This window comes from Pristiophorus japonicus, chromosome 17 (assembly GCF_044704955.1).
Source record: "Pristiophorus japonicus isolate sPriJap1 chromosome 17, sPriJap1.hap1, whole genome shotgun sequence".
NCBI lineage: Eukaryota > Metazoa > Chordata > Chondrichthyes > Pristiophoridae > Pristiophorus > Pristiophorus japonicus.
Window position 1 is genome coordinate 44,263,968 of NC_091993.1, and position 144,179 is coordinate 44,408,146.

General features: G+C 47.7%; 1 protein-coding gene across 1 annotated transcript; it reads left to right on the forward strand.

Annotated features, from left to right (window-relative positions):
* The first annotated feature begins 28,924 nt into the window (after positions 1-28,924).
* LOC139228169 (cortexin domain-containing 1 protein) lies at positions 28,925-113,519 on the forward strand. The gene is made up of 2 exons (XM_070859355.1): positions 28,925-29,076; positions 113,032-113,519. The coding sequence occupies exon 2, from the start codon at positions 113,086-113,088 to the stop codon at positions 113,263-113,265; it is 180 nt and encodes a 59-aa protein (XP_070715456.1). The 5' UTR covers positions 28,925-29,076; positions 113,032-113,085; the 3' UTR covers positions 113,266-113,519.
* Positions 113,520-144,179: the final 30,660 nt, after the last annotated feature.

A 144,179-nucleotide genomic window follows, 5' to 3' on the forward strand; every position in this document is an offset into this window, starting at 1 on the left:
ACCGAGCCATCTGGGGCTTGCCCAGTCACTGAATTCAACAAGTGAAATTATGCCCTCTCTGAGCAACCTGTCCAACTCACTCTCAATTTTCTCCCACATCACATACGGCACAGCTCTGGCTTTGTGATGCACTGGTCTGGCGTCCGGAGTGATACGTATCATTACTTTGGTACCTTTGAAAGTCCCGACACCAGGTTGAAATAGTGACTCAAATTTCTGTAGGACCTGTGAGCATGAACTTCGCTCCATAGATGAAATGGTGTGCACAACCCCCCATTTCCAGTTCATCTTGGCTAGCCAGCTCCTCCCCAAAAGCGCGGGACCATTTCCCGGGACAATCCAGAGTGGCAGCCGGTTCTCTGATCCATTATGTGTGACCACCAACATTGCACTGCCTAGCACTGGAATGATCTCTTTGGTGTACGTCCGTAATTGCGTGTCAATGTGTTCTAGTTTGGGTCTGCTAGCTCTGAGTGGCCATAGTTTCTCGAATTGTTGGACACTCATAAGTGACTGGCTGGCCCCTGTGTCCAGCTCCATGCATACCGGGATGCCTTTTAATAAGACTTTCACCATCAAAGGTGGCGTTTTGGTATATGAGCTGTGGATGTTTGCCACATGAACCCGCTGAACTTCAGCGTCCATTGCTTTGTCCCAAGCATCACCCTGCCTTGCAGACCATTCTTGTGGTTCATCTGCCTCGTAAATTAGCCTTGCTGCGGGCTTCCTGCACATTCTGGCTAAATGTCCACTGAAGTTACAATTTCTACAGATAAATTGTTGAAACCTACAGGTTTTTTCAGCATGTCTGCCCCCGCACCTCCAACATGAGCTGAGATTGTTGTGAACAAAAGAGCTGTTACCAGGCATTCCTCTCTGATTGTCTCTTTGATTACTCTTGAGCACTCTGTTAGTGGGTGTCAATGGCCCCATTCCGGGACATATTGTCCCTTATGATGGTGTAAATGTCCGTTCAACCTGCCATTGTCTCTGTTGAGGACCCATTCTAGAGTCTGTTGCTGCCTGGGTGGTGTCGAATTGCCCTTGCCTGCCTGTGGGGTTCTGAGACGCGTTTACAATGTTAACTCCCTGATCCATCGCCACGTTGGAAGCAGAGTTGCACGCGTATATTATCTTGGTTTCCTCCTCCCCTGCCATGATGGTCTGAGCCATCAACGCCGCTGCGTCCAAGATCAAGTCCTTGGTCTCAATTAGCTTTCTGAAAATCCCGGCATGACCAATGCTCTCAATAAAGGAATCCATTAACACCTCCCCCCTGCAGGCGTCTGTGAACTTACAGAGGCTGGCGAAGCGCCGAAGGTCCGCAATGAAGTCCGGTATGCTCTGTCCTTCCCGACGTCGGTGTGTATAGAATCGGTGTCGGAACATGTGTATACTGCTCGCCGGTTTGAGGTATTCACCGATCAGTTTGCTGAGCTCTTCAAAGGTTTTGTCCGCCGGCTTTTCGGGTGCGAGCAGGTCTTTCATCAGCGCGTATGTCTTGGGTCCACAGCTGCGCCCTTCACTTGTCAACCGCTGCATCTCCCAGCCAGTCCTTCGTGACAAAGCTCTGCTGGAGCCTCTCAACGAAATCGTCCCAGTCCTCACCAACACAGTACCATTCCTCTGTGCTACCGGTGGCCATTCTCATGAGTCGTTGATTCCCTTTTCTCGTCGCCAAATGTAGTGTCCTTACACACTACTATAAATTCACAGGAGGCACATTCTGCAGACAAGGTCACTCTGTGACCTGAACCTTTATTCACAGGACCAAGAAGTGCTGACCCTGCGTGGGACCTCCCTTTATATACCTGGATGACCAGGTGAGGAATGTCTCCCACAAGTTCACCCCCTGTGGTCAAGGTGTGCATTTCTTAGGTGTTGTTACATGAAGGTTACAGTTACATGAAAATTACAGTTATTATAAACAAAGCTCGTAGAACAGAGGCAGAAGCGATATAAATGGGGTAAACACCGACAACTGTGGCCTCAACTAAACATGCAACCTGCGCAATACAGAGGCACAGGCCAAGGTATAAGTAGAGAACCGGTTTCTCCTTTAAGGCAGAGCGTTCTCGGGAGGCTCAGGAGCCACGCAGGCCTGCGGAGGGCCTGGAGAGCAGGACCAGGACTTCGTTGTTCCAGGACTTGGGAACGGGATGTGTTGTTCTCTTGGGCCGGAGCCTGGGACTGAGGTCGTAATATTTGCATGTCGTCTTGCCATTTAATATAACATGGAAAACCTTTACAAATCAATGTAATGAAGCTTGTTATTATTAAAAAACCTGCAGTGCGTGAATCATAAGCAGAGTTATTGTCGCCGGGCTAACAGTCAGGGTGTGATCAGGCTGGTGCTGGTGTGCAGACACGGCTTTAAGCCACCATTCTTCAGTAAATCATTGGTGGCCGGTGTTATGTATCTGGACTTGTACATACTCTGTACAGCCACCAGAGGGCTCATTCTCCGGAGTCCCAAAGGATCTCATAATCCCTTGGGAGCACAGGTATTTAAGAGTGCTTCACAGGTTGGAGAGGCACTCTGGAGACCTGAATAAAAGAGTAAAGTCACATATTACTTTGAGCTCACAGTGTTCAGTCTGACTCTTTCGCCATGCAATACAACTGGCAATGAGATACAGATAGCGACCCCAAAGATGCAGAGAACAGTGGGCATCCTGGAGAAATTCTCGGAGGGAGATGATTGGGAAACTTTTGTGGAGCGACTCGACCAATACTTCGTGGCCAACGAGCTAGATGGGGAAGAGAGCACTGCCAAACGTAGAGCGATCCTCCTCACCGTCTGTGGGGCACCAACGTATGGCCTCACGAAGAATCTGCTCACTCCAGCGAAACTCACGGAGAAGTCATGCGGTGATTTGTGCACACTGGTCCGAGAGCATTTAAACCCGAAGGAAAGCGTTCTGATGGTGAGGTACCGGTTCTACACCTACAAACGATCTGAATGCCAGGAAGTGGTGAGTTATGTTGCCGAGCTAAGACGCCTTGCAGGACATTGCGAATTTGAAGGACATTTGGAGCACATGCTCAGAGACTTTTTCGTATTTGGCATTGGCCACGAAACCATACTTCGCAAACTTTTGACTGTAGAGACCCCAACCTTGAGTAAGACCATTGCGATAGCCCAACTGTTCATTGCCACCAGTTACAATATTAAGCAAATCTCTCAGCACACAAGTGCTGCTACAAGTACTGTGAACAAAGTGATGTTGTTTTTGAATTGTAACGGACAGGGCAGGTCACACATACCTGCAGCTACATGTCCGCAGATGTCTCAGAGTCCACTATCAAGGGTGATGAATGCAAGGCCATTAACACCTTGTTGGCGCTGCGGGGGTGATCACCGTTTCCATTCATGCCAATTCAAAGGATACATTTGCAAGGGCTGTGGAACAAGGGGACACCTCCAACGAGTGTGCAGATGAGCTGCTAGGCCTGCTAAACCTGCAAACCACCACGTTGCAGAGGAGGACAGATCCACGGAGGATCACGACAAAACAGAACCTCTGATAAAGGATGCAGAGGTACATGGGGTGCACACATTCGCCATGAATTGTCCTCCTACAATGCAGAAGGTTGAACTAAATGGACTCCCGGTGTCAATGGAGCTGGACACGGGCGCGAGCCAGTCCATCATGGGCAAAAAGACGTTCGAAAGGGGTTGTGGTGCAACAAGGCCTCAAGGCCAGTCTTAACTCCAATTTGCACGAAACTAAGAATTTACACAAAAGGACTGATTCCTGTAATCGGCAGTGCTACCGTAATGGTCTCCTATGATGGAACGGTGCACAAGCTACCACTCTGGGTGGTACCGGGCGATGGTCCCACGCTGCTCGGCAGGAGCTGGCTGGGAAAGATATGCTGGAACTGGGATGACATCCGAGCGCTATCGTCCGCTGACGACACTTCGTGTGCACAGGTCTTAAACAAATTTCCTTCGCTGTTCGGACCAGGCATCGGGAAATTCCAAGGAGCAAAAGTGCAGATCCACCTAATTCCGGGGCACGACCCATCCATCACAAGGCGAGAGCAATACCGTACATGATGAGAGAAAGGGTAGAGATTGAACCAGACCGGCTGCAAAAACAGACATCATCTCACCGATTGAGTTCAGCGAGTGGGCCAGTCCTATTGTCCCAGTCCTCAAGGGAGACGGCACCATTGGAATTACAAAGTAACTATCAATTGTTTCTCCCTGCAGGGCCAATACCCACTCCCAAAAGCTGACGACCTCTTTGCAATGCTGGCGGGAGGAAAGACGTTCACGAAGCTGGATCTGACTTCAGCCTACATGACACAGGAACTGGAAGAATCATCGAAGGCCCTCACCTGCATCAACACGCACAAAGGTCTTTTTGTTCATAACAGATGCCCGTTTGGAATCCGATCAGCAGCGGCGATATTCCAGAGAAACATGGAAAGTTTACTGAAGTCGGTCCCGCACACCGTGGTCTTCCAGGAGGACATCTTGGTCACATGTCGGAACACAGTCGAGCACCTGCAGAACCTGGAGGAGGTTCTTAGTTGGCTCAACCGCGTGGGGCTCAGGTTAAAACACTCGAAGTGTGTTTTCCTGGCGCCTGAAGTGGAGTTCTTGGGAAAGAGGATTGCGACGGATGGCATCAGGCCTACCAACGCGAAGACGGAGGCAATCGAGAATGCACCGAGGCCACAGAATGTGACGGAGCTGCGGTCGTTCCTGGGACTCTTGAACTACTTTGGTAACTTCTTACCGGGTCTCAGCACACTGCTAGAACCACTGCATGTCTTACTACGAAAAGGGGGCGAATGGGTATGGAGCAAAAGCCAAGAAAATGCCTTTGTAAAAGCGAGAAAATTGTTATGCTCAAACAAATTGCTTGTGTTGTATGATCTATGTAAGCGTTTGGTACTAGCATGTGATGCGTCGTCATATGGCGTCGGATGTGTATTGCAACAAGCCAATGATTTTGGGAAACTGAAACCGGTTGCTGATGCATCCATAAGTCTGTCTAAGGCTGAGAGAGCCTACAGCATGATTGAAAAAGAAGCGTTAGCGTGTGTCTATGGGGTAAAGAAAATGCATCAATACCTGTTTGGGCTAAAATTTGAATTGGAAACTGACCATAAGCCACTTATATCCCTGTTTTCCGATAGTAAAGGGATAAATACCAATGCGTCGGCCCGCATCCAGAGATGTGCGCTCACATTGTCCGCCTACAACTATGCCATGCGCCGATGCTCTCAGTAGGCTGCCATTGCCCACCACGGGGGTGGAAATGGCGCAGCCCGCAGATCTAGCCATGGTTATGGAAGCATTTGAGAGTGAGCAATCACCCGTCACTACCCGGCAGATCAAAACTTGGACAAGCCAGGACCCCTTATTATCTCTCGTCAAAAGCTGTGTGCTTCATGGGAGCTGGTCCAGTGTCCCAGTGGAAATGCAGGAAGAGATAAAGCCGTTCCAGTGTTGCAAAGATGAAATGTCTATACAGGCAGACTGCCTTCTGTGGAGCAATTGAGTAGTGGTCCCCAAGAAGGGCAGAGACACCTTCATCAATGACCTCCACAGTACCTACCCAGGCATCGTAATGATGAAAGCGATAGCCAGATCCCACGTGTGGTGGCCCGGTATCGATGTGGCCAGTACAGCAGAAGAGCTCCCTGCCCTTCTCCCCATGAGGCTTGAAATTTACTCAGAGCTGTTCCCACTCCGCCGCCGTAACTTTGCCAGAACTGCGGCTTAACGCCCATTCACGCACAGTCACCGCGGGGGAATGGGAGCAGCCACAAGGAAACGCCAGGTCAGAGATTCTTTACCATCCAACTGAGCCAGTGTAGCAGACAGATAGAAGCTCTTAATGTTATTATTGTGTGGCCTTCTCCACTTTATCATCTCATCTGAAGAACAGAACCTCCAACAACCTTCCTGTTGTTGCGCTGGATATTGGCCCAGGTTAGGTACGCAGGTCCTGGCGTGGGCCTCAAACTACAACCTTCTCATTCAGAGGTGAGAGTACATTGAGTAAATCATAAACTCTGATCTTCAAAGCTGCTGTTCACATTGCTGCAACTGAGACCATCCGTGGTGGCACCAAGCTGGTTTGATGTCCTTGAAGGCAATCCGCTCCTTGCCAAAATAAAGCCAAGAGCTTTCAACAAGTGGTTGGCTGAAGAGATTTTCTGTCTACGCCTTTCAGGATTTTAAGTTGTGAAAAGTAGAGCTAAGTATTTGTTGTATTTTCTAGTCTTTACTGCCGTCCCTGATGTCATGAGGAGTCTACTTACTTCTGCAAAACCAGCAGGTTGTACAGCTTGCACCTGTTCACCAAACAGAAAGACTTGCATTTATATAGCGCCTTTAACGACCACCGGATATCTCAAAGTGTTTTACAGCCAATGAAGTACTTTTTGAAGTGTAGTCACTGTTGTAATGTAGGAAATGCGGCAACCAATTCGCACACAGCAAGGTCTCACACACAGCAATGTGATAATGACCAGATAATCTGTTTTTGTTATGTTGACTGAGGGATACATATTGGCAAAGACACTGGGGATAACTCCCCTGCTCTTTTTCATAATAGTGCCATGGCATCTTTTATGTCCACCTGAGAGAGCAAACGGGGTCTCGGTTTAACGTTTCATCCAAAAGATGGCACCTCCGACTGTGTAGCACTCCCTCAATACTGCATTGGAGTGTCAGCCGAGATTTTTGTGCTCAAGTCCCTGGAGTAGGATGTGAACCCGCAACCTTCCGAGTCAGAGGCCAGTGTGCTAACCACTGAGCCACGGCTGACCAAGGTTGCAGAAGCACTCCTCCGCTTTGCAAGAGGCCAGGATGCCATAGTTTACCAAACTTTCTCAGAGACTCAAAGCACTGTTACTCCAACATGCTGACCTTTGAGGGAATCGATTAATTTCTGGACAATGATATTGAGAGCCTCACCAGTTGATCGACTTATTTTGGAACCAAATTGTGGACTGGAGAGCATATCGTTGTGATAGAGCATTGTCAGCAGCTTGCCCCCATGAGCTTTGGCAAAACAGACAATCGGGATATTGGTCCATAGTTTAGAGTTCGAACTTTGGCCTCATCTTCTGGATGGCCAAAGTGTTTGCTGCAATCTGACTGAAGATGCTATAGTTTGAGGCCGATCTCAGAGTTGTACCTTTGATGAACTAGAGTTTGGATATCTTTACATGAGAGGTAATCTTATTGAAACTTATAAGCTAATGAGGGGGCTCGACAAGGTGGATACAGAGAGGATATTTCCACTCATAGGGGAAACTAAAACCAGGGGACATAGTCTTAGAATAAGGGGCCGCCCATTTAAAACTAAGATGAGGAGAAATTTCTTCTCCCAGAGGTTGTAAATCTGTGGAATTCTCTGCCCCAGAGAGCTGTGGAGGCTGGATCATTAAGGCGGAGATAGACAGATTTTTGAGCGCTAAGGGAATCATCATCATCATAAGCAGCCCCTCGAAACGAGGATGACTTGCTTCCACGCCAAAAAGGGATGAGTTCACAGATGTTTCAATGAAGGACCTAATTTTCCAGATCCCGAACAACATCCTGAAGGGTGGAAGATGCCTGTGCGTGGATTTTTTTAATGTGTGGTGACCGTTGCACACCAGCCACCACACGGGCTTGACAGAGCTAGGTCTTGGTCCAGGGGTAAGGATTAACCAAGACTAACTGGAGACCTGCTCTGCTGCACGGACCGAGCGCACACACATATCGTAGTGTGGGCTGGCCCGTGCTGCCCCTGGGCCCTCGCCTCTTCTGGGCCCCAGATTCACGCCTCTCCTGGGCCCCGGTCACTTCCCTCTATAAACACTTGCCGCTCCTTCGCCCCTCCTGCTGTGCCTGCCCGCACCGCAATCAGCGACCTGGCTTCGTAGCCGTCACCCTCCTGCAGCAGCACGCGCTGCTCCCTGCAGTGGTATGCCGCTGCACGCTGCTCCCTCCAATGGCCCCGATCTGCCGATGGACTTGCAGGCTGGGACCGCGCCGATTTCCATGCCGAGCCGCCACACCCTGCTCCCTCCATGGCCCCGGCCTGCTGATGGGGGTAAAGGGAGTAAAGGGTTATGGGGAGTGGGCAGGGAAGTGGAGCTGAGTCCATGATTAGATCAGCCGTGATCTTATTGAATGGCGGAGTAGGTTCGAGGGACCAAATGGCCGATTCCTGTTCCTATTTCTTATATTCTTATCTTTATGTGGGAACTTCAAATGGAATCGTTTCTCCCTATAATGTTGGTTGCCAGATCTTTCCAGGTTATCACAGCAGTTCCACTTTTTGGTTAATGTCCCAGTACAGCTTCACTAAACCAGTTGATAGGAATATAGGAAATGCTCGATGAAAGAAGACCAAGGTTTATCTAGTTCACCTGCTTCCATTGTAGTAGTTGCACGGTACAATGATAATGGAGTTGTTGACCAATCACAGCGACCAATTTCTTATCAATGAGTCTATGACAGACTCAGACACGAGGTGAGGAAAATCCCAGTGGTGGAGAGCTTTGGAGACCAGAGGCCCAAAGTCCCCTGTTCCTCCCGAGCTCGCTACGCCCACCGCATGCCGCACGCCCACACAGCTTAGGGGAAACGTAGGATGGTACATTCTAGATTTTCCGATTAGTGTTATTTTACCGATGGCATCAAAAGAAAAAACAATTGGAATATCTAAGCTTTTACATTGGCTCAAAACGATGCTGGATATGCCTGAATCTGCTGAGTCAAAGAGCCATGTTTTATAAACAGGAAGAAGGAGGAAGTTGCTATCTTTTAAACTACTTGATTTCTGTTGCTAAATGTTAGAGGAACTCACTTTGCTGACTTACTTTTACAAAGAGCAGTCTTTTCTCTGGCACTGTATTATTGCTCCATGTTATCAAGTTAAAGAGCTGGGGAGTTCTCTCCGGTGTCCTGGTCAATATTTATCCCTCAAACAAAGTTAAAAATACAGATTATCTGGTCATTATCACATTGCTGTTTTGTGGGAGCTTGCTGTGCACAAATTGGCTGCCGCATTTCCTACATTATACCAGTGACTGCACACCAAAAGTGCTTCATTGGTTGTAAAGTGCTTTGAGACGTCCGGTGGTCGTGAAAGGTGCTATATAAATGCAAGTATTTCTTTTTTTTTCTTGATCGCAAAAGAGCAAAAATGAATTGCACAGTAATGATTAATCAGATCTCTGTCTTTTGCATGTAGTTGTTGCAATCCATCAGCGAGCAGCAAGTGAATTATGGTGAAGTTAATTAAGTTAGCATACTTTAATTTATGGAACATAGGCGCAGGAGTAAACCATTCAGCACTGGAGGCAGTTCCGCCATTGAATTAGATCTTGGCTGATCCGTACCTCAGCTCCATCTAGCCGTCTTTGCTCCATATCCCTTAATACCCTTGCCTCACAAAACTCTATCGATCTCAGTCTTGAAAGCTCCAATTGTCACCCAGCATCCATAGTAATTTATGAAAGAGAGTTCCAGAAAAAATACTTCCTCAATTCCTTTCTGAATGGTCTAGCGCTAATTTTAACTGTGTCCTGTCACCCTGCAGGACAGACACAACAGAAGTGGGGGCACAGTGGGAGGAGTCACCCTGGGAATCCTCAACATTGACTCCATGATTACCAGCTACCGCCCTCCCTCAGCTGATGAATCAGTACTCCTCCATGTTGAACAGCACTGAGAAGAAGCACTGAGGGTAGCAAGGGCACAGGTTATACACTGGATGAGGGACCTCAATGTCCATCACGTAGAGTAGCTCAATAGTCCCACCACTGACCGAGCTGGTTGAATCTTGAAGGAAATAGTTGCAAGATTGGGCTTGGAGCAAGTGATGAGAGAACCAATTTGAGAGAACAACCTACTTGACCTCATCCTCACCAATCTACCTGTCACAGATGCACCTGTCCATGACAATACTGGTAGGAGTGACCAATGCACTGTCCTTGTAGAGACGAAGTCCAATCTTCACACTGAGGACATCCTCTAATCATGTTGTGTGGCACTACCACCGTGCTAAATGTGATAGTTTCAGAACAGATCTAGCAGTTCAAAACTGGGCATCCATGAGGCTGTGGGTCATCAGCAGCAACAGAATTGTATTCCGCCACAATCTGTAACTTGATGGCCCAGCATATCCCTCACTCTACCATTACCATCAAGCCAGTGGACCAATTCTGGTTCAATGAAGAGTGTAGAAGACCATGCCAGGAGCAGCACCAGGCGTACCTAAAAATGTGGTGCCAACCTGGGGAAGCTGCAACATAGACAGAGCTAAGTGATCCCACAGCCAATGGATCAGTTTAAAACTCTGCAGCTCTGCCACATCCAGTCATAAATGGCGGCCAATTAAGCAACGAGCAGGAGGAGGAGGCTCCATGAACATCCCCATTCTCAATGATGATGGAGCCCAGGACAGGAGTGCAGTGTTTTCAACCATCTTCAGTCAGAAATGCCAAGTGGATGATCCATCTTGGGTTCCTCCTGAGGTCCCCACCATCAAAGAAGCCGGTCTTCAGCTAATTCGATTCACTCCATGTGATATCAAGAAACGACTGAGCGCACTGGATACAGCAAAGGCTATGGGCCCCAACAACATCCCGGCTGTCGTGCTGTAGACTTGTGCTCCACAACTAGCCGCACCTCTAGCCAAGCTGTTCCAGTACAGCTACAATAGTGCCATCTGCCCGACAAAGTGGAAAATCACCTGGCCATTAAAAGCAGGTCAAATCCCATCAGTCTACTCTCAATCACCAGCAAAGTGATGGAAGGTGTCTTCGACAGTGCTATCAAGTGGCTCTTACTCACCAATAACCTGCTCACCGATGCTCAGTTTTGGTACTGCCAGGACCACTCGGCTCAAGATCTCACTATAGCCTTGCTCACCTCCTGATTCCCCTAATCCTCTTCACCTTCTACAAGGCACAAGTAAGCAGTGTGATGGAAATATTCTCTACTTGCTGGAAGGATGCAACATTCAACACCATCCAGGACAATGCCGATTGGTTTAAATATCCACTCCCTCCACCATCGGCGCACTGTAGCTGCAAAATTCCAGGAACATTGCGGAGGGACATTTTGGGAACGGTGGGCAGGTCATGAGATCTGAGGTCACTGGGCCAGACCCTTAGGGTCTGGGAGCAGGGGCAGAGGATCCTGGGATCAGACAGCCCCCGGAATGCCACCGACTGATTTGTGAGCACTAAGAAGATGGCCCTGGGATTTGGGAAAGCGGTAGGAATCTAGTGAGGAACATCTTGGGGTCCACCAGGACTGGGAGCATGGTTCAAGGATGGGGAGGCCACATTCTGGTAGTTGTAGGGGTTGCTGGGTTCCGCCAGTACTGGAGGAGCATGGTCTTGCAGCCTTGGGGTGGGAGCCCAGGGGAATGGGCCTAATCTGCCCATCATCTCATTCATACCGTGAGGCCTCAAAACCCCATCATATTCCCGAATGTCCACAGCCCCTTTCACAACCTCATGTACCGCCCCCCAGCGTTTCCCCATCGCCAGCCAGCTCCTGTCACTGCAGTCCTGTCTTAAAGCTTCTTCAAATTATCGAATAGAAAATCAACTCAAGGGTGTCAAGAAAAGATGACATTTCGGCACTAATTTTTAAAAAGGCACGAGCATTGTACAAAATATTACCAGCAGGAGAGGCGACACAGGAAACTGCAAGGTTTAAAAAAAGGACTGGATTCATTTCTGTTAGTAAATAGGATTCGGGGCTATTAACAAAAGAGCGAATATTGATATAGCACCTCATCATGTCCTCAGGGCCTCCCAGAGTCTTTCACAGACACTCAATTGGTTTTGAAGTCACCGTGCTTGTGTAGGCAGAGACTGCAGCCAATTGGCACGGAGCAAGATCCTACTGACAGCAATGATGATGAGTGACGAGTTAGTCTGGAGTGATGAGCAGGGCGACAGTGAGTGCATGAGGGTCTCGATAAGCCACTAGAAGAAAGTTAGTTAAGTGGTCTAGATATTGAAAAGAAACCCCACCAACTCATTTAGAAAAGAAATGAATGTCTCTTTGAATCAGATAAAGAGCGGAGGTTTTCAGGTTGCAGGCCTGTGCTAACGCGCTCTGCTATTTCAGAAAGGATACCTCCTGCAGGCAGCAGACTGTATGCAATGGACAGGCATGGGGTTCTATGGCAGTTGCACACTCCTCTTGGATTATCAACACACACTTGTTATTTCTCCAAAGAGCAAATTCAGCAAACTTGCACTCCCAGTGCGGAGGAACACTCGAAGCGAGCTCGGTCCAGAAATTCATCCAAACACCAACTGGGCCCAGGGAATGGTACCGACCCACAAAGATGGAGGCTCGAGGACTGCAAGAGATTGGCTCTCGGGCCTGGTCTACGTAATTGCGGTGAGCTGCTGTGTCTGTCACGCCTCCAATGACCAGCTCCTCGCCCGACTGGAGAAGTGAATCTCAGATAGGTTTTGAGTGGGGGAGGGGGAGAGGGGGGGCGAAGAATGGGAGGACTGCGATCATGGCCCACTAAGGCCCTCAGGACGGCTGAGAATATGGGAGAAGCAGTCCTGCTCCCCCGATGGTTCAACAGGTTTGTCAAAATCAAAAAACATTTAACTCTCGTTGGCGCCCGCTGATTAGGTCGTAACAGTCATTGAAGAATCCTAAACAGGGCAGGTCCACAACCCAGTTTTGCAGATGATGCCTGAAACAAGTGTTGGGCCCCTTGTTTATATATGTAAGGGGCCTAATGCCTGTTTTTGGTGACTGCCAAACATGCTTGAAAAATAAGCCAATCCAAGTTTGAGACATAATTTTTTAGGCATCTGAAATTGGGCCTTGTTTTTTCAATTTCACATCCATAAAACAGGCGCAATCAAGCTTAATCTCTACCCCCAGGGTTTAGACAACCCACGACTAACCCACGATGCTGTTGCTCTGCTTCCAACCCAAGCCCATGGTTGCTGAATTTAAGCTCACGTGTCTTGAGTTTGACTAAAGAAACCCGCAACATCGCTTGGCGGGATCGCGAAAGCTTAAGAGGAGTGAAAACTATTAAAGAAAAAAGATAAATCAAGGAAATAATAACAAGGAAAAGAATGAGACACAACTAATACAATTGCCCTGAAGAACGAGCCTGCCTTCAGTAAACAGAATGGAGTCAGCAATTGATTGTGGTACAGAGCTTGCCAAAGGAAATGAATCGATCCAATGCCTGGGCATCTGTCACCAGGTTCCAAAGGAATAGACGATCGCGGTCACAGGCAGTTTCCCATGCCTCAAGTGTCTGTGTCATTGACGACGGTCAGACTGGACTCTGTTTCAGAATGCAAAGATTGTTCAAGGGAGAACCTTTGGAATGAAAACAAACCAAGTTATTGATCCGAACCATTCATCCCAGAGTTCTGATGAAACAAACCAAAGTGAACAAGGTCATATATTATTAGAAAATAACAGATGGGAAAGGACAGGGCGGCACAGTGGGGTAGAACATTCTCCTTTCGGAGCTGAGGCTTATTTTTGAAGCCTAGATTAATCGGAACAATGTCTCCTTCTTCTGCCAGTCACAACAGTCCCAAGTAAAATGAGTTTGAGCACTCTCACACCAACTGCTTGTGGATGTGAGCTCACAGGGCACATTTAGCACTCATTGGCACACAATGTCATCCCAGGGCAGTTGGTAGAGCTGTGAGGTTAGAGTTAGGGTCCATTGCTTGGCAGGGTAGGGGAAGCTTTGTCTTGTCTCTAACCTTTTGTGTACTGCACATAGAAGTTTCCTCTGCTCGAGGAACAGCGCCTCATCTTTCATTTAGGCACTTTAAAGCCTTCTGGACTCAACATGGAGTTCAACAACTTCAGACCAGAACCTCAGCCCATACTTTTCTCCCTTTCCTCCTTTTTTTAACCCCTCCCCCCCCATCCCCCGATCTTATGTATTTTTTCTCTCTCCGTTTCCCCTGGCAGTTGGTAATTATCCCGCCATTCACACCCTGTCTATCCTTTTCTAACTTCTGCCATTACCATCTCAAGTTGACGCATCATCCCTTTTGTCTCTAATCTCTCCTGTCTTCCACCCTATCACAGACCTTCCCTTTTGTTCTTCCCTCCCCCCCCCCCTGTCAGTGCTCCTTAAGAATTTGTTCATTTCGAACTTTTGCCAGTTCTGATGAAGGTTCATTGACCCGAAACGTTAACTCTGTCTCCCTCCTCAGATATGCCTGACCTGCTGAGATTTCCAGCATTTTCGGGTTTTGTTTCAGATTCCAGCATCCGCAGTATTTTGCTTTTGTATGGAAGTGTTTAACGCTGAAACTGGTTGCGTAAAAGTCACAGACTCTTTTTGTGAGCTGATATGAGAAGGTGCCAGATATGAGAATTCTGGATAAAAAAGATAATGGCACATGGAATGAAGGAAAATGTGACCACATGGAATAGAGAGAGGATGGGAAATGTAATAGGTGTTGTACTATAGGGGTCCATGTTGCTGCCACTCCCATTGGCTAAATATATAAATAATCTGGACTTGAGAATTGAGGGGACAATACGGACATTTGCCGATGACACCAAATTGATGGTATGGCAATTTTTGATGAGGATTGTAAAAGACTGGAAAAGGGCATAGATCAGCTGGCAGGATGGGCAGACAGGTGGCAGATGCAGTTCAATGTAGGAAATGGGAAGTAATATATTTTGGAAGTAAGAATAGTGAAAGGATGAGGGTAAATTTTTAAATGGAGTGGAGGGACCTCGGCGTGCAGTTGATGGCAGCACAAATGAATAAGGCCATAAATAGAGCAAACCCCAAATCGGTGGTAGCCAATCACATGAGAAAAGGCTGAGAAAGGACCAGTCTGCCCTATCCAGACATGCTGCAGTCACATACACCACTGTCTCAGTTCCCCTAATCATGCAATCACTTGGGAAAATGCAAAACAACAGAGGAAAGGAAACAGGCCAGTTTAACAAAAACTAATTATTCCCGAACTCCCTAAGGCATTTAAGCAGAGCTCCTTCTAACCCCAGCTGAACCATAACATACCCTCTATAACTGAAAGTGTTCTCCTCACCCAGAAACATCCCCAGCGACATTTAGAAGAACCATAGTGAGTCTATAGTCACTGCCGCGTTCAGTAATCTATGGTCATAGTAAAACTTGGGACAACCTAAGTAAAGTATATTTATCGTCCTACCAATGCGACCTAAAACCCTATTTTCCTTCACAATGGTCTTGCCACATTATCTGTGCATCCTTAATAACTTACCAGCTACATGAGAAAGACAAGGCAGCAAGTGCATGGGAACACCATCACCTCCAGGTTTCCTCCAAGTCACACAATATCTGAACTTGGAAATATTGAAGATGAGGGAGTTGACTTATGAGGATAGGTTGAGAAGGTTGGGCCTCTACTCATTGGAATTCAGAAGAATGAGAGGTAATCTTATCGAAGCGTATAAGATTATGAGGGGGCTTGACAAGGTGAATGCAGAGAGGATGTTTCCACTGATGGGGGAGACTAGAACTAGCGGGCATATTCTTAGAATAAGGGGCCGCCCAGTTAAAACTGGGACGAGGAGAAATTTCTTCTCCCAGTGGGTTGTAAATCTGTGGAATTCGCTGCCTCAGAGACCTGTGGAAGCTGGGTCATTTAATAAATTTAAGACAGAGATAGACAGTTTCTTAACCGATAAGGGGATAAGGGGTTATAGGAAGCAGGCAGGGAAGTTAACCTGAGTCCATGATCGGATCAGCCATGATCAAATTAACTGGCGGAGCAGGCTCAAGGGGCCATATGGCCCTCCTGCTCCTATTTCTTCTTATATATCGCTATTCCTTCATTGTCACTAGGTCAAAATCCTGAAACTCGCTCTCTAACAGTACTGTGGGAGCACAGTCACCACACGGACTGCAGCGGTTCAAGGCGGTGGCTCACCACCCCCTTCTCAAGGGCAATTAGGGATGGGCAATAAATGCCGGCCTTGCCAGCGATGTCCTCATCCCGAGAATAAATATTTTAAAAATGCAGTCTTAATAACTTATCAAGAGCATATGCCTCTTGTTCTGTAACCTTTAGTCGGTACCCCTGCATGTATTTTCTCATGAGTTGTGTCATTCCATGCAACTTATATGCTCAATGATATCAACCAGATATCCACTTTGTGTGCCTCTTCTGGTGTCCTACAGACAATAATTCAATGTCCATGTGTGTCAGCCACAGCTCAGTGGTAACACTCTCATTTGAATCAGAAGGTATGAGACATTAAACCGAGGGCAATTAGCCATCACCGTTGGTAACAGTCATGTGCAGTGCCGTGGACTCCTCCTGCCCCCCTTCACACAGCACACACGGAAGTTTGGTGTGCCTTTCGCTGCCCTCTCATGTGGATGTAAAATATCCCACAGCATTATTCAAAGAACAGCGGGGGAGTTATCTCCGGTGTCCTGGCCAACATTTAATCCACAAGCAACACCTAAAAGCAGATTACCTGGTCATTATCACATTGCTGTGTGTGAGAGCTTGCTGTGCACAAATTGGCTGCCGCATTTCCCACATTACAACAGTGACTACACTCCAAAAGTAATGAATTGGTTGTGACGTGCTTTTGGACGAAAGGCATTATATAAAGTCTTTCTATGAACTGGTTACCTTGATCATGTCCTCAATAATGGATTTCACCCTATCATCCCTGATGAGGTCAAGCTAAAGCCTGGTATGAATATCTTTGGCTAGAATGCTTCTGTTCTAAAAATTGCAGAGAAATGCCAACACTTGCAAAGCACTTGGTAGCAGCTTGAGGTTGAGTTTGACATTTGGATGATGAATCAGACCAAAGCGTGTTTAAGATCTTGAAGGGAATAAATAAACTGGATCACAGAATGACCTTCAGTATTAACACAAACTATTGAACCAGGGACATGGATTCATACTTAGATGAGAAAAGGTGGATACACTGTTAAGGCCGAACTTCTTCACTCAAAGGTTAGTAAACACGTGAGATTGCCAACCCAGCGAGGCAGTGGAAGTGGAGGCTATTATAAACTTGAAAATAGTGATGGATACATGTTTGGAAGACTGGGCTATGGGAACGCATTGAAGATAAAGTGGGGCGAGGTGTCTGAGAGCTCTAGGACATGCCTGATGATGGAGTTTGATATGTAGATGGAGAGAGGCGCATTCATTGAAGCACATCTAGTGAGTTGTCATGGGAAACCAAGGTGTCTTGGAGCGTGATCGGCTTCCTTAGGAAGTTGGGGAGGAACTTGTACAGAACATGGCCATAAATAGCATCACTGGCAGTCGAAGAGGGTGGTTCTGTTCCGAGGACCACGGCAGACCACTTAGTTCGCCAAACTCTGTGAAGACATAAGATAAGACATATCTAAGCACAATTACACATTTGGTTCTTATTTTGTTCTGCACCTGGTCTATGAACCACTTGCACACACTTGAGACATTGCTGGAACACACTGGGATAAATGTTCATTCTCAGGGGAGCAAAAGCCCTGATAGGTGCCCCCACCATACGACGCACTGCCCCAGGAGCACTGAAGGTAAAATATACCCCGAGTAAACACAGAATATAAAGTTACGGTGGTATTTATCAAGTGGTTGATCAACGAGCCTGAGGACCAGTGGCTTTCAGTGCTGGCTGTCTATATATTGCACCATGTTCATGGCAGTCCCTTTCTCAGTACAGCCCACTACCCGCTCCTCTCCTCCCCTGTTACTGGCCTCAAAACATAACAGCAGCATGATTAATAAGACAGCTTGATCAAAATGTTATACTTCATCTACCAAAAATGGCCTTCATGTCTACTCTTTCAAGTATTTGACTGTTACAATAACTTGTTCAAAAATTGATGGCACTGTCTCTTAAATGTTCATCTGACAAATATGGCCTTCGGGCCCTTATTGGAAAAGAGGAATTTCTTGGCCTTTTTGAGGTGAAGGAATGTTTGTTGGACTTCCTCTTAGTGGCAGACCCCAAGGCTACCCCGACTGTAATTTCTTGCCTGGAGTATTTGGTCCTCATGATAGTCATGATGTCCTCGGGGGATTATCTGTACAAGAATGACCTAGTTAACAGTACTCAGCACGGATTCAGAAGGGGAAGTTTTCGTCTGATCGTCTTCCTTGCCTTCTTTGAGGAAGTGACAACCAAAGTGGACTATGTGAAGCCATCTGATGTGGTGTATCTGGATTTCCAAAAGGCTTTTGATAAGGTTAAACAATGAAGACTATTAATTAAACTCAAGGGTCTCAGGTCCATCCTGGGGAATGGATAAGAAACATTAGGGCAGGAAACTGGAAGAATTATGTTGGGGTGAGGGGAAATAATAAGTGGGGAGCCTCAGGGCTCAATGCTGTGAACACTACTGTTTCTAATTTAAATAAATGAGCTGGATTCAGAAATTCAATGAAAATTGGTCAAATTTGCAGATAAGTGTCCCAGTCTCCCTAGTGTCTCTGTGTCCCAGTGTCTCTGTGTCTCTGTGTCTCTGTGTCTCATTGTCCCAGTGTCCTAGTGTCTCTGTGTCTCTCAAACTAGGAGGGCAGAGGAATCAGATGGGGCAGACCAGAAATGACAGAGTGAGGTGGAAGGCAGAACAATGGCAGTTGGAATTTTATACAGACAAGCGAAGGTGAAAGCGACCAAGGAGACTTAGTCCAACTAGCGCAGGGCAGTGAATAACAAAGCAAATAGAACGTTGAATTACGTACAGTACAAGTCAGAGGAGGTAATGATCAAACATTATAGTCACACCGTCCCTTGAGTTCAGCACCCAGCTCTGGTCAGCCAGAAATAAGTGAAAGAAAGAAAGACTTGATTATATATAGCGCCTTTCACAACCACTGAATGACTCAAAGCGCTTTACAGCCAAGGAAGTACTTTTGGAGTGTAGTCACTGTTGTAATGTGAGAAACGCGGCAACCAATTAGCGCACAGCAAGCTTCCACATACAGCAATGTGATAATGACCAGATAATCAGTATTTGCTGTGTTGATTGAGGGATAAATATTGGCCAGGACACCAGGGATAACTCCCCTGCTCTTCTTCGAAATAGTGCCATGGAATCTTTTACATCCACTTGAGAGGGCAGACGGGACCTCAGTTTAATGCCTCATCCAAAAGACAGCACTTCTGACAGTGCAGTGCCCCCTCAGCACTGCACTGGATTAGCCTAGATTTTTGTGCTCAAGTTCCTGGAGTGGAACTTGAACCCACAACCTTCTGGACTCAGAGGTGAGAGTGTTACCCACTGAGCCACAGCTGACAGACTAAGACAGTCAAACACTTGAGGTGGTGTAGAGAAGGGCCACGGGTTTGATTCCCGACATCAGGGGCCTACATAATGATGAAAGACTGGGCTTTTCAATCTGAAAGGTGATCTTATAGAGCGTTAAAAAAATATATTAAGGATATAAAAAAGTTAATCTGGCCTATTACTTTAAATTAAACTGTAGGAGTGGAACTAGGCGACACAGGTTCAAACAAGTAAAAGGTAATTTTAGGACTAATTCAAGAAATTCTTCACATATAGAGAGATCAGCATGTGGAATAACTTTCCAGATAAAATAATGGTGGCAAAAATCATACACTCATTCAAGAACCAATTGGATGCTAAGGGTAGGGGGGCGGGGGGACACGTGTGGAGGCTGTTAGAACCTCTCTGGGTGATCAGCAGGCCGAGGCCATTGGAGGGAGCAGCGTGCGGCGGTATACCACTGCAGGGAGCAGTGCGTGCTGCTGCAGGAGGGCAACGGCTGCGAAGCCAGGTCACTGATTGCAATGCAGGCAGGCACAGCAGGAGGGGCGAAGGAGCGGCAAGAGTTTGTGGAAGGAAGTGACCGGGGTCCAGGAGAGGCGAGAGTTTGGGACCCAGAAGAGGCGAGGGCCCAGTGGCAGCACGGGCCAGCCCACACTGTGATATGTGTGCACACTAGGTCCGTGCAGCAGAGCTGGTCTCCAGTTAGTCTTGGGTAATCCTTGCCACTGGACCAAGACCTAGCTCTGTCAAGCCCATGTAGTGGCTGGTGTGCAATGGTCACCACACGTTAAAAAAGTCCACGCACAGACATCTTCCACCCTTCAGGATGTAGTTTGGGATCTGGAATATTAGGTCCTTCATTGAAATACCTGTGAACTCATCCCTTTTTGGCGTGAAAATACCTGTGAACTCATCCCTTTTTGGCGTGGAAGCAAGTCATCCTCGTTTCGAGGGACTGCCTATGCTGATGATGGGTGGATAAGTTAAGATGGGTTGAATGGCATTCCTCACCTATAATTATCTTGTGATCTTATGATTCACAAATCACGGAGAGAATACAACCTAAATGGTAAATAGTGAGTGTTCTATAATTGCTTTGTTAAATTCTACAAGCTTTGGGTCATTAACCATAATCTTCCCGAAGAGAAAAGTATACACCAGTAAATACAGCCTCAACACTTGCGTGACACTTCCAATTACTCTCTTAACCTGAATACATTAACACTCATTGTGCATGATGCAGGGCAGGATGTGCCAGCATTTAATCGCCATTATACCAACCCAAATCACTTACTGGAACCATTCTTTAACATATGAAAAGATTGCAATATCACATGGAGCTACCATTAACTCGTGTTTTATGTTTGTTCCTAGAATTTAACATTTCTACATCTCAGAAATATTTTACCTGAAAATCAGCTTTTTTCCAAACAATAATTTTTATTGCAGTTATAATACATACACCAAAGGGCAAAAAACGTTAGTAGGAGTTGTGTACAGACCTCCAAACAGTAGTAGGGATGTTGGGGAGGGCATAAACAGGAAATTAGGGGCGCATGCAATAAAGGTGTAGCAGTTATAATGGGTGACTTTAATATGCACATAGATTGGGCTAGCCAAACTGGAAGCAATACGGTGGAGGAGGATTTCCTGGAGTGCATAAGGGATGATTTTCGAGACCAATATGTCGAGGAACCAACTAGGGGGGAGGCCATCTTAGACTGGGTGTTGTGTAATGAGAGAGGATTAATTAGCAATCTCATTGTGCGAGGCCCCTTGGGGAAGAGTGACCATAATATGGTGGAATTTTGCATTAGGATGGAGAATGAAACAGTTAATTCAGAGACCATGGTCCAGAACTTAAAGAAGGGTAACTTTGAAGGTATGAGGCGTGAATTGGCTAGGATAGATTGGCGAATGATACTTAGGGGGTTGACTGTGGATAGGCAATGGCAGACATTTAGAGACCGCATGGATGAATTACAACAATTGTACATTCCTGTCTGGCGTAAAAATAAAAAAGGGAAGGTGGCTCAACCGTGGCTATCTAGGGAAATCAAGGATAGTATTAAAGCCAAGGAAGTGGCATACAAATTGGCCAGAAAGAGCAGCGAACCCAGGGACTGGGAGAAATTTAGAACTCAGCAGAGGAGGACAAAGGGTTTGATTAGGGCAGGAAAAATGGAGTACGAAAAGAAGCTTGCAGGGAACATTAAGGCGGATTGCAAAAGTTTCTATAGGTATGTAAAGAGAAAAAGGTTAGTAAAGACAAACGTAGGTCCCCTGCAGTCAGAACCAGGGGAAGTCATAACGGGGAACAAAGAAATGGCAGACCAATTGAACAAGTACTTTGGTTCGGTATTCACTAAGGAGGACACAAACAACCTTCCGGATATAAAAGGGGTCAGAGGGTCTAGTAAGGAGGGGGAACTGAGGGAAATCTTTATTAGTCGGGAAATTGTGTTGGGGAAATTGATGGGATTGAAGGCCGATAAATCCCCAGGGCCTGATGGATTGCATCCCAGAGTACTTAAGGAGGTGGCCTTGGAAATAACGGATGCATTGACAGTCATTTTCCAACATTCCATTGACTCTGGATCAGTTCCTATCGAGTGGAGGGTAGCCAATGTAACCCCACTTTTTAAAAAAGGAGGGAGAGAGAAAACAGGGAATTATAGACCGGTCAGCCTGACCTCAGTAGTGGGTAAAATGATGGAATCAATTATTAAGGATGTCATAGCAGCGCATTTTGGAAAATGGTGACATGATAGGTCCAAGTCAGCATGGATTTGTGAAAGGGAAATCATGCTTGACAAATCTTCTGGAATTTTTTGAGGATGTTTCCAGTAAAGTGGACAAAGGAGAACCAGTTGATGTGGTATATTTGGATTTTCAGAAGGCTTTCGACAAGGTCCCACACAAGAGATTAATGTGCAAAGTTAAAGCACATGGGATTGGGGCTAGTGTGCTGACGTGGATTGAGAACTGGTTGTCAGACAGGAAGCAAAGAGTAGGAGTAAACGGGTACTTTTCAGAATGGCAGGCAGTGACTAGTGGGGTGCCACAAGGTTCTGTGCTGGGGCCCCAGCTGTTTACATTGTACATTAATGATTTAGACGAGGGGATTAAATGCAGTATCTCCAAATTTGCGGATGACACTAAGTTGGGTGGCAGTGTGAGCTGCGAGGAGGATGCTATTAGGCTGCAGAGTGACTTGGATAGGTTAGGTGAGTGGGCAAATGCATGGCAGATGAAGTATAATGTGGATAAATGTGAGGTTATCCACTTTGGTGGTAAAAACAGAGAGACAGACTATTATCTGAATGGTGACAGATTAGGAAAAGGGAAGGTGCAACGAGACCTGGGTGTCATGGTACATCAGTCATTGAAAGTTGGCATGCAGGTACAGCAGGCGGTTAAGAAAGCAAATGGCATGTTGGCCTTCATAGTGAGGGGATTTGAGTACAGGGGCAGGGAGGTGTTGCTACAGTTGTACAGGGCCTTGGTGAGGCCACACCTGGAGTATTGTGTACAGTTTTGGTCTCCTAACTTGAGGAAGGACATTCTTGCTATTGAGGGAGTGCAGCGAAGATTCACCAGACTGATTCCCGGGATGGTGGGACTGACCTATCAAGAAAGACTGGATCAACTGGGCTTGTATTCACTGGAGTTCAGAAGAATGAGAGGGGACCTCATGGAAACGTTTAAAATTCTGACGGGTTTAGACAGGTTAGATGCAGGAAGAATGTTCCCAATGTTGGAGAAGTCCAGAACCAGGGATCACAGTCTGAGGATAAGGGGTAAGCCATTTAGGACTGAGATGAGGAGAAACTTCTTCACCCAGAGAGTGGTGAACCTGTGGAATTCTCTACCACAGAAAGTAGTTGAGGCCAATTCACTAAATATATTCAAAAGGGAGTTAGATGAAGTCCTTACTACTCGGGGGATCAAGGGTTATGGCGAAAAAGCAGGAAGGGGGTACTGAAATTTCATGTTCAGCCATGAACTCATTGAATGGCGGTGCAGGCTAAAAGGGCTGAATGGCCTGCTCCTGCACCTATTTTCTATGTTTCTATGTTTCTGTGTTTCTATCCAAGTGCCAGTTACTGAACATTATGGGAGCCTTTTAAATAGAAACATTGAGCAAGCAATTGGTGTGCGATCTGGGTGCAGGGCACTAAACATGCACCGAATGAGGCCAGCCGAGGGTCGAACATGAGTCTGGTGGGTGGAGGGTGGTGGGGCATGGGGGTGTTGGGGTGCAGGAGAGACAATTCAGTTGGTGGGGGAGGCGGGAGGCAATTCAGGTGGTGCGTGGTGGGGGGGGGGGGGGGGGGGGGGCAGGGGGCGATATGGTGGTTGACTACAGTGGCCCGCAGGTTTAATGTGGAGCTAGGAGGAGCACTTCTGCTGCTTCTGGTTACACATTAAGGCATTAATTTTTGTAAGCATACCATTTTAGTTAGCAGCCTCCGGTGGTCCCTTTAAGGAGCACAGGATAGGCCGCATGTCGGCCAAGCAATCGGGGCAAACCAATTTCTAGTTTGAGTCCTAAAGAGGCACCAGACCCCTTATTGGCATATTCAAAGAGCCTAACGCCTGTTTGAGAACGCCGCCAATGCCTGAACCGATATTGTGTCGGACATATTTCCCAAGCTGCTCAGGTGCGTGAGGTTGGCCCCCTAAATTGGACCTTTTTTTACTCTTTTGGCGGGCAGAAATCAGGCATAACGAGGTCCAATTGCACCCCCAACATGTCTTAAATCCAGAGAAATAATTGTTACAGATATAGGGAGATAAAAATAATAGTAAATGTTGAAATTCTTTTTGGAGCCCCTTCAACCTCCAACTACAGGAAAATCAGGAACTGATTGAAGTGACCATTTGGTAAAACAGACTGTATCATCTTCCATCGTGTGACTTTTTGGCAAACTTCCTATCGCAGGATGTCAGGGAAGCGGCTGTGGATGGTTATCTGTGCTTGGTGCCAGCTGGAGATGGCAGATAAAGCTGCCCCCATTTGAAGTGTTCCTGATTCCCGCTCAGTCAGGTGTTTCTACTTGAGTTTCAGTGGGCGATGGCAGATACAATGGATCTATCTACATGGATGTGCATTCTCTGTGATCCATTGGTTTTACCTGTCTGTCATCAATTTGTTTTCCTTGTAAATAAAGATAAATGAACACAAAAACATTGTTTTAAAAAAGAATTAGGGGGAAAAAAAATCATAGGAATAGTGCATTCTAGGTGATTGCAATAAATTACTCAACCAAATGGTGGTCAGGAAAAGACCATCAAGGTTGACCCATCCACCTCCACGGAGGTGTGTGGGGGACCTGACCCATCCACCTCCATGGCACGAACCTGGTATTGCAGTACTTCCAGGAACGGTGCAGTGGCTCTAGGCCTTTTGGCTAAGAGCATTGGCGCAGAGTGATCCTTGAAAGGTGCAAGGTGACCTCTGGCGTTTGTGATTTGACAAAGAATTGGAAACGATTGGCTACGAATTAAAAAAAAAAAAAAAATCAAGCCTGCCCCACCATGACTGGGCACCTCCTACCCCTACAGCCATGTAAACTCCTTGGAGAGGAAAAAAAAAACTAAATCAAAGCCTAGAGCCAATAAGAGGAAAAATACTGTGAAAATTCCTCTCTGACCATTCCAGGCGATCAAAACCAGTCCAGTCCTATATGGAGTGATCTCTGCCCAGTCAAGCAATGGTCCTGCTCTCTCTTGAAGGCAAATGGAGTGTCAGCACTCAGCACTTCAGCTGGGAAAGCATCCCAGAGGCTTACTTCTCTCTGGGAAAAGAAGAACCACCTAAAATCCAGTCTAATCCTACTCTTGTGTAGTTTAAGCACATGCCTCTGGGCCTCCCCAATCTGTCAAACTGATATAATCTCTCAACAGCCACGCTATCCACACCTTTTATTATTTTATCGACCTCTATCAGTCTCCTACACTCCAAAAGTACTTCATTGGCTGTAAAGTGCATTGAGATGTCTGGTGGTCGTGAAAAGTGCTACAGACATCAAAGTCTTTCATTCTAAGTCTATGCTGTTCTAGAGTAAAACAGACCAAATTCCTTATGCCTATCAGAGTAATTAGGAATCATTCTCGTAGCTCTCCTCTGAACCTTTTCCAAGGCCATTATATCACCCACCATGTAAAGGGACCAAAGCTGTAAACAGCACTCCAGATACGGTGTAACCCACCACATGTATAATGATAGAATGGCGTCATGGTAATTCTTGCTGTGATCTCTTGTGCCACCAACAGGTCTGTGTGGATCACTGAATTCAGAAAATCTTATTCTCTCCCTTAGCATCTGTCCAATGTTGGAGAACTACTCAGGAGTGGGGGGTGATGGAAAGAAAGACCGAGGTGGGTCAGACTGGTGGCAGCTATGTTTTTTTCCTTGGCCACCACTTTTGTTGCCCTGTTAGTAATACTGCCCTGCACATCAAACTGGGCAGTTTCACCAGAAGGTGTGGCAATCCCACCCCCATGGCTCATCCTGTAAATGGGGTGTTCATTTAACAGAAAGCAATGCCCTGTCAGCCACTATTCCATCATGTTCCCCTTTAAATATTTTGGGGAAGCAATATCCTTTCCCATAGGCCATTTCAAGAATTAGAACACTACATATCATCCCATGTTCATGGTTACTGACAATACATATCACTTAAAAATCTTCAGCCATGTCTCAGTTGATAGCAGTTCAGAGACTTGAGCACAGGAATTTAGGCTGACACTCTAATACAGTACTGAGGGAGTGCTGCACTGTCGGAGGTGCTGTCTTTCAGATGAGACATTAAAACCGAGGCCCCGTCGGCTCTCTCAGGTGGACATAAAAGATCCCATGACACTATTTTGATGAAGAGTTATCCTGGGGCCAATATTTATCCTTCAATCAACATAACTAAAACAGATTATCAGGTCAGGTTTAGCATCTTTGAAAGTAGATAAATTGCCAGGACCAGATGCAATATATCCTAGGCTATTAAAAGAAGCAAAGGAGGAAATTGCAGAGGTTCTGACCATCAGTTTCCAATCCTCCCTGGCGGCAGGGGTGGTGCCAGAGGATTGGGGAACTGCTAACGTACCATTGTTTAAAAAGGGAGGCAGGGATAAACAGGCCAGTTAGTTCAACCTCGTTGGTGGGCAAATTATTGGAATCAATTCTGAGGGACAGTATAAACCTTCATTTAGATAGACACAGATTAATCAAGGACAGTCTGCATGGATTCATTCAGGAAGGTCGTGTCTGACTAACTTGATTGGAATTTTTTAGGAGGTAACAAGGAAGGTCGATGAGGACAGTACATTTGATGTAGTCTACGTGGATTTTAGCAAGGCTTTTGACAAGGTCCCACATGGCAGGCTGATCAAAAATGTAAAAGCCCATGGGATCCAAGGGAGAGTGGCAAATTGGATCCAAAATGAGTTCAGTGGCAGAAAGCAAAGGGTAATGGTTGACGGGTGCTTTTGCGATTGGAAGGCTGTTTCCAGTGTGGTTGCACAGGGCTCAGTACACGGGTCCTTGCATTTTTCAGTATACATTAATGATTTAGACTTAGATAAAGAAATTTGCAAATGATACAAACATTGGCGGTGTGGTTGACAGTGAGGAGGAAAGCTTTAGACTGCAGGAAGTTAGCGATTAACTAGTCAGTTGGGCAGAAAAGGAATTCAATTAGAAGTGTGAGGTAATGCATTTGTGGAGGGGGCAACGAGGCAAGAGAATACACATTAAATGGGAGGATACCAAGTGGTGTGGAGGAACAGAGAGTCCTTGAAGTATATGTCCACAGATCCTTAAAGGTAGCAGGACAGGGAGATAAGGTCATTAAAAAGGCATATGAAATGCTTTCCTTTATTACCCGATACACAGAATATAAAAGCAGTGAAGTTATGCTGGAACTGTATAAAGCACTGGTTAGGCCACAGTTAGAGTACTGCGTGCAGTTCTGGTCACCACATTACAGGAGAGATGTGATTGCACTGGAGAGAGTACAGAGGAGGTTTACGAGGATGTTGCCAGGACTGTAACATTTTAGCTATGAGGAAAGATTGGATAGGCTGGGGTTGTTTTCTTTGGAACAGAGGAGGCTGAGGGGAGATTTAATTGAGGTGTATAAAATTATGAGGAGCCTAGATATAGTGGATAGGAAGGACCTATTCCCTTAGCAGAGGGGTCAATAACCAGGGGGCATAGATTTAAAGTAGTTGGTCGAAGGGTTAGAGGGGAGATGAGGAAAAAGAATTTCACCCAGAAGGTGGTGGGGGTCTGGAGCTCACTGCAGAAACGCTCATCACATTTAAAAAGTACTTGGATGTGCACTTAGAGAACCGTGACCTACAGGGCTACGGACTTAATGCTGGAAGGGGGGATTAGGCTGGGTGGCTCTTTTTTGACCGACGCAGAGACAATGGGCCGAATGGCCTCCTTCTGTGCTGTAATGTTCGATAATTCTATGATTATCACATTGCTGTTTGTTGGACCTTGCTGTGTGCAAATTGCCTCCTGCAATTTTACAACATTACAACAGTGACTACACTTCAAAAGTACCTCATCTTTCGATTAGGCATTTTACAGCCTTCTGGATTCAACATTGAGTTCAACAATTTCAGACCATAACCTCAGCCCCCATTTTATCAGATGGCATCTGGTGAAGATTCTGCCATTCCTATTGACACCTCTTCCAGACCCACATCTTGTTTCTTTACTTGCCCCATTACCATCTCCTTTTGCTTTTTACAATCAAAGCTTTTGTCATTTAATCTCTCCTGCCTTCCATCCTATCACAGACCTTCCCGTTTGTTCTTTTCTCCCCTCCACACTTTCCCTGTCTCTGTACGTGTTAAATCCTGTTACATCTCTAACTTTTCCCAGTTCTGACTAAGGGTCACCGACCTGAAACGTTAACTCTGTTTCTCTCTGCACAGATGCTGCCTGACCTGCTGAGTGTTTCCAGCACTTTCTGTTTTTATTTGAGATTTCCAGCATCAGCAGTATCTTGCTTTTGCTGCAAAAGTACTTTGTTGGCTGTAAAGGGCTTTGGGTCGTCCTGAGGTCATGATAGGCGCTATAGAAATGCAAGTCTTCCTTTCCTCTTTACTTCTGCTCTTCTGTTAGGCTAATCCTAGCAACCATCACAACTGACATCTTCACCCCCTTCACATGCAGACAACCCTGCCACTGATAAACTCCACTATATGGTGGAAGCGGGCCCTCCTGCTCCTTGTCTGGTGATGACAGTCAAAGAATAACTCTTGCAAGAGGAGCGTGTTGTAGCGAGCAGTCGGAGATAGAAGCGCCAAACACCATTTCCCCTGAGCAATTACAATGACATTAGTCTCTCGAGGTCCCCATTACAGGAAAAATATCGGCTGAATGCCTTGGCTAGCTGCCAATGGCTGAATATCTCTCTCAAGATTGGCTTAGCTGAAGCTCATCTTATTCATTTAGACAACCAGGTAAATTACGCATCACTCAAAGCTATTCCAACACACTGCTATTTTTGGCTAGAAAATAAATAATTTGGGCAATCTGATCTTGGTGCCCTTCTTGCACACATTCCCTCGGTGTTGTGTCGGCGAGGAGGGCATCCCCTGACCTGAAGGCACTGCCCCCTGATCGGTTGCCTGTGGAAACCCCCTGTGAGAGCTCGCCCTGCACACACCGACGGCCATGGAGAGGTGGGTGTGGAGCTGCAGCCGGCAGCAGGGCGATGGGGAGTGCTGAGTGACAGCGGGATGTGGGGCTGGAAGCGACGGTCACTGCGGAGTGCGCGGAGGAGGCAATGCAGTAAGTGTCAATGGGCGTGCAGCGCGACAGCGAGCGAACGGAGGGCTTTCATGTGCCGGCGGAGGACCCTGCACTCAGTGGCCGGGACAAGCGGCGCTGTGTGCGGGGGAATTGGCAGCTCTGCAGCCTGTCGCTTGCAGAGCAGTGAGTTCCAGGGTCACCATCGGGCAGCGCCTGCGAATAAACTCTGATGTTTGCAGTCACATCCAAACTTCCCGCAGCTGCCTTTATCTCTGCATTTCTTTTAGAATTGGGACGGCATCAGATTCTCTGGGGAGAGGACCCAGCATATATGAATAATTGATATTTAGCATCATAAGGCTTAGAAAATTGCGTTGCTCTATTCCTCTCTAATTGGTTTCTGGAAAGAGAGCCTGTAATGTTATACAGCTGTAAAGTTGTGCAGCAAGTATGATATTCTTTGGTGAAAGTTATTTTTAAGAATTGAAGGCAGTTGTTCCTATGAGCAGTTAGGCAGAGGTCGGTTCGTCCTCTCTGGTCGCTTGTTCCCCGAGAGATACAACTCCGGAATGCGTCGCTTAACAAAACGGAAAGCTCTCGGCTTAACTTTTGTCCTTGTCGCATGCTGAAACGCCACAGCGTGCTGGAGGATTTTCCAGCAATTGTGTATCTGATGTTGGAGAGGCCAGTGGGGGCAGATAGCGAAAGCTGGGGTCGCAATCTTCCTTCCCAGCCCTGTTACCGCAACACACACAGAATCTGACCCCCACTGCGCTCTCCATCATTATCCAAATTGATTTTTATTTAGCAGAGGGTTAAAGGGGCACAGAATAATTGGCCTGTAAAGAGGTAATAAGGAGATTTATTAAGCGGCGAATGTTGTTTAAAGCGATGAACCTCAAGGGGGAATAGACCAGACAGTAACCATAGAGTTTACAGTTATTTCTCCATTGATTAATTACAAAACTTCCGTTGAAAAAGCTCTTCTTTAGAACCCCCTCCCTTATATAATGTCAAACTCAAAGCAAAGATAAATCAGAATGTATTTTTTTCTGTAATAAATATATATTCATTTTTTTATTGGCGAATTATTAAAGTTTTGGGAGCTTTCTCGGGGTTATATTTAGCACAAGTAACACAAGTGGATACTTTGACCAATTACTTTTTCTGAAGTTTTATAAACCTGTTCTTGCCATATTTCATCCACTGAAATCCCGCATCGATTCGCAAATTATTAAAGCAAATAAGTCGATTTGGATCAAAGGGGAACGGCAGCGGTGCGTCACCGGGCTAAACATTGGGGTTTGGGAATGTTATTACTGGAATGGGAATGGGCAGTTGGGATGCTGCCAGCGAATGGATGACGCCCTCGGCCGCTGCAGCTCCCTTCCAGGGTGATTTGTGAAGATGTCAGACGAGTTCTTGGTTATTCCTGACATGGAGGTGGGACGTATTCTCGGCACCGTGAGGCCTGGGGTCTAACCTCTCTAATAATTACCAGGTCCTCAAACCAGAGTGACACAGTGATGGACCACCCCGGACCCCTGCCCACACAGTCAATATAACCGTGTTGGACTTTAGAAGATACTGACATTTATAATTGAATAAACAGTCTGTGTGTGTGTGTTTAAGTTATTAATTTATGGGGGAATATTTAGTTCGCATAACTTTATGGTTAAATATTAGCAAGGTTGTCAAACCGCGTGTTTCAAAAAAATAATTTCTCCCACTGCCTCTTTCCATGCACAATTGCCAGGCCTCCAAGATGCTCGGCTTGCTTTCCAGAGCTGGTTACCGGGAGGTAGGCGAGGGCAGTATGACCCGGCCCGGCCCCTCCAGTCTCAACCCTCCTCTGGCCACTGTTGAGCAGCCCAGCTGAGATAGGGAACTCAGTGGCTGCAATCCCGACTGAGAGCCACTGCTCTTCCATTATGAGGACTATCAAACTGGTCATCATCATAGGCAGTCCCTCGGAATCGAGGAAGACTTGCTTCCACTCCCAAAGTGAGTTCTTTGATGGCTGAACAGTCCAATAGGAGAGCCACAAACCCTGTTACAGACATTCGTCGAGGGAAGGGGTGGGTGGGACTGGTTTGCCGCGCGCATCTTCCACTACCTGCCCTTGACCTCTTCATGCTCTTTGCGTTGAGACTCGAAGTGCACCAGTTTGAGCTCTGTCACTATACCACCACCAGACCTGTGGGTACAAAGAGTGCTTAGATACTTCACAACTGCAATACCCTGTACAATATTTTCTGAAATATTTGTTTCTTCCTGTCCTGTTGCAGCACTTTGGTATAGTGGATGAACCGGTAATGTGTAATGTAATTGTTAAACCTTTGTTAATAAACCAACTCGTTCTTAATAGCAATGTGTTGCTATGAATTCTTAAGCAAAGAACCCATGAAGCAAATACATTACAGGTATGTTGTTGAAAGAGCAGAACTTGCATGGCAGGTTGGACAGAAATAGACAGTTCTCATCTGGGTTGTAAATGTGATAAATATTGTGGAGTAAACCATCATTCACTTCATCCACATTTATTGTTATCTGTGCTCGAGTACACCCCGGAGCTCCCTGTCACTCACCAATTCACTCCCCTGTCACACTCTGATATCTCCATCTTTGGCTTCCTACATTATTCCAACGAAGTTCATCACAAGCTTGATACCTGAACTGATGACCGGTCTGTGCTCACTACAGGTTGGGTTTCAGGCCTTCCTATTGACTTTTTAATAACGCTAGACTTTAACTTTGCCATGCTTTGATAGGAGATGCTGAAAATGGGTGTATTGGTGTATCAGGGGAGGCGGGGTTTGGAGAGGGGTTGGGGCTTGAGTTGGAGAACACCACGCTGGGGGGACAATATGAATCCTTAGTGTCAGCCTGCTTTCTTCTCCTGGGCTGTAGGATTGTGTTCCACTTGGCCAGTTTTTCCAGCTTCCATTTCAGATCCGTCCATTAATCGAATCCCAGAATCTTACAGTGCAGAAGGAGGGCATTCAGCTCATCATGCTTGTGCTGGCACTTTGAAAGAGCTGTCCAATTTATTCCCACTCCCTAGCTTTTCCCCATAACCCTGCAAATTAGTCCTCTTCAAGTACATGTCCAATTGCCTTTTGAAAGTTCCTATGCAATGTGATTCCACCACCATTGTAGGTACTGCCTTACAGATCTTAACAACCCTCTCAAATGTCATTTTCCTCCGCATTTCCCCTCTATTTATTTTTAATCTGCGACCTCTGGTTGCCAGAAGAAATAATTTATCCCTACTTGCTTTATCAAATCCCTCATAATTCTGAATGCTTTGCTTAGGTCTCCCCTTAACCTTCTCTGCTCTAAGGAGAACAATCCCAGCTTCTCCAATCTCTCCACATAACACAATCCCTCATCCCTGGTATTCTGGTAAACCTCCTCTGTGCCCTCTCCAAGGCCTTGACATCCTTTCTAAAGTGTGTTGTCCAGAATTGGACACAATACTCCAGCTGGGGTCTAACATAAGAACATAAGAATTAGGAACAGGAGTAGGCCATCTAGCCCCTCGAGCCTGCTCCGCCATTCAATAAGATCATGGCTGATCTGGCCATGGACTCAGCTCCACTTACCCGCCCTCTCCCTGTAACCCTTAATTCCCTGTGACTTGAATACATTCAATGAGCTAGCCTCAACTGCTTCCTTGGGCAGAGAATTCCACAGATTCACAACCCTCTGGGAGAAGAAATTCCTTCTCAACTCGGTTTTAAATTGGCTCCCCCGTGTTTTGAGGCTGTGCCCCCTAGTTCTAGTCTCCCCTACCAGTGGAAACAACCTCTCTGCCCCTATCTTGTCTATCCCTTTCATGTTTTTAAATGTTTCTATAAGATCACTTCTCATCCTTCTGAACTCCAATGAGTAAAGACCAAGTCTACTCAATCTATCATCATAAGGTAACCCCCTCATCTCCAGAATCAGCCTAGTGAATCGTCTCTGTACTCCCTCCAAAGCCAGTATATCCTTCCTTAAGTAAGGTGACCAAAACTGCACGCAGTACTCCAGGTGTAGCCTTACCAATACCCTATACAGTTGCAGCAGGACCTCCCTGCTTTTGTACTCCATCCCTCTCGCAATGAAGGCTAACATTCCATTTGCCTTCCTGATTACCTGCTGCACCTGCAAACTAACTTTTTGGGATTCATGCACAAGGACCCCCAGGTCCCTCTGCACCTCAGCATGTTGTAATTTCTCCCCATTCAAATAATATTCCCTTTTACTGTTTTTTTTCCCAAGGTGGATGACCTCACACTTTCCGACATTGTATTCCATCTGCCAAACCTTAGCCCATTCACTAAACCTATCCAAATCTCTTTGCAGCCTCTCTGTGTCCTCTACACAACCCGCTTTCCCACTAATCTTTGTGTCATCTGCAAATTTTGTTACAGTACACTCTGTCCCCTCTTTCAGGTCATCTTTGTATATTGTAAACAGTTGTGGTCCCAGCACCGATCCCTGTGGCACACCACTAACCACCGATTTCAAACCCGAAAAGGACCCATTTATCCCGACTCTCTGCTTTCTGCTCGCCAGCTAATTCTCTATCCATGCTAATACATTTCCTCTGACTCCGCATACCTTTATCTTCTGCAGTAACCTTTTGTGTGGCACCTTATCGAATGCCTTTTGGAAATCTAAATACACCACATCCATCGGTACACCTCTATCCACCATGCTCATTATATCCTCAAAGAATTCCAGTGAGATAGCTGCTCTGCTACGTACGAAACCCTGAGCCAATGTTTTGTAATTGTTTTTTGTATTCAATGCCCCTATTTACAAAGCCAAGTATCCCATACGCTTTCTTAATTGCTTTATCAACTTGCGCTGCCACCTGCAATAATTTGTGAATTTGCACCCCCTGCTCTTGCAACCCCCTCCCCCAAAATAATACCATTTACATTATACTGCCTCTCATGTTGTTTATCCCAAAATGCATCACTTCACACTTATCCGCATTAAATTGCATCTGCCCTGTGTCTGCCCATTTCACCAGTCTGTACATGTCCTACGAAGTCTGTTACTGTGCTGTTTACTATGCTGCCAAGTTTTGTATCATCCGCAAACTTTGAAATTGTACTCCCTATACTCAAGTCCAGGTAATTTATCTATATATAGAAATACAATGATCCCAATACCGATCCCTGAGGAACCCACTGCATACTTCCCTCCAATCAGAAAAATATTCATTCACCACGACTCTCTGCTTCCTATCTCTTATCCAATTTTATACCCAAGTTACCACTGTCCCTTTAATACCATGTGCTTGAATAAATCTGTTGTGAGATCTATTATCAAATGCTTTTTCAAAGTCCATATACATAACATCTACTGCACTACCTTTATCAACTCTCTCTGTTACTTCATCAAAGTCCAACCACCAGCTCAGGTGTTCACACCTTCTCCGTGTCGCTAAAATGTCTTTAATTTCTTTCATTATCCTTCTTCATATTTTCTCTTGTTAATATCACTTCAGACAATTAACCAACTTGTGTTTTCCAGCTAAACTCTTCACAGGTCATTCTACTTCCTGTCACATATCTGTGTGTTTTACTTTTACATAGAAACATAGAAAATAGGTGCAGGAGTAGGCCATTCGGCCCTTTGAGCCTGCACCACCATTCAATAAGATCTTGGCTGATCATTCCCTCAGTACCCTCTTCCTGCTTTCGCTCCATACCCCTTGATACCCTTAGCCATAAGGGCCATACCTAACTCCCTCTTGAATATATCCCCTTCCTTCTGTTCCTGTTTCAATGTTGCCCCTCTGTAATATCTTCCAGTTCCATTGAAGGATCCATACCTGAGACATCCACTTGTTTCTTCTCAATAGATGCTGACTGACCTGCCGAATTTGTAGAATTCCCTGCTTTTGTTACCGCTAACTGTAATTGTCCGTCGCTATCAGGAGTGAGAACATTGGCTGATGCTGGAGGGGATTTAGGTATCAGCCACTCACTGAAGAGCAGTTAATTGTGAACACGTTTTGATAGATGCAGTTGTGTGACCATTGTTCATAATAAGAGCAAGACTTTAAGGTCAAAATATAAATGAACAGTGCAGAATTTCCCAGATTAGGAAGGTGCACTTGTTCAAATGGTAGAGATACAATTTGGGAGAAATCAGTTTGATCTGATAGAATAACCATTCTATTAGAAAGAATTTTCATTTATATAGTGCCTTTCACATTTTCTGAATGTCCCAAAGTGCTCCACAGTTGTACTATGTAGTGACTGTTGTAATGTCGGTAATGCAGCATTTTAGGTGTCAGCAGTGGCTTGGTGGGTAGCTCTCTCGCCTCTGACTCAGAAGGTTATGGGTTCAAATCCCACTCCAGAGACTTGAGTGTATAAATCTAAGCTGACACTCCAGTGCAGTACTCTAGTTTTTTGGGTGAGACCCCGTCTGCCCTCTCAAGTGGATGTAAAAGATCCCATGGCACTATTTTGAAGAGCAGAGGAGTTATCCCCGGTATCCTGGCCAATATTTATCCCTCAATCAACATAACAAAAAAATAGATTATCTAGTCATTTTCACATTGCTGTGTGTGGGAGCTTGCTGTTGTGCAAATTGGCTGTTGCGTTTCCCACATTCATCATAGGCGGTCCCTCAAAACGAGAATGACTTGCTTCCATGCCAAAAAAGGATGAGTTCACAGGTGCCTCAATGAAGGACCCGAACTACATGTTGAAGGGTGGAAGATGCCTGTGCGTGGATTTTTTTAACGTGGAGTTTCCGTTGCACACCAGCCACCAAACAGGCTTGACAGAGCTAGGTCTTGGTCCAGTGGCAAGGATTAACCAGGATGACTGGAGACCTGCTCTGCTGCACGGACCTAGTGCGCACACATATCGCAGTGTGGGCTGGCCCGTGCTGCCCCTGAGCCTTCGCCTCTTCTGGGCCCCAAACTCACGCCTCTCCTGGGCCCCGATCACATCCCTCCACAGTCTCTCACTGCTCCTGCTGTACCTGCCCACGCTCCAATCACTGCCCTGGACCCTGATGACATCACTCTTCGCTGCTGTCGCCCTCCTGCACCAGCTCGCGCTGCTCCCTGGAGTAGTATGCCTCCACGCTGCTCCACAAGGCCTCCACGCTGCTCCTTTTATGGCCCCGACCTGCCACTGGTGTTCTCATGCTGGTCGGGGCTTCCACGCTGCTTTTTTTTTTACAACAATGACTGCACTCCAAAAGTACTTCATTGGTTGTAAAGCACTTTGAGACATCTGTTGGTCATGGAAGGCGCTATATAAATCCAAGTCTTTATTTTCTTTCTTTCATTATCGCATTGCTGTTTGTGGGAGCTTGCTGTGCGCAAATTTGCTGCCACGTGTCTCACATTCCATCAGTGGCTACACTCCAAAAATACTTAATTGGCTGTAAAGCGCTTTGAGACGTCCAGTGGTCATGAAAGGCGCTATATAAATGCAAGTCTTTTTTATCTTTCTTTTCCTAATTCCACACAGCAAGCTCCCACAAACAGTATGTGAAATAAATGACTAGTTAATCTTGGCCAGGACACAGGGAGAACTCTCCTGCTCTTCTTCGAAATAGTACCATGGGAACAGGCAGAGGGGCCTCGGTTTAACGTTTCATTATAAAGACGGCACCTGTGATAATGCAGCAGTCCCTCAGTACTACGCTGGAGTGTCGGCCTGGACTATGTGGAGTGTAACTTGAACCTTCTGACTCGGAGGCGAGAGTGTTGCCACTGACGCTTAATTTGAGCTTTGCAGAATGTTTTTCTTTAATTTACTTTCAACCTAATGAAATTACTTAAAAGTATAACACTTGTGAAGAGGGATTTTAGAAATCTGGGCTTTTTTTTTACTAGACATTATAAGATTAAAAGGCCTTCAGGAGAGGGTTAGAATGTTGAACTCTGCACAAACTGTTTTTGAAGCAGAGTCCATTACAATTTATTTTAGAAGGGACTTAGATGTTTTTTAAAGAGGGATTGAAGGTTATTGGAAGTGAGCAGGAGAGTGGCATTACATTAAGTGGTACACAGGCTTGATGGGCCATATAGCCTGTTTCTGTGCTGTAATGTTCTATGATTCAATTCTCACACATTCTTCTGAAGGGCTAAGGTGGCAAATCTTCAGGGAGTTTCAATGTTCAGTAATGTGCAGTCAGCTGTTGATAAATGTAGGTTCATGACCAAGGAGTGAAATTAATATTTATAGGACTGTTTCATGTCTACGAACATTCCTGATTTAAATAGAAACGTTCAGTGCTGCCCAGATGGCTGTCACTAAGGTTTGGGTCGGTGTGCTACTGAACTGACCAAGATGAACCCAGAGAGTCAGCAGATTAATCCCGACCTCGAACACAGTTAATTTCTGGTGCTGGATCAGTCTCTGCCCCTAATGAAAAGGTTCAAGCCCAACTACAGTCCTTGAGAAAAAAGAAAGACTTGGATTTATATAGTCCTTCACGACCACCGGATGTCCCAAAGCGCTTTACAGCCAATGAAGTACTTTTTCAAGTGTAGTCACTGTTGTAATGTGGGAAACCCGGCAGACAATTTTGCGCACAGCAAGCTCCACAAATTGCAATGTGATAATGACCAGATAATCTGTTTTAGTGATATTGATTGAAGGATAAATATTGGCCAGGACACTGGGGATAACTCCCCTGCTCATCTTCGAAATAGTGCCATGGGATATTTTACATCCGCCGTAGAGAGCAATCGGAGCCTCGGTTTAACGTCTCATCTGAAAGACGGCACCTCTGACAGTGCAGCACTCCCTCGGTACTGCACTGGGAGTATCAGCCTAGATTATGTGCTCAAGTGTCTGGAATGGGACTTCAACCCATAACCTTCTGACTCACAGGCGAGGGTGCTACCCACTGAGTCACGGCTGACTCCAGGCCTTAAGCACGTAAGGTACTGAGGGAGGCCTGTATTGCCAAAGGTGGCATTAAACCGTAGCCACGCTGCCTGTTCAGGAGGGCATCCGAGCTGTATTAGTAAGACGTGAGGTTTCGTAGCCTGAAAGACAGAAAGAAAAAGAATTACTTACATTTATTTATATAGCGCGTTACATGACCACCGGACTTCTCAAAGCTCTTTACAGCAAATGAAGTATAGTCACTGTTGTAATGTAGGAAATGCGGCAGCCAATTTGCACACAGCAAGCTCCCGCAAACAACAATGTGATAATGACCAGATAAACTGTTTTTGTTGTGTTAATTGAGGGATAAATATTGTCCAGGCCACCGGGGATAATTCCCATGCTCTTCTTCGAGAGGGAGGGCAGACAGTTTAACAGCACATCCAAAAGACCACACCTCCAACAGCGCAGCACTCTCCCAGTACTGCATTGGAGTGTCAGCCTAGATTTTTGTGTTCAAGTCCCTGGAGTGGGACTTAGAACCTACAACCTTGTGACTCAAAGGCGAAGTGCTGCCCAGCTGAAAGGTTAAGATAAAAGCGACGAACGAGACTTCTATGTCTGAACCTATCTGGGGGTACTTGTGCATGAAACGCAAAAGGATAGTATGCAGGTACTGCAAGTGTTCAGGAAGGCCAATGGTATTTTGGCCTTGAATGCAAAGGGGATGCAGTATAAAAGCAGGGAAGTCTTGCTACAGCTATACAAGGTATTGGTGAGGCCACACCTGGAATACTGCGTGCAGTTTTGGCTTCCATATTTACAAAAGGATATACTTGCTTTGCAGGCAGTTCAGAGAAGGTTCACGAGGTTGATTCCGAGGATGAGGGGGTTGACTTATGAGGAAAGGTTGAGTGGGTTGGGCCTCTATTCATTGGAATTCAGAAGAATGAGAGGTGATCTTATCGAAACATATAAGATTATGAGGGGGCTCGACAAGGTGGACGCAGAGAGGATGTTTCCACTGATGGGGGAAACTAGAACTAGAGGGCATGATCTTCAAATAAGGGGCCGCCCATTTAAAACTGAGATGAGGAGAAATTTCTTCTCTCAGGGGGTTGTAAATCTGTGGAATTCAGTGCCTCAGAGAGCTGTGGAAGCTGGGATATTGAATAAATTTAAGACAGAGATAGACAGTTTCTTAACCAATAAGGGAATAAGGGGTTATGGGGAGCGGGCGGGGAAGTGGACCTGAGTCCATGATCGGATCAGCCATGATCAATTAAATGGCGGAGCAGGCTCGAGGGGCCTATGGCCTACTCCTGCTCCTATTTCTTATATTGTGGGGAGAAAAAAGCAGCAAAATGTCCAACCAACTTCCACCTCCTCACCATGCGGACACTGCAGTCCGTTTTGAATTAATTAATTGAGCACCATGTGTTGGAGGGGAAGGTCTCAAAGCCCAACCTGAGGCTACGAACCAATTAGGAAGCTGAAAATAAACTAGTTGCTGATTCAACGTCGGCGATAAGCAGCTGTTATTAACGCACTGAAGCGAATCTGTGAACAGACAAACGGCTACAGTTTCAATTAATGCTCGGACAGGCTGAGGGCAGAGCTGGTGTAACATTTCAGGAGGTACTGCTACTGTTCAAAAAGCTCAAACTCAGCGCTGCATTCTCTGTCTTGTAAAGGTCATTGTATTTTTAAAGAACTATCACAACCTTCAAAACTAATCTAACCCCGGTGGCTGAGCACAGCTCCTTCAGAAACGTTTGCCGTCCGGGAATCTCTTGATACTTTGTTTTGCAAGAGTAAATACGGAGAAAATATTTCCACTGGCAGGAGGGCCAGTAACCAGAGGGCACAGATTTAAAATAATTGGCAAAAAAGCCAGGGGAGATAAGAATTATATTTACGCTGTGAGCTGTTATCTAAATACTGCAGAAAGCCTCGAGCAGTAAAGAAAGTGCAGGGGTGAAATTAAAAAGGAAATTAGGAAAGCAAAGAGACGGCTTTGAAAATATATTGGCAAGTAACATCAGGGAAAACCCAAAGATGTTTTATAAATACATAAAGAGCAAGAGGATATATAAGAAAAGAGTAGGGCCTATTAGAGACCATAAAGGTAATCTGTGTGTGAAGGTGAAAGACATGGGTATGGTTCTTAATGAATACTTTGCGTCTGTCTTCACAAAAGAGAGGGATGATGCAGACATTGTAGTTAAGGAGGAGTCTGAAATGTTAGATGAGATGAACATAGTGAGAGGAGATATTAAGGGGTTTAACATATTTGAAAGTAGATAAATTGCTAGGCACGGATTAAATGTATCCCAGGCTGTTAAGAGAGGCAAGGGAGGAAATAGCAGAGGCTCTCACCATCATTTTCCACCAGCGTTGTCTCCGCAAGATCCTGCAAATCCCCTGGGAGGACAGGCACACCAACATTAATGTCCTCGTTCAGGCCAACATCCCCAGCATCGAAGCACTGGCCACACTCGACCAGCTCCGTTGGGCAGGCCACATTGTTCGCATGCCTGACACAAGACTCCCAAAGCAAGCGCTCTACTAGGAACTCCTACACGGCAAGTGAGCCCCAGGTCAGCAGAGGAAACATTTCAAGGACACCCTCAAAGCCTCCCTGATAAAATGCAACATCTCCACCGACACCTGGGAGTCCCTGGCCAAAGATCGCCCTAAGTGGAGGAAGAGCATCCGGGAGGGCGCTGAGCACCTCGAGTCTTGTCGCCGAGAGCATGCAGAAAGCAAGTGCCGGCAGCGGAAGTACTTGCGGCAAACCAGACTCCCCACCCACCTTTTCTTCAACCACTGTCTGTCCCACCTGTGACAGAGACTGTAATTCCCGTATTGGACTGTTCAGTCACCTAAGAACTCACTTTTAGAGTGGAAGCAAGTCTTCCTCAATTCCGAGGGACTGCCTATGATGATGATTTCCAATCCTCTCTGGCTACAGGTGTGGTGCCGGAGGATTGCTAACATTGTACCGTTGTTTAAAAAGGGAGAAAGGGACAGACTGAGTAATTACAGACCAGTCAGCCTAACCTCGGTGGTGGGCAAATTATTGGAAATAAGTTCTGAGGGACAGGATAGATCTTCATTTAGAAAGGAATGGATTAATCATGACAGTCAGCATGGATTTGTTAAGGGAAGGTTGCGTCTGATTAACATGATTGAATTTTTTGAGGAGATAACAAGGAGGGTTGATGAGGGCATTTGATGTAGTGTATATGGATTTTAGCAAGGCTTTTGACAAGGTCCCACATGGCAGACAGGTCACGAAAGTAAAAGCCCATGGGATCCAAGGCAAAGTGACAAGTTGGATCCAAAATTGGCTCAGAGCCAGGAAACAAAGGGTAATGGTCGATGGGTGTTTTTGTGACTGGAAGGATGTTTCCAGTGGGGTTCCGCAGGGCTCAGTGTTGTGTCCCTTGCTTTTTGTAGAATATATCAATGATTTAGACTTGAATGTAGAAGTTTGCAGATGATACAAAAATTGGCTGTGTGGTTGATAATGAGGAAGAAAGCTGCAGTTTGCAGGAAGATATCAATGTACTGGTCAAGTGGGCAGAACAGTGGCAAATGGAATTCAATCCGGAGAAGTGTGAGGTAATGCATTTGGGAAGGACTAACAAGGCAAGGGGAATACACATTAAATGGTAGGGCACTGAGAAGTGTAGAGGAAGAGAGGGACTTTGGAGTGCAGGTCCACAGATCCCTAAAGGTAGCAGGACAGGTAGATAAGGTGGTTCAGAAGGCATACGGGATAAATCCCTTTATTAGCCAAGACACACGGACCGATTTTGATGAACTTACCGCCGACTGCCGCCCACTGCCGCCGATATTCCTCTGCTCGAACCGCCCAGTGCCACTTTCGACGTGGCCTGGAGTGGGCGGGGGGAAGAGCTGCCGGGAAGCACCCGCCAACGTCAGCGGACGGCCGATGCGCGTAAGTGGTCTCCCGCCCGCCGAGATGCCGGGTTGGTGCGGGTGGGAATCAGCCGTGGACCGCTGCATGGAGGCTGCTCTGTCCGGAATGGTGAAGGTCAAGATCCTGTAAAAAAGGTAAGTGGAATGTTTTCAAATTATTTCTTAACAGGTACTTAACTGGATGGGGTCCCCTGAAGGTCTTCAGATGTGTTTCTTTTGTTGGAGATGATTTGTATTCTGTGCCATAAATTGCTATGATTCTATGATCTACAATGCACTGCCTGAAAGGGTTTTGGAAGCAGGTTCAATAGTAACTTTTGAAAGAGAATTGGATAAATACTTAAAAAGGAAACATTTGCAGGATTCTGGGGAAAGAGCACGAGAGTGGGACTAATCAGATCGCTCTTTCAGAGAGCCGGCACAGGCACGATGGGACGAACGGCCTCCTTCTGTGCTGTAAGATTCTATGATCAAGTGCTTTTTATGCAGTTTATTTTCTTGTCTTCCGCCTCTCCTGAAGATACAGACTCCAGTTGTGTCCGACTCCACCTCCGTCCACTACTTCACCCAGGTTTCAATTCAACCTATTCAACCATGGGGGCCATCACAGCCTGTTCTCACCTGACATCCACACACGTGGCCTTTGTAACAGTATTGCTGGACCACAATCGAGTGCAGATACTCTTGATGGTTTCTTTTTCTCTCAGTCAGAGTGAGTGAAGACATCTTGCTGTTCTGGGTGAGATCAGGCAACGTCAGACAGGCCAGGAATTGGCCCTGGTCCCTTCTTGTCTACATTCAACAACAATAACAACATATTTATATAGCGCCTTTAACATAGTGAAACGTCCCAAGGCGCTTCACAGGAGTATTATGAGATAAAAAATTTAACACCGAGCCGTATAAGTAGGAATTAGCGCAGGTGACCAAAAGCTTGGTCAAAGTGGTATGTTTTAAGGAGCATCTTGAAGGAGGAAAGAGAGGTGTAGGAAGGGAGTTCCAGAGCTTGGGGCTTAGGCAACAGAAGGCACAGCCACCAATGGTGGAGCGATTATAATCAGGGATGCTCAAGAGGGCAGAATTAGAGAAGTGCAGACATCTCGGGGGGTTGTGGGGCTGGAGGAGATTACAGAGATAGGGAGGGGTGAGACCATGGAGTGATATGAAACAAAGGATGAGAATTTTGAAATCGAGGCATTGCCTAACCGGAAGCCAATGTAGGTCAGCAAGCATAGGGATGATGGGTGAGCAGGACTTGGTGCAAGTTAGGTCATGGGCAGCCAAGTTTTGGATCGTCTCTAGATTACGTAGGGTAGAATGTGGGAGGCCAGCCAGGTGTGCATTGGAGTAGTCAAGCTCCAGAGCCAATGTGGGAGTGTGTGAGGGTTTTTGTGAAGCTAATTTGCTGTGCGTTTAGTCTGCACTATTTATTTCTTATCTTTTTTCAGACTCCTCGGCTCTCTCCCTACCCCAGCCACGCCGCCCCCCCGCCGTACATACCTAAAGTTTCTGCAACTGACTCAGAACACAGACCCAATTTAACCTGAGCCAGAAATACAAATTCAACCCAAAGCTTTCTCATCCAGTACAAGCTGCTACACAAATACACCCTGTTTGTTTAATGCTCAATTTGTTTTAAATTCAGATGAGCACTTTCAAAATGGTTCAGAAGCTTCCAAAATCTGATCACATTTTCCTAATATATGGATGACATTAAGTGGATGGTAATTAGGATAGAACCAAACATGCGACACTAATGGATTCTGGTAGACACATCACAAATACGAACCGGCAATCTGTTGAGCCAAGCCAAGTCCGAATTGGGCCAAGTTATCTCCCCCACTCTCCTCCCCCGCTCCTTTCCTTGTTACTGTGTCGGCTTGCCAATCTTGAATGCATAGGAGCATGAAATTCATTATTTCTGATTTAATATTTTTAAAAAACAAGACTTTTCTTTGAACGTTTAAGTATTAATTTCTGGGCATTAATTCTTTCCATAGCTGTAACCAGAGTTCCATTCTTAACAGGTTTGGCTGCATAAACAGACATGAACTCTTTGATTCCTTATGCCTAAGATCCACAAGAATTATAAAAATTTATGGCACAGAAGGAGGCCATTTCAGCCCATCATGTCTGTACCAACTGAAAAAGAGCTTTTTTAAATTTCAAAATATACTTTATGCATATAAAAATTTGCACAATACATTGGAAAGCAGTTCAGTACATTTGGATGCGGTCAGCAATTCCATACAATACATTTGGATGCTGACGGCAGTTCCGTTCAATAAATTTGCTTGCTTTACATTTCGAGGTACAATTCAGTACAATCCAGTATACATTGTAATACAGTCATCAAATGACGTTACATGTGGCACTATACGGTACACAGAATGGGTGAGGGTACAGTTACATTTCTTTGCAACATACATTACTAAATAGAACTTGTATTATACATGGCACTACATAGGTGTTTTCAGATCATGGTGCTCTATGTATACAAAAAGTTTACAAGTACAGCCCAAGGGGAGTTTTATACTGATTCTAGCCCCAGGGTTTACCGTGGCGGAAGGGCTTTAAACTGTGGCTCTACCCCACCGTGCCTTTGCGGCGACTGCACCAATTTTTAGTGCATCCCTCGGCACGTAGTCCTGGATCTTGGATTGCGCCAGTCTGCAACACGCAGATGTGGACATCTCCTTGCTCTGGAAGACCAGCAAGTTTCGGCAAGACCAATTTCGCTAGATAGTAGGTAGGGACAGTGGGAATCTTGTTCATCCATTCATGCGCGTCACTAATTAGATGACGAGGCATTTGGCTACCTTCAGAGAGTCATAGTTACTCCCGCCGTTTACCCGCGCTTCATTGAATTTCTTCACTTTGACATTCAGAGCACTAGGCAGAAATCACATCGCGTCAACACCCACCTGTGGCCTTCGCAATGCTTTGTTTTAATTAAACAGTCAGATTCCCCCTGGTCCGCACCAGTTCTAAGTCAGCAGCTAGACACCGGCCGAGGCCACTCGCCAACTGAGAAAGAGCTTTTTTTTAAATTTTAAAATATACTTTACTCATATAAAAATTTTTACAGTACATTCTAAAGCAGTTCAGTATATTTAGCTGCGGTCAGCAATCCCATACTCTACATTTGGGTGCTGATGGCAGTTCTGTTCGATACATTTCCTTTCTTTTCATTTCAAGTACAATTCGGTACAATACGGGATACATTGTAGTACATTCGACAAATCAACTGAGAAAGAGCTACCCAGCCTAATCCCACTTTCCAGCTCTTGGTCCATAGCCCTGCAGGTTACGGCACTTCAGGTGCACATCCAATTACTTTTTAAATGTGGTGAGGGTTTCTGCCTCTACCACCCTTTCAGGCAGTAAGTTCCTGACCCCCACCATCCTCTGGATGAACAAAATTCTCCTCAACTCCCCTCTAAACCTTCTACCAATTACTTTAAATCTAATGAAAAGAATTGGACATAATTTATGCAAATAACTAAATGTAATGGTCCAGTGAGGTAGAGTTTTGTCTTTGCCAATATGTAACTCAGATAGTTATTGGCTATTGTTTTACAAATTACATTCAACATTATTTGTCCCAAATGCTGCATAATCAGCAAAAGCGGACAAGGGCAGACCAGGGGAGCTGATGTAATATTTCAAACAGGAAGCCCTTGCCCTGGGCAGGTGACCTTGACTCCATCTGCTGGATGACTTGTGGTGAATTCCTGTGCTGGTAACATGCGTGTTCTCAAACACCCGGAAGGATATTGATTGATATACAACGTAATCAGGAATTTAACCTTCCACAGCTCCAAAGAGATTAAATGCTTGCAAACCACTTGAGCAGGTAATCAAGTCCCGATGAAACATTGAACCAGGGCCGTCATTGCTGTTTGTGGGAGCTTGCTGTGCACAAATTAGCTGCTGCATTTCCCTACATTACAACAGTGACTACACTTCAAAAGTACTTCATTGGCTGTAAAGCACTAAAAAAAAATTCCTTTCACTTCTATCACTTGATAATAATAGGGCAATAATGTGTGATTCAATCAAATCCAAGTTGAACTGGGAACTCCTTAAAGAAAGTGTGGCGACATTTCTATGTAACTTTGGGAAATGTTGCTTCAAGACACATTGGAGCACACTGGGGGTAAAATGGGCACTACTGAGTTTCTACGCCAGAATTTCTAATTTTTAAAACCTATGAGTCAGAGAGCGATAAAGTGAATGATACAAAAGCATAGGCAGTTTCTTTCCTCATTCTAATTTGATTTTTTTTTAAAAGAGAGCAAATTGAATTTTGAAAGCAACCAGTCTCTTTGAGGGAACCAGGATGAGGGGAGGAGGAAAATAAATTGAAAGTGAGGAGCCTCTGGCCTCCCAGCACCTGCCATTGGGAGTTGTGAATGGAGAGATTGAATGGAGGTTTAAGGGTGAGGTGAGTGACAATGGTGCAAAGGAGGAAGGGATGACAAAGGTAGTTCATAGGGAAAGGTGATGGGGTAATGATTGGGGTGAGGGTGAGCCTAGGGAATAGATAGTGGGAAGGCACTGGGATAGGGGAAACAATAGAAGCAAGTTGGTGGGAGAAGATGAATGATTTGGGAGGAGACAGGAAATAAGTCACTGAAGGCCATATTTTACCTGCAATCCCCATTCGAACTTTTCAAAAATTAGTTCTTGAGATGTGAGCGTTGCTGGCAAAGCCGCCATTTATTGCCCATCCCTGATTGCCCTTCAGAAGATGTGGTAAGCCGCCGCCTTCTGATTCCCGGGATGGCTGAACTGACATATGAGGAGAGACTGGATCAACTGGGCCTTTATACATTGGAGTTTAGAAGGATGAGAGGGGATCTCATGGAATCATATAAGATTCTGACGGGACGGGACAGGTTAGATGTGGGAAGAATGTTCCCGATGTTGGGGAAGTCCAGAAACAGGGGACACAGCCTTAGGATAAGGGGTAGGCCATTTAGGACTGAGATGAAGAGAAACTTCTTCACTCAGAGAGTTGTTAACCTGTGGCATTCCCTTCCGCAGAGAGTTGTTGATGCCAATTCATTGGATATATTCAAGAGGGAGTTAGATATGGCCCTTACGACTAAGGGAATCAAGGGGTATGGAGAGAAAGCAAGAAAGGGGTACTGAGGGAATGATCAGCCATGATCTTATTGAATGGTGGTGTAGGCTCGAAGGGCCGAATGGCCTAATCCTGCACCTATTTTCTATGTTTCTATGTTTCTATGTTTCTTGAACCGCTGCAGTCCATGTGGTGATGGTACTCCCACAGTAATGTTACGGAGGAAGTGCCAGGATTTTGACCGAGCAACGATGAAGGAATGGCGATATACTTCCAAGTCAAGATGGTGTGTGACTTGGAGAGAAACGTGGAGGTAATAGTGTTCCCATGCACCTGCTGTCCTTGTCCTTCTTGGTGGTAAAGATCACAGGTTTACCGAAGAAGCCTTGGAGAGTTGCTGCAGTGCATCTTGTAGATGGTACACACTGCAGCCACAGTGGTGGAGGGAGTAAATGTTTAAGGTGGTGGATGGGGTGCCTATCAAGTGGGCTGCTTTGTCCTGGATGGTGTCGAGCATCTTGAGTGTTGATGGAACGGCACCATCCAGGCAAGTGGAGAGTGTTCCATCACACTCCTGACTTGTGCCTTGTAGATGGTGGAAAGGCTTTGGGGAGTCAGGAGATGAGACACTTGCCACAGAATACCCAGCCTCTGACCCGCTCTTGTGGCCACAGTATTTATGTGGCTGGTCCAGTTAAGATTCTGGTAAATGGTGACCCCCAGGATGTTGATGATGGGGGATTTGGTGATGGTAATGCCGTTGAATGACATGGGGAGGTAGTTAGATTCTTGCTTGTTGGGGATAGTCATTGCCTGGCACTTGAATGGCGCGAATGTTACTTGCCACTTACCAGTCCACACCTGACTATCGTCCAGGTCTTGTCTAAGGCGTTGTGAATGACACTGACCACTGTGCAATCATCAGCGAACATCCCCACTTCTGACCTTATGATGGAGGGAAGGTCATTGATGAAGCAACTGAAGATGGTTGGGCCTAGGACACAGCCCTGAGGAACTCCTGCAGCAATATCCTGGGGCTGTGATAATTGACCTCCAACCACCACAACCATTTAGAGGACCCTAAAAATATCCCAACAGTGGATAGTCAAGAGGCTATAGGGGAGGAGGAACTCAACACAATCACAATCATTAAGGAGGTGGTACTCAGTAAGATAATGGGACTAAAGGCAAATAAATCCCCTGGACCTGATGGCTTGCATCCTAGGGTCTTAAGAGAAGTAACGGCAGGGATAGTGGATGCATTGGTTATAATTTACTAAAATTCTCTGGATTTTGGGGAAGTCCCAGCAGATTGGAAAACTGCAAATGTAACGCCCCTATTTAAAAAAGAAGGCAGACAAAAAGCAGGAAACTATAGACCAGTTAGCTTAACATCTGTGGTTGAGAAAATGTTAGAGTCCATTATTAAAGAAGCAGTAGCAGGACATTTGGAAAAGCAAAATTCGGTCAGGCAGAGCCAGCATGGATTTATGAAGGGAAAGTCATGTTTGACAAATTTGCTGGAGTTCTTTGAGGATGTAACGAACAGGGTGGATAAAGGGGAACCAGTGGATGTGGTGTATTTGGACTTCCAGAAGGCATTTGACAAGGTGCCATATAAAAGGTTACTGCACAAGATAAAAGTTCAGGGAGTTGGGGGTAATATATTAGCACAGATAGAGGATTAGCTAACTAACAGAAAACAGAGAGTCAGGATAAATGGTTTATTCTTGGCTTGGCAATCAGTAACTAGTGGGGTGCCGCAGGAATCAGTGCTGGGACCCCAACTATTTACAATCTATATTAATGACTTGGATGAAGGGACTGACTGTAACATAGCCAAGTTTGCTGACGATACAAAGATGGGAGGAAAAGCAATGTGTGAGGAGGGCACAAAAAAATCTGCAAAAGGACATAGACAAGCTAAGTGAGTGGGCAAAAATTTGGCAGATGGAGTATAATGTTGGAAAGTGTGAGGTCATGCACTTTGGCAAAAAAAAATCGAAGAGCAAGTTCTTATTTAAATAGAGAAAAATTGCCAAGTGCTGCAGTATAGCGGGACCTGGGCGTCCTGGTGCATGAAACACAATAGGTTAGTATGCAGGTGCAGCAAGTGATCAGGAAGGCCAATGGAATCTTGGCCTTTATTGCAAAAGGGATGGAGTATAAAAGCAGGGAAGTCTTGCTACAGCTATATATCATCATCATCATAGGCAGTCCCTCGAAATCGAGAAGACTTGCTTCCACATAAAAAGTGAGTACTTAGCCGACTGAACAGTCCAATACGGGAATTACAGTCTCTGTCACAGGTGGGACAGACAGTGGTTGAAGGAAAGCGTGGGTGGGACTGGTTTGCCCCACGCTCCTTCTGCTGCCTGCACTTGTTTTCTGCATGCTCACAACGACGATATTTGAGGTGTTCAGCACCCTCCCGGATGCACTTCCTCCACTTAGGGCGGTCTTTGGCCAGGGACTCCTAGATGTCGGTGGGGATGTTGCATTTTATCAAGGAGGCTTTGAGGGTGTCATTGAAACATTTCCTCTGCCCACTGGGGCTCGCTTGCCGTGTAGAAGTTCCGAGTAGAGTGTTTGCTTTGGGAGTTTTGTGTCAGGCATGCGAACAATGTGACCCGCCCAATGGAACTGGTCGAGTGTGGTCAGTGCTTCGATGCTGGGGATGTTGGCCTGATCGAGGACGCTAACGTTGGTGCGTCTGTCTTCCCAGGGGATTTGCAGGATGTTGCGGAGACATTGTCGGTGGTATTTCTCCACTTATACAGGGTACTGGTGAGGCCACACCTGGAATACTGCTTACAGTTTTGGTTTCCATATTTAAGAAAGGATATATTTGCTTTGGAGGCAGTTCAGGCAAGGTTCACGAGGTTGATTCCGGAGATGAAGGGGTTGAATTATGAGGAAAGGTTGAGTAGATTGGACCTCTACTTATTGGAATTCAGAAGAATGAGAGGTGATCTTATCGAAACGTATAAGATTATGAAGGGGCTCGAAAAGGTGGATGCAGAGAGGATGTTTCCACCGATAGGGGAGACTAGAACTAGGGGGCGTAGTCTTAGAATAAGGGGCCGCCCATTTAAAACTGAGATGAGGAGGAATTTCTTCTCTGAGTGTTATAAATCTGTGGAATTTGTTGCCTCAGAGAGCTGTGGAAGCCGGGACATTGAATAAATTTAAGACATAAATAGACAGTTTCTTAACCGATAAGGGAATAAGGGGTTATGGGGAGCGGGCAGGGAAGTGGACCTGAGTCCATGATTGGATCAGCCATAATCGTATTAAATGGCAGAGCAGGCTCGAGGGGCTGTATGGCCGACTCTTGCTCCTATTTCTTATTTTCTTATGTTATATTCCTTTGTGCTAAGTATGACTCCAGCCAGTGGAGAGTTTTCCCCCTGATTCCCATTGACTTCAGTTTTACTGGAGCTCCTTGATGCCACACTCGGTCAAATGCTGCATAGATGCCAAGGGCAGTCACTCTCACCTCACCTCTGGAATTCAGCTCTTTTGTCCATGTTTGGACCAAGGCTGTAATGTGTTCTGGAGCCGAGTGGTCCTGGCAGAACCCAAACTGGACATCAGTGAGCAAGGTATTGGTAAGTAAGTGCCGCTTGATAGCACTGTCAGCGACACATGCTACACAGGGTGAGCACTGGAGGGCATGTTGTAATGTGGGAAACACAGCAGCCAATATGCGCACAGCAAGATCTCACAAACAGCAATGTGATAATGACCAGATAAACCTTTTTTGTGAGGTTGGTTGAGGGATTAATATTGGCCTGGACACTGGGAATAACTCCACTGCTCTTCAACTAGAGTCCTGGAATCTTTTTATCCATATGAGGGGACAGACAGGGTCTTGGTTTAACATCTTATCCGAAAGATGGCACCTCCAACAGTGCAGCACTGAGGGAGTGCTGCACTGGAGTGTCAGCCTAGATTTTTGTGCTCAAGTCTCTGGAGTGGGATTTGAACCTACAACCTTCTGACTCAGGTGAGAGTGTTACCCACTGAGTCACTTTCACAGATGGTTCACTTTATTCCATTCAGCTGCCTCTGCTACATTCCTCTCTTTCCCTTGTCCACCAAACCAAACCTCACACCAGGGTTAACCTACCTGTAACACATTGGCGGACACAGTGGTGCCAATAGATCCCCTGTAGTTACCTCTCCCCCGCCAAACCCTCCCCCCCTCTATCCCTCACGCCCTCTCTGAGGCTCATCCTATCCATGAGATCCATCACCTGCTCCCTTGACCCCATTCCCACAAAACTGCTGACCGTCCAAATTCCCTTCCTGACATTGTAAATGGATGCCTCTCCTCAGGTACTGACCCCTCCCTTTCAAAACTACCTTCATCACCCTCACCCCCCGTCCCCCCCAGAAGAAACAGCCTTGACTCCCGCCCCCATCGCTGAATGTGGATTAGGATGGGAGCAAGGGGTGTTGGATGAGTTGCAGTTTGTCAAGGAGGCCAGCCAGCATTGGAGTGTTTGGGATGATGAGGATGTGGAGAAGGTTTTTCAGCAGCAGAAACGAGGCTGGCAACGATGGAAGTAACTAGTAGTGGCTAGAATATGGGGCTTGAGGCTCAGCTCGGAACCAAACAAGAGACTGAGTTTGTGCGCCATTGTGCTCAGCCCAATGGTCAACCAGGGAGATGGATAGAATCAGGACCTAAAGTTTTAGTGCCAGCTGAACAGGGCGGCTTTGGTCTTGACAATGTTGTACTTGAGGAGGTTTCTGATCACCTTGATACCTCAGCAGTCAGTCAGATCGTAAGTGGTTGAGGAATTAAGGATGGTGATGGAGAGCTAGATCTGGGGATTATAGGAAAGTGTACAAATGATGTCATCAAGGGGCAGAATGTAGACCAGGAAAAGGGTGGGGTGGGGGTGTGGTGCACTGAGAATGGAGCCATTGGACACACCCAGGCAACTGGGTAAGAGTAGGCGCCGCCATTGGCGGAGATGTGCTGCCTTCACTGGCAGTAGTGGAACTGGGGTGACACCGAGAAAAAGTAAAGGATGATGGAGTGATTGTCTCTGTCAGACATCTGAGTGGCCAAGGAGAATGAGGAGCTATAAAGGATGTCATTGGTGACTTTGATCGAGGCTGTGTCAGTGATGTGGGCAGAGGAAAAGCTGGAGAGGGTTTGATGGATCTGTTGGATGGGGAGCTGGGTGGTGAGAGCACATTTGAGTATATTAGAGAAGATAGATGCACGTTTAGTAATTAAACACACAGATAATTGTGAAACGCTGATCCTAGAGTCACAAAAAACTGTGGTACTTTCTGAAAAATAAGGAGAGAAAAAATAAATGTTAATTTAATAATTTAAGTGTCAACCATAGCTCAGTTTTTAAAAATTCATTCATGGGCTGTGGGCATCGCTGGCAAGGCTGGCATTTATTGCCCATCACTAATTGCCTTTAAGAAGGTGGTGGTTAGCTGCCTTCTTGAACCACTGTAGACTGTGTGCAGCAGTTCGAGAAGATTGATCACCTGCAGTAGGTAATACTTTTGTCTCTGAATCAGAAGGTTGCGGGTAAAGCCCACTCCAGAGGCTTCAGCACCAGGGGCTTGACACCCCTGGCGGGAATGGAAGGAGTGCTCATCATCATCATTATAGGTAGCCCCTCGGAATCACGGAAGACTTGCTTCCACTCTAAAAATGAGACCTTAGGTGACTGAACAGTCCAATACGGGAATTACAGTCCCTGTCACAGGTGGGACAGACAGTCGTTGAAGGAAAGGGTGGGTGGGACTGGTTTGCCGCACGTTTCTTCCGCTGCCTGTGCTTGTTTTCTGCATGCTCTCGGCGACGAGACTCGAGGTGCTCAGCGCCCTCCCGGATGCACTTCCTCCACTTAGGCCGGTCTTTGGCCAGGGACTCCCAGGTGTCAGTGGGGATGTTGCAGTTTATCAACGAGGCTTTGAGGGTGTCCTTGACAATTTCCTCTGCCCACCTTTGGCTCGTTTTTCGTGAAGGAGTTCCGAGTAGAGAAGGAGTGCTGCACTGTCGGAGGTGCCGTTTTTTGGTTGAGACATTAAACCGAGGCCCCGTCTGCTCTCTCAGGCGGATGTTACAGATCCCATGGCACTATTTCGAAGAAGAGTGGGGGTAGTATCCCCGTGTCCTGGCCAATATTTATCCCAGATTATCTGGTCATTATCTTATTGCTGTTCTTCGGAGCTTGCTGTGCGCAAATTGCCTTCCTGTTACTTCATTGGTTGTAAAGTACTTTGGGATGTGAAAGGCGCTATATAAATGTAAGTCTTTCTGTCTTTCTATCGTGAAGGATAACTTTTGTTGTTGTGACTTTAAGTGCTGTCAAATGTTGAGTTCAATAATTCATTCTTTGAAATCAGTGTTCCAACTGCGTGAACATTCTTATAATTCCTTGCACGCACATTTAATTATTGATTGAATATTCTGTCTGCAGTAAATGTAAATAGAGAAGGGAAAGACTGAAATAAAGAAGAAACTGAGGGCATGATCTTCTTGGGTAAAATGCTTCATTTCACATTGTTGGCTACCTTCCTGTTACACCCACGTAAGAGGAAAGTAGCCAACAATTCCCAAAAAGGATTATTTTAATGTACAGGTATTTGTCATAAGGAGGTTTCTTTTGATCAGTCTAAATTTTCTCGGATTTTAGAGCTGTGTGTTCATACTAAAGGCCGGAAGAAACTTGCAAAACAAAACTAGCAAATGCTTGAAAGGAGAGAACAGATGAGTTAATGTTTCAGATTGGAAGAAATTTAGGTGAACAGCATTTATAAAGGATCAGAACAAAGAGTGGGTGGGGTGTGGTGGGAAGGTGGGGGACAGGACAGTGAGGAGGATTGCCCAATACCTGAGTCACCTGAGCAAGGTCGGGTTTGTTATCGTGACAATTATAGGGCGGCTTCCTGCATGAGTGTTTGATGCACAAGTGCTCCATATTGCAAGAATGTTTGATGCATGGCTGGATGTCTTAAATTCGTTCCGGGATGTGGGCATCGCTGGCAAGGCCGGCATTTATCGCCCATCCCCAATTGCCCTCGAGAAGGTGGTGGTGAGCCGCCTTCTTGAACCGCTGCAGTCCGTGTGGTGAAGGTACTCACATGGTGCTGTTAGGGAGGGAGCCCCAGGATTTTGACCCAGCGATGAAGGAACGGCGATAAATTTCCAAGTTAGAATGGTATGTAACTTGGATGGAAGCTTGGGGGTGATGATGTTCCCATGCGCCTGCTGCCCTTGTCCTTCTAGGTGATAGAGATTGTGGGTTTGGGAGGTACTGCCGAAGAAGCCTTGGTGAGTTGCTGCAATGCATCTTGTAGATGGTACACACTGCAGCCACGGTGCATCAGTGGTGGAGGGAGTGAATGTTTAAGTTGGTGGATGGGCTGCCAATCAAACGGGCTGCTTTGTCCTGGATGGAGTTGAGTTTCTTGAGTGTTGTTGGAGCTGCACTCATCCAGGCAAGTGGAGAGTATTCCATCACACTCCTGACTTGTGCCTTGTAGATATTGGAAAGACTTTGGGGAGTCAGGAGGTGAGACACTCGCCACAGCATACCCAGCCTCTGACCTGCTCTTGTTGCTACAGTATTTATGTGGCTGGTCCAGTTAAGTTTCCGGTCAATAGTGACCCCCAGGATGTTGATGGTGGGGGGTTTGGCAATGGTAATGCCGTTGAATATCAAGGGGAGGTGATTAGACTGTGAAATCATCAGCGAACATCCCCACTTCTGATCTTATGATGGAGGGGAGGTCATTGATGAAGCAGCTGAAGATGGTTGGGCCTAGGACACCGCCCTGAGGAACTCCTGCAGCGATATCCTGGAGCTGGGACAATTGATCTCCAACCACCACAACCATCTTCCATTGTGCTAGATATGGCTCCAGCCGGTGGAGAGTTTTCCCCCTGATTCCCATTGACTTCAGTTTTACTTGATGCCACACTCGGTCAAATGTTGCATAGGTGTCGAGGGCAGTCACTCTCACCCCTCCTCCAGAATCGAAACTAAACATCGGTGAGCAGGTTATTGGTGAATAACTGCTGTTTGATAGCACTGTTGGCGACACCTTCCATATACTTTGCTGATGATTGAGAGTAGACTGATAGGGCGGTAATTGGCCGGATTGGATTTGTCCTGCTTTTTGTGGACAGGACATACCTGGGTAGTTTTCCACATTGTCGGATAGATGCCAGTGCGGTAACTGTACTGGAACATCTTGGCTAGAGGTGTGGCTAGTTCTGGAGCACGTCTTCAGCACGACAGCCGGGATGTTGTTGGGGCCCATAGCCTTTGCTGTATCCAGTGCACTCATCTGTTTCTTCATGATATCACGTGGAGTGAATCGAATTGGCTGAAGACTGGTTTCTGTGATGGTGGGGACCTCAGAAGGAGGCCGAGATGGCTCATCTACTCAGCACTTTTGGTTGCAGATGTTTCAGCCTTGTCTTTTGCACTCACGTGCTGGGCTCCGCCATCATGGAGGTTGGGAATGTATATGCAGCCTCTTCCTCCGGTTAATTATTTAATGGTCCACCACCATTCATGACTGGATGTGGCAGGACTGCAGAGCTTTGATCTGATCCATTGATTGTAAGATCGCTTAACTCTATTTATGGTATGCTGCTTCTGCTGTTTAGCATGCATGTAGTCCTGTGTTGCAGCTTCCCCAGGTTGACACCTCATTTGTAGGTACACCTGGTGCTGCTCCTGGCATGCTCTTCTGCACTCCTCACTGTACCAGGGTTGCTCTCCTGGCTTGATGGGAATGATAGAGTGAAGGATATGCCGGGCCATGAGGTTACAGATTGTGGTGGAATACAATTCTACTGCTGCTGATGGCCCACAGCACCTTATGGATGCCCAGTTTTGAGCTGCTAGATCTGTTCTGAATCTATCCCATTTAGCACAATGGGAGTGCCACACAACATGATGAGTGTTTGATGCATGGCTGCATGAGTGTTCACTGTAATCCTCCTGCTGCGCTATCACTCGGCCTCCTTGATGGACAAGCCGCCCTGCGGCCCAATCCACTAACTTGTCGAACTGCCTCTACCGATTATGATCCATAATACACGCTGCTCTAGTGTTTCCTGCGTTCAAATATAATGGGGTGAAATTCGGGCACACCCCGTCAGGGGGCGGTAACCGAGGTGAGGCAGGACATCCTGTACCCGGTGCGAAATTATAGTCACCGCCCTCGAAAGGAAGTGGAGTGCAATGTCGGGCGTCCCACTTCCTCTCGGGGACGGGAACTGGGCAGTAAGCGCGTGAATTTTCCAGCACTACATGGCCTCTCCACATAGCGCTGGCACAAGCACAGGACCCTCCCCTTTGTTCCAGGGGAGGGCCCGTTGTGAGCTCTGCTGTGGGAGAGGGGCCTCCACTACCCTACCGGGGAGTGGGGTGCCATGGCTGCAGCCCAGCACAGAAGCAGAGTGCTGGGTTGCACCACCGTGGCACGGACCCTGCCAAATAGACCATAGAAGGCAGGACCGGTTAATTGGCCGGGAAAAAAAAATGGCGGTGTGCGCCTCCCCATTACTGTTCGCCCCACGGGCGGAGTGCGGCCTGGTTCACGACCTGTGAGGCTAGCACTGACATCACCCGCGGTGGGGGGCCTCACGGGTCATGAACCGGGCCGCACTCCACCCGTGGGGCGAACAGTAATGGGGAGGTGCACGCCACCATTTTTTTTCCCCAGCCAACTTACCGGTCCCGCCTTCCACGGGGGCGGCCCAATTTCTGCTGGGGGGCCACAATGGGTCACTGCGCACGACGATGACGTCACCATCACAGTTGCAGTGGCCCGGGGTGCTACTGCCGGGAGCGGGACGTTGCCAGTTTGTGTCTCCGCTAACTCCCACGCAATCTCGCGGGAGGCGGTAGCGCTCCCCCCCCTGCCCCCCACTCTCCCGGGCGAAAAATTGTTTGCGCCCCGTTCGCTCCCCCTGGGGCGCGCTGACAGGAAGCGCAAACAATGCAAATATCTCCCTCAATGTGCTCTCTCCTTCCGGAACTGGGCCCAATGGCATAGTGAATGAATGAAGAGCCAGATTCGATGTCGCGAGTTTGTAATGTTTATTGTGTTCCGTTGGTAACAAATTAGAAAAAAAATTCAGAGCTCGTCATATTTCTCAGCCGTCTCCATTCAATGCCCAGGAAACGAGGGCCAACTAGGTGCATTTCCTTGTGAGCCAGAAGGAGCACGAGTGCGGAGTGCTGCTCCAGACCCCACCAGGAAACTTTGGGCCTCTCTTGCGCCATTCTATGCCTCTCAGATTTCCCTTTCCAGTGATGTCAATGGTGCATAATGTGCACTTAATTCTATCGCCCATTTAACACTATCGCCCAAATAAAAACTACCGGCGCTAAGTGCAACAGCTTATTACCCAGAGAGTGACTAATGTCTGCCTCTGATTGTTTTAACCCGCTGCTTCCCCTCGGGGTCAGTGCACGGGGTGTTTCTTCAAGAACTTGTCCTAGTTCTCCAATGGGAAACTCCCAGAGGAGGAGCACGTGACCTGGCTGCCTGCTGGGATTGATGTGACCCTGCATCTCCTCGAGCTGGGTCAGGAGATGACCTTGTAACTGATGACTCCACATTTGGTGCTGCAATGGCTGGCTGCTCCTCTGCCTCTTTGTCACTTGTATGGAATGGCTGGATGGCCCAGATGTGTGGGTGCCTGACAGCCGGAGGCCTCGTCTTGTCCCTGCTCCAGCTCATCATCAGAGGCAGTCGCTTGAAACAAGGATGACTTCCTTCCCCGCTGAAAAGGGATGTGTTCACAGCTGTTTCAATGAAGGACCGAATATTCCGGATCCTGAACTACACGTTGAAGGGTGGAAGATGCCTGTGTGTGGATATTTTTAACGTGGGGTGGCCGTTGCACCCCAGCCACCATATGGGTTTGACAGAGCTAGGTCTTGGGCCCGTGGCAAGGATTAATCAAGAGGACTGGAGACCAGCTCTGCTGCATGGACCACTAGTGCGCAGTGTGGGCTGGCCCGTGCTGCCCCTGGGCCCTTACCTCTTCTGGGCCCCAATCACATCACTCTACAAACTCTTGCCGCCCCTTCGCCCAGACCTCACCGCACCTGCTGAGCCTGCCCACGCTGCAATCAGCCGTCACCCTCCTGCAGCAGCACGCGTTCTCCCTGCAGTGGTATACCGCCGCACGCTGCTCCCGCTAATGGCCCCGGCCTGCTGATGACATCCCAGCGTATGTGCAGTATAAACAGATCAAAGCTCAAATCACCAGGCTCCCAATACTTATACCCATGATGGTGGGCATTCTCTCCCCACTTCCACTCATCTGCATGGGACTAGACCTCTGGGCAGCTAAGAGCGATAAGAAGATTGGGTCTAGTGCTCCAATCCACCAACATGTGGAAGTTGGATGAGAAAGCCTGCTGTACATTTCAGCCCAAGGCCTCCAGCAGTGGGAAGCATTCAAGAGAGATACTCTCAATGTGTGAAGGACCCCTCCCACTGGGAGCTCTGCTGCGGGAGCCAATGCAGTTACCACATGCTTCATGGGTGGTGTGCAGTTTCCATAAGCTGTGATACATGGCGAAGGCATTGCACCACAGCCACTGGGGAAGCTCGCAGCATTTCTGGAGAGTGTTAAATGGCTGAGGTCGATCTCCCAGGAGATCCCATGGTTTCCGGTGGGGAGGAGAGTGTATATTTTATGAGGCACAAGGTATCACCATTGTGTGGGACAGGCTGGATGGACCAGAGGGTCTTTTCCTGTCTGTCAGTATTTATGTTCAGGTAGCAACTTTCTTCTACACTCAAGCCCCCTGAGGTCTGACTTCCTGGGCTCTGGAGCTAGGGCAGGATGGGGGCTGACACTCTGAGAAACAGACTCCTGCTCCTCCGTTGCCACCATCACATGCTCCTGCTCCTGCCCGCTGTGCTCTGTGATTCACGTGGTGCTCACTCCTCACGGTGATGATCCAAACCAATCAGGGGGCCGGGAGTGACTAACGGAGTGCTGTGCCATTCCAGCTTTTTCCATTTCACTTGGAACTTGGGCTGGTTGTTATAACAATAACTTGTATTTATATAATGTCTTTAACGTAATGAAATGTCGCAAGGTGCTTCACAGGAGTGTTATAAGACACATAAATTGACACCGAACCACATAAGGAGAAATTAGCGCAGGTGACCAAAAGCTTGGTCAAAGAGGGAGGCTTTAAGGAACGTTTCAAAGGAGGAAAGAGAGGTAGAGAGGTGGAGAGGTTTAGGGAGGGAGTTCCAGAGCTTGGGGCCCAGGCAGCTGAAGGCACGGCCACCAATGGTTGAGCGATTATAATCATGGATGCTCAAGAGGGCAGAATTAGAGGAGTGCAGACATATTGGGGAGTTGTGGGGCTGGAGGAGATTACAGAGATAGGGAGGGGCGAGGCCATGGAGGGATTTTTAAACAAGGATGAGAATTTTAAAATCAAGGTGTTGCTTAACCGGGAGCCAATGTAGGTCAGCGAGCACAGGGGGTGATGGGTGAGCGGGACTCAGTGCGAGTTAGGACACGGGCAGCTGAGTTTTGGAACACCTCAAATTTACGTAGGGTAGAATGTGGGAGGGCAGCCAGGAGTGCGTTGGAATAGTCAAGTCTAGAGGTAGCAAAGGCATGGATGAGGGCTTCAGTAGCAGATGAGCTGAGGCAGGGGTGGAGACGGGCGATGTTAGAGGTGGAAACATTCGTCTTAGTTATGCTGCGGATATGTGGTCAGAAGCTCATTTCAGGGTCAAATATGACACCAAGGTTGTAAACAGTCTGGATGTTGGGGAGAGGCTACAGAAAATAAAAGGGGGCACTTATTACAAAGCTAGCTGCAAAACATCCTTTCAAGCAACATCTTGCATCGTTTATACTGTGTGTAATGGTGTTGTGCTTCAGCACGTGCCTGTGTGATGGTGAGCAAGTTGGGGAAAAAGAATACTGGGGAAAGAGTGGCCTTGGCCTTGAGCTTAGGAGGGATCACCACCACCTTCATCCCTAATCACTCCCTCAGTGTTCTCAATCTCCAGACATTCGTAGCGGCCTGAGGGTTTAGCACTGAGGGCCCTGGTCAGGATTGGAATGGCATGCCCAGAGTGCATTGTGCCTGTCCAGGCTAAGCTGGGGCCAATTCTGGTCGCCATCAACACATCCCGGGTACCCCCAGCACAGTCTTGCCCTCGAGCTGGGCCTTGCACTGGAAAACAGGGCAGGAACCCGAGCAGCTGCAGGCTTCCAGGGCACTGCTGGCTTCTGCCGAAGGCCCCACGCTCAAAGATCCGGTGGGCACCACACAATAGCTTTGAGCTTAATTTGGGGCAGCTCTTTAGCTCACTGGCAGGTCCTCCCCAACCCTCTGGTCTGACCAGAGCCTCAATGTATGTGGGGCTTCCCTGTAGCTGGGCAGCTCATGACTATATAACAACAACTTGCATTTATATACCGCCTTTAATGTAGTAAAAGCTTCCCAACGTGCTTCACAGGAGGTAGGTTTTAAGGAGCAACTTAAAGACAGTAGAGAGGCGGAGAGGTTTAAGGCCTCCGAGATATCTGCGCTCCTCTAATTCTGCCCTCTTGAGCATCCCTGATTATAATCGCTCAACCATTGGTGGCCGTGCCTAGGTCCTAAGCTCTGGGATTCCCTGCCTAAACCTCTGCCCTAGTTTCTCCATTGGTGTCAATTTTTTTTGTCTTATAATCCTCCTGTGGAGGTAGAGAGGCGGAGTGGTTTAGGGAGGGAATTCCAGAGCTTAGGACCTACACAGCTGAAGGCACAACCACCGATGGTGGGGTGAAGTGAGGCGGGGCAATTGAGGAGCAGCCCCTGTTAATTTGCACCACCTAAAGTGCTGATTGGTCCCCCTTGGAGGATAAGATAGAGCCAGCAGTTACTCTTTGCAAAGTGTAATTCGAGCCATTCTGACTTTTACTGCTGACTCCAGACAGAACAGAGCTCACTTGGAACAGATAGGGCTCACTCTCATGGGTTAAGACCTTCTCCCACAGTGTCAAAGAAGTTCCTGCCCCTACCTCCCCCCCCATCCAAGTTCCTGACCTCCTCCCCTCGCCAAAGATCGTGACGTCCTCCCCGCCCCCCCACCCGAGTTCCTGACCTTCTCCCCCTGCCCAAGTTTCTGACCATCTTTCTTCACCATAAATCCCCCCCGGGTTCCTCACCTTACCCCCGCTCTCCACCTAGCCATAGATGGGGCATTGTGTGTGGGCCACAGATTGTTAACAGGTTTATTGGTTATGAAGTGAATAGTGACAGTGTCGTGACTTCTGTATTTTGTTAAGTCCAAAGATGTCAATTGCCACATACGCACCGAGCTTTCCAAGAAATCAACCCGGTTTCGGCGGGGTGGGGGGAGAGAATGTGGTCCAGGTGTAAAGGAGGTGGGGTTGGAAGAACGTGATCTGTCTTACCATCTGTATCACGTTCTCGCTTTCGGCCTCCCCTTTAGATCTGGATCATGTTCTTCCCCCATCCCCACTGTGCTCTCCATGCATCTTACCCACCCTCTCCCCACCCCCACCAGTTCCTGGCTTCCTCTCCCCTCTCATTCTTTCCCCTCAGATCCCCTCTCCCCATCCCCTCTGTTTCTTTGCCTCCCCTATCTCTCTCTCTCTCTGCCTCCTCCCAGATTCACTGCCCTTCTCACCAGAATCTCTCTCTCTCCCACCCACTCTCTCACTCCCCCCACTCTCTCACTCCCCCCACTCTCTCACTCCCCCCACTCTCTCACTCCCCCCATTCTCTCACTCCCCCCACTCTCTCACTCCCCCCACTCTCTCACTCCCCCCACTCTCTCACTCCCCCCCACTCTCTCACTCCCCCCCACTCTCTCACTTCCCCCCCACTCTCTCACTCCCCCCCCACTCTCTCTTCTACCTCCCCCACTCTCTCTTCTACCTCCCCCACTCTCTCTTCTACCTCCCCCACTCTCTCTTCTACCTCCCCCACTCTCTCTTCTATCTCCCCCACTCTCTCTTCTACCTCCCCCACTCTCTCTTCTACCTCCCCCACTCTCTCTTCTACCTTCCCCACTCTCTCTTCTACCTCCCCCACTCTCTCTTCTACCTCCCCCACTCTCTCTTCTACCTCCCCCACTCTCTCTTCTACCTTCCCCACTCTCTCTTCTACCTCCCTCCACTCTCTCTTCTACCTCCCTCCACTCTCTCTTCTACCTCCCTCCACTCTCTCTTCTACCTCCCTCCACTCTCTCTTCTACCTCCCTCCATTCCCTCTTCTACCTCCCTCCACTCTCTCTCTCTCTCCAGTCTCTCTGTCTCCTCCCAGTCTCTCTCTCTCTCTCTCCCCCCCCCAGAAGGCCGCGGAAATGTTTGGATAAATAATCGCAGTGATATTCGAGGCAAAGGTCCTGGAGGTTCCTTTAATACAGCCATTGATTTTCGATCAATAACCAAAGCCCGAGTAACAGGCCCTGGCTCGGCAGCGTGGTTCAGCGCCCCTTCTGGGGTCCTCATATATCGCATTGCACATGCGCGGACACAAAAATATTTGTGCAGATGATCACTTCAACAGGAACAATAACGTGTACTTATATAGCGCCTTTAACATAGTGAAACATCCCAAGGCGCTTCATAGGTGGATTATGAGACAAAAAATTTAACACCGAGCCGCATAAGTAGAAATTACGGCAGGTGACCAAAAGCTTGGTCAAAGAGGTAGGTTTTAAGGAGCATCTTGAAGGAGGAAAGAGAGGTAGAGAGGTTTAAGCAGGGAGTTCCAGAGCTTAGGGCCCAGGCAACAGAAGGCACCGATGGTTGAGCGATTATAATCAGGGATGCTCAAGAGGGCAGAATTAGAGGAGCACAGACATCTCGTTGGGTTTTGGGGCTGGAGGAGATTACAGAGATAGGGAGGGGCGAGGGCCATGGAGGGATTTGAAAACAAGGATGAGAGTTTTGAAATTGAGGCATTGTTTAACTGGAAACCAATGTAGGTCAGCGAGCACAGAGGTGATGGGTGAATGGGACTTGGTGCAAGTTTAGGACACGGGTAGTTGAGTTTTGGATGACCTCAAGTTTACGCAGGGTATAATGTGGGAGGCCAGCCAGGAGTGCGTTGGAATAGTTAAGTCTAGAAGTAACAAAGGCATGGATGAGGGCTTCAGCAGCAGATGAGCTGAGGCAGGGGCGGAGACGGGTGATGTTACGGAGGTGGAAATAGGCGGACTTAGTTATGCTACGGATATGTGGTTAAAAGCTAATTTCGGGGTCAAATATGACATCAAGGTTGTGAACAGTCTGGTTCAGCCTCAGACAGGAGTTAGAGAGAGGGATGGAGTCAGTGGCTAGGGAACGGAGTTTGTGGCGGGGACCAAAAACAATGGCTTCGGTCTTCCCAATATTCAATTGGAGAACATTTCTGCTCATCCAGAGCTGGATGTCGGACAAGCAGTCTGACAATTTAGAGACCCCTGTTTGGCTTCCTGCTTCATTAAGATGACATTTCTGGGCCTATACAGCAGGCCCTACTCTGCCTTATCTCCCACGGAGAGCCTGTGACCAGTTGCTGACGCTGACTATTCTTGTTGTGATTTAGGATTTATCGCTCAATGAAGCAACAGCGCTAAAGGGGTTATGAGGAGCAGGCGGAGAAGTGGAGCTGAATCCATGATAAGATCAGACATGATCTTATTGAATGGCGGAGCAGGCTCGAGGGGCCAAATGCTGACTCCTGCTCCTATTTCTTATGTTCTTAAAGGGAGCCCTCCGTAAAGCACTGGGCTCACAGAATTCAAATAGCAAATAAGAAAGCTATGCAGAAATGGGACGGAGTTCCTGGGCTTCAAAGCCTGGATTCCCATAGCTCGGGAGATTGGTGTGACCCTGGGAGATGCCAGAAAGTGTGAAGAACGTGCAGTACTGAGCCGAGTAACATTAATCATATCACCCTCCAGCCCCCATGTACATCCTGCTGGTTTCAATGAAGAGGTTTAGTTTCTTAGGACGTAGTAACACTGTGGCCCAGATTTTCCTGGAGCCTTGTGCTATTATAGAAACATAGAAGCATAGAAAATAGGTGCAGGAGTAGGCCATTCGGCCCTTCGAGCCTGCACCACCATTCAATAAGATCATGGCTGATCAGAATGGTGCAGCTGTGGCGTACGGATCGACTTGCACCATAAATACCCAGGACATGAACCATCAGTGAGTTGCAGCATTATTTAGGCCATGCTAACATTTCCCCCGCCCACATTAAAATCAACGGCAGTGGCAGTTTCGCTGAATTAACGGAAGTTTGATCAGTTAAACCACTAAACAATGGCGCAGCTGGTCTCTGGTTAACAAGGCAGCTGGGTGAGGTTACACATGGCACTGCCTGATCTTTGCATAAAAAGCTTCAGGTTAATGTATGAGAGATCTGGAGTTAAACTCCAACTACATTTAAATCCGTTTGGAAAAGCCTTTTATTGTTATTGTTGGGTAGTACACATTGTTCGCATGCGTGACACAAGATTCCCAAAGCAAGCACTCTATTCGGAACTCCTACACGGCTAGCGATCCCCAGGTGGGCAGAGGAAACGTTTCAAGGACACCCTCAAAGCCTCCCTGATAAAAATGCACCATCCCCACCGACACCTGGGAGTCTCTGGCCAAAGACCACCCTAAGTGGAGTGGAGGAAGAGCATCCGGGAGGGCGCTGAGCACCTTGAATCTCGTCGCCGAGAGCATGCAGAAAGCAAGCGCAGGCAGCGGAAGGAGTGTGCGGCAAACCAGTCCCACCCACGCTTTCCCTCAACAACTATCTGTCCCACCTGTGACAGAGACTGTAACTCCCGTATTGGACTGTTCAGTCACCTAAGAGCTCAGTTTTAGAGTGGAAGCAAGTCTTCCTCGATTTCGAGGGACTGCCTATGATGATGATGATTGTCAGTTTTTAATGTGTTTCCAGGTTATGGAACAGTTCATGTTCTCCCTGGAATTAAGTTGAAACACAAACCCATTGTTCGATGGAGTTGGCTCCTGATAAATCTCTTTGGCCGCTGATCGGCCCACTGTCCAGACCCTGGACTGGCTGCTGGGGCAAACACTTTGATCCCGATCAATCTGAATAAGCTCTTTGTCGGAAAGAAACAAGCACAATTCCTTCTCTTTGCCCTTATCCGAACAAATTACTGCAAATACTGAGCCTGTTAGATTGCTGGTTCTCCCTTCCCGTTGGGACATGTCAAACTCAAACTAATCGAACAGTTGCAGTTTTGGGCTCCTACAGTGGTAGAGTATGGGTGGCCCTTTCTCTCTAAAACAGGTACTGACCCCTGACGCCAAAGTGCGTGTGGTGAGCAATGCTGGTCTACACCTCCCTGCGGACACAAGTCATTGGCTGCGTTGCATCTGAATTGCTGCTGCCCATTCTAATTAGAAATGGAGGAAAATATGGAGTAAGTTACCAAAGGTGGGGTTGGCAAAATTTATGTTATATGTCTCAGATCTTTCAGTTGCAGGAAAATTTGTGTCACTATCTTGAAAGTAGAGTGAATACAAGTTGAATCTCCCTTATCCGACACCTTCAGGACCTGGCCTGTCCCGAACGAGGGATTTTGCTGGATGAAGGGTGGTCACGTGTTTGGTGGACTGCGCCTTTAAGTGCTGTTGCTGGGGTAAGTTTGTGTGTGCGCTGATTGGCTGGACCGACAGTGTGCAGGGGGCCCCGAAGAGCCGGCGGGTCCCAAAGAGTCGGTTCGGTCTCCGGAGGGAGCGCTGTGGGGAGGAGCCGACCCCCCCCGGAGGGAGCGCTGTGGGGAGGGGACGACTCCCCCCGGAAGGAGCGCTGTGGGGAGGGGCCGACCCCCCCCGGAGGGAGCGCTGTGGGGAGGGGACGACTCCCCTCGGAGGGAGCGTTGTGGGGAGGGGCCGACACCCCCCGGAGGGAGCGCTGTGGAGAGGGGACGACTCCCTCCGGAGGGAGCGCTGTGGGGAGGGGACGATCCCCGGAGGGTGCACTGTGGGGAGGGGCCGACCCCTCCCCGGAGGGAGCGCTGTGGGGAGGGGACGACTCCCCCCCGGAGGGAGCGCTGTGGGGAGGGGCCGATCCCCCCCCGGAGGGAGCGCTGTGGGGAGGGGCCGATCCCCGGAGAGTGCGCTGTGGGGAGGGGCCGACCCCTCCCCGGAGGGAGCGCTGTGGGGAGGGGACGACTCCCCCCCGGAGGGAGCGCTGTGGGGAGGGGCCGATCCCCGGAGGGTGCGCTGTGGGGAGGGGCCGACCCCTCCCCGGAGGGAGCGCTGTGGGGAGGGGACGACTCCCCCCCGGAGGGAGCGCTGTGGGGAGGGGCCGATCCCCCCCCGGAGGGAGCGCTGTGGGGAGGGGCCGATCCCCGGAGGGAGCGCTGTGGGGAGGGTCGAACCCCCCCCCCCGGAGGGTGCGCTGTGGGGAGGGGCCGATCCCCGGAGGGAGCGCTGTGGGGAGGGGCCGATCTCCGGAGGGAGCGCTGTGGGGAGGGTCGATCCCCCAGAGGCAGCGCTGTGGGGAGGGTCGATCCCCCAGAGGGAGCGCTGTGGGGAGGGGCCGATCCCCGGAGGGAGCGCTGTGGGGAGGGTCGATCGCCCAGAGGGAGCGCTGTGGGGAGGGGCCGATCCCCGGAGGGAGCGCTGTGGGGAGGGGCCGATCTCCGGAGGGAGCGCTGTGGGGAGGGTCGATCCCCCAGAGGGAGCGCTGTGGGGAGGGTCTATCCCCCAGAGAGAGCGCTGTGGGGAGTGGCCGATCCCCGGAGGGAGCGCTGTGGGGAGGATCGATCCCCCAGAGGGAGCGCTGTGGGGAGGGTCCGATCCCCGGAGGGAGCGCTGTGGGGAGGGGCCGATCCCCGGAGGGAGCGCTGTGGGGAGGGGCCGATCCCCGGAGGGAGCGCTGTGGGGAGGGTCGATCCCCCAGAGGGAGCGCTGTGGGGAGGGGCCGATCCCCCGGAGGGAGCGCTGTGGGGAGGGGCCGATCCCCGGAGGGAGCGCTGAGGGGAGGGGCCGATCCCCGGAGGGAGGGCTGTGGGGAGGGGCCGATCCCCGGAGGGAGCGCTGTAGGGAGGGTCGATCCCCCCCCCCGGAGGGTGCGCTGTGGGGAGGGGCCGATACCCGGAGGGAGCGCTGTGGGGAGGGGCCGATCCCCGGAGGGAGCGCTGTGGGGAGGGGCTGATCCCCGGAGGGAGGGCTGTGGGGAGGGGTCGATCCGCCCCCCGGAGGGAGCGCTGTGGGGAGGGACTGATCCCTGGAGGGAGCGCTGTGGGGAGGGTCGATCCCCCCCCCGGAGGAAGCGCTGTGGGGAGGGACCGATCCCTGGAGGGAGCGCTGTGGGGAGGGTCGATCCCCCCCCCCGGAGGGAGCGCTGTGGGGAGGGGCCAATCCCCGGAGGGAGCGCTGTGGGGAGGGGCCGATCCCCAGAGGGAGGGCTGTGGGGAGGGGCCGATCCGCCCCCCGGAGGGAGCGCTGTGGGGAGGGGACGACCCCCCCCCCCCGGTGGGTGCGCTGTGGGGAGGGGCCGATCCCCGGAGGGAGCGCTGTGGGGAGGGCCGATCCCCGGACGGAGCGCTGTGGGGAGGGCCAATCCCCGGAGGGAGCGCTGTGGGGAGGGGCGATCCCCCCCCCGGAGGAAGCGCTGTGGGGAGGGACCGATCCCCGGAGGGAGCGCTGTGGGGAGGGCCGATCCCCAGAGGGAGCGCTGTGGGGAGGGGCGATTCCCCCCCCCGGAGGAAGCGCTGTGGGGAGGGACCGATCCCTGGAGGGAGCGCTGTGGGGAGGGTCGATCCCCCCCCCGGAGGAAGCGCTGTGGGGAGGGACCGATCCCTGGAGGGAGCGCTGTGGGGAGGGTCGATCTCCCCCCCCCCCAGAGGGAGCGCTGTGGGGAGGGTCGATCCCCCCCCCCGGAGGGAGCGCTGTGGGGAGAGTCGATCCCCCCCCCGGAGGAAGCGCTGCGGGGAGGGACCGATCCCTGGAGGGAGCGCTGTGGGGAGGGTCGATCCCCCCCCCCCCAGAGGGAGCGCTGTGGGGAGGGTCGATCTCCCCCCCCGGAGGGAGCGCTGTGGGGAGGGTCGATCCCCCCCCCCGGAGGGAGCGCTGTGGGGAGAGTCGATCCCCCCCCCGGAGGGAGCGCTGTGGGGAGGGGACGACCCCCCCCCGGAGGGTGCGCTGTGGGGAGGGGCCGATCCCCGGAGGGAGCGCTGTGGGGAGGGTCGATCCCCCAGAGGGAGCACTGTGGGGAGGGGCTAACCCTCCCGGAGGTGGCACTCTGTGAAGGAGCGGCCGGCCAGAGGACTGTGGTTGCAGGAGTTCCAGCAGGACAACGAGGAGGAGGTAGCCGATCGAGGAGAAAGATTGTATTGGTGAGTAGGATTTTAATGGTCGCGTTCTGCGCATGCGCCGCCCACCGGCCGGGAATGGTCCTGGATGAGGGATGGTGCCGGATAAGGGAATCCTGGATAAGAGAGGTTCAACCTGTATAAACTTCAGAACTATAGCCTTAGATCTGCCAAAAGACTGGGCAGGATGAGAATACAGGTCATTGCCATTTTAATTATTTGTCCACTTAATTTAGAACCTTTAAGAAATATGAGAGGCTTCACTTTACCAAATCATCACTAAAACACCATCATGAGGTCTGTGTGTATACATGACACAGTGACACAATGCCTTCGGAACCATTTTACCTGATGACGGGTCAATGGATGTCAAATATAATTTCCCATTAAAATGCTAATGATGTTGCCATGGCTACAATCCCTAAGGGACCCAGTAGCATTCCAATTATAGCCGCAGCTATAAACTAGCAGCCAGAGACATCACGAACTTAAAGAGAAACAGAATTCAAGAGGGAATGACTTATGGGTTTGATCAACCTGGAGCTTTATCAAGTTGCTGATATAAGCAAAGCTTTCAGGAGTGGTTTCATGGAGCGTCAGTTGACTGCGGGACGGGACTGCACAAAACCACACAAGACGAGCGTTCAAAGATGCGTTTGTAAATCCCTGTCTGTATTTTGCATTTCTCATTTGCATTTTCTGCTTGACACAGAGCGTCTTCGTATGGAGAGGGATTCGGAGTGTAGTTATACTGCCAGCCTAGTACCATTAAGTAGCGCCTTTGACATGACCTTTGAAGGTATGAGGCGTGAATTGGCTGGGATGGATTGGCGAATGATACTTAAGGGGTTGACTGTGGATGGGCAATGGCAGACATTTAGAGACCGCATGGATGAACTACAACAATTGTACATTCCTGTCTAGCATAAAAATAAAAAAGGGAAGGTGGCTCAACCGTGGCTATCAAGGGAAATCAGGGATAGTATTAAAGCCAAGGAAGTGGCATACAAATTGGCCAGAAATAGCAGCGAACCTGGGCACTGGGAGAAATTTAGAACTCAGCAGAGGAGGACAAAGGGTTTGATTAGGGCAGGGAAAATGGAGTATGAGAAGAAGCTTGCAGGGAACATTAAGACGGATTGCAAAACTTTCTATAGATATGTAAAGAGAAAAAGGTTAGTAAAGACAAACGTAGGTCCTCTGCAGTCAGAATCAGGGGAAGTCATAACGGGGAACAAAGAAATGGCGGACCAATTGAACAAGTACTTTGGTTTGGTATTCACGAAGGAGGACACAAACAACCTTCCGGATATAAAAGGGGTCGGGGGGTCTAGTAAGGAGGAGGAACTGAGGGAAATCCTTATTAGCCGGGAAATTGTGTTGGGGAAATTGATGGGATTGAAGGCCGATAAATCCCCAGGGCCTGATGGACTGCATCCCAGAGTACTTAAGGAGGTGGCCTTGGAAATAGTGGATGCATTGACAGTCATTTTCCAACATTCCATTGACTCTGGATCAGTTCCTATAGAGTGGAGGGTAGCCAATGTAACCCCACTTTTTAAAAAAGGAGGAAGAGAGAAAACAGGGAATTATAGACCGGTCAGCCTGACATCGGTAGTGGGTAAAATGATGGAATCAATTATTAAGGATGTCATAGCAGTGCATTTGGAAAGAGGTGACATGATAGGTCCAAGTCAGCATGGATTTGTGAAAGGGAAATCATGCTTGACAAATCTTCTGGAATTTTTTGAGGATGTTTCCAGTAGAGTGGACAAGGGAGAACCAGTTGATGTGGTATATTTGGACTTTCAGAAGGCGTTCGACAAGGTCCCACACAAGAGATTGATGTGCAAAGTTAGAGCACATGAGATTGGGGGTAGTGTGCTGACATGGATTCAGAACTGGTTGTCAGACAGGAAGCAAAGAGTAGGAGTAAATGGGGACTTTTCAGAATGGCAGGCAGTGACTAGTGGGGTACCGCAAGGTTCTGTGCTGGGGCCCCAGCTGTTTACACTGTACATTAATGATTTAGATGAGGGGATTAAATGTAGTATCTCCAAATTTGCGGATGACACTAAGTTGGGTGGCAGTGTGAGCTGCGAGGAGGATGCTGTGAGGCTGCAGAGCGACTTGGATAGGTTAGGTGAGTGGGCAAATGCATGGCAGATGAAGTATAATGTGGATAAATGTGAGGTTATCCACTTTGGTGGTAAAAACAGAGAGACAGACTATTATCTGAATGGTGACAGATTAGGAAAAGGGGAGGTGCAAAGAGACCTGGGTGTCGTGGTACATCAGTCATTGAAGGTTGGCATGCAGGTGCAGCAGGCGGTTAAGAAAGCAAATGGCATGTTGGCCTTCATAGCAAGGGGATTTGAGTACAGGGGCAGGGAGGTGTTGCTACAGTTGTACAGGGCATTGGTGAGGCCACACCTGGAGTATTGTGTACAGTTTTGGTCTCCTAACCTGAGGAAGGACATTCTTGCTATTGAGGGAGTGCAGCGAAGGTTCACCAGACTGATTCCCGGGATGGCGGGACTGACCTATCAAGAAAGACTGGATCAACTGGGCTTGTATTCACTGGAGTTCAGAAGAATGAGAGGGGACCTCATAGAAACATTTAAAATTCTGACGGGGTTAGACAGGTTAGATGCAGGAAGAATGTTCCCAATGTTGGGGAAGTCCAGAACCAGAGGTCACAGTCTAAGGATAAGGGGTAAGCCATTTAGGACCGAGATGCGGAGAAACTTCTTCACCCAGAGAGTGATGAACCTGTGGAATTCTCTACCACAGAAAGTTGTTGAGGCCAATTCACTAAATATATTCAAAAAGGAGTTAGATGAGGTCCTTACTACTAGGGGGATCAAGGGGTATGGCGAGAAAGCAGGAATGGGGTACTGAAGTTCAGCCATGAACTCATTGAATGGCGGTGCAGGCTAGAAGGGCCGAATGGCCTACTCCTGCACCTATTTTCTATGACCCTGGAGGGGAATAGTGTGAGGCTTGATTTTGGCACTGCATGGAGTATAACTCCAATGTATCAAGTTTAATAAGTACCTCGGGAGATCCTTTTCATTAGCATTTTATAATCTTACACAGAACTGCTCTAAATATATTGAGAAAATGAGCAGTGCCATGCACTCTCTAAGTACAGGTATAAAACCCTCATGGCTCTGAGAGTTTGATGTGGAGCTAGAAGCATCTAACACATATAAACAAATTAGCCCACTTGATCAGCACCCCATCCACCAGCTTAAACATTCACTCACTCCACCACCGGCGCACTGTGGCTGCAGTGTATACCATCTATCAGATGCACTGTAGCAACTCGCCAAGGCTTCTTCATCAGCACTTCCCAAACCCGTGACCTCTACCACCTAGAAGGACAAGGCAGCAGACGCATGGGAACACCACCACTCTAATTGCCCTTGAGAAGGTGGTGGAGAGCCACCTTCTTGAACCGCTGCAGTCCGTGTGGTGAAGGTGCTCCCACACTGCTGTTGTGGAGGGAGTTGCAGGATTTTGACCCAGAGACGATGAAGGAATGGCGATATATTTCCAAGTCAGGATGGTGTGTGACTTGGAGGAGAACATGAAGGTGATGATGTTTCCATATACTTGCTGTCCTTGTCCTTCTCGGTGGTAGAGGTCGCGGGTTTGGGAGGCGCTGCCGAAGAAAGCTCCTGTGAAACTCAACAGCACCATATGGTAAACTGTACCTCCGTTATGTAATGAATTAAAGTAATGGTCAATTGGGAATAGCTTTCAAAAGTGATGTTAACTAGTCTTTTACTGACCTGAAAGCTTTAATTTCACAAGCATTAGTCAATGTCACTGATTAACAGGCAGTGGAAGGATTGAACACAAAGTCTGGTACAGAACCACATGTGCATGAAATACAAAGGTACACTCGATAATTGTTCCCAGTGGGAGCTGGAGTCCATAAGGCACAGCCAGCTGACATATGTATGGGAGAGGAAGTTTAGAGTTATTGGGCCTGTTAGCATTGCATAAAATTCCTTTGTGTACTATTTTTAAATAAACAGGTCAACAACTGTATTATAACAGCCGCAGGAATTTTATGTGAACTTATTAACTAGAAGAAATTAAACAGCCCAGAGTCCCATAGTGATAATTAGCTCTTGCCTCAATCCCCCCAAAACTTGACCACTCGCTGAAACAATCTTTAAATCTCATGAAAGTTGTGCATTTTCTGTGAACTTTTGTTGTTATGATTTTTGGTCATGCCTTTCTATCAACATGGACAATCTCCCTTATCTAGAACTCCCTTATCCGGAACCACCCCACGTCCGGAACCATTCACGGCCACCAGGTGGCGCATGTGCAGAACTCCGGCGTGAACAGATTGAACAAATTGAAGTCCTTCCTCGCTGCTGACTCTCGCAATCACTGGCCTGACCCCGCGATCCACCGCCCCCCCCCCCCCCCACCATGATCTCTCTGCCGCACTTCCAGCCCCAAGCCAGCCAGCCCCGATATCTCCTTGCTCAGTACCTGTACCATCCAATTTAACGGGACCACCCCTCGTCCGGAACAATCCCTTATCCGGAACAGACCAGGTTCCGAGGGTTCCAGATAAGAGAGGTTCAACCTGTAATGTAAATTACCATCAACATTTCCCATTCAATTTTCCAATGTCAACTGTCACAATGTAGCTGCATTCTCTGGCCACTAGGTGGCAATGGGGAATATTTCTGAAATCTTTCTCCCAACTTTGCATCTTGTATCTTAAAATAAAAACTTATATTCATTATTCTAGTCCAAGAGCTGGAAAGTGGGATTAGGCTGGTAGCTCTTTGTCAGCCGGTGCGGAGACAATGGGCTGAATGGCCTCCTTGTGTGCAGTAAATTTCTATGATTCTGTGATTAACTGACCATGTCCAGTGCCACAGGCAATTTATTAGTAAACTGTAAATGTGAAGATATTGAATAATGTTCAGCTGCTGCTCAGCTTATCATTGAACACCTCCAATCAATGTCCAATTTCATGAGGAGCTACAGTCTGACTCCACCACTCAGCCCAATCAGGTCTGTGCTGCTGTTAGTGTCATGTGTACAATGTTGGGCACCTCATTACATAAAGGATATTAAAGCCATAGAGAGTGTTCAACATGTATTCACCAAGATGATGCCAAGGATTACAAACTGCATTCCCTAGCCACTGACTCCATCCCTCTCCCTAGCATCTGTCTGAGGCTGAACTAGACTGTTCGCAACCCGTGCATCATATTTGACCCTGAAATGAGTTACCGGCCACATAGCCGCAGCATAACTAAAACCGTCTATTTCCACCTCTGTAACATCGCCCTTCTCCGCCCCTCCCTCAGCTCATCTGCTGCTGAAACCTTCATCAATGCCTTTGTTATCTCTAGACCGCCCACATTCTACCTTACGTAAACTAGAGGTCATCCAAAACTTGGCTGCTCATGTGTTAACTCGCACCAAGTCCTGTTCACCCATCACCCCTGTGCTCGCCGACCTACATTGGCTCCCAGTTAAGCAACGCCTCGATTTCAAAATTCTCATCCTTGTTTACAAATCCCTCTATGGCCTCGCCCCTCCCTATCTCTAATCTCGTTCAGCCTCACAACCCCCCCCCGAGATGTCTGCGCTCCTCTAATTCTGCCCTCTTGAGCATCCCTGATTATAATCGCTCCACCATCGGTGGCCGTGCCTTCTGTTGCCTGGGCCCTAAGCTCTGGAACTCCCTCCCTAAACCTCTCCGCCTCTCTACATTTCTTTCCTCCTTTAAGATGCTCCTTAAAACCTACCTCTTTGACTAAGTTTTTGTTCATCTGCTGTAATTTCTTCTTATGTGACTCGGTGTCAAGTGTATTTGCTTTGTTTTATAACACTGCTGTGAAGTGCCTTGGGACGTTATACTACGTTAAAAGTGCTATATAAATACAAGTTGTTGTTGTTGTAGTTACTAGGGGAGACAATTTCCACGAACAGAGAAGGCTAAAAGCAGATTTAATTGAAGTTTTAAAAGGCTCGCTTTTATAAGGTTAGTCGAGAAAGACTATTTCCTCTGGTTGGTTAATTGGAGGCAAGTGGTCATCAATTCAAAGTTGTCACTAGGAGAGTGAGGAGAGAGATATTTCTTTATAGAGAGATTCATTCGAGCATGTTATACTTTGCCATAGGGAATAGTTGAGACAAAAATTGTTGCATTTTGGAGGAGAAAAGTGTGAAAAACACTGACAGATGAAAGTCATTGAGGAAACGTGTGGAATCGACACCTCGAAAGGAAAAAATGACGACTGATGTACTCAATAACAGTGTTGAAGTGGCTAAGGATAAAGCTGAAAGAAACTAAGGAGTATATTTGATGCTAAACATGTCCAACCAACGCAGAGCAGCAATCAACAAAGCCAATCGGTTGTTTAATTGCGCATAGCCAAAAGAGCAGACTGTAATTCAGAGGAGGTAATGATGAAACATTATAGGGCTCTGGTTAGACTGTACCTTGAATATAACATCCAGCACTGGTTGCCAAGAAATGAGAGACATTTAAACATTGAAGGCAGAAGAGTCGTGGGGCTGATACCCAGCATCGGTTAAAGAAACAATGCTGGAGAAATTCGGTCGCGCTCTGTTGCGGCGTTAACTTGGGCGGGGCGGTGATCTTTGCACCGGGAAAAGGTTTGCGTCTGCAGCCGCAAAGTTCACCAGCTGGGCCCTGAGTGTGGGGCGGAGCGCTAAGGGAGGCATTCCACACCTCTGTTAGGGCGTTCGGCCGGCTGAGCAACTGAAAATCCCGAGCTAAACATCTGGCCCCTGAGCGCCCTGAGAGAGGCTGCTGTGAAAAATAATCTGAGAAACAAAGCACCAAAAACAATCCCAATACATTACTCCCGCCACAACATAAATCGCAAATGAAAACATAAAAAGCAATCATACTGACCTCAGGTGGACATTACTGACCTCACTGCAGTCGCTACAGCTCGGACTGCGCGCTTCCACAGGCGTTCCCACCAGGGGGCGCTACGGGCCGGACGGCAACCAAATATCGAGCCGGTATCACAACCAGGGGCAGTGCACACTGGCTCGCTTCTCCGCAACCCCTCGAAACCCGCCCCGAATGTCCGGGCAGGGCGCTGGATGCTGGCGTGCAATGGCCACCACACGGGCTTGACAGAGTTAGGTCTTTGTCCAGTAGCAAGGGTTAACCAAGACGACTGGAGACCTGCTCTGCTGCACGGACCTAGTGTGCACACATATCGCAATGTGGGTTGGCCCGTGCTGCCCCTGGGCCCTCGCCTCTCCTGGGCCCCGAACTCACGCCTCCCCTGGGCCCCGGTCACTTCCTTCCACAAACTCTTGCCGCTCCTTCGCCCCTCCTGCTGTGCCTGTCCGCACCGCAATCAGCGACCTGGCTTCGCAGCCGTCGCCCACCTGCAGTGGTATGTCACCACACGCTGCTCCCTCCAATGGCCCCGGCCTGCTGATGGTCTTGGAGCACTGCACTGTCGGAGGTGCTACCTTTCGGAGATGTTAAACTGAGGCCCCATTCGCCCTCTCAAGTGGACGTTGTAAAGTATGCAATCAAGGTTCAAACTGAGTACTGTTTAACTAAGCAATGTACAACCTTGGCTCTGCTTTATTTAGGCCCAAAGTGCCTGACTCTCAAAATGGCTGGCCTTTTATACCTGAGCAGCACCATGTGCGTGCTGCTCAGTGGCCTCTAACAATGACGCCATCTGGTGGCTACAAACAGAACATACATACATGACAGACGTAAAAGATCCCATGGCATTATTTCAAAGAAGAGCAGGGGAATTATCCCCGGTGTCCTGGCCAATATTTATCTTCAATCAGCATAACAAAAAAAACGATTGTCTGGTCATTATCACATTGTTGTTTGTGGGAGCTTGTTTGAGCAAAATTGGCTGCCGGGTTTCCCACATTACAACAGTGACTACACTCCAAAAGTACTTCATTGGCTGAAAAGTACTGTGAGACATCCGGTGATCGTGAAAGGTGCTACATAAATCCAAGTCTTTCTTTATGGATTGCAACTGCTCATACTAATAGAAGCTGGGGAAGAGATAGCAGAGGCATTAGAGAGATTATTAGCCCTAAATATCTGAGGTGGGTTTAGTTCATATCTACCGTGTAAATACAGCAACTTTACACCATTCAATGCATGTCAGTGGTAAGACACACAGTGAGATGCGGCTTTCGCGAAGTTAATGGCGGAGCAGTGACACTTGGGCAGCAACTTTTGGATATTCGTGTTTAACCGCCCCGCGCCTGAAGGTGCCGTACCATTTGCGCATAAATAATGGCGAGCACCATTAGCCTCACCAAAACTTTGTGCCATAAATCCAAGATAGTCACCAATAAATCCTCTAAGGAATTCAGGAGAAACTGCTTTACTCAGACAGTGGAACTTGCTCCCACATGGAGCAATTGAGGTGAATAACACACATGCATTTAAGGGGAAGCTAGATAAACACATGAGGGAGAAAGGGATAGAAGGATGTGTTGATAGGATAAGATGAAGTAGGGTGGGAGGAGGCTTGTGTGGAGCATACACACCAGCATAGACCTGTTGAGCCGAATGGCCTGTTTCTGTGCTATACATTCTATGTAAAGTCTCTGGTATGGGGTTTGATCCCCCAACCTCCTGGCTCAGAGACGAGAGGGCAACCACTGAGCCAAGGCTGACACAAGGTTAATGATGCGTCTAATAGAAATGTTCATAAACTACAGCATAATTTCAAAGGGGATAGGAAAATGATTTGAAAAGGAAGAATATAAAACAATATGGGGAATGGACAAGGGAGTGGGATTAGAATAGATAGCTCCACTTGAGCTAGTACTGGCAGAGGTGAGATGGAGTGAATGGTTTCCTTCGCTGCTGTAAACTCTATGATTCTATATTCAAAGTTTTGAATGGGATCAAATAGATAAATAATGAAGGGTTATTCCCAATGGTCTATGAATCAGTCTCGAGGTGGCATAAATATAAGATTGCTGTTAAAAGCATAAAGAATGCTTTTGTGCAAAATGTTGCTAGAATATGGAATGTGCTGCCACTGGAGACTATTGACGTTAAGTCAATTACAACACTTAAGAGGAAATTTATAATTTTGAGGAAAAGTATTAATGGTACAGGACAAGAACAGGCAAACAGAATGAAGGTAGGGACCGAGCACTGACATGGGCATGGTGAGCCGAATGTCGCCCCTCCCCCTGTGCTGAAATTGCTGTGATATTATTAGAGGCAGGTTCCTTGACCTGTAGATGACCCTGGGTGGTAGTTGGTGCAGGTTGGCATTGAATAAAGCCTTCATTCTCACTCTGCCTGTGTCTCCTGTAGCAGTGCCAGACAGCGCATGTTACATAGAATCATAGAATGGTTACAGCACGGAAGAAGGCCATTCGTCCCATCAAGCCCGTGCTGGGAATTAAATAGAAATGACGACACGTTTAGCCAACCAGTCTGTGTGTTCCTCCTCCACATGAGTAGTCCGAATCACATCTCTTTAACCTCCTCCAGCTCTACAACCCTCCGAGAACTCTGTGTTCCTTTAATTCTGGCCTCTTATGTGTTCACGATTTCCTTCACCCCACCATTGGTGGCCGTGCCTTCTGTTGCCTGGGCCCTAAGCTCCTGAATTCCCTCCTTAAACCTCTCCGCCTCTCTACCTCTCTCCTCTTTTCAGATGCAACTTTAAACCTACCTCTTTGACCAAGCTTTTGATCACTTGTCCTAACATCTCCTTGTGTGGCTCGGTGTCAAATTTGTCCGATAACACTCCTGTGAAACGCCTTGGGACACTCTACTGTATTAAAGGTGCGATATAAATGCACATTGTTGGTGTTGTAATGCTCACCAGTGTTCTTACCTACATCTGGAATGCACTGATTCCAAATCCGCTTCGTAGGATTGGATACCAGGGGAGAAACAATGCACACAACGCCAAATAGCAGCAATTGCAAGTAAGACTCCGTAATGAAACCTTCTATGGTATTATTAAGCAATGGGTTTAAACTAATGTTAGACATTACTACTACTAAATTATCTTTTCCACAGATATAGGAAACTTGGAATTGTGCAGAAACTGTTCCCTGGCTCTGCTTGCATGTTTTCAATCGCTTTTTACACCTACAGAATGGGTGCCACCAATGGGAAATGTAACTGTTGTTGCTTTAAAGAAAAAAGATATTGGAAAGACTTTGGCCACCTTAAGGTAACATCTGTAGAAAGTACAGTCCCCACCATTTGTGAAGCCCGTGGTTGTGATGGGAAACGGTCTATACCGGGTAATTAACGAAGACTATTTTCCATCATAGAAACATAGAAAATAGGTGCAGGAGTAGGCCATTCGGCCCTTCAAGCCTGCACCGCCATTCAATGAGTTCATGGCTGAACATGCAACTTCAGTACCCCATTCCTGCTTTCTCGCCATACCCCTTGATCCTCCTAGTAGTAAGGACTACATCTAACTCCTTTTTGAATATATTTAGTGAATTGGCCTCAACAACTTTCGGTGGTAGAGAATTCCACAGATTCACCACTCTGGGTGAAGAAGTTTCTCCTCATCTCGGTCCTAAATGGCTTACCCCTTATCCTTAGACTGTGACCCCTGGTTCTGTACTTCCCCAACATTGGGAACATTCTTCCTGCATCTAACCTGTCTAAACCCGTCAGAATTTTAAAAGTTTCTATGAGATCCCCTCTCATTCTTCTGAACTCCAGTGAATACAAGCCCAGTTGATCCAGTCTTTCTTGATATGTCAGTCCCGCCATCCCGGGAATCAGTCTGGTGAACCTTCGCTAGAAACTGATTACAAGGGGACCACTTGCTCCGCATTAACTGTGCCAGCTATCTCGGGCAAATATATATGTTCTTCGCCCCTCATTAAAGAGCAATTACTTTATTTCCTTTATTTACTTCATCCTCTGCTCACCGTTTTGAAAGCTCCACAGATTTCAGGGCAATTTGAAGTGTTAATTAAATATCTTTCAGCTTGTCGTGCTGACTGTTCACTTGGCATCATCATCATCAAAGGCGTTCCCTCGTATCGAGGATGACTTGCTTCCACACCAAAAAAGGATGATTTCACAGGTGTTTCAATGAAGGACCTAATATTCCAGGTCCTGAACTACATGTTGAAGTGTGGAAGATGCCAGTGCGTGGATTTTTTTAACGTGTGGTGGCCGTTGCACACCAGCCACCACACGGGCTTGACAGAGCTAGGTCTTGGTCCAGTGGCAAGGATTAACCAAATCGACTGGAGACCAGTTCTGCTGCACGGACCTAGTGTACACACATATCGCAGTGTGAGCTGGCCCGTGCTGCCCCTGGGCCCCTGGCCCCGAACTCACGCCTCCCCTGGGCCCCGATCACATCCCTTTACAGTCTCTCGCCGCTTCTGCTGTATCTGCCCACGCTCCAATCACCGACCTGGACCTTGATGACGTCACTCTTCGCTGCCGTCGCCCTCCTGCGTTGCTCCCTGAAGTGGCCTCCGCGCTGCTTCCAGGCCGCCACTCGCCGCTCCTTTTATTACCCTGACCTGCCGCTGGTGTTCTCATGCAGGTTGGGGCCTCCACACTTGGCATGTAGGATCTGAGTGTTTATATCGGGAGTGTGGTGATATAATGGCTGAATGATGGGATCTGTTCATTGTAGGGGCTCGAGCTTTATTGCTTTGATTCTTCTCTGTAAGATATTGGTGGCTGTTGACGTTGCTGGAAATTAACGCCTTTGATGCTGTAAAGACCAACACTGTCTTTATTCTGCACTTCTCGGTTTTGCAATCCACAGCGTATAGCAGACAAATCATGCTCACTATACAAGGTGGGGACTGTACCTCAGATATGACAGGACTTTCAACTTTACTTACCGGGCATAGAGAGGGAGATCGGGCAGAAAGGACCACACACCCATAACAGGTGTTCAGTCCTCCCAGCCTCGGCCTCAAATCTATCTTCCAGAGTGGAGCGCACAGCATTTATTAAGTCAGAAGGAAAGCTTACAAATGAAGTGGTGAATCAGACGGAATGGAAGGGGCATTGTGGTCAAGGGGTGCAACAACAGCTTAAAACTGGAAATAACAGCAACAAGGGCAAATAAATATGAGTAATACTTGAATTCAGTGTTCATCAATGGGAAGAGTTTTAAAGTAATATTATGAATCAATAAAAGCTACTGAATGTACTAAAGTGTATTTAATTTAAGTTGCTTTCCTTTCCAATGAAACATGGATCACAATGCAGGAGGCCAAGGAGCTCAGATTTACTGTGTTGTACTTGACTTAATACACTTTAGTTTCAGTGCCAGTAATGACCTGACGGAGTTGAGATGATGCTGCAACAATCTGAAGCCTGGCACAATACATCCTTTAATGTGATGTTATCGTGCTGTGGAGTGTTTGATCGGTTGCACTATTGATTAATCCGAACATCTCTGGCGCCAACCCCTTCACAGTTTTCAGAAAACTAAGTGTATCTTTGAGCTTAAGAGAACCTGTTTTTTTTTTTGGTTGCATGTTGGAGGTGGGTACATAAGAACATAGGAAACAGGAGCAGGAGTCGGCCATTCGGCCCCTCGAGCCTGCTCCACCATTTAGTAAGATCATGGCTGATCTGATCTTGGACTCAACTCCACTTCCCTGCCCGCTCCCCAAAACCCTGGACTCCTTTTCATTCAAAAATCTGTCTATCGTCACCTTAAATATGTTAATGACCCAGCCTCCACAGCTCTCTGGGCTACAGAATTCTAAAGATTCACGATCCTCTGAGAGAAGAAATTCCTCCTCATTTCCATTTTAAATGGTCGACCCCTTATTCTGAAACTATGCCCCCTAGTTCGAGATTCCCCATGAGGGGAAACATCCTCTCTGCATCTACTCTGTCAAGCCTCCTCAGAAATTTATATGTTTCAATAAGATCACCTCTAATTCTTCCAAACTCCAAAGAGTACAGGCCCAAACTGCTCACCCTTTCTTCATAAGACAACCCCTTCATCTCAAGAATCAACCTTGTGAACCTTCTCTGAACTGCCTCCAATTCAAGAATATCCTCCCTTAAATAAGGAGACCAAAACTGTGTGCAGTACTCCAGGTGTGGTCTCACCAAAGCCCTGTACTTTTATACTCCATCCCCCTTGCAATAAAGGCCAACATTCCATTTGCCTTCCTAATTACTTGCTGTACCTGCATACTAACTTTTTGTGTTTCATGTACATGGACCTCCAGAACCCTCTGTACTGCAGCATTTTGAAATCTGTCCCTAATTTAAATAATAATTTGCTTTTTTATTTTTCCTACCAAAGTGGATAACTTCACATTTTCCCACATTATACTCCATCTGCCAAATTTTTGCCCACTCATTTAGCCTGTCTATTTCAGATTCTTTGGTGGGGTAAGGACGTGATTCCCCCAGTGGGCAAAGCTCCGGCAGAAACACCAATTGGGTACAAGTCTTTAAATATTTACATCTTTTTAGCTTATAAATGAACAATTAATTATTACTAATGCATTACTCATACCACAGCTTTCATTTAAAAACAGTAGATTAATAAATGTCACTGCAGCCTGGATATTTATGCCATACTGTTCCAGTATGTAGGGACAGGCACTTTCATCTCTGATTCAGTCTTTGTGAAATTGTTTTATGTTAATTCCTGAGATGTGGGCATCGCTGGCAGGACCGACACTTATCACCCATCCCTAGCTGCCCTGAGAAGGTAGGCCTAGAAACCAAAACTATTATAATAAATAGTCAACACCGAATTCAAAAAGATTGACCAACCTTATTGAATTCTTTTGAAGAAGTAACAGAAAGAGGAGACAAGGGTAATGTAGTAGATGTAATATACTTGGATTTTCAACATGCCTTCAATAAGGTAGATCCATGACTAAGGTCAGAGCACATGGAGTCAGGTAGCAAGTAACAGAATGGATAGCAAGCTGGCTAAAAAGAAAAGTGATTAGTATTTGCTGAAGACATGTGGAAGTTAGGAAGTGGTGTTCCACAGGGATCAGTGCTGGGGCCACTGTTATTCACCATTTACACAAACAATTTGGACTTGGGAATTGGAAGTACAATTTCAAAACTTCCCTGTGACCCCAAATTGGGGGGGGGTTTAGTTAATACTGATGAAGACTGACAAATTACAAGAAGACATTAATAATCTCGCAGAATGCACGTGAGAATGGCAAATGAATTTCAATATAGTTAAGTGTGAGGTGGTTCATTTTGGCAGGAGGAATAAGGAGGCCACATACAGCTTGGAAAATAATTTTTCCTTCGACCGCTTGAGGAAGAGAGTGTTTGAAGACCAGGACCTCAAATCTGGCACCAAGTTCATGGTCTACAGGGCAGTAGTGATACCTGCCCTCCGGTATGGCTCAGAGACGTGGACAACTCAAATCGCTGGAGAAATACCACCAATGATGCCTCCATAAGATTCGGCAAATCCCCTGGGAGGATGGATGCACCAACGTCCGTGTTCTCGATCAGGCCAACATCCCCAGCATCGAAGCACTGACCACACTCGACCAGCTCCGTTGGGCGGGCCACGTTGTCCGCATGACTCCCAAAGCTCTACTCGGAACTCCTTCATGGCAAGCGAGCCTTAGGTGGGCAGAGGAAACGTTTCAAGGACACCCTCAAAGCCTCCCTGATAAAGTGCAATATCCCCACTGTCACCTGGGAGTCCCTGGCCAAAGACCGCCCTAAATGGAAGAAGTGCATCCGGGAGAGCGCTGAGCACCTCAAGTCTCATCGCCGAGAGCATGCAGAAATCAAGCTCAGGCAGCGGAAGGAGCGTGCAGCAAACCTGTCCCACCCACCCTTTCCCTCAACCTTTGTCTGTCCCACCTGTGACAGAGACTGTAATTCCCATATTGGACTGCTCAGTCACCTGGGAACTCACTTTCAGAGTGGAAGCAAGTCTTCCTCGATTTTGAGGGATTGCCCATGATAATGATGTAAAATGATAGTCTAAATCGGGTAGAGGAGCAGAGGGATCTGGAGGTACAGATACACAAATCATTAAAAGTACCGACACAAGTTAACAAAGCCATAAAAAATGTAAACAAAGCACTGGGGTTTATTTCTAGAGGAATTGAATTGAAAAGCAGGGAAGTTATGTTGAACGTATAGAATCTTGGTTCAACCACACTTGGAGTACTGTGTGCTGTTCTGGTCTCTATATTATATAAAGCATTTTGAGGCACTGACGATTCAAAAAAAAAATTCAAAAGGATGATTCCAGAACTGAGCGGTTAAATAGAATATACGGCACAGAAACAGGCCATTCAACCCAACCAGTCCATGCTGGTATTTATGTTCTCTTCATGTCTCCTCCCATCCTTCCTCTATCAGCATAACCCTCTATTCTCTTCTCCCTCAAATGCTTATCTAGCCTCCCCTGAAATGAATCTACACTATTTGTCTCAACCACTCCCTGTGGTAGCAAGTTCCACATTCCCACCACTCTCTGGGTAAAGAGTTTTTTTTTGAATTCCCTATTTGATTTCATGGTGACTATTGTGTTCCTAACACAGATGAGACTGCACACAGGGAGATTAAAGTAACAGTGACCTCAGTCTTTAACAAGACACTCCAGAGTGAGGAACAGGCCTTAGGGGCCGGCTTATATACAGTGCTCCCAAGTGATGCTGGGATCCCTTGGGACTTCAGGGGATGAGCTCCCTGGTGGCGGAACATGGGAGTGCATGCTTTACAGATACACAACATCACTCCTCCAAAGTCAAAGTGAAAACTATTTACAAGGTGAGGCGGTCGGGAGCCTTTCTTTCCCTGGTGGACCACCTCGGTACAAATGTCTGTTCTGGTGTGTTGGCTGTGCCCTCGCTGGGCTGGCGTGTTGTTGGCCTTGCAAGGCTGCTGGGTGAGCCTGGCCTTGCTGGGCTGTTGGGCGTGATGGGTTCAATTTCCTGGTCCGGGGTTGGGTCGTTGATCCTTTGGGTGTGTGTTGTGGGCTCGAAAAAGGTGGTATCTGCTGTGGGTTGTTCAGGGCAGTCTGTGAACTGCAGCCTCGTTTGGTCCAGGTGCTTTGTGCAAATTTGTCCATTGTATAGTTTGACTACAAACACCCTACTCCCTTCTTTAGCTATCACCATGCCCGCGATCCACTTGGGACCAAGTCCATAGTTTAGCACATACACAGGGTCATTCAGATCAATTTCCCGTGACACAGTGGCGCGACCATCGTTTACATTTTGTTGCTGCCACCTGCTCTCTACCTGATCATGCAGGTTGGGGTGAACCAGCGAGAGTCTGGTTTTAGGTGTCCTTTTCATGAGTAGCTCAGCCGGGGGCACCCCTGTGAGTGAGTGGGGTCTCGTGCGGTAGCTGAGCAGTACTCGGGACAGGCGGGTTTGGAGTGAGCCTTCTGTGACTCATTTAAGGCTCTGTTTGATTGTTTGTACTGCCCGCTCTGCCTGCCCATTGGAGGCTGGTTTAAATGGGGCCGAGGTGACATGTTTGATCCCATTGCGGGTCATAAATTCTTTAAATTCGGCACTGGTGAAACATGGCCCGTTGTCACTGACCAGTATGTCAGGCAGACCATGGGTGGCAAACATGGCCCTCAGGCTTTCAATGGTGGCGGTGGTGGTGCTTCCCGACATTATTTCACATTCAATCCATTTTGAAAAAGCATCCACCACCACCAGGAATATTTTACCAAAAAACGGGCTCGCATAGTCGACTTAGATCCTTGACCATGGTCTGGAGGGTCAGGACCACAAACTTAGTGGTGCCTCTCTGGGCGCATTGCTCAACTGAGCACACACGCTGCATTGCCGTACACAGGACTCTAAGTCAGAGTCGATACCGGGTCACCACACGTGGGATCTGGCTATCGCTTTCATCATTACTATATATTACCCGGGTGTGTGCTGTGGAGATCCGAGATGAACGTCTCCCTGCCCTTTTTGGGTAGCACTACGCGGTTACTCCACAACAGGCAGTCTGCCTGAATAGACAGCTCATCCTTTCGCCATTGGAACGGCTTGATTAGCTCTTGCATTTCAACGGGGATGCTGGCCCACCTCCCATGCAGTGCACAGTTTTTTACTAGGGACAGCAGAGGATCTTGCCTGATCTAAGTCCTAATCTGGCGGGCCGTGACAGGTGATTTATCATTTTCAAACACTTCCATGACCATCAACAAGTGTGCGGGCTGCACCACCATCAACAAGTTTGCAGGCTGCGCCATTTCCACCCCCGTGGTGGGTAATGGTAGCCGACTGAGAGCATCCGCACAGTTCTCGGTGCCTGGCCTGTGGCGGATGGTATAGTTATACGCTGATAGCGCGAGTGCCCACCTTTGTATGCGGGCTGAGGCATTAGTATTTATCCCTTTGTTTTCAGTGAACAGGGATATGAGAGGCTTGTTGGAGGTGCCCCATTGTTCCACAGCTCTTGCAAACATACTCTTTGAAGCTGCATGAATAAGCTGAATGGAAGCCTCCACAACGCCAACAAGGTGTGAATTGCCTTGCATTCATCCTTTGTTGGGGACTCTGAGCCATCTGGGTCACCTGAGGCCTGCTGGCAGTTTCAGACTCGTGATTTCTGCACTGTACATTTCTGCTTGCAAACACAGTTCCAGTTAATTTATGAACATTGCGAGCACTTTTGTGCTGAGAGATTTGTTTGGTGTTATCACTGGTGGACATAAACGCCTGTGCTATCGCAATGGCCTTACTGAGGGTTGGTGTCTCTACAGTCAAAAGTTTTCGTAGGATGGTCTTGTGGCCAATGCCCGGTACAAAAAACTCTCTGAGCATTTGCTCCAGGTAGCCATCAAACTCACATTGTCCTGCAAGTCACCTTAGCTCGGCGACGTTGCTCGCCACTGCCTGACCTTCAGATTGCTGGTACGTGTAGAACCGATACCTCGCCATCAGCACGCTCTCCCTCAGGTTAAGATGCTCCCGAACCAGTGTACACAGCTGCTCATACGACTTATCTGTGGGTTTCACCAGAGCCAGAAGATTCTTCATGAGGCTGTAGGTCGGTGCCTCGCAGACGGTGAGGAGGACTGCTCTCCTTTTTGCAGCACTTCCTTCTCCGTCCAGCTCATTGGCTACAAAGTACTGGTCTAGCCATTCGATATAGGCTTCCCAGTCCTCACCCGCCGAGAACTTCTCCAGATGCCCAGTTTGCTGCATCTTTGTGTTGGATTCGTATACTCGTTGCCAGTTGTTGTGTTCCTAACACAGATGAGACTGCACACAGGGAGGTTAAAGTAACAGCGACCTTAGTCTTTATTACGACACTCCAGAGTGAGGAAGAGGCCTTAGGGGCTGGCTTATATACAGTGCTCCCAAGGGATGCTGGGATCCCTTGGGACTTCAGGGGATGCACTCCCTAGTGGCGGAACATGGGAGTGCATGCTTTACAGATACACAACAGTGACTGTCATGTATGTACATGCTGTTTGTAGCCACCAGATGGTGTCATTGTTGGAGGCCACTGAGCAGCATGCACATGGTGCTGCTCTGCTATAAAAGGCCAGCCATTTTGTGAGTTGGGCACTTTTGGGCCGTAATAAAGCAGGAGCAAGGTTGTACCTCGCTTCGTTAAACAGTACTCAGTTTGAACTTTTATTGCATACATAACATTTGGTGACGAGAATACAAGAACCTTTGCTTGCAAAATGAGCACATTGGATTTTTAGTGATTCGTGGAGGGAGAAGATTGGACAGACTTTGTGAGCCGTTTGTACCAGTACTTCGTGGCCAAAAAAATGAAGGGGGGCGATGATGCAGATCGGCGCCGGGCCGTGTTCCTCACGGTGTGCGGTTCAAAGATCTACGGTTTGATAAAGAATCTACTCATGCCTAGTGATCCAACAGAGAAAACATACGAGGAGTTGTGTACATTGGTACGGGAGCACCTTAAACCAGACAACGGCATCATCATCTCGAGATACAGGTTTTATACACATGTTCGATCGGAGGACCAGAGCGCGGCGGAATTTGTTGCCGACCTGAGACGTCTAGCGGGACCGTGCAAGTTCGGGACAGTGGTGGCAGACATGCTGCGGGACTTCTTTGTTATCAGTATCAACCACAAGGTGATCCTGCGCAAACCTCTGGCGGTGGAGGAGTTGGATTTAAAAAGGACCATCCAGATCGCTCAATCACGACAGACAGGAGTTTAAAGCAAATATCGGTGAAGAACCGATCCTCAGCAAGTACTGTAAATGCGATTGATTCGGTGTTCGGCAGAGCGGCACATGGCAGGGCCTATCCGGCTGCGTTCGTGATACCTGTGGCTGCCCAAAGTCCGCCAGCGGGAATGTATCCGACTTCTCCGTATTGGCGTTGTGGGGGAAATCAGCAGTGCCGATTTAAGCAATATAGTTGCAAAGGCTGTCTGAGAGTAGGACATCTCCATCGCAAATGTCGCAGATGAGCAAGCAAGCTGTGACACACCATGTGGAGGATGAGAGTCAGACTAGCGCGGATCCGGATACGCAATCCAAGATGCCAGAGGAGGAAGTGTATGGACTGTACTCTTTTATAACCAAGAGTAAAGCAATTTTGATTAAAGTGAAGTTTAACGGGATACCGGTATCGATGGAACTGGACACGGGGATGAGTCAATCGATCATGAACGAGAGGGCATTTAATAAACTCTGGGATACTAAGACTGTGAGGCCCAGGCTGAGCCCTGTTAATGCCAAGCTGCGCACATACACCAAAGAACTGATAAAGGTGATTGGCAGTGCACAAATTAATGTGTCGTATAACGGTGCGGTTCACGAGTTAGCGCTGTGGATTGTTCCAGGCAATGGCCCAACGCTGCTCGGCAGGAGCTGGTTGGAGAAAATCAGATGCGACTGGAACGACATAAAGGCGTTGTCAGCGGAGGAAGATACATGTGACCAAGTATTGAGCAAGTTCCCCTCGCTGTTCAAACCGGGTATCGGCAACTTCATGGGAGCTAAGGTGCAGATCCACGTGGACTCAGATGCAAGACCCGTCCATCATAAAGCTCGGGCAGTGCTGTATATGATGAGGGAGAAGGTCAAAATTGAACTGGACAGACTCCAGCGTGAAGGGATCATATCACCGCTCGAATTTAATGAATGGGCCAGCCCCATTGTTCCTGTACTGAAAAGTGATGGCACAGTCAGAATCTGTGGAGACTACAAAGCTACGATCAACAAGGTTTCGAAACAAGATCAGTACCCGTTACTGAAGGCTGATGACTTGTTTGCGATGCTAGCCGGAAGGAAGTCGTTCACAAACCTAGACTTGATGTCGGCCTATATGATGCAGGAGTTGGTCGAGACGGCAAAGAGACTTATGTGCATTAACACGCACAAAGGACTGTTTATTTACCACAGATGCCTATTTGGAATTCACTCGGCTGCAGCAATATTCCAGAGGAATATGGAAAGTCTACTGAAGTCCGTTCCCAGAACCGTCGTGTTCCAAGATGACATCCTGATCACCAGTTGTGACTCCACGGAACATCTGAACAACCTGGAAGAGGTTCTACTGCATTTGGACAGAGTGGGACTCAGACTTAAACGCTCGACATGCGTCTTCATGGCACCGGAAGTCGAATTCCTCGGGAGGAAAATTGCCGCTGATGGCATCAGACCCACTGACGTGAAAACCAAGGCCATCAAGAATGCACCCAAGCCGCAGAATGTGATGGAGCTGCGTTCGTTCCTGGGTCTACTCAACTACTTTGGTAACTTCCTACCTAAATTGAGCACCTTACTAGAACCACTGCACATGCTATTGAGAAAAAGCAACAACTGGGTGTGGGGCGCATCGCAAGACAGAGCTTAAGAGAATGCCACCAATCTGCTTTGCTTGAACAAGCTGCTGGTACATTATGACCCATGTAAACGTTTAGTTTTGGCCTGTGATGCTTCGTCATATGGAATTGGTTCCGTACTCCAAGCCAATGAGTCGCGGAAACTTCAACCTGTCAAGTATGCATTCAAAAGTTTGTCTAAAGCAGAAAGATCCTACAGCATGGTAGAAAAAGAAACTTTAGCGTGTGTGTGTGTGGTGTTAAAAAGATGCATCAATACCTGTTCGGTCTGAGGTTCGAATTAGAGACCGATCACAAGCCACTCATTTCATTGTTTTCCGAAAGCAAAGATATCAATACCAACGCTTCATCCCACATCCAAAGGTGGGCACTGACATTATCTGCCTCTGGTTATGTCATTCACCACAGACCTGGCACAGAGAATTGTGCCGATGCTTTGAGTCGGTTGCGTTGCCCACACCGGAGGTGGAAATGCCACAACTGGCAGATTTAATGTTAATCATGGATGCTTTTGAGAGTGAAGGAACCCCTGTCACGGCTCAACAAGTTAAGACCTGGACCAGCCAGGACCTGATTTTATCGGTGGTAAAGGGTTGCATCCTCAAAGGGGATTGGTCTGCCATATCTAAGCAAATGTGCGAGGAGGCCAAACCGTACATTCGTCGCAAGGATGAACTGTCTATTCAAGCAGATTGCATATTGTGGGGCAATCGAGTTGTAATGCTTAAGAAAGGGAGAGAGAAGTTTGTGCATGAGTTATGCAGCACACATCCTGGTATAGTGATGATGAAGGCCATCGCCAGGTCCCACGTATGGTGGCCAGGAATTGATTCTGAGCTGGAAACATGTATGCATCAGTGCAACACTTGCATGCAGCTCAGCAAAGCACCAGTGGAATCGCCGCTGAACATGTGATCATGGCCATCCAAACGTTGGTCCAGGATCCATGTAGATTTTGCAGGTCCCTTCCTGGACATGATGTTTTTAATGGTGGTGGATGCTTATTTGAAGTGTATAGAATGCATAATCATGTAATCCAGTACGTCTACGGCAACCAAAGAGAATCTCAACGTCATGTTCGCGACACATGGTCTGCCTGACATAGTGGTGAGCGACAATGGGTCGTGCTTCACCAGACAGGAGTTTCAGGAGTTTGTAAAACTTAATGGCATAAAACATGTAAGGTCGGCACCATTCAAGCCTGCATCCAATGGGCAAGCAGAACGTGCAGTACAAATTATCAAGCAAAACATGAGGAGAGTAACATAAGGGTCACTGCAGACCTGCTTGTCTTGCATACTGCTGAGTTACAGGACAAGATCCCACACACTCACAGGGGTCTCGCCTGCTGAACTCATGATGAAAAGAGGTCTTAAGACCAAGTTATCTCTTGTACACCTGAATTTAAGTAATCATGTTGAATACAGAAGACACAGTCAACAAGGGTATCATGATCGCGCAACTGTGTCACACGAGATTTCTGTTAATGATCCTGTATACGTGTTGAATTATGGTCAGGGTTCCAAATGGATCCATGGTATGGTCATGGCCAAGGGGGGCATCAGAGTATTTGTTATTAAGCTCAAGAAGTGTCAAACTTGCAGGAAACACACGGATAAAACAAAGCTGAGCCAGAGCAGTCAGACGGAGAAACCGTCGACGACCAACCAACCTACCAGCAGCCTTCAGTGGACTCGAGGGTCATCAGTGAACCCGGAATTTCCATCACGGACTTGTTCAATAAAAATGGACTTGCAATTCCTGACATGGCCACTGCCACCCCCAACAAGTCAGCCATCCAGCCACCAGCCATAACAGACCCCGTACACTCACCCAAGGCTGGAATCGAACTGAGACGGTCAACCCGGGTGCATAAAGCACTGACCGTCTCAACTTGTGAAAGATTGTGATAAGATCTCAGAGGAGGGTATTTTCATGTATGTACATGCTGTTTGTAGCCACCAGATGGTGTCATTGTTGGAGGCCACTGAGCAGCACGCACATGGTGCTGCTCTGGTATAAAAGGCCAGTTATTTTGTGAGTCAGGCACTTTTGGGCCTAAATAAAGCAGAAGCAAGGTTGTACCTTGTTCAGTTAAACAGTACTCAGTTTGTATCTTTATTGCATACATAACAGTGACTATCTTATATTTATGGCCCATAATTTTGCTCTTCCCCACAAGTGGAAACACTTTCTCTGTGTCTACTATGTTAAAACATTTTATAACTTTAAACTCCTCTATTAGGTCACCCCATAGCCTTCTATTTTCAAGAGAAAAGAGATCCTTTATTAATATGTATAACCTCGCATTTCTAGTATCATCCTTGTAAATATTTTTTGACCCCTGTCCAGTGTCGCTATATCCTATTTATAATAATCTTCTTAGGTGGTCCCTCGGATTGAGAATGACTTGCTTCCACACCAAAAAGGGATGAGTTCAATGAGTTCACAGGTGTTTCAATGAAGGACCGAATATTCCAGTTCATGTTGAAGGGGTGGAAGATGCCTGTGCGTGGATTTATTTAGCGTGGGGTTGCACGGGCTTGACAGAGCTAGGTCTTGGTCCAGTGGCAAGGATTAACCAAGACGACTGGAGACCTGTTCTGCTGCACGGACCTAGTGCGCGCACATATCGCAGTGTGGGCTGGCCCGTCCTGCCCCTGGGCCCTCGCCTCTTCTGAGCCCCGAACTCTCACCTCTCCTGGATTCTGATCACGTCGCTCTGCAATCTCTCGCCACTCCTTCGCCCCGACCTCGTCGCTCCTGCTGTACCTGCCCACACTCCAATCACCGACCTAGGTTATGATGACATCTAATCCAGTTGCCCTCTTCACAGCCGTCACCCTTCTGCACCAGCTCGCACTGTACCTTGGAGTGGTATGCTCCTTTTAAGGCCAGCAGCGGATCAGGGTCTTAAAGGAACATAACACTCCTTTTTATAATATGGCGACTAAAACCGTACACAGTACTCGGGTTCAATACAAGTTGAGCATAACTTCCCTACTTTTCAATTCTATCCCTCTAGAAATAAACACCAGTGCTTGGTTTGCTTTTTTATGGCATGATTAATATTCATCGATACTTTCAGTGATTTGTGTATCTGTACTCCTGGATCCCTTTGCTCCTCTACCCCATGTAGATTCTAATTTCCAAGTAGTAAGTGACCTTTTTCTTACCTAAATGTAATACAACACATTTATCTGTGGTGAACTTCATTTGCCAATTATATGCCCATTCTGCAAGTTTATTAATGTTCTCCTGTAATCTGTTGCAGTCCTCTTTATATTGACTATCCCCCCAATTTGGTGTCATCTGCAAATTTAGAAATTGTGTTCTTGATTCTAAAGTCTAGATCGTTAATATAAATAGTGAACATCAGTGGTCCCAGCACTGATCCTTGTGGGACCCTACTTTCCACCTTCTGCCACTCTGAATAGCTACCCTTTACTCCTACTCTCTGCTTTCTGTCCTGAAGTCAGTTAACTCTCCATTCTGCTATTTGTCCCCTGATTCTGCATTCTCTGGCCTTATTCATTATTCTATTGTGTGTCCCCTGGGAGGACAGATGCACCAACATTAGCATCCTCGACCAGGCCACCATCCCCAGCATTGAAGCACTGACCACGCTTGATCAGCTCCGCTGTTCGTATGCCAGACACGAGACTTCCAAAGCAAGCGCTCTACTCGGATCCCCTTCACGTCAAACAAGCCAAAGGTGGGCAGCGGGAGCATTACAAGGACACCCTGAAAGCCTCCCTGATAAAGTGCAACATCCCCACTGACACCTGGGAGCCCCTGGCCAAAGACCGCCCTAAGTGGAGGAAGTGCATCCGGGAGGGCGCTAGGCACCTCGGATTTCATTGCCAAGAGCATGCAGAAATCAAATGCAGGCAACGGAAGGAGCGTCCGATAAACCAGTCCCACCCTCCCCTTCCCTCAACGACTATCTGTCCCACCTGTGACAGAGACTGTGGCTCTCGTATTGGACTGTTCAGCCACCTAAGGACTCATGTTTAGAGTGGAAACAAGTCTTCCTTGATTCCGAGGGACTGCCTATGATGATGATGATGATGTGTGGCACCTTATCAAAGGCCATTTGGAAATCTAGATAAATTTACATCTTGTCTACTTTCTCTGTTACCTCTTCAAAGAATTCAGTGAGGTTGGTCAAGCAAGGCTTTCCCCTTTGAAATCCATGGTGACTATTCATTATTATGTTTTTGCTTCCTAGATGTTTTTCTATTTTCTCCTTTCGCATGGATTCCATTATTTTTCTTACCAGTAATGTTAAGCTGACTGGTCTATGTTTCCTTGGACATGTTTATTGCTCTTCTTAAATATAGGTACAACACTAGCTATCCACCAGTCCTCTGGCACTACATATTTTTCTAACGAATTATTAAATATGTGTAATAGTGCCTCTGCTATCTCTTCTCTAGATTATTTTAAAATGCGTGGATGCAATCCATCCTCTGAGTTTGATTTAATATATCTCTTAAAATGCGGTTATATATTTCTAATGTCATCTTCTGATGTCATGTCCACCTGATCTGCCTCCCTGGTAAATACTAATGCAAATTAATTATTTAATATTTCTGCCATATCACTATCACTGCCTGTGATTTTTATCCTATTCCCATCTCCATTTTGCTTTTTGAATATGTGTGCCTGTAGAATATTTTACTATTTTGTTTATGTTCCTTGATAATTTAATTTCATCATTCCTCTTTGCCTTCCTAAGTGTTTTTTTAAACTTCTCTCCTAATCTCTTTGTCCCTTGTCATGCTCTCCCCTGCTGTCTATGTACTTACTGTATGCCTATTTCCTTACGCTCCATTTTTCCCTTATAGCTTTATTCATCCATGGAGTCTCATTAGTGTTTAGTTTGTTCTTTCCTTTTAGCGGAATATATTGTTCCTGCACTCTGTTGAACACCATTTTAAATGTTTCCCATTGTTACTCTACACCGTTTTTTGCCAATATTGTTGCCCATTTTATTTTCCCAGGTTCTATTTTCAGCTCCTCAAAACCAACTGTTCTACAATCCATTACCCTGGTTTTCATCATACTTATGTCCTTCTCAATTATCATTTTGAAGCATATCATATTATGGTCACTATTGCCTAGATGTTCCCCTACTTTTACTTCTCTTTTCTGCTCTGGTTCATTCCCCATTACTCAATTCAATAGTGAATCCTCCCTTGTTGGGCTTTTTACATATTGGGATAGAAAGGAGTCCTGTACACATTGTAGGAACTCCATTCCCTTATTTATCTATTGAGTCCCATGGAGTGTCCTGGGGCCAATATTTATCCCTCAATCAATATAACAAAACAGATTATCTGGTCATTATCACATTGCTGTTTGTGGGAGCTTGCTGTGCGCAAATTGGCTGCCGCATTTCCCACATTACAACAGTGACTACATTCCAAAAGTACTTCATTTGCTGTAAAGCACTTTGAGACGTCTGGTGGTCGTGAAAGGCGCTATATAAATGCAAGTCTTTATTTCTTTTATCTCCTTTATCTACCTCCTCTGGCCAATTAATATCAGGGTAGTTGAAATCCCCCATGACGATTATTCTATGTTTATTACATATTTCCCTAATTAGTTTGCATATTTCTTCCTCCACCTCCCTTCCACTACTCAGGGTCTGTAGACTAACCCTATTCATGAAATTGATCCTTTATTACCTTTTATCAATATCTACATGGATTCTATTTCTGTCTTACTGATAGCTGCGTCACTTTTTTCTATTGCCATTATGTTACCTCCAACAAATACAGTTGCACCGCCTCCCCTTTCTCCCTCTCTATCTTTTCTAAATATGTTATACCCCACAATGTTTAATTATAAGTCCTGATTTTTCTGCAGCCATGTCTCAGTAATCCCTACTATATCTGGTTCATCACAACATATTATTGTCTCCAGTTCCCCTGTGTCCATTGCTGTACAGACAGTTTAACTCATTTTTTTATATCAGTTCTTCCCACTTTATTTTTAAACATCTTTTTGCATTCCTGTTCTATAACTCTATATTAATTCCCTGGCTATCAATGCCTTCCCTTAGTTAAGTCTGTCATATGCTCTCCTTTCCTGTTTTATTTATATTTAGGCTGGTTACGTTTCTTGTAGTTCCCTCCCCCCATCTTACTAGTTTAAAGCCTTTGCCACCTCCCTATTTACCCTTACTGCTAGGACACGGGTCCCATCCCAGTTCAAGTGGAGGCTGTCCCATCAGTACAGCTCCTTCCTGTCCCAGAACTGGTGCCCGTGTCCCATAAAAAGGAACCCCTCTGTCCCACACCAGACCTTCAGCCACGTGTTAATTCCCCTGATATGTCTGTCTCTATGCCAATTTGCACGTGGCTCAGGAAAGAATCCAGTAATTATAACCCTCGAGGTCCTGCGTTTTAATTTAACTCCTAACTCCTCATACTCGTTCAACAGGATCTCCTCTCTGTTCCTACCTAAGTTGTTTATTCCAACATGGACCTCACCTTCCCTCATGTGTCGGTGTGTCACTAACTCACACTCCAGCTGAATGACTGAGCTGGAGTGACTGAAGGCAAAGACATTTCCTGCAGATGGATTTGCCCCTTCACTTTCCAAATTCCTCTCCAGCTGCCATGAGATATCCCTTACCCAGGCAACACACTCATCGGGACACTTGTTTGTGGCTGCAAAGGATGCAATCTATCCTCCTGCTTATAGAATCCTCTGTCACTAACACATTTCTATTCTGCTCTTCCCCCACCCTCACTCTGGACAGCCTTCTGAGCCATGGTGCTGTGGTCTGCATTGTGGCTGTCCTCCCTGCAGTCTGTCTCCTGTCTTCACAGGGAGCGAGTACATCGTACGTATTGGACAGGACCAGTGTCTGTGGGACCTCCTTCTCAACCTCTCCTAAATCCCCGCTACCCGGAGACTATCTGAACCTGTGCTTTCCTCTGGGGTGTGACTGCATTCTGGATGAAACTGTCCAGAAATTCCTCACCCTCCCTCATGTGTCGGAGTGTCTCTAACTCCCACTCCAGTTCAATGACTGAGCCGGAGTGACTGAAGGCAGAGACATTTCTTGCAGATGTGGGAATCCGGGACAATCTCGCAATCCACAAACTCCCACATACTGCAGTCCCGACACACAGCCAGCCCGGCCAGCTCTAGAATTCTTTATTTATTTCTTTATTGACCGGAATTAAAATTAAGTAGACAGATTTTGTTAAAAAAAATACTGCTTACCCGAGAGCAAAAATAGAATGTGTTATTCACCCGCCTGCTGTCCTGTGACATCACTAAACTAGGAGCCAGAAATATAAGATGGACACCAATAAGTTCAATAAAGAGTTCAGGAGAATCTGCTTTACCCAGAGCACGGTTAGAATGTGGAACTCACTGCGCAGGGAGTAGTTGAGGCAAATAGCACAGATGCCTTTAAGGGGAAGCTGGATTAGTACATAAGGATTCTAAAACAGTTCCCGTGGATTGGAAGGTAGCAAATGTAACCCCACTATTGAAGAAAGGAGGGAGAGAGAAAACGGCGAACTACAGACCAGTTAGCCTAATATCAATAGTAAGGAAAATGTTAGAATCTATTATTAAGGATGTGGTAACAGACTTAGAAAACAATAATTAGATTAGGCAGAGTCAACACGGATTTATGAAAGGGAAATCATGTTTGACGAGTCAGTTAGAGTTTTTGAGGTTGTAACTAGCAGAATAGATTAGGAGGAACCAGTGGATGTGGTGTATTTGGATTTTCAGAAGGCATTCGACAAGGTGCCACACAGAGGTTATTGAACAAAATTAGGGCTCATGGGATTGTGGGTAGTATACTGGCATGGATTGAGGATTGGTTAACGGACAGAAAACAGAGAGTAGGAATAAACGGGTCATTTTCGGGTTGGCAGACTGTAACTAGTGGGGTACTGCGAGGATCGGTGCTGGGCCCCAGCTATTCACAATCTATAATCAGTAATTTGGCTGAGGGGACCAAATGTAATATATCCAAGTTTGCTGATGATACAAAGCGAGGTGGGAATGTAAGTTGTGAGGAGGATGCAAAGAGGCTTCAAGGGGATATAGACAGACTAAGTGAATGGGCAAGAACATGGTAAATGGAATATAATGTGGAGAAATGTGAAGTTATCCACTTTGGTAGGAAAAATAGAAAAGCAGAGTAATTTTTAAACGGTGAGAGATTGGGAAATGTTGGTGTTCAGAGGGACCTGGGTATCCTTGTACACCAGTCACTGAAAGTTAACATGCAGGTACAGCAAGCAATTAAAAAAGCAAATGGTATGTTGGCCTTTATTACAAGAGGATTTGAGTATAAGAGTAAAAGAGCCCCTTTCTTTAAGGCCTGTTACCACTGCAAATCAGCGACCACGACTAAGCGCGTAATCACCATGAACACCGCCAATCTAAACCCCGACAGCGACATTCCCCTCGGAAAATCTTTGGCCCGCTGCGGGATGCTAAAACAACCTTTCCCCCGGTGGGTCAGTGAGGCTGCGGCCTTCTACAGTGGTGGTGTGGCTTCCCTTAAAGGTGAGGGCGCACTGCCGCTGCCGCCATGTTTTTTTTTTGTCGGCCGACTGCCAGGTCGGGCCGACAAATATGCCCCCTCAGTTGCTGACACCGCCATGTTTTTGCCCCTCAGGTGTAGTCAGCGCCCCCGCCACCGCCCCCCACCCCCCGCCCCCGCTGCATTAGGACCGACTTCCGGATGAAAACAAAAAAAAACAAAGAGCGCAATTTCCCGAAAGAGTCGAACTGAACTGCAGCTGCAGTAAAAAACATCGAAACAGGGTGGGAGCACCGCGTCTCAGGCGGGGGGCAATTTGTACCCCAAGATGTTTTACTGCAATTATATCGGGCCCTGGTGAGAGCACACCTGGAGTATTGCGTACAGTTTTGGTCTCCTTACCTAAGGAAGGACATACTTGCCATAGAGGGAGTGCAACGAAGGTTGACCAGACTGATTCCTGGGATGGAGGGATTGTCCTATGAGGAGAGATTGAGTAGACTAGACCTATATTTTCTCGAGTTTAGAAGAATGAGAGGTGATCTCATTGAAACATACAAAATTCTTACATTGACAGGATAGATGCAGGGAGGATGTTTTCCCCCCCGGGCTGGGGAGTCTAGGACCAGGGGTCACAGTCTCAGGATAAGGGGTCAGCCATTTAAGACTGATATGAGAAGAAATTTCTTCACGGTGAATCTTTGGAATTCTCTACCCCAGAGGGCTGTGGAGACTCAGTCGTTGAATATATTCAAGACAGAAATCGATAGATTTTTGGATATTAAAGGAATCAAAGATGATGGGGACAGTGCAGGAAAGTGGAGTTCAGGTGGAAGATCAGCCATCAGAGGGGCCGAATCGCCTACTCCTGCTTCTAATTCTTATGTTCTTATGTTCTAAAGGAGAAAGGACTAGAAGGATAGGGTGATAGGGTGATAAAAGTGGGGTGGGAGGAGCCTCGTGTGGATCATAAACAGCAGCATAAACCTGTTGAGCCGAATGACCAGATTCTGTGCTGTAAAGCTGATGTAATTCTTCTTAAGCCGCTGCAATCCGTATGGTGAAGGTGCTCCCACAGTGCTGTTGTGTAGGGAGTTCCAGGATTTGGACCGAGTGACAATGCGGGGTTGCCGTACATTGTGATTGTGTACACAAGTTGTATAGTGTGATGTACACTAGCAATTTGGGATGGGGTTTGCCTCACCCGATACCGATGTACTTATGGCAAACTCGGTCAGTAGACCTGGTCAATTGGAATTTTGAACTCATGGAATTTATTTTCCTGGGATGTGGGCATCACTGATCAGGCCAGCATTTATTGCCCATCCCTAATTGCTCTTGAGAAGGTGGTGGTGAGCTGCCTTCTTGAACCGCTGCAGTCCATGTGGTGAAGGTGCTCCCACAGTGCTGTTAGGGAGGGAGTTCCAGGATTTTGACCCAGCGACAATGAAGGAATGGCCGAAATATTTCTAAGTCAGGATGATGTTGAGCAGAGAAGGAGGCCGTTTGACCCATCACACCTGTGCTGTCTCTCAAAGAGCTATCTACCTGGTCCCATCCCATTCCCCTTATCACCTTTATATTTTTCTTTTGCAAATATTTATCCCCGTCCCTTTTGAAAGCTGCTAAGGATTCACTGTTCCTGATGAAGCATTCCGTGTCCTAACAGCATTCAAAAAAAAAAAAAATCTCCTTAACACTTCCTTCTTTTTTCATTTAAATGACGGGGAGGAAAACAAGCATGTTCCCTACCCGGATTTTTCTCCACTTGCTGCATATAGGCGATCGGAGATGCCAAGCTGCCAACACTGGAAAATCCGGCCCAAGTTTAAAGCCAATTGAGTAAAAGAACAAACAAATCCATATCGCGGCCAAATTCAATTCATAAGTTGCAAGCTCGGTTCAGGCTGGTCACGCTACTCTTGACCACTGACAGTGATCTGGTCACTTAATTACTTTTGACTGCGAGGATGGGCTATGGAAATACAAACTGAGGGTAGTGTGCAGGTACAGCAAGTAATCAGGAAGGCAAATGGAATGTTGGCCTTTATTGCAAGGGGGATAGAGTATAAAAGCAGAGAAGTCCTGCTACAACTGTACAGGGTATTGGTGAGGCCACACCTAGGGCTCAAGTTTCGGCCTGAGTTGCTCCTATTTTTTTGGAGCAACTAGTTTAGAATGGAGCATCTTAGAAATTGCAATTCTCAGCATTTAGTTTGCTCCAGTTCTAGTGAGTTAGAATAGTTCCATTTCAGAACAGATTTTTTTTTCAAAAGGGGGTGTGTCCAGCTACTTATGTCTGTTTTGCAAGTTTAGGCAGCGAAAACTTACTCCAAACTAACTTAGAATGGAGTAAGTGTAGAGTTTTGTACGCTCAGAAAAACCTTGCCTACACTTATAAATCAGGCGTAGGGAACGAGAGATTGGGGGGAGGTAAGTTTACAAACATTAAACACTTCACTTTTACAAATAAAGAGCCATCATCAATAACAAATGATAAATAAATCATTAAATCAACCAATAAATCAATCAAAAAAATTAAAAAATTAAAAATAAAAAATATAATTTAAAAAATCAATAAATAAAAATTAAGTTTCTCCTCACTGACTGCAGCACTGGGAGCCCTCCAACAGTGTGCTGGGATGCTCCACCCCCCCAGTGTCTCTCTCTCTCTCTCTCTCTCTCTCTCTCTGTCAGTGTCTCTCTCTCTGTCTCTGTCAGTGTCTTTCTGTGTTTCTGACAGCGAGGGGTGGGGGGAGGAGGGGGGCGGGGGAAGAGGAGGGAGAGAAGATGAGGAGGGGGTAGGGAAGAGGGAAGAGGAGGGGGCGGGGAGGGGGAGAGGAGGGAGGGAGTGGGGGGAGAGGAGGGAGGAGGAGGGGAGGGGAGAGGAGGGAGGGAGGGGGAGAGGAGGGAGGGGGAAGAGGAGGGAGGGGGAAGGGGAGGGGAGAGAGGAGAGAGGGGAGGGAGGGGAAGGGAGGAGAGGAGAGAGGAGAGAGGGGAGGGGTGAGAGAGGAGGGGGAGGGTGAGAGAGGAGGGAGGGAGGGGTGAGAGGAGGGAGAGAGAGGAGGGGGGGAAGGGGAGAGAGGAGGGGGAAGGGGAGAGAGGAGGGGGGGAGGGGAGAGAGGAGGGAGGGAGGGGGAGAAGAGAGAGGAGGGGGAGGAGGGACGGAGGTGGGAGAGGGGAGAGGAGAGAGGAGAGAGGAGGGAGGGAGATGAGAGGGGGGGAGAGGAGAGAGGAGGGAGGGAGGGGGGAAGGGAGGGGGAGAGAGGAGAGAGGAGGGAGGGAGATGAGAGGGGGGAGAGGAGAGAGGAGGGAGGGAGAGGAGAGAGGAGGGAGGGAGGGGGGAGGGGGAGAGAGGAGAGAGGAGGGAGAGAGGAGGGAGGGAGAGAGAGGAGAGAGGAGGGAAGGAGGGGTGAGAGTAGGGGGGAGGGAAGGGGGAGATGAGGGAGGGGTGAGAGGAGGGAGGGAGGGGTGAGATGAGGGGGGAGAGGAGGGAGGGGTGAGAGGAGGGAGGGGTGAGAGGAGGGAGGGAGGGAGGGGGGAGAGGAGGGAGGGAGGGAAGGGGAAAGGAGGGAGGGAGGGAGCAGGAGGGAGGGGGAGGGGAGGAGAGGAAGGGGGCGGGGAGGAGAGGAAGGGGGGCAAGAGGAGAGGAGAGGGAAGAGGAGAGGAGGAGAGGGGAGGGAAGAGGAGAGGAGAGGGGGAGGGAGAGGAGGAGAGGGGAGGAAGGAGGAGAGGGGAGGAAGGAGGAGAGGGGGGGGAGAGGAGGGAGGGGAGGAGGCTGAATGGGCCCCGTCGATGAGAGGAAGCCGGGCCGAAGATTTCGGTCAGGGCCCACCCACAGCAAGATGCCAGGCGGGGGGGCGGGCGGGCCCTGCTGAGGATGTGGAGGGGGGGAGAGGAGGGGAATGGCTGAATGGGAGGGAGGGAGGGAGGGGGGAGCGGGAGCTGAACGGGAGGTGGGGGGGGTGTGGGAGCTGAACGGGAGGGAGGGAAGCCCGAGTCTGGTCTTCACCGCCCCGGTAAGCCCATTCAGCCAGGGCTAGGGGAGGCATTCTTCGGGCCCCTTCTGCACAGCCTCGGGGGCGAGGAGCTACTGCACATGCGCGCACACTCTAACGCGCATGTGTAGAGGTCCCGCCCCCCACACACGTTCTGCTGCACTGTGCCAAGGGCCTAGATCGACCGGATGGAGGGGAGAATACCAAGGTAAATAATAGGCGCTGTTTCTGTTCTAAAAAGTTGGCGCAGCACACGGAGATGCGCCGTTCTAACCCAAGGGGAAACTTGGGCCCCTAGGGTACAGCGTATAGTTTCGGGCTCCGTATTTATGAAAGGATATACTTGCATTGGAGGCAGTTCAGAGAAGGTTCACTCAATTGATTCAGGAGATGACGGGGTTGACTTATGAGGAAAGGTTGTGCAGGTTAGGCCTCTACTCATTGGAGTTCAGAAGAATGAGAGGTGATCTTTGTTAAGAATGGAAGAACTCCACAAGACTGAGTACTGTGAGCTAAAACTGATGTGACCTTAGTCTCTTTAATACAACTCCAGCGTGCCTAAGCAGCATGGCAGACAATCTTTTATACTCCCTTGCACGAGGTGTGCAGGTGACCCTTGGGCCTCCAACAGTTGCGCCCTCTGGTGGCAAGTCTTACACAATTACAATGTTTACATACATAACAATCTTATTGAAACTTTTTAGATAATGAGAGGGCTCGACAAGGTGGATGCAGAGAGGATATTTCCACTCATAGGGGAAACTAAAACTAGGAGACATAGTCTTAGAATAAGGGCCCCGCCCATTTAAAACTGAGATGAGGAGGAATTTCTTTTCTCAGAGTGTTGTAAATCTATGGAATTCGCTGCCTCAGAGCTGTGGAGACTGGGTCATTGATTAAATTTAAGGTGGAGATCGCGCTCAAAAATCTGTCTAAGGGAGTAAAGGGTTATGGGGAGTGGGTGGGGAAGTGGAGCTGAGTCCATGATCAGATCAGCCATGATCGTATTGAATGGTGGAGCAGGCTTGAGGGGCTGAATGGCCGACTCCTGCTCCTATTTCTTATGTTCTAAATGTATAAATAGCTGGACCTGCCTGGATCGCCTCCGCCTGCCCTGAGCCTATCCACACGCTGCAATTCTGGGTGACACGCAGCCACTGTCTCGGCTTGGTGCAGGAGGAAGTTCATCTCCTCTCTGATCAATGGGCAGTGTTGCTGTAAAACTCACCTTCAGTCACCTGCCTCACGGAGCAGGGTAAGTTTAGCAAGGCAAGTTGAGGCTCCTGGTGCGCAGGCTCGGTCGATGGAAATGCCGATCGAAGACGGGGCAATTCCTGACCTGAGCTCCGGGTGACTGAAGCTCTATGCTGGGATCAGGACCTTCCTGAATTTGCCCTATGAGACCGATCTTCCAATCCTTGCCTGCCAGCCACCTGTACCAGGAGATTGTGCGCACGCTGCCCTCAATTTATCAATGATTATAGGAACATAGGAACAGGAGGGGGCCCGTCACCCACTCGAGTGTGCTCTGCCATTCAATGAGATCATGGCTGGGAGGGCACTGTGCACCTCGAGTCTCATCGCCGACAGCATGCAGAAACCAAGCGCAGGCAGCGGAAAGAGCGTGCGGCAAACCAGTCCCACCCACCCCCTCCCTCAACGACTGCCTGTCCCACCTGTGACAGGGACTGTGGCTCTCGTATTGGACTGCTCAGCCACCTAAGGACTCATTTTTAGAGTGGAAGCAAGTCTTCCTCGATTCCGAGGGACTGCCTATGTATGTATGGCTGGTCTGCGACCTAACTCCATATGGACCTTTCATATCTCTTAATACTTTTGGTTAACAGAAAGCTATTAATCTCTGATTTAAAATTAACAATTGATCGAGCATCAATTGCCATTTGCGGAAGAGAGTTCCAAACTTCTACCACCCTTTGGGTGTCAAAGTGTTTCCTAATATAACTCCTGAAAGGGCTGGCTCTAATTTTTCGACTATGCCCCCTAGACCTAGACTCCCCAACCAGCGACAATAGTTTCTCTCTATCTACCCTATCTGTTCCCCTTAATATCCTGAAAACTTCAATCAGATCACCCCTTAACCTTCTAAATTCTAGGGAATACAACCCTGGTTTGTGTAATCTCTCCTAGTCATGAAATCCTTATCGATGGCGAGCCCCCCCTCCACCATGGGTTCCAGATTCGATACATCCCTCTTAGCTCTGACGGTGATGATGGGTCAGGGTGCAATTCAGAGTACAGTTGCCAAAGCATATCAACTCCGTTTAGCATTAACTTTGTGAATACTGCTGTGTTTATTATTAACTTAAAATGATTCTAGTTCCTTCTGAAACTGTTTTTGTTGCTTACATCTGACGTTATCTGGTTGAGAACATTCGGATTCATATTTGAGCTGGGTTTCCTCACAGCTGATTTCCGACATTTTTTATGTGAATTCAGGAAAAAAATAACCGTGAAAATTCAGGCTAGCCTTTTAATAACCTCACCCAGTGGGGAGAATGTCACAATCACGGTATCCAAAGCAGCTGTAACAAAGAGTATTTTGTAACAAATTGTTGCCTTTCTGTTCGTTCATGTTCAGCTCCCTGCTCCCTGAACCTTTCTCCCTAAACCTCTTCACCTTGTTATTTCTCTCCTCACCTTCAAACATATCTCTTTCTCCATATTTTCTATTAACTCTTCTATTACCACATGGTTTCTGCTCAATGAGGTGCCCTGGGAGGTTTACGGTGCGACATTAATGTTAATTGCTGGTGTTGATGTCTTAAAACCAAGCGACAATCCGCACAAGACGAGCTTCTGCTTCCTGATGGGACATACTCCATTTACCTCAATGTAGATACTTTAGATGCAGGTTCGTGAGAGCCTTAGGGACTGCCAAGAGCTTGGGGCAACTGGATTTACAGATACAACCACACAACCTTCAGCCATTGGGTGACAATTTTCCGGGAGCTGGGTGGGACAGTGAGAAAGAAAGAAAGACTTGCATTTATATAGCGCCTTTCATGACCACTGGACACCTCAAAGCACTTTACAGCCAATTAAGTACTTTTGGAGTGTAGTCACTGTTGTAATGTAGGAAAAGCGGCAGCCAATTAGTGCACAGAAAGCTCCCACAAACAGCAATGCGATAACGACCCAGATAATCTGTTTTTGTTATGTTGATTGAGGGATAAAAATTGGCCAGGACACCGGGAACAACTCCCCTGCTCTTCTTGGAAATTGTAATAGTAATCGGATCTTTCACGTCCACCTGAGGGAGCAGACTGAGGCTCGGTTTAACGTCCCATCCGAGAGGCAACACCTCCGACAGTGCAGCACTCCCTCAGCACTGCACTTGAACTCACGACCTTCTGACTCAGAGGTGAGAGTGCTACCCACTGAGCCACAGCTGACACTTGCAACTACACTTACAGATCTACACCTCCAAGTCCTGACCAATGAGCTAGTCTGGCTGGTCCAATCATCAGTGAATCACAGATGACTCCTGGAGACCTGTCTGGCTGAGCTATTGGAGCGTTGAGTTGGCCTCATCTCCTGTTGCCAAGATTGTCATCTTGGAGCCAACTTGATGCCGATGAGCCCACACTTGCCTCCCTCCCTCTCCCCACCATCCCAAGGAAGGTTTGAACCCGAACTGGGTGGAATAGGAACTCCTTTGGAGCAGTTTGGTGACAATAACCTTACATAAAACATGTGAGTCCATTTCCTCCATTTTCCTAACCATAGTATTGATGCACATCGTACCCCCTCAAACAGCAACACACACCTCTCTGCTTTCCATTCTGGATTGTGGGGAGGGAGGGTTGCTCACATAACTGGCTTCATGTCAAACCTTCCAACAGTTGCCCTCCCAAGCACTGCAGTTTTCTTACCATTTATGTGACCGATAGCTATCTTCACCATGATGGAAGGAACTACGCAAGACAGCTTGTGATATGCCAACTGTAGTATATGCAAGCACTTTAATAATGACTCCATGAGGTAAGGGTATAGTACTTGAACTGTAGTGACCTTAGTTGTTTATTGCAGCTCCTAGAGTGAGGACACCAAGAGGTGAGCTCCCTTTTATACTGGGTTACCTGCAGTATACAGATGACCCTTATGTCTCCAGCAGCAGCACCCTCTGGTGGTACAGGTGTAGTGTATACAGGGTGAAGGTACATTCAGTGGTCTAGTGTTACAGTACATACATTAATATGCATACATGACACCAACCATCTTGATGTTGTAGGCAGCCATGTCTAGTGCTATCGAGTCGCTTTACCATCAGCAACTGCTGAATCTAACGGGGAAAACTCCCATTGCGCCTCTTTTGGGAGCGATAACACTCGCGAGATGTGTGACTCTGCACCAGGCACAGAAGTCTCGCACAGAAATTGGGGTTACTGCCCCAAAAAGGAAATGGAGCGCAAAATAGCAAGTTTCACTTCCTTTCTGTGGCAGGCCCTTCGGGGGCACTAGACCGCGTAGCGCTGCCGCGTAGGAAGTGCTCTTCCTTTAATTAAAGGCAAGGGCCCAAGCTGCAAACCCTGCAGTCATGAAAGGGACCTCCCTGGACCACCGGGGAGTGGGGGTACCGTGTCAACAGCCCGCATTCGAGCAGAGTTCTGAGCTGACCAATCATGGCACGGATTCCGTGTTCAAAGTGCCAATGGGGTGCTTGGCAAAATGGGCTGAATTTATTCTTGTAATGGCCCACACCTCCCCTTTAACTCGTGCCCAGTGACTGCCCTGTATCGCCCCATGCAGCTTCAGGGGGCGGTACCCAATTTAGGGTCCAGGGTGCCAGTGGGGCGCTGCGCACGGTGATGATCAGTGCAGTGGAGCGGGATGCTACGGGTTACCACCGCCCGCTAAACTCCCGTGGAATTTAGCAGGAGTCGTTAGTGGTGCCGTGCCCGGGCGATAGATCATTTGTGCCCCATTAGCAGGCACTAACGGGATGCGCAATTGACCCGAATTTCTTGGCCTAAGACTCCACGTGAAGGACTTTAGGGAGGTGATGTGAGAACAGGTACTGGGAGGCTAACTCCATCTATGAGATCTGAGCGACGGGTTCAGGTAGGCCTGCAGCCACCCTCCCCTCTGTTCCTCATCTTGCCACACATCTACAACAGAAACAAGAAGTAGACCGTCATTTATATAGCGCCTTTCACAGCCTCAAGATGTCCCAAAGTGCTTTACAGCCAATGAAGTACTTTTGGAGTGTAGTCACTGTTGTAATGTAGGAAATGCAGCAGTCAATTTGTGCACAGCAAGCTCCCACACACAGCAACGTGATAATAACCAGATAAACTGTTTTTTAGTGATGTTGGTTGAGGGATAAATATTGGCCAGTAAATCAGGAGAACTCCCCACTCTTCTTTGAAGAGTGCCGAGGGATCTTTGACATCCATTTACAGAAACATAGAAAATAGGTGCAGGAGTAGGCCATTCGGCCCTTCGAGCCTGCACCGCCATTCAATGAGTTCATGGCTGAACATGCAACTTCAGTACCCCATTCCTGCTTTCTCGCCATACCCCTTGATCCCCCGAGTAGTAAGGACTTCATCTAACTCCTTTTTGAATATATTTAGTGAATTGGCCTCAACAACTTTCTGTGGTAGAGAATTCCACAGATTCACCACTCTCTGGGTGAAGAAGTTTCTCCCCATCTCGGTCCTAAATGGCTTACCCCTTATCCTTAGACTGTGACCCCTGGTTCTGGACTTCCCCAACATTGGGAACATTCTTCCTGCATCTAACCTGTCTAAACCCATCAGAATTTTAAACGTTTCTATGAGATCCCCTCTCATTCTTCTGAACTCCAGTGAATACAAGCCCAGTTGATCCAGTCTTTCTTGATAGGTCAGTCCCGCCATCCCGGGAATCAGTCTGGTGAACCTTCGCTGCACTCCCTCAATAGCAAGAATGTCCTTCCTCAAGTTAGGAGACCAAAACTGTACACAATACTCCAGGTGTGGCCTCACCAAGGCCCTGTACAACTGTAGTAACACCTCCCTGCCCCTGTACTCAAATCCCCTCACTATGAAGGCCAACATGCCATTTGCTTTCTTAACCGCCTATTGTACCTGCATGTCAACCTTCAATGACTGATGTACCATGACACCCAGGTCTCGTTGCACCTCCCCTTTTCCTAATCTGTCACCATTCAGATAATAGTCTGTCTCTCTGTTTACAACCAAAGTGGATAACCTCACATTTATCCACATTATACTTCATCTGCCATGCATTTGCCCACTCACCTAACCTATCCAAGTCACTCTGTAGCCTCATAGCATCCTCCTCACAGCTCACACTGCCACCCAACTTAGTGTCATCTGCAAATTTGGAGATACTACATTTAATCCCCTCGTCTAAATCATTAATGTACAATGTAAACAGCTGGGGCCCCAGCACAGAACCTTGCGGTACCCCACTAGTCACTGCCTGCCATTCTGAAAAGTACCCATTTACTCCTACTCTTTGCTTCCTGTCTGCCAACCAGTTCTCAATCCACGTCAGCACACTACCTTCAATCCCATGTGATTTAACTTTGCACATTAATCTCTTGTGTGGGACCTTGTCGAAAGCCTTCTGAAAGTCCAAATATACCACATCAACTGGTTCTCCCTTGTCCACTCTACTGGAAACATCCTCAAAAAATTCCAGAAGATTTGTCAAGCATGATTTCCCTTTCACAAATCCATGCTGATTTGGACCTATCATGTCACCTCTTTCCAAATGCGCTGCTATGACATCCTTAATAAATTGATTCCATCATTTTACCCACTACCGATGTCAGGCTGACCGGTCTATAATGCCCTGTTTTCTCTCCCTCCTTTTTTAAAAAGTGGGGTTATATTGGCTACCCTCCACTCCATAGGAACTGATCCAGAGTCTATGGAATGTTGAAAAATGACTGTCAATGCATCCGCTATTTCCAAGGCTACCTCTTAAGTACTCTGGGATGCAGACCATCAGGCCCTGGGGATTTATCTGCCTTCAATCCCATCAATTTCCCGACTAATGAGGATTTCCCTCAGTTCCTCATTCTTACTAGACCCTCTGACCGCTTTTATATCCGGAAAGCTGTTTGTGTCCTCCTTAGTGAATACCGAACCAAAGTACTTATTCAATTGGTCTGCCATTTGAGAGTGAAAACGGGCAATGTAAGCTGTGTGGCCTCACGCAGTTCTCCTGGGAACCCGCGCGGCGGCAAACAAAATTCGAGGGTACTTTGAAGACGGGTCCTTGGTTTAATGTCTCATTCGAAAGACGGCACCTCGGACAGTGCAGCACTTCTTCACATGCTCAAGTGTCTGGAGTGGGACATGAACCCATGACCTTCTGACTCAGGAAAAGAGTCTTCATCCTCAGCAGTTCAAGAAAATCCCTGCAACACTATGAATTTATCCTTGTTCTATATAAAAGGGAGCCATAATAATGTAATGATGTTCATAGAACACCTGCTATTTTAATATATCTTTCATTCAAAACAAGAGATCAACTCCATTTTGGGCTGAAACCATTTTAGCTTCATGAATAAATTCAAAATCAACGCTGACCCAGGTGACCAGCGACATTCAGCCAGAGGTAACAAGTAGTGGAGATAAATGCCAATCCATTACTTCAAGTAATGATGCCTGCAGTCTCTGTAAAGTATAATCTGCTCGGCCCTTTCTACAGAGGCCGGGTCCCATTAATTGCATTGGTTTAATATCATAGTAAAACGTTCTCTGCAGAATGAAATGAATAATTTTCCCATACTCTTTCCCCAAGACATTCAGTGCTTCAGGTAGGTGTAATTACAAAATTACCTCCAGCCCGCAGTGTTTGAACAAATCCCTTTGAGCTTCGTGTTCTGAGAGTGTTTGGAGTAGAAAGGCTTACTGAAGCACTGATAGGTAATTGCTTTTGATGGCTTGCCAAATGACTAAGAACCTCAGCTATGTGCAGAAGGACCAACTGACACAACGCTACTGCTAACTACATTTTTTAAAACCCTGTAGGTTTATCCGTTGCTTCTTTGGCTAAAGTCAGGGAAGGCTGCACATATTCATAGTTATTTTCAAATCCCTCCATGGCCTCGCCCCTCCCTATCCCTGTAATCTCCTCCAGCCCCACAACCCCCCGAGATGTCTGCGCTCCTCTAATTCTGCCCTCTTGAGCATCCTTGATTATAACTGCTCAACCATCGGTGGCCATGCCTTCTGTTGCCTAGGCCCTAAGCTCTGGAACTCCCTCCCTAAACCTCTCCGCCTCTCTATGTCTCTTTCTTCCTTCAAGATGCTTCTTAAAACCTACCTCTTTGACCAACCTGCCCTAATTTCCACTTATGCGGCTCGGTGTCAAATTTTAATCTCATGACACTTCTGTAAAACGCCTTGGGACATTTCAATACATTAAAGGCGCTATATAAATACAAGTTGTTGTTGTTATACATCGTAGAGAATCTGTTTTTGTTATGTTGATTGAGGGATAAATATTGGCCAGGACACTGGGGATAACTCCCCTGCTCTTCTTCGAAATAGTGCCATGGGATCTTTTATGTCCACTTGAGAGAACAGGCGGGGCCTCGGTTTAACATTTCATCTGAAAAACAGCACCTCCGGCAGTGCAGCACTCCCTCAGCACTGCACTGGAAGGTCAGCCGAGATTTTTGTGCTCAAGTCCCTAGAGAACCCACAATCTTCTGACTCAGGGACGAGAGTGCTACCCACTGAGCCACAGCTGACACTGGTAAAGTCTAGGCCTCCCCTGGCCCAGACTCGCCCATCCCTTCGTGAACCGCTGACTGCCCTGGCATCCCCAGCCTCCCCACACTTACCTTGGGTCCAACGGGCGGCCCAACAATCTGCTTTGGGCTGGAAGTCGGCCAACCGCGTGTGAATGAGGCCCGGCCGGTAAAACTGATTGTCCAACTCTGGTCGATGCATTCCTAGTGGTTTCAGTACAGGACCTCCAGCCCCCCACTGCCCCACCATTGGTCATCCAACACACCAGTTAGAAAGTGAACAAATGCTTCATGTCTCAATTGGATGAGTCTTCACTGTGAAATGGCCTATTTCCCCACTCGTAGCAGTGTGTCCCAGAGATTAATCCAGAGACACCAGGTCAATCCTGGAGGGTTGCTAACCTGCCGTTAAAATCGGTCGCATCTCCCGCTGCCATTCACCAGACCGCTTTTTCGCTGGGGAGTTAAAATTCCCACTGGTAGTTCTTTAAAAAAGGAGGGAGAGAGAAAGCAGGGAATTATAGACCGGTCAGCCTGACTTCAGTAGTGGGTAAAATGATGGAATCAATTATTAAGGATGTCATAGCAGCGCATTTGGAAAATGGTGACATGATAGGTCCAAGTCAGCATGGATTTGTGAAAGGGAGATCATGCTTGACAAATCTTCTGGAATTTTTTGAGGATGTTTCCAATAAAGTGGACAAAGGAGTACCAGTTGATGTGGTATATTTGGACTTTCAGAAGGCTTTCGACAAGGTCCCACACAGGAGATTAATGTGCAAAGTTAAAGCACATGGGATTGGGGGTAGTGTACTGACATGGATTGAGAACTGGTTGTCAGACAGGAAGCAAAGAGTAGGAGTAAATGGGTACTTTTCGGAATGGCAGGCAGTGACTAGTGGGGTACCGCAGGGTTCTGTGCTGGGGCCCCAGCTGTTTACATTGTACATTAATGATTTAGACGAGGGGATTAAATGTAGTATCTCCAAATTTGCAGATGACACTAAGTTGGGTGGCAGTGTGAGCTGCGAGGAGGATGCTATGAGGCTACAGAGTGACTTGGATAGGTTAGGTGAGTGGGCAAATGCGTGGCAGATGAAGTATAATGTGGATAAATGTGAGGTTATCCACTTTGGTGGTAAAAACAGAGAGACAGACTATTATCTGAATGGTGACAGATTAGGAAAAGGGAAGGTGCAACGAGACCTGGGTGTCATTATACATCAGTCATTGAACGTTGGCATGCAGGTACAGCAGGCGGTTAAGAAAGCAAATGGCATGTTGGCCTTCATAGCGAGGGGATTTGAGTGCAGGGGCAGGGAGGTGTTGCTACAGTTGTACAGGGCCTTGGTGAGGCCACACCTGGAGTATTGTGTACAGTTTTGGTCTCCTAACTTGAGGAAGGACATTCTTGCTATTGAGGGAGTGCAGCGAAGATTCAACAGACTGATTCCCGGGATGGTGGGACTGACCTATCAAGAAAGACTGGATCAACTGGGCTTGTATTCACTGGAGTTCAGAAGAATGAGAGGGGACCTCATAGAAACGTTTAAAATTCTGACGGGTTTGGACAGGTTGGATGCAGGAAAAATGTTCCCAATGTTGGGGAAGTCCAGAACCAGGGGTCACAGTCTAAGGATAAGGGGTAAGCCATTTAGGACCGAGATAAGGAGAAACTTCTTCACCCAGAGAGTGGTGAACCTGTGGAATTCTCTACCACAGGAAGTAGTTGAGGCCAATTCACTAAATATATTCAAAAGGGAGTTAGATGAAGTCCTTACTACTCGGGGGATCAAGGGGTATGGCGTGAAAGCAGGAAGGGGGTACTGAAGTTTCATGTTCAGCCATGAACTCATTGAATGGCGGTGCAGGCTAGAAGGGCTGAATGGCCTGCTCCTGCACCTATTTTCTATGTTTCTATGTTTCTATGTTTCTGAAGGTTGGCTTGCATTCTGTTGATGATAGTTCAACCCCCTAGCCATATCTCAGCAGTTACTGGGTTCTAGTTCCAGGCGTCTTGATGGACCATCATACTGGCGGGGCAACGTTGACATAGGGAGGGGATATTGTTTCACCAAGCAGCCCAATCCAGGAGGCACTTTGATGTTCCAGCAGTCAGTTCATCCTCTCTTCCCAAATGGGACAGGATTGGAGAACTTGCGAGAAATAAGAGAGGCCTGTAATGTCAGCCGTAGCTCAGTGGGCAACACTCTCGCCTCTGAGTCAGAAGGTTGTGGGATCAAGTCCCACTCCATGGGCTTGATCACTAAATCCAAGCTGATACGTTACTGTCAGAGATGCCGTCTTTCAGATGAGACGTTAAACCGAGATCCCGTCTGCTCTCTAAGTGCATGTAAAAAATCTCATGGCACTATCTCAAAGAAGTGCAGGGGAGTTATCCCCAGAATCCTGACCAACATTTATCCTTCAACCAACATCACTAAAACAGATTATCTGGTCATTTATCTGATTTCTGATTGTGGGAGCTTGCTGTGCGCATATTCGCTGCTGCGTTTCCCACATTACAGCAGTGCCTACACTTCAAAAAAAGCATCTTGTCGGGTGTAAGGCACTTTGGGACATCCTGAGCTCATAAAAGGCACTGTATAAATGCAAGTCTTTATCTTTTTATAATCCTGAATAAAAAGAACATGCTCTTTGTCCCCAGGAATCTCAGGATGGTAGCAGTGACAAGACAGCCTGATGAAGAAAGCCCAGAGCAATGGAGAATGCGACCCCTGAACCAGTGTATGTTGATGTGGACAAAGGATTGACGTTAGCCTGCTTGGTCTTCCTGTGCCTCTTCCTGATTGTGATGATTATCCGTTGTGCGAAGGTGATAATGGACCCATACAGTGCCATCCCCACATCCACCTGGGAGGAGCAGCACCTGGATGATTGAGTGCAATGTTGGGGCAGAGGACAGGAGAGAGCTTTCTCCTCGAGCAACTGGATGAGGACACTGAGCGGACGGGACTCATTACAACTGCTGAAACTAATATTAGAATTCTGTGAAAGTGTTTACTGAAAATTGCATGTGAATAAGTGCCTCAGCAAAAGATTATGTTTGTCTTAAATGACCGTTTTTATTTATATTGTACAATGCACTGGATCGATAGAATCATATATCTGACACACATCGATTGTAGTCTTAGGGTAACATAGGATAAACATGTCAATTATCTGCTATTAAACATAAAAACAACATATAATGAAGCCTTGGCCTTTGCCTGCTAAGTCTTATGTTACAAAATTCCTAATTATTCTATAGACAAAATATAGCAATGCCATCAGTTTGAAAGGCATTATTGGAGATATACTTACCTTGAGACAGGAGTCTGATGTGAATCTGGGTCTGTTGATGAAAAATGTTTACAATCGTTGGTGCTTTCCTCGACTTGTAACCTTGCAATCTCGCATTACTGCCGCCCTCGCTAATTTTCTTTAAAAACAAATAATGCTGCGTGCTTACATCAGTTTGACTCGCCAGATTGAGCGGTTATGTGGTCCATCCCATAAGAGTCCACCCAATGTTTTCTAGGGGTTTGGCCAGTTAGCTCTAGCATCTTACAATCATCATACATTCATACCCTGGACCAAATCACACCAACTGAGAATAATACACATCTAATTAGACTTTGGTAGTGTGTGAGGAGTTGTCGGCTATGCATTATGGGCCTTAATGTCAGAACTGCAATGTTTCGTCCTCCTGACCACAACAGCAGCCCTTAGTCAATGGTGAAGCTGCAAGGAGGAGGAGCTAATGGCTATATTAACACATAACAAACTTAAAAATAAAGTTCCATTTTTTCAAACTTCATGACTCACTTATTATACGGCAATAAGGGGAAGTGGTCACCAGAGTTTCATTGTCAATCCCGGTGGTGTATAATTTTAAAATGATCATCTATAGATTTTTTTTTATTTGTTCACATAATGTGGATGTTGCTGGAAAGACCAGCATTTATTGTCCATCCCTAATTGCCCTTGAGTGGCATTTCAGAGGGCAGTTAAAAACAAATAATGCCACAGCAATGTTTTCTTTAAAAACAAATAATGCTGCGTGCTTACATCAGTTTGACTCGCCAGATGAGCGGTTATGTGGTCCATCCCATAGGAGTCCACCCAATGTTTTCTCGGGGTTTGGCCAGTTAGCTCCATCATCTTACAATCATCATACATTCATACCCTGGACCAAATCACACCAACTGAGAATAATACACATCTAATAAGGACATTGCTGTGGGTATGGAGTCACATTTAGGCCAGACCAGGAAGGGACTTGATTGGGGCCCAGGGGAGGCTTGAGTTCGGGGCCAGGGGCCCAGGGGCAGCACAGACCAGCCCACACTGCGATATGTGTGCATACTAGGTCCGTGCAGCACAGCTGGTCTCCAGTTGTCTTGGGTAATCCTTGCCACTGGACCAAGACCTAGCTCTGTCAAGCCCGTGCAGTGGCTGGTTTGCAACGGCCACCACACGTTAAAAAAATCCACACACAGGCATCTTCCACCCTTCAACATGTAAGTCGGATCCTTCATTGAAACACCTGTGAACTCGTCCTTTTTTTGGTGTGGAAGCAAGTCATCCTCATTTCAAGGGACCGGGTATGATGATGATGATACCAGGAAGGCAAATGGAATGCTGGCCTTTATTGCAAGGGGGATGGAGTATAAAACTAGGGAAGTCTTGCTACAACTGGACAACTGAGACCACACCTGGGGTACTGCGTACAGTTTTGGTCTCCTTATTTAAGGAGGGATATACTTACACTGGAGGCAGTTCAGAGAAGGTTCACGAGGTTGATTCCTGAGATGAAGGAGTTGTCTTATGAAGAAAGGTTGAGCAAGTTGGGCCTATACTCATTGGAGTTTAAAAGAATGAGCGGTGATCTTATTGAAACGTATAAGTTTCTGAGGAGCTTAACAGGGTAGATGCAGAGAGGATGTTTCCCCTTGTGGGGGAATCTAGAACTAGAGGGCATTGTTTCAGAATAAGGGGTCGACCATTTAAAACGGAAATGAGGAGATACTTCTTCTCTCAGAGGGTCGTGAATCTATGGAATTCTCTGCTCCAGAGAGCTGTGGAGGCTGGGTCATTGAATATATTTAAAGTGGTAATAGACAGATTTTTGAATGATAAGAGAGTCAAGGGTCATGGGGAACGGGCAGGGAAATGGAGTTGAGGCCATGATCAGATCAGTCATGATATTATTGAATGGCGGAGCAGGCTCGAGGGGCCAAATGGCCAACTCCGGCTCCTATTTCTTATGTTTCTTATGTAAGGATGGCAGATTTCCTTCCCTAAAAGACATTAGTGAATCAGATAGGTTTTTACAACAATCTGGTAGCTTCATGGTCACCACTGCAGCTGTCGTGGTGGTATTCTGAATTCTTGTTCCCAGCTTTATTAATCCAAACCTGACTGGATTACTAGTACCAGTAACATTATCACTCTGCTACCGTTCCCCATCAGAACATAGATTCTTCAATAATCAGCATCACCACCATGAACATGACTGCACTGTCCCAATAGTATATTAAAGCCACTGCAGTACAGGTTGAACCTCCCGTATCCGGAACTCCATTATCCAGAACTCCATTATCCAGAACTCCCTCATCCAGAACCACCCCTTGTCCAGAACAATTCCTGGCCAGCAGGTGGCACATGCGCAGAACTCCGACATGAACAAATTGAAGTCCTTCCTCACTGACGACTCCCGCAATCGCTGGCCTCACCCCACGATCCACCGTCCCCCCGCCCTCCCCCCCCATGATCTCTCTGCCTCACTCCCAGCCCCAAGCCAGCCAGCCCCGATAACCCCTTGCTCAGTACCTGTACCATCCAATTTAACGACCACCCCATCCGGAAAAATCCCTTATCCGGAATAGCCCAGGTACCGAAGGTTCCGGATAAGGAGGTTCAACCTGTAATGATAAAACAAAAGAGGGAGCCTGTCATTTAATCTGCAAAATCCTGCTCTTTAAGGGCTTTTATTATGTTACAAACTTTGGGGCAGAGATAGTGGGGGTGATTTTCCCTGGATTTTGTTCAGTGCTAAAGAGTCTTTGAGGTGGCCAAGATAGTGCTTTAAGCTGAAATGTTGGTTTAGCCCACATTTAGCTCAAGGTGCCATCTTGGTAAAGGAGTGGAACGGCCACCTGGAGGATCGTTAAGCAGCTGATTGTGACTTAAATTGCCTGCTCATGCTCATTAAAAAGGCTGCAGGGGATTCTGGTGTCCAGTGCTTGACCAAACACCCTCCTAACAGCGACTCGCTGATTGGGAATAAACACAACATTGCAGAGAATTTCAAGCGCTACGTAAAGGTAGATCACTTTTTACTGCTCACTTGCTGGTGGAGGTTTGGAGAGAACTTTTGGAACACATCGGGAGACTTTCTGGGACACTTTGTCAACACTTCGCCAACACTCTATTAACATTTATTCTGGAAATTCTCTGAGGACTTCACCTAAAGAGAGTGAGTGCTGTGCTACACCACCTTGTAGGAGTCACCAGGAGAAAGGGAGTGCTTAGTCATGGGTATCCCGCTCGGGGTCCCCCCCCCCCACGCTGTGGTCTGCAGGAGGAATGGGAGGAGGACACGAGGCCAGGCAGAGCAGCACCAGCTGCTGCAGGAGAAAGGTACAGGATGTCCCTCCTCTCCCCCTGCGTGTACAGGGCATCCCTCCTCCTCTGGACCGTCTCCACCAGGACCTCCAGTGCTACGTCCAAGAACCTGTGCGCCCTCTCCCTCGGTCCCTGAGCCATCCTGAAACGGGCCACTGTGTGTCAGCCAGCACACTCCACCCCTTCAGTGGAAGTGTGTGTGTGAAAGCTACATATACTGCTCCATGAAAATTGTATCTAATCAGCGCTCGAGTGCTAAACCTGCAGGTGTCTCTGTTTTAGGACCGCCAGAAAAGTTCAAAAGGTCATCAGCGATTAGGACCAAAATTGCATGATAAAACCAGACTTTCAGACAGGTGTGCCTTATTGGCACAGAACCCACTTACCCACAGAACCGCTTTCGCCCTGACACCAAAATAGCCCCAGTTAGTCCAGGGAATGCAAGTTTCAAATGAAGTTTCATTCTCTCCATTTATTCTTGTGAATGAGTTTGAAAGCATTCTTGAACTCTTCGATTGGAACTAGGATACCACACATCAGTGCTCCTTGAATCCTTATAAAGGAATACAATTCAGCATTTCGTTACTATAACAGATGAAGTTTGCTAATATTTGATGCAGGGAGGATGTTTCCCCTGGGCTGGAGAGTCTAGAACCAGGGGTCACAGCCTCAGAATAAGGGGTCGGCCATTTAGGACTGAGATGAGGAGGAATTTCTTCACTCAAAGGGTTGTAAATCTTTGGAATTCTATACCCCAGAGGGCTGTGGAGGCTCAGTTGTTGAGTATATTCAAGCCAGAGATCGATAGATTTTTAGATTCTAAGGAAATCAAGGAATATGGGGATAATGCACGAAAGTGGAGTTGAGGTCGAAGATCAGCCATGATCTTCTTAAATGGCAGAGCAGGCTCGAGGGGCCGAATGGCCGACTCCTGCTCCTATTTTTCATGTTCTTATGTTTTTATTTGATCAATTATAAATCGTACTGTAGTTCTTTAACGTGAGTGAGGAGCAGTAAAAAATAATTCAACAGCGGAGCCATAAACAATGAGTTTAATACCTTTTAAATCTGACACGGGTCTAGCGGGTAATGTTAGGGTGAGTGGTATTGTCTAACATAGATCTGAAACTGAGACAGTCTTCGGCAGGGGTGGAGCAAGGAAGTGCAGCGCGTCTGTCAGTAGGTTTTTAACTCAGCGACCTCAATATAATTTTATTTCCAGGTTTCCCGTCCAATCAGCGGCAGCGGGTGTGGTGTGAGCCGGCAGAACGCGATCTCAACTCCAGTATTTAAAGGGACACTCCAAACCTGGAGTTTGGAGTTGGGCAGAAAAAAGAAGCAAGTGGCAGACTGGAGTCCAGACGAGCAGAGGCTGTGCTATGACGAGTCGGAGAGAGGTACCCTTCCCTACCAGCGAGAGGAAGAAGCCTCCAGCGGAGACCAAGAAGGTGTGGTTGGAGGTTGCGGAGGAGGTCAGCAGCAGGAGCATGATTCCACTTCAATGACCTAAGCAGGTCAGAAAAGGTGAATACAGAGCCACATTCACCTACATCCTGTTGTGCGCATCACCCACCCACTCACTCTGCCTTGTCAAACCTACTCCAACACATCACTCCTCACAGCCACTAATCTTCTCCATCTCTTTCTACCCACTTCCTCACATCCCCATCTATCCATCCACCACGCCCGCTCACCCTCATCCTTACTCAATGTCACACCTTTTCCCTCATAGTCACCCTCACCAAATGCACTCCATCCACCCAATGAACACACTCACTCATACGTCTCTTCTTTCCCTCCTTGCCGGAGAAGAGAGCCGGGAATGTCGGGGGGAAGCCGAGAACCGGAACATCGCGCAGCTGACCAGCACAGAGGAGGAGGTGCTGGACATCAGCGACGTCTCGGCCTACCTGGCCCTCGGAGGTGGGGAGATCCCCACTGACACCAGTAAATATCAGGCACATGTCATACGACACTCAGTCATCATCATCATTGGCAGTCCCTCGGAATCGTGGAAGACTTGCTTCCACTCTTAAAATGAGCCCTTAGGTGACTGAACAGTCCAATACGAGAACCACAGGTGGGACAGAGAGACGTTGAGGGAAAGGGTGGGTGGGACTGGTTTGCCGCACGCTCCTTCCGCTGTCTAAGCTTGGTTTCTGCATGCTCTCGGCGACGAGACTCGAGGTGCTCAGCGCCCGGATGCACTTCCTCTACTTAGGGCGGTCTTTGGCCAGAGACTCCCAGGTGTCAGTGGGGATGTTGCACTTTATCAGGGAGGCTTTGAGGGTGTCCTTGTAACGTTTCCTCTGCCCACCTTTGGCTTGCTTGCCATGAAGGAGTTTCAAGTAGAGCGCTTGCTTTGGGAGTCTCGTGTCTGGCAAAAAGGGCCACTGTACAGCAGAATTCTAAAGGGTCAAAGTGTAATAAAAAGGCACGCATGAAAGCTCAGTGCCTCAATGCGAGGAGTATTCGAAACCCAGGAGAGGGCTCTGAGCTAGTTAGAGTGGGTGAGAGCTCAGATGAACAGGACCCCAAGAAAGAATGCAAAAGGCAGGAGGCAACAGAGCAGAGTAGCACTGGGGTAACTGTAAACCACAAGGTGATAGGACAATATGTATGAATATAAAGGGGCTGCAGGAGGGGTCAAAATTAAAAATCATGGTTTAAAAACTAGTATTAAAACATGCTACCTAAACGCACGCAGCATTCTAAATAAAGTAAATGATTTGATGGCACAAATGGGTATGATTTGGTGGCCATTACAGAAACGTGGTCGCAGGGTGGCCAAGATTGGGAATTAAACATAAAGGGGTATCTGACAATTCGGAAAGATAGACAAGAAGGGAAAGGAGGTGGGGTAGCTCTGTTAATAAAGGATGATATTAGGGCAGTTGTGAGAGACGATATTGGCTCTAATGAACAAAATGTTGAATCATTGTGGGTGGAGATTAGAGATAGTAAGAGGAAAAAGTCACTGGTGGGTGTAGTTTATAGGCCCCCAAATAATAACTTCACGGTGGGATGGACAATAATCAAGGGAATAATGGAGGCATGTGAAAAAGGAACGGCAGTAACCATGGGGGATTTTAACCTACATATCGATTGGTCAAATCAAATCGCACGGGGTAGGCTTGAGGAGGAATTCATAGAATGCATACGGGATTGTTTCTCAGAACAGTATGTTATAGAACCTACAAGGGAGCAAGCTATCTTAGATCTGGTCCTGTGTAATGAGACAGGAATAATAAACGATCTCCTAGTAAAAGATCCTCTCGGAATGAGTGATCACAGTATGTTTAAATTTGTAATACAGATTGAGGGTGAGGAAGTAGTGTCTCAAACGAGCGTACTATGCTTAAACAAAGGGGACTACAGTGGGATGAGGGCAGAGTTGGCTAAGGTGGACTGGAAACACGGACTAAATGGTGGCACAATTGAGGAACAGTGGAGGACTTTTAAGGAGCTCTTTCATAGTGCTCAACAAAATTATATTCCAGTGAAAAAGAAGGGTGGTCAGAGAAGGAATAACCAGCCATGGATAAACAAGGAAATAAAGGAGAGTATTAAATTAAAAATTAATGCGTAAAAGGTGGCCAAATATAGTGGGAAACGAGAAGATTGAGAAAATTTTAAATGACAGCAAAGAATGACTAAGAAAGCAATAAAGAAAGGAAAGATAGATTACGAAAGTAAACATGCGCAAAACATAAAAACAGATAGTAAAAGCTTTTATCGATATATAAAACAGAAAAGAGTGACTAAAGTAAATGTTGGTCCCTTAGAAGATGAGAAGGGGGATTTAATAATGGGAAATGTGGAAATGGCTGAGACCTTAAACAATTATTTTGCTTCGGTCTTCACAGTGGAAGACACAAAAACCATGCCAAAAATTGCTGGTCACGGGAATGTGGGAAGGGAGGACCTTGATATAATCACTATCAGTAGGGAGGTAGTGCTGGACAGGCTAATGGGATTCAAGGTAGACAAGTCCCCTGGTCCTGATGAAATGCATCCCAGGGTATTAAAAGAGATGGCGGAAGTTATAGCAGATGAATTCGTTATAATCTACCAAAATTCTCTGGACTCTGGGGAGGTACCAGCGGATTGGAAAGCAGCTAATGTAACGCCTCTGTTTAAAAAAGGGGGCAGACAAAAGGCAGGTAACTATAGGCCTGTTAGTTTAACATCTGTAGTGGGGAAAATGCTTGAAGCTATCATTATGGAAGAAATAGCAGGACATCTAGATAGGAATAGTGCAATCAAGCAGACGCAACATGGATTCATGAAGGGGAAATCATGTTTAACTAATTTACTGGAATTCTTTGAGGATATAAAGAGCATGGTGGATAGAGGTGTACCGATGGATGTGGTGTATTTAGATTTCCAAAAGGCATTCGATAAGGTGCCACACAAAAGGTCACTGCAGAAGATAAAGGTACGCGGAGTCAGAGGAAATTATTAGCATGGATCGAGAATTGGCTGGCTGACAGAAAGCAGAGAGTCGGGATAAATGGGTCCTTTTCGGGTTGGAAATCGGTGGTTAGTGGTGTGCCACAGGGATCGGTGCTGGGACCACAACTGTTTACAATATACCTGGAAGAGGGGACAGATTGTAGTGTAACAAAATTTGCAGATGACACAAAGATTAGTGGGAAAGCGGGTTGTGTAGAGGACACAGAGAGGCTGCAAAGAGATTTGGATCGGTTAAGTGAATGGGCTAAGGTTTGGCAGATCGAATACAATGTCGGAAAATGTGAGGTCATCCACCTTGGGGAAAAAAACAGTAAAAGGGAATATTATTTGAATGGGGAGAAATTACAACATGCTGCGGTGCAGAGGGACCTAGGGGTCCTTGTGCATGAATCCCAAAAAGTTAGTTTGCAGGTGCAGCAGGTAATCAGGAAGGCGAATGGAATGTTGGCCTTCATTGCAAGAGGGATGGAGTACAAAAGCTGGGAGGTCCTGCTGTAACTGTACAGGGTATTGGTGAGGCCGCACCTGGAGTACTGCGTGCAGTTTTTGTCACTTTACTTAAGGAAGGATATACTAGCTTTGGAAGGGGTACAGAGACGATTCACTAGGCTGATTCCGGAGATGAGGGGGTTACCTTATGATGATAGATTGAGTAGACTGGGTCTTTACTCGTTGGAGTTCAGAAGGATGAGGGGTGATCTTATAGAAACATTTAAAATAATGAAAGGGATAGACAAGATAGAGGCAGAGAGGTTGTTTCCACTGGTCGGGGAGACTAGAACTAGGGGGCACAGCCTCAAAATACAAGGGAGTCAATTTAAAACCGAGTTGAGAAGGAATTTCTTCTCCCAGAGGGTTGTGAATCTGTGGAATTCTCTGTTGAGGCTAGCTCATTGAATGTATTCAAATCACAGATAGATAGATTTTTAACCAATAAGGGAATTAAGGGTTATGGAGAGCGGGTGGATAAGTGGAGCTGAGTCCACGGCCAGATCAGCCATGATCTTGTTGAAAGGCGTAGCAGGCTCGAGGGACTAGATGGCCTACTCCTGTTCCTAATTCTTATGTTCTTATGTTATGATGTTATGATGTCAACAGCAAGTGAAACATGATCATCTTCATAAGGATAACTTGCATATTCTTACCTCGCCAGTTATGAATCATGTCTTTTATCTTCCACAGGGCATTCACACAAGCAACAGAAGGTCACTGGCGACGATTCCTCAGAGGAGGTCACTCCCTCTAAGGGTGCACCGTCACAGGAGTCACACAGACCATGCACCGTCAGATAGTCACACTTTGTGGGGACCAGTAAGGCAGATTTCAGCTGTTGACTCACCCTTCACAAGTGAGCACGAGCAGAGGATGGTGGCGGGGACAACAGCGGAGAGTCCATGCCGGAGGACGCAGCCATCTCCAAGCTCTGCACAACTGGACACAGCTGTTCTACCGCGGGGGCCGTCGATGATGAGGAAAATCATTGAGCAGCGGCAGAGAATGTGCGATGTACTGACAGGCCTTCCAAACACACTGACCATGATTGTTGAGAGATGGGAGGTTTCTGCCTCAAGCATGAAGGGGGTGATGTCATCGGCCACCGAGACACTGTTTCCTTCCATGGATAGAATGCCATCGACTGTCATACACTCCAATCAAATGAGTCTGTGCCCGCCTTCAAAACCACCGTGCAGGTTCTGGATGCCAACATGTCTGCCACCTGAGATAGGTTGACAGATACCTTAGCCTTGGCCTTACAGAGCTGCTCCGATCTGCACCAAAGTGTTCCCCAGCACAGTGGCAGCAGTGAAGTGCAGCTGGGTCATGAGAGGGGTGATGGCGAAAGGGGTCATGAAAGTGGGAACTCCATTCAAATTCTCACCTCCAGCCCACCCCTCAGCCAGTACCCAACACGCTGCCTCGTCTCCCGATGGCCGATTCTGGCCCTGCGCAGGCGCAGGCGGAGCTCTCAGGGGCTCCAACACCCAGAGGCTGTTGGCCCAAAGCATCTCAGCAGTCGCAGCAGGAACCCGAGCAGCCTGTCTCTACCTCTGCTGAACCCACACAGGTTGCACCACGTGGGACTGGCAGGAAAAGGAAGAGCGAGGCATGGTAGTTGCACATGGGTATCTGAGAAAATAGTGTTTTAATAAGTTCTTGCTCTTGATTTAGCTCACATAAATGTTTTTATTTTCACCACTTTCCCATCTAGTGCATTCTTGGGTGTTGGGTCGTAAGTGGCCTTCTAACCTGAATGATGCTGAATATGAGAACATGAATTCATGGGGACCATTCAGGGGATGTTGAAGGGTTGGTTGGTTGATTGCAGGACTGCTTTGTGTCAGTGGCGGGACGGGAGGCGGGGGGGGGCGGTGTGGGGGGGCGGAGAAGGGGGAAGAGTGGCCATTGCATTTTCTGATGATATAGGCGCAACATAAGCCAACCTTGAATTAATAAGGGCATCGTTGGCATCCCAGGCAGCAATGAGAGCAGCTGGGGTTGCATTGCCATTGTCATGTATGTATGCTTGGGGTTACTAGCCATCAGGTGGCGCCACTGTCGGAGGTCATTGGGCTGTATGCACGTGTGTACGGCCCAGGTATAAAAGGCAAGTCATCATGTAATGTAATCACTTTGGGCCCTAATAAAGCAGAGTCAGGTTTGTACCTGTGTTAGTTTACAGTATTCAGTCTATCGAGTTATTACATACACAACATTTGACGACGAGGTAACTTAAGAACCTTCGCATGCAAAAATTAGCACAATTGGAATTTTGGAGAGATTCGTGGAGGGAGAGGACTGGACAGATTTTGGAGCTCGCCTGGACCAGTACTTCGTGGCCAACAAAATGGAGGAACCCACTGACGGAGTTAGGCGCAGGGCGATCTTCCTCGCGGTTTGCAGTCCGAAAATCTCTGGACTCATAAAGAATCTCCTCTCGCCTGCAAGTCCAATGGACAAGGATTATGAGGAATTGTGTGCTCTGGTACGTGACCATCTCAAACCAGAAGAAGGCATCATCATCTCACGATATCGATTCTACACGCACGTTCGTTCTGAGGGCCAGGATGTGTCGGAATTCATTGCCGACCTAAGACGTCTAGTCGGACCGTGTAGGTTCGAAAATGCGTTGGGAGACATGTTGCAGGACTTCTTTGTAATCGGCATCAACCACGAGTTGATCCTGTGTAAGCTACTGGCGGTGGAGACGCTGGATTTGAGCAAGGCCATCACGATTGCCCAGGCATTCATGACGACGAACAAAAACTTAAAGCAGATATCATCGAAAAATCTGAACTTGGCAAGTACTGTAAACAAGATTGTATCGTCATTTGGCAGAGCTGCATGTGGCAGGGCCTACTCGACTGCATATGCGAAACCAGTGGCTGCTCAAAGTCCGCCAACGGGAATGAATCCGATTTCACCGTGTTGGCGTTGTGGGGGCAATCATCAGCCTCATCAGTGTCGGTTTAAACAGTACATTTGTTAAGGCTGTTCGAGGCTGGGGCATCTCCAGCGCAGGTGTCCGCAATTGAGCAAGCGTGCTGCGACACACCACGTGGAGGATGATGACCAGTATAGCACGGATCCGGATATGCAATCTGAGATACCAGAGGTGGAAGTGTTTGGACTGTAATCGTTCCTAACAAAGAGCCAACCGATAATGATTAATGTGAAACTTAACGGTGTGCCAGTACCGATGGAATTGGACACGTGTGCGACTCAATCAATAATGATCCAGAGGACATTCGGCAAGCTGTGGGATACTAAAGCTGTGAGGCCTAAGCTGAGTCCAGTCAATGCCAGGTTGCGTACGTACACTAAAGAACTCATAACGGCGATTGGCAGTGCAGTCGTCAAGATGTCGTATGATAGTGCGGTTCATGATTTACCATTATGGATTGTTCCAGGCTATGGTCCAATGCTATTCGATAGGAATTGGCTCGAAAAAATCAAATGGAATTGGAACGATATCAAAGCGTTGTTGTTGGAGGATGATACTCCATGTGCTCAAGTGCTGAGCAAGTTCCCCTCGCTGTTTGAACCAGGCAATTTCACGGAGCCAAGGTGCAGATCCACGTGGACTGGATGCAAGACCCGTCCATCATAAAACTCAGGTGGTTTTGTACATGATGAGGGAGAAGGTCACTGGTCAAATTTAACGAATGGGCCAGCCCCATTGTTCCTGTGTTGAAGAGTGATGGCACTGTCAGGATTTGTGGAGACTACAAGGTTACGATCAACCGAGTTTCAAAACAGGATCAATACCCGTTACCGAAGGCTGATGACCTGTTTGCAATGCTAGCCAGTGGGAAGTCGTTCAGTAAACTGGATTTGTTGTCGGCCTACATGACACAGGAGCTGGTCGAGACATCGAAGAAACTTATGTGCATCAACACGCATAAAGGACTGTTTATCTACAACAGGTGTCCTTTCCGAATTCGCTCGGCTGCAGCCATATTTCAGAGGAACATGGAGAATATACTGAAGTCCGTCCCTAGAACTGTCTCATTCCAAGATGACATCCTACTCACAGGTCGTGACACCGCCGAACATCTGAACAACCTGGAAGAGGTTCTACATCGTCTGGACAAAGTGGGACTCAGACTGAAACGTTCGAAGTACATCTTCATGGCACCAGTATTTGAATTCTTGGGGAGGAAAATTGTTGTTGACGGCATCAGGCCTACGGACTCGAAAACCAAGGCAATCAAAAATGCACCCAAGCCCCAGCTGCATTCGTTCCTTGGTCTACTCAGCTACTTCAGTAATTTCCTACCTAGATTGAGCACTTCATTAGAGCCACTGTACATGCTGCTAAGAAAAGGTGACAACTGGGTTTGGGGTGCGTCTCAAGATAGAGCTTTTGAGAAAGCTACTACTCTGCTTTGCTTTAGAACATAGAACATAGAACATAGAAAATAGGTGCAGGAGTAGGCCATTCGGCCCTTCGAGCCTGTACCGCCATTCAATGAGTTCATGGCTGAACATGCAACTTCAGTACCCCATTCCTGCTTTCTTGCCATACCCCTTGATCCCCCTAGTAGTAAGGACTATATCTAACTCCTTTTTGAATATATTTAGTGAATTGGCCTCAATTCAGTGCAATACTGAGGGTGCGCCGCACTGATCAAAGGACTTATAAGAAACAAGTGTCCATGAATCTCACCAGTTAAAAGTACTTCTTCTGATAAGCAATACCATATTTTATTACTGTATTAATGTTTTAGGGACTGAGGTGATAACATATTTATGCCATAATTAATGTTTTCAGCTTCAATAATACAACATAACAAACATACATTCGCAAGGACAAAAGACACAGGTGCTAACAAATCAAAGACATTCCTACATTAATTTCAAATAACTTCTGCATGACACCAGCTATGTACAGAAAGCAATTCTGATGTAAATGTAAACATGATTAAAGTTAAAAAGCATATTATTGCATCCCATTTGCAACATTAACGGCAGCACAATATGCTCTTCCTGCCATTGGGCTAGACTACAGATTGTCGTTCTTGTACATCAAAAGCTTCAACTCATTACCTGTTCATTCCAAAAGAGTGTGTTTTAAGAAAGAGTTCTGTGTTCAGTTCCTGAATTCAGTGATTCAAGTACATTTGACAGCAATGTGCAATTGCAAATGACATAGCCTCGAATGTTTTAAACAATCAGGGGCTGCAGATCCACTTGCAACAAAAATTGCCAAGAGTACAGCGTTGCTGATTATAATTCACTACATACAGCAAATAGCAAGCTGCTGGTACATTATGATCTGTGTAAGCATTTAGTATTGGCCTGTGATGCTTCATCATATGGAGTTGGTTGTGTGCTCCAACAAGCTAATGAGTCGGGTAAACTACAACCTGTTGCTTATGCTTCTAAAAGTTTGTCAAAGGCAGAAAGAGCCTACAGCATGGTAGAGAAAGAAGTACTAGCCTGTGTGTATGGGGTTAAAAAGATGCATCAGTACCTGTTTGGTCTTCGGTTTGAACAGGAAACAGATCACAAACCATTCATTTCATTGTTTTCGGAAAACAAAGGTTATCAATACTAATGCATCGTCCCGCATCCAGAGGTGGGCGCTGACATTATCTCCCTATGATTATGTCATTCACCATAGACCTGGCACCGAGAATTGTGCCGATGCATTGAGCCGTCTGCCGTTGCCCACACCGAAGGTGCAGATGCCACAACCTGCAGACCTACTGTTAGTCATGAATGCTTTTGAAAGTGAAGGAACCCCTGTCACGGCTCAACAAGTTAAGACCTGGAACAGCCAGGACCTGATATTATCGGTTGTGAAACATTGTGTCCTTACTGGTGATTGGTCTGCCATACCCAAGCAAATGGGTGAGGAGACCAAACCTTACAACCATCACAAAGACAAACTATCCATTCAGTCCGATTGTTTCCTGTGGGTAATCCTGTTGTTATGCCTAAGAATGGCAGAGAGAAATTTGTACATGATCTACATAGCACTCATCCCGGTATTGTCATGATGAAAGCCATTGCCAGGTCTCATGTATGGTGGCCTGGAATTGACTCTGATCTGGAATCATGTGTGAATCAGTGCAACACTTGCATGCAGCTAAGTAAAGCACCAGCGGAATCTCCGCTGAGCCTGTGGTCGTGGCCATCTAAACCATGGTCCAGGATCCACATCGACTTTGCAGGTCTCTTCCTGGGAAAGATGTTTTTAGTTGTGGTGGATGCATATTCCAAGTGGATAGAGTGTATAATCATGTCAATCAGTACATTCACAGCTACCATTGAGAGCCTTCGTGTCATGTTTGATACTCATGGTCTGCCCGACATCGTTGTAAGCGACAACGGATCTTGCTTCACTAGTCTGGAGTTTCAAGAGTTCATCAAACTCAATGGTATCAAACATGTGCAGACTCGCTTGTCATGCATATTGCTTAGTTACAGGACAAGACCCCACACGCTTACCGGGGTCCCCCCTGCTGAACTATTGATGAAGAGAGGTCTCAAGACCAAGCTCTCTCTTGTCCACCCTGACTTGAATGATGAATACAGACGTCAAAGTCAGCAGTGGTATCATGATCGCGCTGCTGTGCCACGCGACATTTCTGTTAACGATCCTGTGTATGTACTAAATTATGGTCAAGGTCCCAAATGGATCGCCGGTACTGTTACGGCCAAGGAGGATAACAGAGTGTTTATCGTCAAGCTCAAGAATGGGCAACCATGCAGGAAACATGTTGATCAGATAAGCTGTGGCACACGGATGAACCGGAACAGTCTGAGGAAGACACAATCAGTGACCAACCAACCTACCCTCAGTCATCAGAGGACTCCGCTGTCATCAATGAATCTGGACTTTCAATCCTTGACATGGTCAGTGCCACTCTCATCAGATCGGCTACCCAGCCCCCAGTCATAACAGACTCAGAACGCTCACTCAAGGCTGAAGTTGAACTGAGACGTTCAACTCGGGAGCGGAAAGCCCCGGACCGTCTCAATTTGTAAAAAGACTGTTACTAATATCTTAAAGGGGGATATTGTCATGTATGTATGCTTGGGGTTACTAGCCACCAGGTGGCGCCACTGTCAGAGGTCATTGTCGCTGTACGCACGTGTGTGTGGCCCAGGTATAAAAGACCAGCCATCATGTAATGTAATCACTTTGGGCCCTAATAAAGCAGAGCCAGGTTTGTGTTAGTTTATAGTATTCAGTCTATCGAGTTATCAGATACATAACAGCCCTCGACGACCTCCTCCTCTTCTTCCTCCTCCCCCTCTGAATTGTCCAAGGAGGGCCTGAGCTCTCAACTTGTTCCTGCTGCAGGTCCAAGTCTTGCTGTTACGCAGTGTTGTACAGAGCACAGTAAACCACCACCATTCTGGACACCCTGGCTGATGAATCCTCAATGCCGCTTCTGCATCTGTCTCGGCACCTGAAGCACATCTTCAGCGTGCCAATGGCCTGTTCAATCACACATCTGGTGCTCATCTGGCATTCATTGTGGCATTCCTCGGCTTCATTGGTTGGGTTTCTCATGGGTGTCATGAGCCATGTTTGCAGTGGGTGTCCCTTGTTACCTAGCAGCCACCCCCTTAAATCTGTTTCCAGATCTGAAGCGATCAGGGAGCTTGGACAGGAAGCAGGTCGAGAGCATCGTGGCAGCTGCCCTGGAATCCTGCGCATACCAGCTGCACATTGATGGAGTGGAAGCCCTTGATCAGTACTGCTGTTTGTTCTGGGGGTGCCCAGATTGCCACGTGTGTGCAGTGGGATGATGCTCTGCACCTGTGGGAAGCCAGCCAGAGCGGCAAAGCCAGGCGCCTGCTCATTCTGACTGTCATCCATGGGGACAACGTTGACATAACTGCCAGCCCTGGAAAACAACCCATCAGTCACCCGTGTTATGCAGTTGTGAGCTGACGATTGGGAGATCCTGGATATGTCTCTGGCAGAGCCCTGGAAGATTGCGGAGGCGAGAACGTTGAGGCGGTGGTGACTCGGACTGCCACTGGTAACGTGTGGTCACCAATTCCAGCAGGCAGCAGGGCTTTCTCTAGGAGGCTGCAGATGTCTGCCACCACCTGACGCGACACCCTGAGCCTCCTGAGGCACTGGTGTTCAGGCACATCAAGGGAACTGATACTCTGCCGGTACACCCTGTTTCATGGATAGTGCCTCCTGCGAGCTGCACCTCTCTGCTGGTCCCCTCTCTGCTGGTCACCTCTCTGCTGGTCCCTTCTCCCTCTCTCTCTCTCTGCTGGTCCCCTCTCCCTCTCTCTCTCTCTGCTGGTCCCACTCTGCTGGAGCCACTTTGCTGGTCCTCTCTCTGCTGGTTCTCTGTCCGCTGTGCAGCGACAGGCCTGTGAGCAGCAGGCTGTTGCTGGTCATCTTGGTCTTCATCTGAGGTGCAGTCTAAGGCAGCATAAGCGGCAGCCTTCCTGATCGGATAGATCAGACTTCCAAAGTGTAGAAAGTATCCTCTCAGCAAACCCTTTCCCATTAGCAGGTAAGGAAGCAACTGTGAGTACTGAGTACTCATTGGCACCTTTCCCTGAGATTGCTCCAGCTTCCTCACTTGCCGTTGTGTACTCACCACGGTTTCACCGGCAAGATTCAGGAAGCCCGGGAAACCCATGGAGTCGACATTAAAGTGAAACAAGTGTGTCAATCTCATTCTAAATGAGCGATTAACGTATGGAACTTGACAGCCCGCCTCTCCCAGGGGGTTGCACTCAGACAGCCTAACGGGCTGGAGTCAAATGCGGAAGTCAGCAGGTTGGGGCCGGCTTCCTGACCCACTGTCAATTCCGTGGGTTTTAACCCCCACCTGCGCCCAAACCTGTTATATATGTGGAATTGTATTTGCTCTGTACAGCCACCAGAGGGCTCATTCCCCGGAGTCCCAAGGGATCCCATAATCCCTTTGGAGCACAGGTATTTAAGAAAGCTTCACAGGTTGGAGAGGCACTCTGGAGACCTGCAATAAAAGACAACGGTCACACTTTAGTTTGAGCTCACAGTGTTCAGTCTGATTCTTTCTCCATACACTACAACTGGCGACGAAATACAGATAGCGAACCCAAAGATGCAGAGAACAGTGGGCATCCTGGAGAATTTTTTGGAGGGAGATGATTGGGAAACTTTTGTGGAGCGACTTGACCAATACTTCGTGGCCAATGAGCTAGATGGGGAAGAGAGCACTGCCAAACATAGAGCGATTCTCCTCACCGTCTGTGGAGCACCAACGTATGGCCTCATGAAGAATCTGCTCACTCCAGCCAAATCCACGGAGAAATCATACAAAGATTTGTGCACACTGGTCCGATAGCATTTGAACCCAAAGGAAAGCGTTCTGATGGCGAGGTACCGGTTCTACACCTACAAAAGGTCTGAAGGCCAGGAAGTGGTGAGTTATGTCGCCGAGCTGAGACGCCTTACAGGACTTGGGAATTTGAAGGCCATTTGGAGCACATGCTCAGAGACTTTTCCGTACTTGGAATTGGCTACGAAACCATACTTCGCAAACTTTTGACTGTAGAGACCCCAACCTTGGTAAGGCCATAGCGATAGCCCAGGTGTTCATTGCCACCAGTGACAATATGAAGCAAATCTCTCAGCACACAAGTGCTGCTACAAGTACTGTGAATAAGGTGATGTTGTTTTCGAATCATAACGTACAGGGCAGGTCACACATACCTGCAGCTGCACATCCACAGATAACTCAGTGTCCACCATCAAGGATGATGAATGCAAGGCCATTAACACCTTGTTGGCGCTGCGGGGGTGATCATCGTTTCTATTCATGCCGATTCAAAGGATACGTTTTCAAGGGCTGTGAAACAATGGGACACCTCCAATGAGTATGCAGGCGAGCTGCAAAGCCTGTTAGACCTGCAAACCACCACGTAACAGAGGAGAACAGATCCATGGAGCATCACTATGAACCAGAGCCTCAGATAGAGGAGGCAGAGGTACAGGGGGTGCACACATTCACCATGAATTTCCCCCGATAGTGCTGAATGTTGAACTAAATGGACTCCCGGTGTCAATGGAGCTGGACACGGGCGCGAACCAATCCATCATGGGCAAAAAGATTTTCGAAAGCTTGTGGTACAACAAGGCCTCAAGTCCAGTCTTAACTCCAGTTCGCACAAGACTAAGAACTTACACGAAAGAACTGATTCCTGTAATCGGCAGTGCTACCGTAAAGGTCTCCTACGATGGAACGGTGCACAAGCTGCCACTCTAGGTGGTACCGGGCGATGGTCCCACGCTGCTCGGCAGGAGCTGGCTGGGAAAGATACGCTGGAACTGGGACGACGTCAGAGCGCTATTGCCCGCTGACGATACTTCGTGTGCACAGGTCTTAAACAAATTTCCTTTGCTGTTCAAACCAGGCATCGGGAAATTCCAAGGAGCAAAAGTGTAGATCCACCTAATTCCAGGGGCACGACCCATCCATCACAAGGCGAGAGCAGTACCGTACATGATGAGAGAAAGGGTAGAGATCGAGCTAGACCGGCTGCAACAAGAGGGCATCATTTCACCGATCGAGTTCAGCAAGTGGGCCAGTCCTATTGTCTCAGTCCTCAAGGGAGACGGTACTGTCAGAATCTGTGGCGATTTCAAAGTAACTATCAATGGTTTCTCCCTGCAGGACCAATACCCACTACCAAAAGCCGATGACCTCTTTGCAATGCTGGCGGGAGGAAAGACGTTCACGAAGCTGGATCTGACCTCAGCCTACATGACGCAGGAACTGGAGGAATCATCGAAGGCCCTCACCTGCATCAAAATGCATAAAGGTCTTTTTGTTTATAACAGATGCCCGTTTGGAATCCGATCAGCGGCGGCGATACTCCTGAGAAATATGGAAAGTTTACTGAAGTCGGTCCCGCACACCGTGGTCTTCCAAGACGACATCTTGGTCACAGGTCGGAACACAGTCGATCACCTGCAGAACCTGGAGGAGGTTCTTAGTCGACTCAACTGTGTGGGGCTCAGGTTAAAACGCTTGAAGTGCGTTTTCCTGGCGCCTGAAGTGGAGTTCCTGGGAAGGAGGATTGCGGCGGACGGTATCAGGCCCACCAACGCGAAAATGGAGGCAATCGAGAATGCACCGAAGCCACAAAATGTGAAGGAGCTGCGGTCGTTTCTGGGACTCTTGAACTATTTTGGTAACTTCTTACCGGGTCTCAGCACACTGCTAGAACCACTACATGTCTTACTACGTAGAGGGGCGAATGGGTTTGGGGCAAAAGCCAAGAAAATGCCTTTTTAAAAGCTAGAAAATTGTTATGCTCAGACAAATTGCTTGTGGTGTATGATCCATGTAAGCGTTTGGTGCTCGCATGCGCTGTGTCATCATATGGCGTCGGGTGTGTATTGCAACAAGCTAATGATTTTAGGAAACTGCAACCGGTTGCTTATGCATCCAGGAGTCTGTCTAAGGCTGAGAGAGCCTACAGCATGATTGAAAAAGAAGCATTAGCATATGTCTATGGGGTAAAGAAAATGCATCAATACCTGTTTGGGCTAAAATTTGAATTGGAAACTGACCATAAGCCAATTATATCCCTGTTTTCCGAGAGTAAAGGGATAAATACCAACGCATCGGCCCGCATCCAGAGATGGGCGCTTACGTTGTCCGCATACAACTACGCCATCCGCCACAGGCCAGGCACAGAAAACTGCGCCGATGCTCTCAGTAGGCTGCCATTGCCCACCACGGGGGTGGAAATGGCGCAGCCCACAGATCTAGCCATGTTTATGGAAGCATTTGAGAGTGAGCAATCACTCATCACTGCCCGGCAGATCAAAACCTGGACAAGCCAGGACCCCTTATTATCTCTAGTCAAAAGCTGTGTGCTTCACGGGAGCTGGTCCAGTGTCCCTGTGGAAATGCAGGAAGAGATAAAGCCGTTCCAGTGGCGCAAAGATGAAATGTCTATACAGGCAGACTGCCTTCTGTGGGGCAATCGAGTAGTGGTCCCCAAGAAGGGCAGAGACACCTTCATCAATGACCTCCACAATACCCACCCAGGCATCGTAATGATGAAAGCGATAGCCAGATCCCACGTGTGGTGGCCCGGTATCGATGCGGACTTAGAGTCCTGTGTTCACAGATGTAATACATGCTAACAGTTAAACAATGTACCCAGAGAGGCGCCGCTAAGTTTATGGTCTTGGCTCTTCAAACCGTGGTCTAGGGTACACGTCGACTATGCAGGCCCGTTCTTGGGTAAAATGTTCCTTGTGCTTGTAGACGCGTACTCCAAGTGGATTGAATGTGAGATAATGTCGGCTAGCATGTCTGCTGCCACCACTGAAAGCCAGCGGGCCATGTTTACCACACACGGTTTACCCGATGTCCTGGTGAGCAACAACGGGCCATGTTTAACCAGTGCTGAGTTCAAAGAATTCATGACCCGTAACAGGCTCAAACGTGTCACATCTGCCCCGCTTAAACCAGCGTCCAATAGTCAGGCAGAGAGAGCAGTGCAAACCATCAAGCAAGGCTTGAAGAGGTTAACTGAAGGCTCACTGCAGACTCGCCTATCCTGAGTCCTGCTTAGCTACCACACGAGACCACACTCACTCACTGGGATCCCACCTGCTGAACTGCTCATGAAAAGAGCACTAAGACAAGGCTCTCGTTAGTTCACCCTGATATACATGAACAGGTAGATAGCAAGCGGCTTCAACAAAGTGCATACCATGATAGCGCAAATATGTCACGCGAGATTGAAGTCAATGATCCTGTATTTGTATTAAATTATGGACAAGGTCCCAAGTGGCTTCCCGGCACTGTTGTGGCCAAAGAGGGGAGCAGGGTGTTTTGGGTCAAACTTTCAAATGGACTCATTCACCGGAAACACTTGGACCAAATCAAGCTCAGATTCATGGTCTACCCTGAACAACCCACCTTGGACCCTACCTTTTTTGACCCCCCAACACACACACCAATGGCAACCGACACCACGGTTGACTACGAAGCAGAACCCATCATCCACAGCAGCCGTGCAGGACCCAACACACCAGGCAGCCCAGCAAGGCCAGCTGCACAGCAGCCCAGCGAAGGCCCAACAAATGATTCAACAACACCAGCTTTCACACCGAGCCGATCAACCAGGGCAAGAAGGGCCCCAGATCGACCCACACTGTAAATAGTTATACTATTGACTTTGGGGGGGAATGCTGTTATATATGTGGACTTGTATTTACTCTGTACAGCCACCAGAGGGCTCATTCCCCGGAGTCCCAAGGGATCCCATAATCCCTTGGGAGCACAGGTATTTAAGGAGGCTTCACAGGCTGGAGAGGCACTCTGGAGACCAGCAATAAAAGACTACGGTCACACTTTACTTTGAGCTCTCAGTGTTCAGTCTGACTCTTTCTCCATACACAACAAAACCCACACGCTCCTTTATGCTAAAACTCAACCCATTAAGTCAGGGCACATTATTTCAGTTTTTCCCCATGGATCTTGAATAATGCTAAACCATCCCAACTGCATCCAGTGCTCCTATCGCGTTGTCTCACACATGGGCTTCAAGCTCGCTGCATTATGTTAGCAATCAGGATCGATGCTCCGTCAGCACGGACAGTTCCAGTGTCAGGCCCTGAGCTGGAGTTTCAGGCCAACAGCTTCAGCTGATGAATGAAATTCAGACTGTGCCGTTGAAAGTCGGACAATGCATCACGGCTAAAGCACAGGATTAGACAGATGGTACGTCAACAAGAGGCACAAACGGAACCACTTCACTCCGGGCAAAGCTCTTACCAACATTCCTGTGAAAACCTCCCCCTTTCACCAAGCTTCTAGTCACCTGTCCTAATATCTCCTTATATGGCTTGGTGTCACATTTTGTCTGATAACCTCCTATGAAGCATCTTGGGACATTTTATTACATACAAAAAGATACATGCTGGTCTATTACCTTTTCTTAAAATGAGGAAAGAAACTGCAGGTGTTGGAACTACACAGCAGCTCAGCCAGCACCGGGACAGAGGATGGCAACGGATGAAGGTAGCAACCAAAAAACTTACAAAGCTTAGACCAATGGCCACCATTGACGGGCAATGTCTCCCCACCAGGGGCAGTGTCTCCCCACCGGGGGCAGTGTCTCCTCACCGGGAGCAATGTCTCCTCACCGGGGGCAGTGTCTCCTCACCGGGGGCAGTGTCTCCTCACCGGGGGCAGTGTCTCCCCACCGGGGGCAGTGTCTCCCCACCAGGGGCAGTGTCTCCTCACCGGGGGCAGTGTCTCCTCACCGGGGGCAGTGTCTCCCCACCGGGGGCAGTGTCTCCTCACCGGGGGCAGTGTCTCCCCACCGGGGGCAGTGTCTCCCCACCGGGGGCAGTGTCTCCTCACCGGGGGCAGTGTCTCCCCACCGGGGGCAGTGTCTCCCCACCAGGGGCAATGTCTCCCCATTGGGAGCAGTGTCTCCCCACCGGGGGCAGTGTTTCCCCACCGGGGGCAGTGTCTCCTCACCGGGCAGTGTCTCCCTACCGGGGGCAGTGTTTCCCCACCGGGGGCAGTGTCTCCCCACCGGGGGCAGTGTTTCCCCACCGGGGGCAGTGTCTCCTCACCGGGGGCAGTGTCTCCCCACCAGGGGCAGTGTCTCCTCACCGGGGGCAGTGTCTCCCCACCGGGGGCAGTGTCTCCTCACCGGGGGCAGTGTCTCCCCACCGGGGGCAGTGTCTCCTCACCGGGAGCAGTGTCTCCCCACCGGGGGCAGTGTCTCCCCACCGGGGGCAGTGTCTCCTCACTGGGGGCAGTGTCTCCCCACCGGGGGCAGTGTCTCCCCACCGGGGGCAATGTCTCCCCATTGGGAGCAGTGTCTCCCCACCGGGGGCAGTGTTTCCCCACCGGGGGCAGTGTCTCCTCACCGGGCAGTGTCTCCCTACCGGGGGCAGTGTTTCCCCACCGGGGGCAGTGTCTCCCCACCGGGGGCAGTGTTTCCCCACCGGGGGCAGTGTCTCCTCACCGGGCAGTGTCTCCCCACCGGGGGCAGTGTCTCCTCACCGGGGGCAGTGTCTCCCCACCGGGGGCAGTGTTTCCCCACCGGGGGCAGTGTCTCCTCACCGGGCAGTGTCTCCCCACCGGGGGCAGTGTCTCTTCACCGGGGGCAGTGTCTCCCCACCGGGGGCAGTGTCTCCCCACCGGAGGCAATGTCTCCCCACCGGGAGCAGTGTCTCCCCACCGGGGGCAGTGTTTCCCCACCAGGGGCAGTGATAACCCACCGGAGGCAATGTCTCCCCACCGGGGGCAGTGATACCCCACTGGAGGCAGTGTCTCCCCACCGGAGGCAATGTCTCCCCACCGGGAGCAGTGTCTCCTCACCGGAGGCAGTGTCTCCCCGTCTCCCCACCGGGGGCAGTGATACCCCACTGGGGGCAGTGACACCCCCAGATTACCTCATCCAATGGAGTCCATGGGAATCTAACTGAAAGTAGCAGCTTCCCACCAGAAACCCACTGCTGCTAAAATCCCCCCTATATTGAGTTACTTGACGAGGGAACAGAGAGCCACATGTCCAGGTTTGCTGATGATAATGAGTTAGGTGGCACAGTAAAAATTTTTTAAGGACTTGCATTTATATAGCGCCTTTCACAACCACTGGACATCTCAAAGCGCTTTACAGCCAATGAAGTACTTTTGGAGTGTAGTCACTGTTGTAATGTGAGAAACGTGGCAGCCAATTTATGCACAGCAAGCTCCCACAAATACCAATGTGATAATGACCCAGATAATCTGTTTTAGTGACGTTGATTGTGGGATAAATATTGGCCGCAGGACACTGGGGATAACTCCTCTGCTCTTCTTCGAAATAATGCCATGGGATCTTTTATGTCCACCTGAGAGAACAGACAGGGCCTCGGTTAAACATCTCATCCGAAAGACAGCACGTCCGACAGTGCAGCACTCCCTCGGTACTGCACTGGAGTGTCAGCCTAGATTTATGTGCTCAAGTTCCCGGGATGGGACTTGAACCCACAACCTTCTGACCCAGAGGCGACATAATAGTGTAGATGGGAGCAGGAAGTTGCAAAGGAACATTGATTGATTGAGGGAGTAGACAAAACTGTGGCAGATGGAGATCAATGTGGGGAAGTGTGAGGTCATCCACTTTGGACCTAAGATAGATAGATCAGAGTATTTTCTAAATCGTGAGAAGCGAGGAACTGTGGAGGAGCAGAGAACTTTAGGGGTCGATGTACAGAAATCACTGAAAATTAATGGACAGGCACAAAATATCATTAGAAAGGTTAATGGAATGTTGGTCTTTATCTGAAGAGGGCTGGAATACATAGGGGTGGGGGTTATGTTCCAGCAGTACAGAGCTCTGGTTACTATGTGGAGAACTACGTCCAGTTCTAGGCCCTGCCCCTCGGGAAGGATATATCGGCATCGGAGGGTGGGCAGCGTAGATTCACCAGAACGATACCGGGGCGTAAAGGGTTAAATTATGAGGACAGGTTACATTGACTGGACTTGTATTCCCTGGAGTGTAGAAGATTAAGGGGTGATCTAATCACGGTGTTTATGATGATTAAAGGAATTGATCGGGTGGATCGACAGATCTGGCGAGAGAGTCCAGAGCAAGGGGGCGGAACCTTAACATTGGAGCCCGGCCGTTCAGGGGTGATGTCAGAAGGCACTTCTTCACACACCGGGCAGTGGGAATCTGGGACTCTCTCCCCCAAAAGCTGCTGAGGCTGGGAGCCAATTAAAAAACTGATTTTTGTTCGGCAAGGGTGTTAAGGGTTACGAAACCAAGGCAGGTAGATAAAGTTAAGATACAGATCAGCCATAATCTAACTGAATGGTGGAAGAGGCTCAAGGGGTTAAATGACCTACTCCTGTTCCTATTTTCCTATTCTTGGGACACTACGTTAAAGGCGCTATATAAATACAAGTTGTTGTTGTTGAGTGTTTTTTTATTAAAGAGGTAGTGTGTGTTTGCACAAGAAAAAGGAGCAGTGAGCGGCGGCCCGAGAACAGCGTGGAGGTATACCACGGCAAGGTACAGCGTGAGCTGGTGCAGGAGGGCGACAGCAACGAAGAGTGACGTCATCTAGGTCCAGGTCGGTGATTGGAGCGTGGGCAGGTACAGCGGGAGCGGCGAGGTTGGGGCGAAGGAGCGGTGAGAGATTGTAGAGGGACATGATCGGGGCCCAGGAGAGGCGTGAGTTCGGGGCCCAGGGGCAGCACGGGCCAGCCCACACTGCGATATGTGTGCGCACTAGGTCCGTGCAGCAGAGCAGGTCTCCAGTCATCTCGGTTAACACTTGCCACTGGACTAAGACCCAGCTCTGTCAAGCCCGTGTGGTGGCTAGTGTGCAACGGCCACCACACGTTAAAAATATCCACGCACAGGCATCTTCCACCCTTCAACATGTAGTTCGGGACCTGGAATATTAGGTTCTTCATTGAAATACCTGTGAACTCATCCCTTTTTGGTGTGGAAGCAAGTCATCCTCGATACGAGGGACCACCTATAATGATGATGATGATGCACAAGAGAAAAAGATGATTTAATTAAACTGAGAAACAATGACCCCGATCTTATCTGGGAGACACGCTGGGAGCGGGGGTGGGGTGACAAATGCCGCTTGGGATACCAGGAAGTGGATTAAGTGCATCTGTCAGTGTCCTTTTTAATGCAACCACCTTATTATCATTTTACCACTGGGCTAGGCGTCTAATCAGCATGATGCGATCTCAACTCCAGTGTTTAAAGCAAGAATGCAAAGAAGCAATTTGGAGGTGATAAGTACAAGAGAAGAGAGGAGGACATTGAGGAATGGAGTCGAGATGTTGAAAGGCTGCCCACATTTCAATGATGCCACCCTGGATGTGCTGCTGTGAGGAGGCGGAGAGAGATACTCTTCCCTACCAATGGGATGAAGAAACCTGTGGCCGAGTCCAAAAAGGCATTCTTGGAGGTTGCCCAGCAAGTGAGCAGCAGTCGCTTTGTGCCACGCTCTTCGATTCAGTGCAGGAAGCGCTTTAATTACCTAACCAGATCAGGAAAGGTGAGTTTTATTCATTCATGGGATGTGGGTGTCGCTGGCAAGGTCAGCATTTATTGCCCATCCCTAGGTGACGTTGAGAAGGTGACTGTGAGCCACCTTCTTGAACCGCTGCAGTCCATGTGGTGAAGGTGTTCCCACAGTGCTGTTCACCCAAGATTTTGACCCAGCAACAATGAAGGAGCGGCGATATATTTCCAAGTCAGGATGGTGTGTGACTTGGAGGGGAACGTGGAGGTGGTGGAGTTCCCATGCACCTGCTGCCCTTGTCCTTCTAGGTGGTAGAGGTCGCGGGTTTGGGAAGTGCTGCCGAAGAAGCCTTGGCAAGTTGCTGCAGTTATCTTGTAGATGGTACACACTGCAGCCACGATGCGCCGGTGGTGGAGGGAGTGAATGTTTAAGGTGATGGATGGGGTGCCAATCAAGTGGGCTGCTTTATCCTAGATGGTGTCGAGCTTCCTGAGTGCAGTTGGAGCTGCACTCATCCAGACAAGTGGAGAGTGTTCCATCACACTCCTGACTGGTGCCTTGTAGTTGGTGGAAAGGCTTTGGGGAGTCAGGAGGTGAGACACTCGCCGCAGAATACCCAGCCTCTGACCTGCTCTTGTTGCCGCGGTGTTTATGTGGCTGGTCCAGTTAAGTTTCTGGTCAATGGTGACCCCCAGGATGTTGATGGTGGGGAATTCGGTGATGGTAATACCGTTGAATGTCAAAGGGCGGTGGTTAGACTCTCGCTTGTTGGAGATGGTCATTGCCTGACACTTGTGTGGTGCCAATGCTACTTACCAGCCCAAGCCTGTGGCACATTCACCTACATCCTGCTGGGCGCATCACCCCACCCCCTCACTCTGCCTTCTCAAGCTACTCCATCACATCACTCCTCACACCCAGGGTCCACCCATCCTTCTCTCTCTATGCACTTCCTCACACCCCCATCTGTCCATTCACCACTGATGCTCACTCTCCTCCTCATGTGTCTCTCTGATACTCACCCTCGCCAAATGTTCTCCACCCATCGGGTGAACACATGCCGTTACACTCACACAGGGCAGTGGGAATCTGGGACTCTCTCCCCCAAAAAGCTGCTGAGGCTGGGGGCAAATTAAAAAACTGATTTTGTTCGGCAAGGGTGTTAAGGGTTACGGAACCAAGGCAGGTAGATAAAGTTAAGATACAGATCAGCCATAATCTAACTGAATGGTGGAAGAGGCTCAAGGGGTTAAATGACCTACTCCTGTTCCTATTTTCCTGTTCTTGGGACACTACGTTAAAGGCGCTATATAAATACAAGTTGTTGTTGTCGAGTGTTTTTTTATTAAAGAGGCTGTGTGTGTTTGCACAAGAAAAAGGAGCGGTGAGCGGCGGCAGAGGTAGAGACAGGCTGCTCGGGTTCCTGCTCCGACTGCTGAGTTGCTTTGGGCCGACAGCCTCTGGGTTTTGGAGCCCCTGAGAGCCCTGCCAAAGACTGCTCCACCTGCACCTGTGCAGGGCCAACTCGGCCATCGGGAGACGAGGCAGCGTGTCGGGTACTGACTGGGGGGGCAATGGGGTTTGAGGGAGGGGCGGCGGGGGGTTGGGGGAGGGGCCGAAGCCACGGGGCTGGCACCATGTAGGAGCGGTCGGGAAAGGCAGATTAAAGATTACAATTGCACAAGGGTATCCACATGGGAGTCTGAGACATTGTTATGTTGCTGAGTTCCTGTTGTTTACTTGAAGCACATAAATACAATTTCTGAGACACTGGTGTTCCAACACGTCGAGGAAGGTGATTCTCTGCCTGCAGACCCTGTGTGGTGGGTATTCTTCTTCTTCGTCTTAGGCAGTCCCTCAGAGTCGAGGATAACTTACTTCCACACTAAGCTGAGTTCTCAGGTGACTGATGAGACCAATGCGGGACCTACAGTCTCTGTCACAGGTGGGGCAGACGGTGGTTGGAGGGACGGGTGGGTGGGGGGGCTTGGGTTGCCTTGCACTCCTTCTTTCATAGTTAGGATTTCTGAATCCGGCTTGTCTTACTTTTAAAGAAGTTATAAGGTGGAATTTTTAAAGGAGTTATAAGGTAGTATCTTATTTTTAAAGAAGTTATAAGGTAGAATAGACTGCACACAAAATTCAATCTCACTGCTCAACCAAATGATTGGAGTGCTAATTCAAGTCTTAAAGCCCAAGCTCATTGGCGTTACACATAAAAGGTGGACCAATATCGGGTGCAGTCTAATTGCAACTCATCATTGCCACAGGCTTTTCCCAATACTTAAAGGGGCGGTTCACTGATACTGCAGCACTCAGTCCTAGCATTGCTGGCTGTGCAGCTGCCCCAGTAAGGAGAAGCACAACGAGGAGAAGCAGCTGGAGGACTGAAGCAGGTACGCTCATGGCAGATCCGCCTCAGTCGGGTGGTCGGAGTGTTTGAATGCTTCAACAAATGCTACATACCACCATCTGTACCACAAGCTTCACACACTGCCCAAAGCACCACACCTCCAGCACTCACCCGCCAACAATCTCTGCCCACCAACACTCTCATCCACAGCTCACACCTTGCACGCAATGACAGCACTTCAACTATGGCAGGCACAAGGGCCATTAGTTATTGGAATGAATGTGATATGTTCATGTATGAATTTATTAATGGAGTTTTGAAAGATTTTGTGGTCTCCTCCATTTCACCTTTGCATCCAGGAGGACGCTATGATATGGCGTGACACAGGAAAGGTATGATGGGGATGTGGTGAGCAAAAAGGATCTGGGGTTTAACTCATCCTGGTGTGAGGCTGGAGCTCTGTTTGGAGGAGGTGGCAGAGTTCTGAGACCAGCACCTTGGTAAAACAAAGCCATCTAATACAAGGCTCCTCGCTTAATTGAAGGTAGGAGATGTGCTGTCGGAATACCCTCGGAGGGTAAGGCCTCCTGGTGAGAGCCCAGATGTCTCTTATCATTCCTCTGCGCACACGTTCTTGTATTTCTCTGCGGTAGAACCTGGATGGCAAGATGACATGCCACTATAGCCACCATTAATGTTGCCAAGTGCAGCAGTTTGAATCATTGAACAATAAATGTAGCCACTTAATAGTTGCCAGAAGACTGCTGATACAAAGGAAGCTTGAAATGACTCGTAGGGACTGCTCTCGTGGCTGAGACTGACAGCAGTACTGAAACTAACCTGCCCTGACAGCTGGGACTGATTAACTTTTGTAACGTGGCAGCCAATTTGCACACAGCAAGATCCCACAAACAGCAATGTGATAATGACCAGATAATCTGCTAGTGATGTTGGTTGAGAGATAAATATTGACCAGAACACCGGGAGAACTGCCCTGCTTTTCTTTAAAATAATGCCGTGGGATCTTTGACATCCATCTGAGAGAGAAGACAGGGCCTCAGTTTAATGTCTCATCCAAAAGATGGCACCTCCAACTGAGTACTGCACTGAAGTGTCAGCCTAGATTATGAGCTCATGTCTTTGGAGTTAATTTCCTGCAATGGATTATCTTCCTCTCCGAGCACTATTACCCTTGGAGTCCCCCAAGGATCTGTCCTTTATTCCCTCCTACTTCACATCTATGGTTTATACCAACCCTATACAATGTGGTTTATACCAACTCTATACAATGTGGTTTATTCCAACTCTATACAATGTGGTTTATTCCAACTCTATACAATGTGGTTTATACCAACCCTATACAATGTGGTTTATACCAACCCTATACAATGTGGTTTATACCAACTCTATACAATGTGGTTTATACCAACTCTATACAATGTGGTTTATTCCAACCCTATACAATGTGGTTTATACCAACCCTATACAATGTGGTTTATACCAACCCTATACAATGTGGTTTATACCAACTCTATACAATGTGGTTTATTCCAACCCTATACAATGTGGTTTATACCAACACTATACAATGTGGTTTATTCCAACTCTATACAATGTGGTTTATACCAACTCTATACAATGTGGTTTATTCCAACTCTATACAATGTGGTTTATACCAACCCTATACAATGTGGTTTATACCAACTCTATACAATGTGGTTTATTCCAACTCTATACAATGTGGTTTATACCAACACTATACAATGCAGATTATGTCAGTCCTAGCCGATCGCCTCCCTCCCAGTCACCCCCTGCCTCACTTACGTGAGGGTCACCACTAGTGTCGCTTCGGCCCGAT

Excerpts from the sequence above, each read along its gene's own strand:
- LOC139228169 (XM_070859355.1), top strand. The coding sequence starts at position 113,086 with ATGGAGAATGCGACCCCTGAACCAGTGTATGTTGATGTGGACAAAGGA.